This window comes from Myotis yumanensis, unplaced genomic scaffold (assembly GCF_028538775.1).
Source record: "Myotis yumanensis isolate MYYU_CA2020_CCGP unplaced genomic scaffold, mMyoYum1.0.hap1 SCAF_11, whole genome shotgun sequence".
Lineage (NCBI taxonomy): Eukaryota > Metazoa > Chordata > Mammalia > Chiroptera > Vespertilionidae > Myotis > Myotis yumanensis.
Window position 1 is genome coordinate 2,781,311 of NW_027223762.1, and position 140,180 is coordinate 2,921,490.

Here is a 140,180-nt window from a genome sequence, read left to right on the forward strand (position 1 = left end):
GAAAAGTCAATCCTAGGATGCTTTTCCGTATGTCCGTCTTAGGCTTTTATAAGCACTCTCATGGATAACAGGTCAAGAAGACGTTATTTTACAAGATGATGCCAAAGAATGAATGCCAACCCTTTCTCCCCTCGGAAATAAAAAGCCCATGAGTATAACAGATTTAGGTCAACGTTTATGAAACCATCCCCTTGTACATGTCATTCCTATTTTGGAATAAAAGCATACCTTCTTTAGTTACATTTGTCTTTTGTACATAGGCAACTTGGTGCTGTTCTCCCCATTTTATTAATTTAAACGAAAAAAAACCCCACCTCAAACGAATATCCTTGTTGGTTCCAGTCTTACAAATAAAACCTATGCATTTGTTTCTTTGGGGGGTATTGACACCCTTTTGAGAAGCTGAGTGGCCAGTGCTTTCCAGGGGCTGCCTGCTTAACCGAACAGCATGGCAGAAAAGGCATTTTGGGAAAGGAAATAAGACCAAACCCACACTGGTAGGGGCATAGCAACACGAGGAAGAGTCACTGAGAGAGAAAAGGCAAACAGGTGGACATGGAGGGAGCCGTGGCTGAAAATGTACGAAGGAGCATGCCACGCAGGACGGTGGCTTTCGGGGTGCTGTGAGCTCCCCTGTGGCTAACGCTGTAAGGGGACCCGGGACTTCTGTTAGGAGGTTCATGGGAAATAAATTGTCAATTCCTCCCAGCTCTTCTGCCACACTCCCTGCACTCCCCCAGCTGAGGCAGAGAGTGGCCAGAGGTGTGTCCAGACTAGAGAATAGAACTCGGGGTGGGGAGGAGACAGCTGTTTTCCATGACAAGCTTTGTATTTAATATTTTTTGACTTTATGAAATCTGTATCTTTACAGGCTCCCCAGGTAATTCCTTTTTTTTTTTTTAATCCTCACCCGAGGATATTTTTCCATTGATTTTTAGGGAGAGTGGAATAGAGAGGGAAAGAGAAACATCATAAGAGAGAAACACATCGATTGGTTGCCTCCTGCATGCACCCTAACCATGGCCCAGACCAGGGAGGAGCCTGCAACCGAGGTACGTGCCCTTCACCAGAATCGAACCCGGGACCCTTCAGGCTGATGCTCTAGCCACTGAGACAAACCGGCTAGGGCTCCCCAGGGCATTCTTACACCCAGTAACGTTCAGCTACCACGCCCACAAGAGTGGGAAGAGCACAGACTTTGAGTTCATTTTAAATTCTGGACTTCTGATGACACTTCACTAGCCTGGAAAACAGAGGCCCAATTTTCTGGGTGGCCTGAGGATTAGAGGTGAAAACATAGGCCGTCTGCCCCCTCCTCCCCCTAATCTGGATGAAAACCTGGACCATGGAGGGAGTCACTAGCATGGGGTGCAAGCGGGAGGCAGGCTCTGGCACCCCATCCACAGCCTTCAGCTCTTGCTTCTGCCCCACAATGACAGCCATGGGTGGGGCCAGGTCAGGCCAGGCCAAGTGAGGTGCCTGGAGGACAGTGGGGTGCAGGTCCTGTCTGACGTCAGCAGGTGGCTGGCACGCAGGGGCTGGCACAGGGCCAGGCAGGGCTTAGTGCTTGGGCCAGCCACACTGTGCACCGTGGTGTAGGTGCTCACCATGTGCATGAAGTAGTAGGTGAAGCTGCCCAGGTCTCCAGAGACCCAGGGGTAGTGTAACCACATGAAGTTGTAGTTCCATGGGCACGCTGACCATCATCACCATCATCATCCTCATCGCCATCACCGTCATCTCCACCATCAACATCATCGCCATCACTATCATCATCGCCATCATCATCGTCATCACCATCATCACCATCATCATTGCCATCACCATTAGCAGCAGCAGCAGCAGCAGCAGCAGCAGCAGCAGCAGCAGCGTAGAGAGAGCAGGGCTGAGCATGAGGTAGCTCAGCTGCCTTGGGGCCGTGTCCACGGCTTCAGCACCACGGTTGTGGACAGCGCATTGCTCCCAGCCTAACGCCAAGATGAGCAAATGGAGCTCGGTGCCCAGAGGGCGTGCCCACATCAGCTGGAAATCCAGGTTCATCGCTGGGCTGGGCTGGGCTGGGCTGGGGTTGGACCTCCCTCGGGCTGCTGGTCTCTGTCCCCCTGCCTCAGCCTACGCTCCCTTTTCAGTGCCTGGAGACTGGGGGCTCCCCGAGAGTGCCCCGGGCAAACTCAAGATCACACAGATGTTTGCAGCAGATTTGTTTACAATCGCTAAAACCTGAAGGCAGCCAAGATGTCCTTCGGCAGGTGGATGGGTAAGTGCGCTGTGGTCCTTCCACACAACGGAAGATTGTTCGGCGCCGGAATTGAGCCGTGAAAAGACATGGAGCTGGGACAGGTGGCGAGGTGAACACAGAGGGTTTTTAGGGCGGTGAAGGTCCTCTGTAAGGTACTCTGGTGATGGATCTATGTCACTAAGCAGTTATCAAAACCATAGACTGGCCTGGCCATGTGGCTCAGTGGTTGAGCATCTCCCTATGAACCAGGAGGTCATGGTTCGATTCCTGGTCAGGGCACATGCCCGGGTTGCAGGCTCCATCTCCCATAGGGGGCGTGCAGGAGGCAGCCGATCCATGATTCTCCCTCATCATTGATGTTTCTCTCTCTCTCTCCCTCTCCCTTCCTCTCTGAAATCTATAAAGATCTATTTTTTAGAAGGCCATAGAAGGGACAGCACGAGGAGTGAGCCCTAGTGTGGACTCTGGGCTTGGGCCACTCTGGTGTGGGATGTTGATGGTGGGGAAGGTTGTCTAGATGTGGGAACAGGGACATATGGGAACTCTCAGCTCAATTTTCCTGAGAACCTAAACTCCAAAAAAGCCACTAGTAAAACAAAACATTTAGTTTATTAATTGAAAAAGAACCTGATGTGACTTTTTCCCATGCTGGGTCCTCCTCATGGCGTGAGGCACTGTTGGAACTGAGGGTGAGTCTGGCCTGGATCCTGTTCTGAGAGCCCCTGAGGCGGCGGGAGTGCTGAGTCATGAACTCAGGGAGCTTCCTTCAGGGATGCTGAGTCATGAACTCAGGGAGCTTCCTTCAGGGATGCTGAGTCATGAACTCAGGGAGCTCCCCAGCTGGGATGCTGAGTCATGAACTCAGGGAGCTTCCTTCAGGAATGCTGAGTCATGAACTCAGGGAACCCGTCACTCTGTGTCCATTAAGGGGCGTGGGAGGGGAGGCCTCTGAGCTCCACCCTCCGGCCAGGGGAGCCGCTCTGAGCCTGTTTCCGCTTCTGGGAACGATGACCCCAACCTTGAAGATGGCGCGTGGAAGGAATCAGAAACGTCTGGCAACCGCGTCCTCCCTGAAAGGCCAGCGGAGGGAGCAGCGTCCCGGGTGGAGAGGGCAGGGCAGGCTCGGGGAGGAGTCTCCCTGGGCCCAGGAGGCAGGCTCGTGGGAAAAGGAAGCGAGGAGGGGAGAGGCATCCTGGGAACAGGTCGTCGCATGAGCGAAGGTTTAGAAAGGGCAGACCCCAAAGTGCTCTTGGGGGCTCCCAGGGGACGCCCAGGCTCTGTGCTGGGAGCCTGAGCGGAGGGACACGGGTGGACGTGTTTAAGGGGAAGGTCAGCCTGGTCCCGGGGCTCCCGGGGGTGGGGACGGACTCCTGGGGAGCCCTGTTGTAGGCAGAGGTGGGGAGTCTGCAGCTGATGGAAACCAAAGGGAAACGGAGGCTCGGTTTTGCTGTCTGTGAAATGGAGCTACTACAGCCTGCCTCAAAGTGATTGTGAGGATGCCTCGCTGCTACCGCTTTGGGAAGGTCCGGTACGCGCCAGGCATGGTGCCCGGGTGCAAGGCCTCAAGTACCCCCACCACAGCCCTCTGAGAGGGAGACTATTTTTATCCGCGTGTTTCCCAGATAAGGAAGCCGGGGCTGAGTGTCTTGCCCTCAGTCAGGACGGCTTCTAAATGTCAGAGTCAGACCGAGAGCCCAGGTCTGTGTGGCTCAGACTCAGAGATTCACTTACTAGGCAGCTTCTGGGAGCCTGTCATCGCTCACATCCCGTCCTGATGTGTCCCAGGCACCTAGTGCCGGCTCTCCGCAGCCCTGCGTAGTGGCAGGAGGCGGTTCAGCCGACCGCCCGCCCACCCCATCTCCAGCACGCATTGCCCTCAGGGCTGTGAAACCACTGCCAGCCCAGGACGCCGAGCCCTGCGTCCTCTTTCCGGAGGCTGCACAGAGATTCGGGGTCTGCCGTGATCAGAGCACCTGCCCCTGTGCCCACCCTGTGCCTCCACCTGGATTCTGGCTGAACGCTCAGCACGGCAGGTATAATCACTCACGTCCTGTCCCTGGCTGGTCATGAGGTTCTTAAAATATCTTGACAGGACGAATTAAGAACAGCCAGAGTGGCGGTGACACAGCTCAGGAGAAGTGTCTGGATGTGCTGTGTTCTCCCTGGCACCTCAGGCCGAGCGGGCCATGCTGACTGTGGGAGCTAGTTCGGGGGGTGGGGGGGGGCGCCCAGCTGCGAGGCTGTGCACGTTGGTTCCTCCTGGCACTCCCTGCGCTTCTCCGGGTGAGGAAGGCAGGGTGTCTGTGTGGCCAGGACCATGGTGTCGTGACGGAGGCCGGGGATCAAGCACCTCTGTGCCCCTCACTGGATGCAGGCCCCGGAAGCCACTGGCCCCTGCACCTGCAGAGCCACTGAGTGAGCGACACACTGACATCAGTCATGTTTCCCAGCACTTCTCACAGCCCGGGCGGGGGCAGGGTGTCTGTGGGGTCTGTGGTCAGGGCCCCTCTGGAGGGAGGAGGCACCACAGTGAAACCTGGGGAGGCCCGGCTGGGGAGGGGTTTGGAGACCCAGGGACGGGGCTGCTCTAAGCCTGCGGGTGGCAGGTGGCAGGTGGCATTGGAGGACCTCAGAAGGCAGTCCCCGTGCTGGGGCGGGTCTCAGTGGTGAGAGCTGTCAGGGAGCCGACCTGGCACTCCTCCTGCCCTCTCGCTGGCCCTGGCTTTACCTGCCCCCCTGCTCAGATTCCCGGTTCCAGAGCCCCTTCTGTTCCCTGCCATGTGTTCCGGGCACCACTCTTTCTCTCGCTGGGCGAGATTGCAGTGTCCCCCACTGTCCCTGTCCAACGAGATCAGAGTGGTGCACCCCCTCTGGCAGCGCCCTCTGCCCTGCTATGTGCCTCCCTCCCACCGGCTGCCGGTCCCTGGACACCCCGGCTCATCACCCTGAGTCCCGACTCCTGGCGACTCCTGGCGGGGTGGGAGCCGCTCGCCTGCACAGCCGCAGAAGCCAGCCTGGCCCCGCGTCGCCCCTTCCCGCGTTGGGACCCAGGGCAGGCTCTTCAAGCTCCTATTTTTGACCCGTAACCTTATAGCGCTGCTGTGGGTGGTATATGCCAGCTCCCAGCTTAACTGCTGAGCTCCCGGGGTCGGGGTGTGGGAAGCGCTAGGAACCCTGAGCTGCCACGATGAGGAAGGCAGCTGAGCGCCATGAGGTGACGAAGGTGGCCCACTGACCGCGCTCTCCTGACTTCCCGAGAGGGGTGGAGGCGCCCAGAGGAACAGAGAGGCTCCCCCAAAGCCTCAGTGTGCTCTCCGCACAGCCTTTTGCGAGGTGTCCTGCCCCCAGCACATGAGGTGGTCTCCTCCCTTCCCCCGTCAAATCCCCTCTGGTCTGAATCCCAGCTCTGTCCTTTGGGCTGCGTGACCTTGGGGAGTCGGTCCGTCTCTGAGTCTTTCTCAGAGTACCTCCTCCAGCCCGTGAGGACGGACAGAACGAATCCCGGCCAGCAGGGGTCATGCCCCGCCTGCCTCCTCTCCCCACCTCCACGGACACTGGCCCCTCGGCCCCTGCACGCTCTGGGGACCGGGGTGTCTCCGTGTTGTGTGCTAGCCCGTCCCCAGGTGGGAGAGGCCCTGCAATCCAACACTCTGCTCCCTTCCTGCGCCTTGTGACTTGGCCGGGCTCCTGGGTTTAAGGAAAGCAAGCGCCTGCCCCGTGCAGTGTCTCGGCCGGGCTGGCCTCCTGCTCCCCAGAGGGTGCCACCAGCCACGGGAGCAGCGTTTTCCTCCCAGAGCTCCTGAGTGGTGGGGAGGGGGTGGCCGAGTCCCGAGGGCCGGCCATGGAGGAGCAGGACGATGCCAGCAGCTCCAGCTGGGAGTCCCCGCCCGACAAGAGCCCCCCGGACTCGGACTCGCCGTGGTCGTGGGTAAGGGCTGCGCGGCCCCTGAGAGCTGCCGTCCCCACAGAGGGTGCCCGTGGGGCCCGCGGGACCGTCTGTGCTGAGAGGTGTCGTTTAGGATGCGCGCATTCATAGTTCCTCCTTAAGTGGGGGGACAGCTGCTCCCCTGGCTCCTGTCCGGAGGCTGTGTTTATAGAGGTGTTAGAACCTATTCAAGCATCAAAGATGTTTTTCTTGGCTTTGGATAGAAAACAAATAGTGCTGCTTTGATCCCCGAGACAGGGATATGGGGTGTTTGGGGGACCTCCTGCTCCCAGGCCTGTGCTGGGACCTCGCATTGTCTGCGTGGGCGGAAGAGGGACTCCGAGCGAGTGTCTCCGAGTGCTGTGCGCTGTGTGTGTTGTGTGTGCTGGGTGCTGTGTGCGCTGTGTGTGCTGGGTGCTGTGTGTGCTGGGTGCTGTGTGTTGTGTGTGCTGGGTGCTGTGTTTGCCATGGGCTCCTCTGGACTCTGAGCTGTCCTGCCTGTGCAGCCCCCATCCTAGATGCTGGGGCCCTTGGATGGGGTGGGGCAAGAAAGTTGTTCAAAAGGAGTTGTTTTCACGTGAGCCCCAACGCAGGAGCAGGGGGTGTTCAGGTAACACGCGTGGACATGGGTGCTGAGTGGGGGCCTGGGCTGGAACTCGGGTCTCGCTGTTTCTTCCCACTGCCAGGGGTTTGGCTGTGTGAGTGTAAGTGTGGAACCCACCCCGGTGGCGCCCGGGCCCTGTGACTCCGCCTCTGGGCCTCCTCGGCAAAAGGCTGGGCTGGCACCCAGGTGCCGAGGGTCGCGTGCCAGGGAGCAGAGAGCGCCAGGGGCTTTCTGCATCCCAGGAAGTAGCGGGAGGCGTGTGCCATGCCCGGGGCAGACGGAGCCTCCTGGCTGCCGTCCCCATCCCTTCACTCAGGGCCTCTTGCTGCTGATGCTCGGGCCGAGATGCTGTGGGGCGCCAGGAAGCAGGGGGCCACCCAAAGTCCCAGGTTAAGACGTTCACTGGCCCTTGTGCGGCCCCACGGTGGCCCGGATGCCCCACTGTGTGCCATGTGACTTTCTTCCCGGGGTGGCAGGCCTCCGTGGCAGGAGGGTGCTGGGGAGGCAGAGGCTGGGGCCGTAGGGTTGTCCCTGAGGGTGTGTGCCCCGGGCACGGGGTCCCACAGGGCTGGGAATTTGGGGTTGGCTCGGCTGGTGCTCACGTCTGGAAGAATCAGACCAGTCGTGCTGAAGGCGGCTGGACAGCGGGGAGACTGGGAGCCTGACCGGCCGCTCCAGGGGGAGAGCCGGCCTCTGGACCAGCCCTGGAGGACAGAGGAGGGCCTAGCCCAGCGGGGTCTCCAGCAAAGCAGCATGGGACACGGCACAGGAAACAGAGGCAGAGCCCAGAGGGACTGACTGTGTGCGGGGGAGCTGGGAGGAGGCTGCGGCTGCCGTGGCAGGAGCTGGGCCATCGTGGGCGCCTCGTCCTGGCGCGGGGCAAGGGCAGCTGGCAGCACTGTGCGCCCTCGGAGGCACCTGTTATGTTGGCACCGTCACCTGTGACATTGGCCACCGCCGTTCCAAGAGCCTGTGGGCTTGACCTCCAAGCCCTAAGTATGTCAGAGCCCGTGGGGTGTGCCGAGATGGGGAGACCTGGCCCCCACCTGTGGGAGGTCAAGGCACAATGTTAGTGGGGGGACCTGCACCCAGCCAGCTGCCAAGCTCACGGGCGCGCGGTCAGGAGGAATTCCGACCGCCGGGCCAGGGAGGGAGGGCGTCTCTGAGAAGCTGGAGTTGAAGGCCGGCCTTGGAGAAGGGTAGTGTTTCAACAGTCCCCGGGGTGGAGCCTTCAAGGCGGGGGTTCAGCCTGAGCAGAGTGGCTCTGAGGGGACAGGCTGTTCCCGCGAGCGAAGTCTGCAGGGTTCGCTCCTCGCCACTTGGGATGTTATTTCTCCTGAGCCGGAGCCTGCAGGGTGACAGTCACCTTGGTCAGGCATCCAGCCGGGGCCAAATGTGTAGGCCCCAGAGTGAAGGTCGGGCCTGGGCTCAAGCCCCAGGTGTGCCACGTGCAAGCGTTGATTTCCTGGAGGCTTAGCGTTCTCACCTGTGAAATGGGCTTACAATACCTAACGATGTAACACTTGCAGGAACTCCGTAAATGGTAACTAGTGTTCGTAAAAGCACTGAACCTGAAAAATAAAAAGCCAGCCCCCTGGTGCAGGTTGGACTGTAATATAATGAGAAGGAGGAATCAGATCCTCCCACGTGACCACTGGGCTAGGCACTGTGCCTCGGCTCCGGGGGGGCCAGTCCAGCCTGCACCCGCTCACCCTGCCGGCTGGGCACTGGACGGAGGCCCGCTGGGGGACCCGAGGGGGGATCCTTCTGGCACCTGTCCATCAGATGCCCAGAGAGGCCCGGTGTGCCAGCTGTGCCCAGGAGGTGCCCTGACCAGGACTTTCGGCACCTGCCCTCCCCAATACGGAACCTTGCTACCAGGGAGAATATGCAGACACCTCCCTTTTGGTGATGTAACAATGGGCCGGCTTGTGAAGATGCCACGATGGTGAGCGTGCTGCCGCCCCTTTGCGAGCCTCCTTGTCCCACATCGACCACCTCCTTGCTAACCCCACCATCCCTCTCCCCTTCACCGGGGCCCGGGCAGCGGAGCTGGAAACCCCTAGGGGAGGGACCCTCCTTCAGGCCGTTCAACTCTGGAATCACTGGCTGGACTTCTTTTTGGAGCAACATGGAGCGACAGTCTCCAGGCCTCCTGACGGGTGGGCGCAGCCGTTCTGTTTGCCACAGTGGGTGGGGTGGCGAGAACCCTGTTTCCACACCTTACAGCGGTTCTCAACCTGTGGGTCGCAACCCCTTTGGCGGTCGAACGACCCTTTCACAGGGGTCGCCTAAGACCATCCTGCATATCAGATATTTACATGATGACTCATAACAGTAGCAACATTACAGTTATGAAGTAGCAACGAAAACAATTTTATGGCTGGGGGTCACAACATGAGGAACTGTATTTCAAGGGCCAGAAGGTTGAGAACCACTGCCTTATCACACCCTGCAGGCCCGGCCATGTCCTCCTTTACCCCATAAGAGGGTGGGAAGCCCTGAACTGCTGTCCTTTGGCCCCTGTGTCCTGGCTCAGGAATACCCCCTAGAGGGCGCTGTCCCACTGGGACCCAGGGCCAGGCACCCGTGGGCGGGATCACTCCCCTCCGCTCCAGGGAAATGAGGACAAATGAAAAGTGAATTAATTCGTAGAGCACTTCAGCCAACAGTCATGTTGACACCCTCCAGGGAATCCTCTCATTCTAAGGACGAGGTGATTGGAACTCCAAGGTGTTCAAAGGAGAAGGGAAGGGAAAGGGGGCGTGGCCGGATGGTGTCTTCCCTGCCTTGACCGGGGCAGAAAGCGAGTTTATTAATAGCCATCTGACCGACACTCGGTGCAGCGAGATGGGATCAGTTTCTGGGTTCTGTCCAATCAGAAGCACCCGGTGGGGGAGAGGTCACCCCGGGGAAGGGAAAGAGCAGTCTTGCACGTTGAACCTCGCACAGCCGTCTTGTGTAACTTGTGTCATGGTGTTTTGCAAGCATATGAGTGACTCCCAGTTTATGGACAATTCAACGTGCTTTCAAAAACGCTAAGCGTCCAGGTTCGCGATGACTTGAGAGCTTTCTAGGTGCCCAGGACGCACTGGCCCCTGAGTCTCCTCTGTCCTCCTCAGAGCCGGGGGAGTGGGTTATTAGCCTCAGGTGCACACAGAGGCGCTTAGAGAGCTCACCTCACTGGCTGGAGGGCTCATGAGTAGCAATGAAGCCACGGTCCCAGCACGGTCCTCCTGCTTCCAAAAACCTTGCTCTCTGCACCGGAAACGCTGCCTGGAGCATTTGTAGGGGTGCACGCTAACCTCTCTGGGAGCCGCGTCTCGCAGCCTGCGTGCGTCCGCTTAGCCCTGTTGCTTAGGGGTAGACTTGAGTCCCCAGCAGGGTCCATCCCACTTGGATGATGTCATTTCCAGCTGATCTCCGTACTCAGTGCCTCTTCTAAGGGTGATGGTGGGGGGGCGGGGGGGAGCGTGGCGCGTAGCAGGAGAGACACTGTTCTCCATGTGTCCTGCCCTAGCAAACTTTTTGAATGAAAGAGGACCTGATGGTACATGGGATCCTTACTGCTGGATTGGAAGGGGCCTTGGGCTGGCCATGGAACGGGGCCTTGCACTCAGAGCTGGTCCCGTGGGAGCCCAGATCGCCGCTCTCGGCCCCGGGCATCAGAATCCGTCACGGAGTTTCCAAGTGCTGCAGGCTCTGTGGGCAGCAGTCACGGCCCTGCCAGGAGGCAAAGGGTTCACTTTCGAGCCCTAGTGTCCCTGTCTTAGATGTCCCTCCCCCGGAAGACCTGGCCAAGCCCTCTGCTCCTGTAATTCTGGGATCCAATGTATTGATTGTGTTGCTTCTGGAAATCTGACCATAACTCATGAACGTCTTTCTATTTCAACCCTACATTGATAAAATAGTGGAGGAGGAAAGAGCTAGAATAGAGCCAGCGCATTTCCACACCCTGCAGGAATGTTTGTTTAACGAGCTGTACTTATTACAATATTACCCAACCAGTCCTCTAGGGCACGGTGGAAGATCTTATCAAATGCCTTGGCGAAACCATCACGGACGCATGCCTGTGCGCGCCCTGGTGCCTGGGCACGTGTGTGTGTGTGTGTGTATGTGTGTGTGTACTGAAATTCCTCTGACCTGAGAACCTGATTCTTCTATGACAAATGAATGGTTTACTTGGCCAGAGTGGCTCCTTCTGCCTTCTGGTGCCTGCTGCTTTCTGACAGGTTGCCCATGTCCCCGGCCTTCCAACGCTAGGAACCGCCCACTGGGGGCGTGCAGGGGCGAGTTCACGGGGCGACCCTGCCCTCCAGGGAACCTCGCCTTACGGTGCGTCCCCAGGGAACGCTGGCACCGTCAGAGCAAAGCGTCGTCACTCCCCCGGGATCCTGCATCATTTGACTTCTGGTGAAAATGCCGGGAGACAGTCAGGCCCGTTGTCTTCTCGCTTTGGCTCTGGCCTGTGTGAGTTCCCGTGAGCGACCTCATCTGTAACAGGGGCTGCCTGCCGTGAGGGTTCAGCGAGGTGACACAGTGCATCCCAGATGCCAGGCCGCCTGGCGGCAGGAGCCGGTCCTGGGTCCGGCCGCTGGAGGTGCTGCCTCCGCAGGTTAGAGGGGGCCTGAGCGTGGGCCACGCTGGCGAGCTCTCCTGTTGGTCCCGAGAAGCCAGCAGCCGTGCGTCCTGAGCAGTAACGTCTGCAGCCTGCTTAGCAAACAGCACCGGAGGCCTAGCAAGTGCTCTGTGGAGGGAGCCTCCACCTCGCTCCCCCCCCCTCACCCCCCCTGCCCTCCCCCAGATGTGTGCTGCCCTCGTGCTGCTCGGTGTGTGTCCATGAGGAGGAGCCCGCAGGATGCCACTCATTTCAGTTGCTCTTCCCAGGAGGTTTTTCTGTGAAAAAAAAGAAAAGAAAGGGCAATGCTTAGCTCAGTTTCCACTTAAATTTTACCATATTGGTTACAGAGGCTATAGACACGCTCCCCTTTCTTGAGCCCCGAGATGGAGAGATGGAAAGATTTCGCGCCCGCCCCTGAGGTCTCGGGCTTACACTGCCACCGGAGAGATGGACGGGATCGAGACCAGCTGGAGTGGAAGCGCGATTTCATTTTGGGTCGGGGGCCAGCCTTCCTCTTGTCCTTCAAAGCACCCTCCAGGGCTTTCTGGGTACTTCTGCCCAGCTGTGGGCAGGTCGCTGTGACAGATACACACGGCAGGTGGAGCTAGAGAGTCAGAGGCAGAAAAGGAAGAGAGCTGGGTCGGGGGGTGGTTGGGAAGGTCAGGGGGGCAGTTGTCTTTGGAAAGGGCTCTGCATCAGGGTCCCTGAGCACCTTTTTCTTTTTTTAAAAAAATTCTATGGATTCCCAGATCCTGTCCCTATGGAATCAAATTTCTGGCCCTGAGCCATGGGCATGGTTAGCCAGTGGAACTCTGTGGTGCAGCTGTGGGACACGCTGATGTGGGGCTTCTAGGACGATCTGAAGGTGACCCTGGCGCTCCACGGAGCCATGGGCCTGCAGCCTGAGCAGGTCTGAGCCTGGAGTCCTGTGCTAGTCTGCGTGTGGTCCTTGCTGAGCAGCAGCGCCAGCACTGCCTGGGAGCCAATCAGGAATGCAGGTGCTCAGGCCCCACCAGAAGCTGTGTTGCTAACCGGCACCCCCCCTCCCCGGCCCTGTGTGCTCCCCAGGCCCGCCTCCCGGCTGCCTCTGGGAAGAACTGCACCTTCCGGAAGCCTAGCCCAGCTCCTGCGTTTGCAGCAGCCCTGAGTCCATGGGCTGGAGCTGTGCTCCTGGGGGCCCGGGGCCCGGGGCAGGGACAGGAAGGCGCCCCCTCGGCCACGCTGGGCTAACACAGGGTGGGCGCTGGCCCCTGCCTCCCCGGCTTTGGCCTGAAAGCCTGCTGTCGTGTATCACAACTCGGGAATTGGGTTGCCCCCCCAGCTCAAGGATGCTCAGAGCTTGCTGATTCCCTGGCTCCCTCCTCGCCTGCCATTGGCAGTGGCTCTGCCTGGCCAGGACGGGGAGAGGCACCACTCATGGAGGGTGGGTGGGGGAGAGCTGGGTCGGCGGCCTTTGAGGCTGAACACCTGCCTTACATCTAATCCGTCAGCCTTGCTGGCACGGGAGCACCAAGCCCCTGTGTCCCTCCCCACCTCCCCTCTCACTCCTCCCCCTCCCATCAGGCTGGGAGCAAGCCCCCCTCCTCCCCCCAGGTCCCTGCAGCAATGGTGGTGGTGGCGGTGGCGGTGAGGGTACGGACAGAGAGGACAGGCCCGACCTGTCACGCCTTCCTCAGCGCTGGCTGTTGGCTGGTTTCCCAGCCGGATCCCAGCGTTGTTTGTGGCCCCGCCTGGGGCTGAGCGGGCCAGGCAGTGTCCCTGGTTCAGGGCTGACTGTGTTGTTCTTTTCTCTCAAGCAAAGGACAACCTTTCCCTCCAGCGCCTCCCCCCGCCCCACGCCAGGTGCCGATTCCCCAGGGGAGCGGGGCCTGTTGTCTCCACTGGCCACGGGATGAGCCTGCAGAGTCCAGGTTCCTGGGCCACCTCCCCTCCGGCCTGCCCGGGCTCTGTCACCTGGCCCGGGCCCAGCTTCCCGGCTGCTGTCTCAGGAGACCAGCTTTCGTAGAAGGAACTGCATGTACCGAGGCCAAAGGGCTCTCGCTGGGTTCTTTATATAAAAGTCCTCCCTGGCCAGGGCTGCTGCGACTGGCTCCCGGGCCACCGCCTCTTCTGAGAAACGCAAGCACAAGCCACATGGCTCTGACGTCCTCAGAGGCAGCGGTTTCTCCGTGCTCCGGGCTGGTGAGGCCCGCCTCCTTGTGAGTTCCTGAGTCAGGGCCTGGCTTTCACATGGCCCAAAGCTGGGCCTGCCGTCTGGGGAGCTGCGGGGGAGGCTGAGCAGGGGCTGGCCAGCTGGACAGAGGGGGCCGTGCCCTTCAGAGAGGAAGGCGCGTGCATGCCCGCTGTGTGGCCTTGGGAAATGATTCAGGCTTTCTGAGACTCAGCTTCTCCAGTAAAAAGCAGATGGCAATACCCACAACGTTAGAGAAGAAGGACAGGAGCTGATTATGTACCTGGCGCATAGTAGGTGTGTTACTACTCCACACTGAGGAAGATGCGCCATGGCCTTCGGTCTGCCTCGGCCTCCAGGGTGAAATCCCTCTAAGTGCAGCTCCTAACGGCCACCACGCATCAGGGGTGACTGGGGGGCCTGGCGCGTGGTGCCCAAGGTTCATTGTCACCTGCAGTCAAGGATTTAATGTCCCCGGGAGTCTGCCCAAGTGCAGAAGCACAGCCCTGCCTCCAGACCCGGACCAGCGTGGGTCACGTGCCCAATGCCCGGGGCATTGTGGGTAGGCTGAGTCTCAAGGCCGCCCGGAATCCTGGCGTGCATGGCCCTCACGGCCTCTGCCATCCTGCCCTCTGTCCCATTGTGCGCGCTCTCTGTCCTGGCCCGCTGCCACCCCTTCAGGCCCCGCTCATGGGCCGTGGCAGGAACCTCCGTGCCTCCTCCCTGCCCCTCTGCAGGCAAATCAGACAGAGGAGAGCGAAGGCCTGGGGGTTGGACAGACCTGGTCGGGTCTCGACTTGGCCACTCCCACAGCCGTGGGTTCTGTGGAAGTGGCCAACCAACGATTCTCTGTCTCGTCAATGTTTCTTTCTCTCTATCCCTCTCCCTTCCTCTCTCTCTAAAATCAATAAAAGGATATATATCCTATATAATAAAGACATAACATGCAAATTGACCATCAACCCTTGCACAAGATGGCTGCCCCCATGTGGTCACAAGATGGCCGCTATAAGATGGCCAGCAGGGGGGAGGGCAGTTGGGGGCAACCAGGCCAGCAGGGGAGGGAGGGCAGTTGGGGAAGACCAGGGATGCAGAAATCGGGCCGGCAGGGGAGCAGTTAAGGTTCGATCAGGCCGGCAGGGGAGTGGTTAGGGGTTGATCAGGCTGGCAGGCAGGCAAGCGTTTGGGAGCCAGCAGTCCCAGATTGTGAAAGGGATGTCTGACTGAGGGATCAGGCCTGAACCAGCAGTCAGACATCCCCCGAGGGGTCCTAGATTGGAGAGGGTGCAGGCTGGGCTGAGGGACACCCCCCCCCCCCCCTGCACAAAGTTTGTGCACCAGGCCTCTAGTGTGTGTGTGTGTGTGTGTGTGTGTGTGTATTTAAAAGTGGTGTTTCTCGTATTTACAAGGCTGTGTGCGACCATTACTGCAATCGAATTCCAGAACGCTCCCATTCATTCGTTGCTCATGTTTCTGCTTTTCAGATTCCCATGATGCGAGACCCCGGCTGGATTCGGAGTGTGTGGTCTTCAAACATTAATGTAAGTGAAGCTGCTGCGAATGTCCTAATGATATCGTTACGTTTTAAGAGGAGAGAAAAGACTCTTAGACACACTGTGGGTTATGGTCACGGGCAGATGCAGGCCAAGCCGGGACCTGGCCATGCAGCTCCGGCTGCCGAGTTGGTCTGTAGCGCTTTTCTCAGGGTGTGGTCAGCCCCAGAGGAGCCAGGGACGTTTCGGTCCGTTTCTGATCTCTCCCTGCGATCCGTCCTCCCCCAGGCCTGGTGCGATGTTGCTGCCTCTCCGACTAAGAGAGAGCATTCGGTGGCTCCCTCAGGCCAACAGGAGGGGCTCATATCAGTGCCCACGACATTGTTGCCTTGCCCTGTACCATGAGGCCTCCCTCCCCCTCAGCCTCCTTTCCCCCTCAAGCTCCTCCCTGGCCCCAAAGTCTCTCTCTCTCTCTCTCTCTCTCTCTCTCTCTCTCTCTCTCTCCTGGCACTGAACCTGGGACCCTTCAGTCCGCAGGCTGACGCTCTATCTACTGAGCCAAACCAATCTGCACTCCTCTCCTCTCTCTCTCTCTCTCTCTCTCTCTTTTTTTAGGGCGTAAGGCACAGGGTTTTGAGGCCATACCAAAAGGAGGGATAAAGAACTCTACTTCTCTACTTGCACACAGAACAGTCCAAGTAAGCCCCCAGAGGCTTCAAATAGTGTACAAGTTGGGGAATGATGATGTGTTCCAACCATAAAGTGAAAGAGAGGATGGAAGGAGATGAGGTTGGAGAAAGGGGTCCCAGGCTGTCCTCACGTGGAAGTTGTTACAAAGCCTCTCTTTCCCACACTCCCTCTTCACTCTCTTTCTCCCTTTCACCAGGTTCACCTATTTGCTTTAAAATAATCCCTCAATTGAAAATTGAAAACAATTCAGGCCTTACTCAGGATTTTCACCTTTATCCTGCGAACAATAGGAAACCATTTTGCAGACTTAATTAAATGAGTGGTCAGAGCAGGTTTTCTTTTTAAGTTTATTCTCGTTGCTGCATTGACAATGGTCTGAGAAGGAATGGACAAGAAAGATTTGGACAGAGCAGTCAGGTGGTGATAGGTAAGAGAGATCATGGTGAACTGAAGTGGTGGTAGCAGTAAGATAGGAGTATTGGACAGGTGTGGAAAGTACTTCTAAGGTAGAATTGATAGGTCTTGCTGATGGGTTGGATGATCTTTTACCCTCTCTGCATCCATCCCCTTGGGCATTTAACTTTGAAGTGTCCTCTGCCTCTGTCTCTGGACTTGACCATGTGCCTGGCTTTGGGTCATAGAATGAAGCAGAAGTGCAAGTATGGTGCTTCTAAGTCTACCACTCGAGAGGCCTTGCTCTTTCTTGTGTTTCTCTCATCTCCATGAGGACATTCCTGCGGTAGCTACTGGCATGGAACAGATACGTGGCAGAGACTTGACGTGCCCAGTCAGCCCAGTTGAGACTCGTCTAGATCAGTGGTCGGCAAAGTCATTAGTCAACAGAGCCAAATATCAACAGTGCAACAATTGAAATTTCTTTTGAGAGCCAAGTTTTTTAAACTTAAACTATATAGGTAGGTACATTGTTATTAACTTAATTAGGGTACTCCTAAGGCTTAGGAAGAGCCATACTGAAGGGGCCAAAGAGCCGCATGTGGCTCGAGAGCCGCAGTTTGCCGACCATGGCCCTAGACTCCAAGGTCAGCAGCCCAGGGGCCACGCCCACCCCTCATGCCTGTCCCAGCTTCTAGACTCTCCTCACGGGTCTACCTGTCTGAGCCTCCGCTGTGTGCGTGGGGTGTTGGCTGGAGCCGCCCCCCCCCCCCCAGTGTCCCCGCCCACAAAGCCAGCTCCTCTCTCCCAAGACATGCACCTGGCCCTGGAGCCAGACTTTTAGCTGCAGCGACATCATGCAACTTGCTATACCCCAGGCCCCTTGAGCCTGAGCTATGCGCCTGTGGAGGATGGGTGTGAGGTCCTAGGTTTGGGGTGGAGAGTTTCAAGGAAGGACTTGGGGGATGGTCCAAGGACGACGTGACAAAGCCTAGTCACTTACTTGTCCCTCTGCAGCCCGTCCTACGCCGTGGGGGTGTAGAACAGAAGCAACAACACTTACTCTTTGTTCTCGAAGAGGTCACAGTCTGAGGGGGACCCTGGAACGGGGTGGGGAGCAAGGTTTCTTTGGGGGGACTCAGGAGACCTCGTGCAGTGCTGGTTAGAGTGGGGTTCTGTCCTTCGATGAAACCAGGGGCCCCCGGTGAATGAATGAAACAGGCTGCTGAGGAAGGCCTGGCCCAGGGACTCTGTGAGGAGCAGAAATTCCATATCCAGGGGGATTGGCAGGGATGGGGCCCAATCAGAGGTCAGGAATGCTGGCCAGCGGGCAGTTAGTGGCTGTTGAGCCTGGAGTGGGGGAGCCATCTCCACGGAGGAGACAAGGGCCACCAAGTCCCGGTCAGCAGTAAGCGGTAGGCAGTGAGCGCACCGTCTCCTGCAGGTAGGAGAGCAGGGCAGCTGGGAGAGGGTCTGAGGCTGCTTCCCGTGGCCAAGCCCCCCTTCTCCAGACAGAGGCGGTTTTGGGGTGGGGGGATGCTGGAGCCTAGGGCCACCAGGTGCCCAGCCCCAGCCGTGGCCCGTGGCTATTGTATACAGCGAGGAGGCAGGGGCAGCCACTCGATGAAGCCTCTGTGCGGGCCCTGCACCAGGCCCCTCATGGAGCTCATCTGGTGACAAGGCAGGAGGCCCCGGAGCGGACAGGGGAGGTGGGAGGTTTCTGCTTAGAGGGCGAAATGACAGAAATCGTCGCCATCGATGCAGGAGAACGGGGTAGGAGTCCAGGCTCTGGTCACAGCTCTGCCACGTAGGGTGGGTGTGTCACTGGGCACGTCGGCTGGCTTCTCTGAGCTCCGTCTAGTGACTCCTGTGTACGTGAGCTCCGTCTAGTGCCCCCGTGTACATGAGCTCCGTCTAGTGCCTCCTGTACCTGGAGAGCCCATCCAGCCGGCAGCGTGAAGGGCTTGCCATCTGCTACCAGTTACTGTGGGTTTGTAACTCAGCTCGGTGGGGTGGAAGGGTTAGAAGCAACTTCAGAAACATGCCCCCAGGAGAAGGGGAGAGCCATGGGGTCTTGAAAAGGCCTAAGGCAGGCAGGCGTGGAGGGCGGGGCACGTGGGAGATGGACTTGGAGAAGGAGGAGGGTGTGGAGGAGGAAGAGGAGGAGGAGGCAGGTGCTGATGACCAGGGGCCTTGTCCTCCTTCCTAAGGACCTAAGCGGAGGAGGTAGCAGAGCGGCTGGGAGGGCGTTAAGCAGGCGATGCCCCGAGATCCACACCTGTGGGAGCACAGCTATGGGCGGTGGTCGGCGGGGGTGAGGGGGTGGAGATAGCAGCTCATCGTGGGCCCGGTTGAGCTGGAAGTGCCGTGGACCACCCACAGGGAGGCGTGCAGGAGGTCGCTGGGTGTGTGGTCTGGAACCGAGGGCCGAGGTTTGGCCCGGAGATGCTGAAATGGGTGCAGGTCTGGGGGGCGGGGGAGACAGAGCTGTGTCACTGAAGGGGGCGACGTCACAGCGGGGAGTGTATGGCCTCGGGTCAGAACCTCTCCTATCAGAGCATCTGGTCATTCTACTTATTTATGTATTTAAATATGTTTTTGTTGATTTTTAGAGAGAGAGGAAGGGAGAGAGATAGAAACATTGACGAGAGAGGAAGGTCATCCGTCGGCTGCCTCCTGCATGGCCCCCACTGTGGATCAAGCCAGCCACCTGGGCATGTGCCCTGACCTGGAATTGAACTGCTGACCACTTGGGTCCTGGGTGGAGGCTCAACTGCTGAGCTACACCGGCCTGGGCCGTATTATGCTCTCACCCGTACAAGGTAGGTTTCTAAATTCCCAAAATGCTCGGTGATGAGAAAACCAAACACGAGGGGGAGGTAAAGCGGGACACAAGCGAGACTCAGCTTCGCCCTCTGCGTTCGTCTCTCTGTCCGTCTCTCTCCTTGTTACGTGGCAAGTGCGCTGGGCACGGGGACTCGGGGAGTGCGCCATGGCTGGCCTTTCCTCTCAAGGGCTCACCAACCAGGGGAGGCGGCAGAGCGTGTACCGGACACAGTGACGGCTTTAGGGAAGGTGCCGGGGTGGGGGCACACGTGGGCTCGTTAGTACAGAGGAGCTGGGACTGATTCTTCGGGGACCGGAGGGATCCCTGGGGGAAGGCTGCTCTGAGGGCCTGGCTCTCGGATGGAAGAATCTGGCCGTGGAACGCAGAGATCCAAAGAAATACACGCTCACCAGCTCGCCTGCCCCCCACCCCACGCACCTGCCTGGATTCGTTCAAGGCGAAACGCCTGGCCTTCCGGAGGGATGGCTGAGCAGTAACATGTTCACCAAGACGCCCGAGCCCATCTTGCTGGCCAGGACGTTGGTGCCCGTCGTTGCACGGAGCCCAGGCCGTCCTTCCTGCTGTGTCCAGAGCAGCGTGTGCCTGGAGACGCCCCCTCTTGGCCACCGGGTGCTGGGGTCGCGGCCTTGCTAATAGGCGCCACGATTCCCAGGATTCCCGCTTATCCCGGCCCCTTACTGGGAACCACACCTGGCTATTTTCTTGTTGGTGTGAGGTTTGGCAGAGGCCTGGGTTTAGAACGCAGCCTTGCGGGAGGGAGCCTGCTTGTGGGGGAAGTGAACGTGGGTCCGGATGTCCTTCTGGACACTTGGATCGATGTGATGCCCGTGTCTGGTTCGTGGAAAATCAACGAGGACAGCGTGGCTCACAGGTGAAGCGGTTTCCCCGTCCTACCCCCGTCTGTGTGCGCATGTCCTTGCTCATTATCCTCCGCACAGAACCTCCCTCCGATAGAGGAGGGCCTTGCTGTTCTCCAGACCGTCCTGTGCCAACGCTGCCCCCTTCTTACCCTCGGCCGCGGGGGCATCACCTCACCCCGTGTTCGTCTGCTCTGTATCAGACTCTGCCTTTCTCGGGGTGTGTGTGGGGGGGTGGTTTCCTTGGGGGAGGTATGTTTTTCCAGAAGTTCTGTTGGCCTTTCTTTTTCCTGGTTAGGAGACACAGTTCCCCTTTCCTTGCCTCTGTCTCCCCCCCACCCCCCGATCTCTCTCTCTCTCTCTCTCACATACACACACACACACACACACACACACACACACACAAAGGGCTGCAGCCCTCTGCAGGCTGCAGGCTCTAGCTTGCTCGCTCTCATTTCCCCAGTCAGCCCTTCCCTTTGCACATGGCATTCACTCCCTTTTCCACGGAAGAAAGATGCCCCTTCCGTCGTGAGTCTTTACGCTCTGAAGCTTTCTTGTAACGGAATAACCCGAGACCTGGAAGTGAGGGGAAGATAAATGCACGTTTGTCTGTTCTGCTCCGCCCGCCCCTGCCCCCTGCCCCTGCCCCTGCCCCTGCCCCCTGCCCCTGCCCCCTGCCCCCTGCCCCCTGCCCCCTGCCCCCTGCCCTCTGCCCTCTGCCCCTGCCCACTGCCCCCTGACTCCTGTCCCTGCACCCTGCCCCTGCCCCCTGCCCCCTGCCCCTGCCCCCTGCCCCTGCCCCCTGCCCCTGCCCCTGCCCCTGCCCCCTGCCCCCTGCCCCCTGCCCCTGCCCCCTGCCCCCTGCCCTCTGCCCTCTGCCCCTGCCCACTGCCCCCTGCCCCTGCCCCTGCCCCTGCCCACTGCCCCTGCCCCCTGTCCCCTGCCCCTGCCCCCTGCCCCCTGCCCCCTGCCCCCTGCCCCCTGCCCCTGCCCCTGCCCACTGCCCCTGCCCCCTGCCCCTGCCCCTGCCCACTGCCCCTGCCCCTGCCCACTGCCCCTGCCCCTGCCCCCTGCCCCTGCCCCCTGCCCTGGGGTGTTCCTTTGTGTCCGGAACGGGTAATGGAGCTGCTGCGCGTGTCCGAGGACATTCGCTGTGTTCCTGGCAAGCCGTGTGCTCCTCGCCAGGCGCTTCTCCCTGGAACACGGGTCCCCACGGCCCCGCTCTGCACTGCGTGGGCCGGCAGGGGGTGGGCGCAGCCACGCACAACAGTGGCGCAGTGAATGAGGGCGGGAGGGCGCCGGCCAGCTCCTGTCCGGGGACACCAGGTCTTGGAGAGACACCCCAAGGTCCTTTCTCCTCCGAACAGAAACACGGCAGGGACCCACCTCCGCGGCATGAAGCTGAGCAGCCTGTGCGTGCTCACCGGGGCCCTCCTCCTCCTCCTCGGCCCCCACTCGGCTCGGCCCGGCCCCACGCGGGCTGCGGACAAGCCCGGCTACTGCCCAGAGTTCTCCCTGCACTGCCCTTTCACGATGCTGCCCACGTGCTGGCGCGACAGAGGCTGCAGGAAGGCCAAGAAGTGCTGCTTCTACAACTGCCGGCGCCAGTGCATGGAGCCCTGGTGGAGTCTGGATTGAGGCCGCAGCAGCCCCTCCCAGCCGGGCCTGGGGGTGGACGCCGGATTGGATGCCGGATCTCCACTTCTTCCCTGTTCTCCTCCCCCCTGAGACTCCCTCTGGTCAGCCTTCAGGGCTTAATTGGAAAACAACACAGAAATAAAGCGTTCTCTATTTAAGATGAAAAAGCGGAGCGTTGCAGGACTGTCTCATCCCCCCACTCACCAGTCCCTTCTCCCACGGCGTGGGCACCTTGTTGTGAATGGCCTGTCCTTGTGTTCTCTCGCTGGGGACACTGTGACCTTGACCTCTTTGGGGACAGAGGCGTCTCTCACTCAGACACCTCCCACTGTGCCTTGCACTCAGACAAGGCTTGTTGCATAAATGAGTTCATTCTTTGGGGCATCCGTCTTCTCCAGTCATGAGAAGGGCATCGGTATATATATTTTTAAAAATTTTTATTGATTTTGTTTTGAGAGAGGAAGGTCAGAGCTGATGCTCCTCTCTTCTCCACTCCCCCACTTTCCACTGTGGAGCCCGAGGTCTCAGGGTGACAGGTCTCATGAGTGACAGCACAGCCCGAACCCAGTCTCCAGCTCCCCAGACCACACCCCGTGTCTAGGACACCCCAGCTCCCAGGGCCTGCGTCCTCGCTGTTCTGGGAGGGAAGCCCCGGAGTTGGGCTCAGGCCCAGGTCACGTTCAGTGTGGCGATCGGGACGGCTGCTCCCCCTCCCCTGGGGACCTGAGTTACTTGACTGGTAGGACCCGGGTCTGGTGCGGGGGCCGAGCAGAAACTCAGAAATATCTTTTGGAACCTGCGTCTTCCCAGAGTTCCCCTGTCCCTCGGTCCTCCCTGGGCAGAAGCCCCGGGTGCCATCTGCGTCCAACCGTGGAGCTTGCCTAGGCCCAGGTCATCATGGGCGGTGGGGGGCAGCAGCTGAGCCCATCCAGGGCCAGGGGAAGCAGGCGGCAGCCTTCTGAGCCCAACCTGACCCCCTGTGGGTGGTTCAGACAGAGGCGGGGGCGGGTGGTGCAGTGGTTTTGCAATAGATTCAGCACTTCACTCTGGAAGACAAGAAGGCGAGGACTGACTCAGTGAGGAACATTAGGCCAGTGAAGTTCTTGGCTGCCCCGTGTTCAGAGCCCTGCACAGCCTTTTCCAACCAGGGGTCAGACTGGGAGCTCCCAGCGCAGACACGGCCCCGAGGGTCCCCACCCCGGCCTTCCCTGTCTCCTTAGGCCCTTTGCAGAGTGAGCACAGACCCACCTCCCTTCCTGCTCAGCTCCTCGGGAGCCTGCAGGCGTAGAATCCCGCCCTCGGGGGCCAGCCCTTGCTCCTAGGCCGCCAGTCCTCACCTCCCGCTCCCCACGCTGGGCTTCCTTTGGCAGGTTGAACAGCTTGGCGATTAGACTCAGAGCCAGCCTCTCCTGCTGGGCCATCCCCTTTCAAACACGCGTGCCGCTGCGAGGGTGGCCGCCGGGCACTGGCTGCGGTTTGTGAGTGTGGTCTGATGGGCAGAGACCGGGGAGAGGCCTCCCTCTCTCTCAGGCCGCAGAGCGGCAGCTGTGCAGCCCAGCACCACAGGGCCAAGGTCTGGCGTCCTAGTCCACGGAGGCTGCCAGGGGGTGACCTGGGCTGGAGGCTGGCGGTCCATCGAGCACGCTGGCTCCGTCACACCCTCCTGGTCGCAGGAGAGTACTGCGCTTTTGAAGATGAGGATCAGGACTTAAGAAGCAAGTGAAAAATTTAGGTTCCCCTGGCCCCACCAGTTTTGGTAAGGAGGGGTTGCCATGGCCTGGAGAGACCCTGATGGTGACCCTGGCGCTGAGTGGAATGACCTGTTGATGCTGCAGGTACGGTGGCTTCCTCTGCATCTGCTCAGACAGGCCGCGGGACGTGCTAGATTTGCACCTGATTGCCTGGAAGGTGCTGTGTTGCATGATGACAAGTCAACTAGGCAATGTCCCAACGCCAGGCGGTCACTAGAACCCCCGGCCCAGCCTTTCACCCTTCGGCTCGGGAGTCACCGCCAATCTACCCAAAGCACCGTGAGCTGGAGAAGAAAGAAAAGTTGTCTTCCTCGTAAGAGCTTCTTTCTTATGAGACGCTTTTCATCAAGAGTGAAGAGCACCCTCCGAAGCGAACTCGGGGCGGGGGACGCAGGTTTTGTCCATAGGGGAGACCAGGGGAGCTGGCTCCCCGCCACGTCTTTTCCCAGAGAGCGAGCGCCCACGGTTCGTCAGCGGTGCCACCAGCTCTTACCTTCCACTCTGCTGAGCGGCACGTGGAACCGGTGTTCTGGTCTCCCCAAGGAAATGGCTCTTGAGAAGAGCGCCCACTCTCACCTCAGCATCCGTGTAAGGACGGCTCAGCCGGGCCCAGGATGCTCCCCGATATCCAGTCCAAAGTTTGGGCTCCCAGGGTCCCTCCTGAGCAAGGACTTCTGACAGTTGCCCAGCAGTATTATCCTATTTTAAAAAAATAAGTTTTTATTGATTTCAAAGAGAGGAAGGAAGGAGAGAAAGATGGAAACATTGATGTGAGACAGAAACATTGATGGGCTGCCTCCTGCACGCACCCCCCACCGGGGATGGAGCCCACAACCCGGGCATGTGCCCTGATCCAGAACCAAACCGTGACCTCCTGGTGCATGGGACAAGGCTCCACCACCGGAGCCACCCTGGCCGGCCAGTATTGTCCTGTTTTATAAGATTCCATTCTGACGTTATAACTTTTCGCTTTTATCACCGTTTAAAACTAATTTTAGTTGATCAAACAATAATTCAGCAATTGTATCCTTTATTAGTCATTTCCCCCTGCGATTTGGGCATTTGAAAGGGCTCCTGGATAGCTTCTCTTTCTTGGAATTGCGGTATCACAGAAACCTCTTCATAGTCGGCCTCGTAGATGCCACCAACTCCCATGCTTTGTGAGAAATGGACATGGCGGCTTCCTCCTGCAGCATGTCTTCACTTTGTGGGCGTGCAGCTTTCTGAATTAGACCTTCCTTCCAGTTCGCTTGTTGTGCACCGAGGAACCAGGAAGGCAAAACCTGCGGTCGTGAAGGCCTGGAGCCAGGCCGTGCTCCGAGCTTCACGTGGCCCCGTGCTGACCAGGCCCTTCTGAATCCGGGGCTGGTCCCCAACCAGCTGCACAGCAGCCCGGCGCAGTCCTCACTCGCTCCTCCTCTCTCTGTCCTCCCCTGCACACCGCCCGATGCTGACATCACAATCTCTGGAATCCTCAGAAGCCTGCCACCCAACAATGAGCGTTTCCGGGCCCCTAGCAGAGGGCGTGGAGGAGAGGAAGCGCGAGGGGAGAAAATGGGAGGGGAGGAGGGGGGTTGAGGGGCAAGATCCGGAGGCAAGACGGGGGTGATGGGAGCCAACCATGCCCATCCTGGCAACAGCCGATAAGCGGGGGACGAGGCTGCTGAGAACTTGAAGACCAGGAGGAAGGGGAACGTCGACCGGGAGGCCAACGGCCCCATGAGCCGGGGCCTCCGTATGAAGTCAACGGAAGTTCAGGGGGTCCTGCCAATATGCCCTCCGCATGGGGGAGACCAAGACTTCTTCCAGCAGCTGAGGTAGAGGATGCGGAGGGAAGAGCTTAGCTCGGTTCCCGTGGCTTCTCCACGGGCAGGCTTCTCGGGCACAGAGCTCACCGAAGAATGGCACCAGTGCCTGGGACTTGGGGACACGACAGCCCCATGACAGAACTCCTGGGGTTTCCGTTCCACCTTCTGCTAAATGGTCTACTCTTACTATTAAGAGTAACCCATGGTCTTCTTGTGGAGTCCTTTAAAGTACAATGCACCATGGTCTGTATTTGTAAAATTCTAATTTATACACATCTCCCCCCAATATTCCATCTTATTAACATGCAAAATGCAAAGGCAGCGTCGCGTGGGCGTGGGCACCAGCGTGTGACACCGCGTGTATTTGCAGGGAGCGCTCCAAGCTGGCGCCGTGCCGGGCATCTCCAGAGTCTGATTCCCGTTAGGAGGACGACAGGCAGGAGGGACAGGAGCTTTGATTCCCAAACCAGGACCCCAGGAGCCCCCAGCACCTTGTGAAGTAGGTGAGGCTCGCCTTCGGGCCCCCTGACCCCCCTCTTTCCCTTTGTTTGTTCCGTACAGCGGAGGCTTTTGTAGCGCGTCCTCATGTAATAGTAATCAGCACACGAGCATTTCTGGGAAGTGCAGTTTCCTGGAGATTTAAGATAGCGCGGTTTTCTTCTTGGTTTTGTTTCTCAATTGGGAACAGGCAGTTGTCAGACTTCTCAGAAGAGCCAGCTCGTGTACACAGACAGACAGACACTCCCACGGGGCCCCTGGCTGGGACAAGGCCCCCGGGTGCTCCCTGCGTCTCCCCTGTGCCCTGTGGGGAGGGGCAGTGTTATGGCCGGTGCTGCCCATGTTCATGGACTCAAAACCGGGTTCCTTTGTAAATGGGCCGCCCCTTCCCCCGCTCTCCACGGCAGTTGACTCCTGATCATCGCTTGACCCTGTAACTGGATGTCAGACCATCGCAGGATCCTGGCCGCCATCCTGCATGGCCTGCCCCCCGGGCAGGTTGCAGACACAGAAAGATGCCCCCTCCTGCTTCCCACCCCCAGGCAGCAGGGCTGATACATCCCACTCCACCCTCACTTTCTTTCTTTCTTTTTTTAAAATATATTTTTATTGATGTCAGAGAGGAAGGGAGAGGGAGAGAGAGACGGAAACGTCAGTGATGAGAGAGAATCATTGATCGGCTGCCTCCTGCACGCCCCCTACTGGGGCTCGAGCCCGCAACCCTGGCATGTGCCCTTGACCGGAATTGAACCTGGGACCCTTCAATCCACAGGCCGATGCTCTATCCACTGAGCCACACCAGCGAGGTCTGGGTTCAGGACATTGAACTCTCCTCAGTAGAAAGGACCATGTGCTTTCCTCCAGGAAATGGACGTTAGCTCCCTCAGTGGTAATTCCTTCCTGTGCTAACGTAACTGAGCCGTCAGTCATTCAGTTGACGTCCGAGACCTCCCCGCGGCCCAGCCCATGTGCGGGCGGCGCCGTGGGCGAAAGAAGCAGAGTATGGATTTATTTTTGCGTTCCCCCGGGAGTCAGCCCCACACGGGAGCCCCACAGCACGGATGGCTCAGCACGCCCCACCTGCCTTCATTGTGCCTCCCCGCGCGCTGGGCCGTCAGCGTGGAACACCTCCTCCCATGCCCACTTCATCTGTCCGCTCTTCCCCATCCTGAAAGCCCGGGCCTGACCCTGTGTGTGCTAGCAGGCTCCTAAGTGTTCATCGTAAATGAAAACAACCATCACCATCGTTGTTGTTATGGGACTGCCCGGAGTGGACCGTGTGTATTGTGCTGTAGTCACTAAGTGGTTCAGTTTAAACAATTTATTCCTTCAGACAGCCCAGGGGAACAGATATTTTCAGCTCAGCTCAGAAGAAAAGGAGACTGCGGGTCCGAGAGGTCCCACGTCCCTTCCCTTCAGTCCCACAACTAGCAAGAAGTGAAGCCGATCGCAGGGGTCCCCCCTTGGAGCGGCTGCCCTGGCGCCTCCCAGCAGGTGGCTGCCTTCTGCTCTCAGGGCACCTGCTGCTCTCCCTCTTCACAGCAAGTCTGCCGGGGTGGGCAGATGTAGGAGGCCTTGAAGGGAGCTGCCGGGTCTGGCCCATGGCTCCACCTCCCGCCGTTGAGCACTGTGGCCGGGGTTCACCAGGTGGAGCAACGGGGCTGTGAGCAGAGCCGGGCGGCACTGGACCAGGGATGGAAAGTGACCCGACGGGAGCATTCCTAGGGTGTGTCAGCGAGCTGGGCCTCCTACAGGGTAGGCTGAGAAGGTGGCCTGGGCCAGTCGATCTGACTGCTCTTGGAATTTTGGAGTTCAGGGACTGAAGTGGAAGGTCATGTGAAGGTCATGTGAAGGGGAGAGGTGTATGATGAGCCATGTGTGGCCAGACTGATGGTGGAGGAGTAGGCTGGAAGTGGCTGGGAGTGAAGGGGCAGAGCTAACCAAGTGGAGAGTGAGTGAGTGAGAGAGAGCCTCCATAGTCCCAGGCTCCTTTCAACATATGCTCCATTTACACACACACACACACACACACACACATGCACGCACATGCACACACACTCACATACACACAAACACACAGACATGCACACACTGTATTTGTGCTGGCTCGTATGGGTTCCATTATATGGACATTTAGAAGTAGAAATGAGCTGTTGGCCCTGGGCATGGGGCCGGGAGAGGAGAGGGCGGGCTTTGAGGGAGAGAATGGCAGCCGCCCCGGGCCAGCATGACGGGAAGTGAAGTGACGCTTAGCACACGGGCCCTTCAGCCTGCCTGCACCCAGGGTCCCCCCCTGCCCCCCACACGGCAGGTGATTGGTGCAGGCATAGTCTGGGCCTTGAGAGTTTTCCAGACGAGTTTCCCAGATAATTCTATGTGACAAGCTTTCGTGGGAAACAGCTTTAGAAAGCGAGGAGTGGCGAGAACATCCAATTCTAGAGAGAGTTCATTTACTCCGAGAACGGAAGATGACGAGGTCTTGACTCAAAGTCTCAGAGTGTAGGGTTACCTTCCTCCACCAACCCCAGGTTCTAGGTCAGTGACGAAAGCGGCTGTATTTAGGCTCCAGACAGCACGCAGATGTCAGTGTGGATGGCCACTAGCGTTTATTTTTCTTTAAAATATCTTTTTATTGATTTCAGAGAGGGAGGGAGGGGAGAGAGAGAGAGAGAGAGAGAGAGAGAGAGAGAGAGAGAGAGAGAGAAACGTCAATGATGAGAGAGAATCCCTGATCGGCTGCCTCCTGCACACTAGGGATCGATCTGCAACCCAGGCATGTGCCCTGACCGGGAACTGAACCGTGACCTCCTGGTACCGTGACCTCCTGGTTCATAGGTCGACACTCAACCCCTGAGCCACGCCTGTCGGTCTGGGCAGCAACATGTAAATTGTGTGGTGAACCGTGGCTCCCCCTCCGGAAGCACGCCCACCCCTCCCCTCCGCCTCCTCTTCCCTGCGGGCGCCTCACCTTTACTTCCTCTCACCCTAAGCCTTGCCAGCGACGAGACTATTAGAAAGCTTCCTTCCGGCCCCCTCCTCTCTCCTCTGCCCTTTCTCTCACCCCTGTAACTTGTTTCCTGAGCACATTTCTTCAGCCGCTCACTTCTACCTCTGTGACTTTCTGCAGAAACTTTGTCTCATCGTTTGGGGAAAAAATTCTATAGCTGAGATAGGATGTGTTGGCAATTCCAGTCCTTTTCTGCTCTCCTGTTTGTTTTGCGCTGACAAAGGATTATATAAGTAGCATCTTAGATTTTATCTGAACTGGGGATAAAGGTCTGTGAGCTGAAAAGTCTGGTAGCTGAACAGTTCCCCGGGGGCTGCCCGAGCTCACAGGCTGTGATGGACAGGGGGCGTGCTGATGTCTCCGTGGGGACCTGGTCTTCCTCTGCCGCCAGCTCTGGCACCGAGTCAGAGACCGCCGCTCTGCTTAGCTCTGCGGTCCACGTTTCCGGTGGGGCTCCCTCCACCCGCAAGTGCTCATCTGATTCGAATCACCTCCCCATCTCCACATGCCATCCCACCGGGACTCAGGGCTTCAACCTGGCGTGGCGGTGGGGTGTGTGGACATTCAACCCATCGCAGATGAATTCCTCAGTTAAATACATGTACGTTTTCTTCGTGGGTACATTCATCTAGTACAGTGATGGCCAACCTATGACATGCGTGTCAGAGGTGACACGTGAACTCATTTTTTTGGTTGATTTTTCTTTGTTAAATGGCATTTTTTTTAAATATATAAAATAAATATCAAAAATATAAGCCTTTGTTTTACTATGGTTGCAAATATCAAAAAATTTCTATGTGACACGGCACCAGAGTTAAGTTAGGGTTTTTCAAAATGCTGACGCTCTGAGCTCAAAAGGTTCGCCATCACTGATCTCGTATGAGCTCATCTGGCCTTGCCAATGATGAAAATATTAGGAAGTTTCATTCCCGCCCCATTCATCTCTCCTCTTCCCTTCCCCCTCCCACCTGCGCTGTGGTGCCTGGCATCTGTTCCGATTGGTCCATGCTCTTGCCATACCCGAGAGCGTGCCTGTCGACCCTGGGACTGGCACAGACGAGACAAGTGTTCGCTCTCAGGCAGGGCCTCGGGGAAACGCTGGGGAGGACGAGGGCCGTAGAGCTGCACTCGGACACACTGATCTCCACTGCACACCAAGGGCCGGAACTCCGGTTTTTGTGGGATTGGCCGTGATTACCCCTCGATTACTGCCCTGCCTGACCGTACTCTCCCCGAGGTGTGGTCTGCTCCCCAGAGGAGCCCTGAGGGCTCCACACAGGCCTGGCACAGGGCGGACACCCAGCAAACAGGATGCATGCAGGCGGGCGAGCGACTGAGCGCGGGATGGCTGGGGCTGCTCTCTGAGCGAGCGAGACTGTGTGACTCTTCCACTCTGCTCAGCGCCTGGCCACGGCTGGTCCGCGATGCTATCTAATTGATGTCTGTTGGGGTGATGGGGTGGGGTGGCCTCCCAGATCCAGTGCGGCCAACTGTCAGCCTCTCCCCTTTATCTCCCTTCGACTCCTTTCCCTCTTGGATGCCTGAGCCCTAATCTAGGATCCTCACCCTCATTTGGGGGTGGGCCCTCTGGGCTTGGGCTCCAGACATTCGCTCTCCCTGGTTTACCCTCCCCCTTCTTCTCCCCGTGGAACCAGGGGTCAGTCTTCCCCCAGGAGGCTTGCTTTGGTCAGCCGGCCCCCAGGCCTCCAGGGTTTCCAGGCTGCTCTGTCCCCTGGTTTCCATCGGGTTCTTGGGGCCCCAGCAAAGGAGTGTCCCTGCTGAAGTCACCTCCTCAGGGGCTCCAGCCAAGCCAAGGACTGGCCTTGGATCCGAGGAGGCCCCCTCCCTTCCTGGGAGCCCAGGCCACCCTGGGCCTCTGGGGGAGTGATTTACTCTTTTTTTTCCTCTTTATTGATTAAGGTATTACATACGTGTCCTTATCGCCCCATTGCCCCCCTCCCCACTCATGCCCTCACCCCCCTGCTCTTTACTCTTCTTTCTGGGGCACCCTTTCCACTCGGGCATTTACAGGGCTGACCACTGGTGCTGCCCCCAGAGCTGCCAGGAGACCCGTTCACTGCACAGCTACCTACACTGTTTCATGGCATGTCCCTCCCCCCCCACCCCCACCCCCCAGGTGCAGAGCCCTGTCTACTGTGTAGGCAGTTAATCTGGAAAACTTCAGAGCTCCCAGGTGGTAAATTATTGTCATTGGCTAAAAGGGGGCGGTTCCCAGCTAGAATAGGGCGGCTGCCATCACTCCGGTGGCCTTTCTGTGCAGCGGGGCTGTCATTGCCTAGCCCTCCGCACCCTCAGCAATGCGGTGCTCTCTGGGTGGCCCTCCCAGGAGGGCGGCTGGAGAGGGCTGAGCGGGCCTAACACTCAACCAATCTTTCTGGGGATCCCAATGTGTGAGGTTCTAGAATTTGAAAAATCGTTCAGGAGGTCAGCAATCGGCCACGTAACCTACCGAATGGCCTTTTCAGTCCTCAAGGTGGATGTGTGGGGTGAGTGTCTGCCCCCACTTTCCAGATGGTAAAACTGAGTCTGTAGAACCCAGGATGCTTGCCCGGGCCCTCCTCCTCCTTAACCAGCAGGAGCAAGTTTCTCTCCTCCCTGGTTCCTCCTCCTCTGCAGGTGGGGCTGAAAGCCCTGGATGCCTCTGCCTCCGCCTGGCTGCTCCCCTGGCTGAGTCACAGCTCAGACCACCTCTGACCACCTGGGGGCTGACAACACAGCAGGGCCCTCCCAGGGGGGCTCCAAACAAAGCGGGATCAGGAGAGAGAAGCAGTGATCTGCTGTTCCCCTTATCTATGCATTCATTGATTATTTGTGCCCTGACCAGGGATTGAACCTGCAACCTTGGTGTATGGGGACAAGGTTCTAACCAGCGGTTCTCAACCTGTGGGTCGCGACCCCCTTGTCGGTCGAACGACCCTTTCACAGGGGTCGCCTAAGACCATCCTGCATATCAGATATTTACATGACGATGCATCACAGTAGCAACATGACAGTGATGAAGTAGCAACGAAAATAATTTTATGGTTGGGTCACAACATGAGGAACTGTATTTAAAGGGCCAGAAGGTTGAGAACCACTGCATCAATTGAGCTACCCGGACCAGGGCAATATCTAGGCCTCTTACAATGGCCCACGGGCCCCTAAAGGTTGGGTCCCCGTTACCCCTCCAGCTACCCGCCAGGAAAGCTAAGGTAGGCGGTTGAAGGAGGGCTGGCGGACCGGCCTCCCTCCGAGGGGGGCTCTACCGCCTCGGGCGGGCGGGCTCTGAAAGCGACAGCCCGGCCCGTGCGTCGCGAGGCCCCCGGCGCTCACCCGCCCGCAGGCCCCGCCCCTCGCCCCGCCCCCTCCGCCCCGGGAGCCGCGCTGTCAGCGAGCGCGCCGGGCGGTGTTTGCATACAAAGGCGGCCACGCGCGGCCCCCCGCGGTGAGTAGCAGCCCTCGCGCCGCCGTGGGGCCCGGGCCGAGCCCCGCAGAGCCCCGCAGAGCCCCGCAGGCGGCGGTCGGGGGAGGGGCCGCAGCGGGGGCGGCGGGGACCGGGGTGCGCGGCCGGGCCAACCTGACGGACGCCCGCCGACCGCGCTCAGTCCCCGCGGCCTTTCGCGGGAGGTGGTTCCGGGAGGGAGGAGGCGGGGGGAGGCGGGGACAGCGGCCGCGGTTAGATGGACAGGTTCATCCTCGGGCCTGCAGGGCTGACCTTGAGCGGCTGGGCGGGCCGGCGGGGTGGGATGGGTGGGGGCGGGGCGCTCCGGGACCCGGGGATCCTGGCTCGGGGGGACCCTCGATGGCGGCAGGAGCGGTGGTTCCTTCTGTGCAGCGAGCGGCCCCTGCCCTCTGCCCGGGACTGTCATGCGAATGTGCCCCGGAGGGTTAAGATTCCTGCTGTGCAGTTGGGGAAACTGAGGCCGACACGCCCAAGGTCATGCAGCTGCCGGGCGGCGGCGAACCGGGCTGGAATCTGGGTCCTCGGGTGGCAGCGGTCCCCCGATTGCCAGGCCTCTGTGCACCCTCCCCGCAGCCTCGTGGGCGCTGGGCCTAGGGAGTCCCGGCAGGTGCCCCTGCAAATAGTCTTATTTGGGGGGAAGCCAGGCAGTGTGGGATGAAAAGTAGTGTTTTGCAAATCACTCTAGGGCCACAGCGCTGGCGTGTAGGTGGCTGGCAAAAGCAGATGTCAGCCCTGTTTTTGACCACGACACAGGGCACGTGAACGCCTACGGTGGGCAGCATTAAATCGGAGAGTTTTTAGCACCCAGGACAGTAAGGGTGTTTTGGGAAAGATGAGCTTGAAAAGGGTTTCTTTTATGTTATCGGGGTGTGTATGGCCGTGAAATTCACTGTTAACCTGTGCCCCATAATTCCGGTCCCAGGGATTAAAGTAAGCCCCGAGGAAAGTGCATAGTAATCCAGAAATAAACACACTTCTCCCCCCCAGAAATGTTGGAAGATATAGGGGTTTATGTTTTGGTTCCTTATTTTGTTAGCGCTTCACGTTTGCCAACATTTGTTTGATTAGCAAGCGTTTTTGTGTGTGGGTGTTTGTCTTGGAGCTTTTATTCCTGTTTACATGGGACCACGTGGCGCAGGCCTGGACAGAGCCCCGGATGGGACCTGAGGCCTGGGCTCCAGTCTAAGTTTGGCCTTAGCTGGCCGTGGGATCCTGGTCTCAGTTACAAAAAAACCCCCTCATCTATTCTAGAAAAGACCGGACTGCAGGGGCAAACCTGCTGGATGTCAGCGCACGGGGAGAACTCTGGGGGTTCAGGGGAGGGGCCGGAGGATCTCTTGGTTCTTCAGGCAGAAAGATGTCCCCTGTCCCGCCGGGAAGTTGGGTGGAGACGAATGGATGGGGCTCAGGCTGGCGAGGAGCAGGCTGCTTTCCCACCGCTGGTGGTCACCGCCACATCTGTCAGCCCGCTGACCGAGTTTTGTGATCCCTGCAACAACGTAGAATGTTTTTGCTGGTGCCGAACGCCGGGGCTTTCCAGAAACACAAGCTACAGGCTGTTGGCCCGGACTCAGGGCTCCCTGAGCCGTCTGCTCCTGCACGTGAGCTGACCACAGGCCCTGTGACCCAGACACACCTGTTTGCCAGCTGCTCCTGGGACAGGACAGTCCATGCACGCCGTGTGCCTGGTTTCCAGGAAGTCCCTGTCCTTTTGATGAAACCTTCCTCTGTATGCACGGGCCTCCCGAGGCACGCAGCATGGGTATACAAAAGGGACAAACCACACAGGTCATGGGGTCATGGGGCCCCCTCCCCCACAAGGTGCACTCCTGGGCAAGAGCATTTCCTGCCGCTAAGCTCGGCAAGCGGCGGAGCGCTGCCCAAGGCGGGGCTGCCTTCGGGCTTCGATTTTTTTGGACAAACAGTAATATATCCGCACCGTGTGGGAATAAAAGCGTACCCTCCTAATATTTCCGTATTCATTGGAGCCAGTAGTATTCTTTGCCCTGTCTTTTTGGGGAAGATGCACTTAAAATAGTTGGAGGGGCTTGATGGGGGAAAAAGGGGCACATATGTAATACTTTCAACAATAAAGATACAAAAAAAAAGTTGGTATGTGCAAAGTTCCGCCAGGCAGGAACTCAGTTCGAAGCCTAGCCTTTGCCTGGAGCCAGTTGTGACCACAGGATGAGCACCTGGCTGGCATTTGTGCAAGCCCCTGGGAGAGTACTTTATTTTCTTATACAGTCCTGGGAGGCTGGGCCATGGGAATGCCATCCCATTCTATAGATTCGAAGCTGAGAGGCTAGTATCTTGCTTGTGGTCACAGGTTAGTCTGCGGGGAGCTGGGACCTGAACACCAGCTGTCTGCATTCTTACCCCCGAGCTGTGTAGGCAGGACCCTGGACCGGCCAGCTGGTACTCAGCCCTCCAAGAATTCCTGGGTTGGAGTGGGTGAGCGGGTGCCATACCAAAGTCACAGAAGCAGGGCATTCTTTTTGACCGAGACACCAACTTGGGCAGAGGGCTCTGGCCAGTGTGTGAAGAGAGGAAGCAAGCCCGGAGCTCAGTTAGAGTCAAATAATGAACAGCAGAGGATTGGGACCGAGGTCTGGCCGCCCAGTAGTTGAGGTGCCTCCGTCACCCACCGACCAGGCCTTTTGTGCTCCTTGGCAGGGCCCTGCGGACACTCGTCACGTGGGGCTGTCAGATCGGAACATTGCAAAACGCTGGAGGAGCCGAGCGGGGGCCCATCTGACCTTTCTGACCCCCTTTACCCTCTGGCGTCTCAGTGGGTTCAGTGACGGGGAGACCTTCACACGGAGCGGGTCAGAGGGTTCTGTTCTCTGAGGTCCTTACGACTTAGTAATCCATGCACATGTAGAAAGCGACACTCAGAAACCAGAACCAGCATGGTGGAAAGGCACGCGATGAGAAGTGAGGCTCCCCTCCCCCAGGCCTGGTCCCAGGTGGGCCTGTGAACGACGCTTGCTTGGCATGGGAACCAGTCCAGGAGTTTCGTGTGCACATCAGGATATGAGTACATGTAATTCTTCACAAGGGGGTTCATGTTGTAAGTACTTGTGTCTCCCCCCCGCCCCCCAAACGTGTACCTTTTCATGTTAGTTCCTGGAGCTACCTCTCCATTTTTTAAAAACAGTCTCATAATATCCCATCCTACGGTGTGGCTGGTCCATAATTCACGTAACTGGAGTCCTGGAGATGTTGACGTTGTTCCTGCGTTTCCCTGTCACGGTCAGTGCCGTGACGTTGTCTGTATATGGCTCTTGCAGAACTGCTGGGGTGCACTAGGAGGTGCCGAGTGACAGCTGTTGCCCTGCCGCAACCCTCCCTCCCCCCTCACCTCAGTGCTCACCCTGTTTCTTACCCCACCAGCAGTGAGTGGTGGGTGTGCTTGCCCCATTTTCACCAACCCTGGGGGTTTCCGAAATGCATTGAATTTGGGCCACCTGCAAGGCCTTTGATTTGCATGCGTTAAATTATGAATAGGGTTGAATATCTTCCCATGTAGCATTGACCAGATGGGTTCCTTCCCTCTTTCCTTCCTTCCTCTCTGAACTCGTTTTTCATTTTGCCCATTTTTCTGTTGGGTGGGGCTGAGGCCATCCTAAACTGACCCTGCTGTTCTAGAGGGGCCGGTGTGGGTTATGAAAGCTGTGGCCGGAGCTTTGAGTTTGGGCATTCGTTCAAGAAGCCAGTGTTCCTTGGCAATTTGTGAACCCTGGAGGAGGATCCTGCCAATTTGGGGACAAAATGCTGATATTTTTCTGGTGTAACAACTAGGTGAGAAGTGGTGAGACCTCCATTGCCCAATCCTGACCGTGTAGGCGGCCCCGCCCTCCTGGGCCCTCGGGGATTGGGGTGGCTACCGCTTTGGTGCATCCGAGAGGTGCCGGCAGTTGTACTGATTGGCTTCAGCGTGGGGCGATCCCGCCCGCCGTGTGGGGACCCCGGCCGCTCTGTCTGCTCCCTGCAAGTCTGATTGTCTGGCGCCCACTCCTGCAGGGTGACAGGGCCCTCCGTCCTGACTCACTCACTCCGCACGCCTGCCACTACCTCCTTCCTGCAGGATCGCTGGGAGCGGCCGTCCCCTCCTGATCCCGAGCTGAGCTGGGATGAGCGGGAGTGCTGGCTTTGTCTGACCCGCTTCGTTCATTCAGGACTTTGGCGGGGCGACTCCAGGTCCCGCCGGCTTTGCTGTTGCGTCACTTCCGTCAGGAGGTCTTAGTCTGACCTGCAGGCTTTTTCAAAGCACCTCAAGCTTTTGTGGTGAATTTTCTGATTTTGGACGAGTGTCGCCAGAAGAACCCTGGCGAGCCAAGAAAGGGCCCGCATCCCGAAAGGTATGGCCGGCTTCGCGCTCTTGTTTAAGACGCCCCCGTGTGCGGCCGTGAACTCAGCGGGCGGAGCGGCTGATGGACCCACACAGTCCCAGTCCGCAGTCCCAGTCCGCGGCTGGCGGGAGGGAGTGGCCTGCCCCAGCTGTGCTGCCAGATGTGCTGCCAGGTGTGGGTTGAGAGCAGGTACCTTGACTTTCAGCCTGGTGTTCGTTCCCGTGCATCGCGCTGCATCTAAGTCATTCTTCCTGTTGTTGGGATGTAAACGTAATTTATCATCCTCACCGGCTGATAAACATCCAATAGGCAGCATAGACTTCCTTGTTGCCGTTCACATAAGCCACAAGAGGAAGAGAGGCTGTCTGTAAGCCAGTTTCATTTTCATGCAAGTCTTATTAGTCAGATCATGTTTGGCGTTTCGTAGAACACGCTTTTTAATGCTTTGGATGAAAACCAGCGTTGACGTCATAGCCGCGCAGGTGAGCGTGGTCCGGGCCAGTGCGGTGGTAGGGAGGTGTGTGTGCTTTTACTCCGGGTTCGTCAGACTCATTTGAACCCCAGACCTAGAGACCGACTGGAAGATGCTCAGAGAGCAGCCAGGGGTGGTGGCGTAGCCCGCACACATCCTCCTGGGGCTGGGCCGGGGGCTGGCCTCGCCCCCTTAGAGTGCTAGGGCCTGGGACAGCCACACTGCTCTCCTCCGAGGCCCCAGGACAACCCGGAGGGCGGAGGGTGAGCTATTTCTGGGCTGACTGGGGAGAACCCAGGGGAGCAGACTCATGCCCTTGAGGAGGAACCGTCCACTAAAAGCCAAAGGGCTTGAGTACCCCTGGGGACCGGCTGCTCACTCTCCCAAAACAAAGTCCTCAGCTTCCTAGGAAGGTTACAGGTGGACCTCGATACTCAGTTGTTCAGTTACTGAGCCAGTTTAGGGGTAAGACTTTCTGCTTCCAGGGACAGGAGTCAGTCTTACCTGGTGCCGAGCCCAGAGCCAGGCCCTGGCGAGCGCTCGCCTAACCTCTGCTGCGTGAGGGGAGGGGTGGGGATGGGCCAGCTGCCCGCCGGTCTCCAGAGGCCATTTCAGACACACGAGGTGGATGGGGATGAAAGGAGGAGGGCGGAGGTTTCAGCCCTGAGTGTTTAGACTTTCCCAGCAACACCTTTCTGCCCTTCCCTTCGTTAACACAAAAGTAACGAGCCCCCCCCCGCCCCCCCCCCCCCCCCGGCGCTGCAAGGTGCATGGGCTTCCCCTGGCTCGAGAGCTGGTGGCAGGACTCGGCCTTGTCAGCGTGCCCGACCCAAATGCCTGCCTCCCCTGCCTGTGCCACCTGGAGAGGGCAGGGGCAGGCTGTCCGCTGCTGCCAGCTCAGGCACCTCCGAGCACGCCGACACCTCAGGGAAAGGAAACGCAGCCGTGGAAATGTGTGCAGTGGGTCATTTTGTCCTGGTCACTGGGAGTCAGTGTATTTCCATGTACGGAACATGTGCTCTGCTCTCCTGCATGGTCTGACTGAGTGTGTGTGTGTGGGCAGCCACGTGTGTAGTGCGGACTGGGAAGTCACCCGGGAGGTTTGCAGGCTGGCCGCGGTCCGGGGCGCAGGCTCACCTGCATTGGAAAGCTGCTTGCACCTCTCACCTGCTTTGGGCCCTGAGCGAGTTACATAACCTAAAGCTCGGGTTCCCGCTCTGCCAACGGGAACACTATACCCCTCGCGTCACCGTGATAGACAGTGAACGGTATGACCTCGCTATTCTCATCGCCTGGGCAGTGTGCGATCCTCACGGCTGTGACAGTGGACAGTGGGTTTAAAGGTTTAAAGGTATCTCGCTGGTTCCTGGCTGACATGATCTCGGCCTGGTGCTGCTGCTAAACTCAGGGGCTGTTGGCACGTTTCCCCGATGAGCTCATTTAACCACAGGCTGGGCCGGGACAGTCAGGCCACCGGTGGCTCTGCACCCAGGTGTGCAGTCCTGCCGCGGATAACAGGAAACAGCAGGCCTCGCGGGGGCAGAGGTGGAGTTGGTTTCCAGTCCAGGAGCTCCCGGCTGCCTTAAACCCAGGCCCCACATGTCCCGTAAGCACCTGCTGTGAGGGAGGTGGCACGGAGTGCGTGTCTCTGAGCACCGGCCGTGGATTTGCGGCAGAGCTCTCCAGGAAGCGATGCTTGTTCTGAGGACACGTGCAGACTCTTTGACCGCAGACTGAGCAGAGGAGGGTGTTCCCACCCCGGTCCTCGTGGGGAGCGTTTTGAATGTACCTTTAAGGGCCCTGAGGAGGGACGGCTGATGGAACACTCGTGAGAATAGCCCGTCAGAGCCACGGCTGAGCCAGACTTCCTAGTCACGTGGCGAGGCAGTGACAGTCCCGTGGCCCCAGCTTTCCTGGGCAGAGACCCATCCAGTCCCCCCTCTGCAGGGAGGTCGGGTGAGTGCCGGCCCCCCGTGGCGGGGAGACCACCCCCAGGCCTCCGCCGGCCCCACAGTGGGTGCAGTCCCTGCTCTTCCGGCTCTTATCCGTTACCTGCCACGGCCTGTTGTTGGCAAGGGGCCTGTGAGCCTCTAATTTAAACTGCGTTTGGGGGCGTTGTCTTGACGAGTTTCAATGGAGAGACTATACTTTCTTAATTTATTCTAATTTTTAAATTCTAGCACTTTCCCCCCCCATATCCAGACTTGCCTAACTACTTCGGAGGTGGAGGGTGTGCCTCAGTATCTGTACATCCTGTACTCCATTCTCCCATCCCCGCCCCCCATACCATCCCTTCCCTCCCTTACCCCCCACTCCCTGGGCTCTTGCTTGGGTTGAAGGCTTGATTTCTTTTTTTTTTTTTTTATAATATATTTTTATTGATTTCAGAGAGGGAGAAGAAGAGAGAGACAGAAATACCAATGATGAGAGAGAATCATTGATCAGGTGCCTTCTGCACACCCCACACTGGGGACTGAGCCCGCAACCAGTCCTGTGCCCTGACCTTGAATCGAACTATGAGCTCCTGGTTCATAGATTGATGCTCAAGCACTGAGCCCTGCCGGCTGGTGTCTTGACGTCGTTATGACCAGGCCCTAGAACAGTGATGGTGAACCTATGACACGCGTGTCAGAGGTGACACGCGAACTCATTTTTTTGGTTGATTTTTCTTTGTTAAATGGCATTTAAATATATAAAATAAATATCAAAAATATAAGTCTTTGTTTTACTATGGTTGCAAATATCAAAAAATTTCTATATGTGACACGGCACCAGAGTTAAGTTAGGGTTTTTCAAAATGCTGACAAGCCGAGCTTAAAAGGTTCGCCATCACTGCCCTAGAGCCATAAGCTTGGAGCCCAGCACATACTTGAACCCCCTCTCTAACCACGACGTTAGGTGGTGGCTTAGACTCCGACCACAGCTGGTCTCCTGTTGTGCCGTCCACGCCGGCTCCGGACGGCCTCTCGGTGGTTCTGGCTTTCTCACCACCTGTGACCATCGTGCAGCACTGGGTGCCCCGTGGACAGTCTGAGTGTTCGTTGTCATTTAGACCCGGATGCCCACCCTCTCTTTGCCTCAAGCCACACAGGGGGCCTTTCTTACCCGAGCCTCGCCCATTGGTACCAGTGTTAGCCAGTGAGATGGGGCAGCCGTGCCAAGGGGAGCAGCGTGGACTAGGGCTCCAGCCTGGCTCCAGTCCCCGCTCTGCCCGTTCCTGGCTGGGCTACTTCCTCCGAATGAACGTCACACAAAGTTGGCACCCAGGTTCCTGTGACACACGAGGTGGCGCTGCTGGTCCTGACCGTCGCGCAGGGTTGCCCCGGTTCGTGTCCCCTCCCAGGAGCTCCCGGAGCGAAGGGCTTGCACACTGGGAAGTGCTCTGCAGACGGAGTGGGGGGTCCACGCATCTTCTTCCCGGGACCCGGTTGGCGATAGTCAAGGGTGTGGAGCACCGTGGGATGGGTGCTGGGGCGGTGCCTTCGCATACGGTTTCCTCTCCTAGTTGGTAGGCCTGCTGGTTTTCCTGGCCCACTGCCGTCTTTCCCGGAATCGCCTGCAGTGATCACCCCGGGAGTGGCCGGCTGGGTGTCAGGGAGAGGCAGGCAAACATTTAACACGTTAAGCGCCTGTTTTGTCTTCCGGACGGAGGGTATCGTGTCAGTCACCAGTGAGTGACCGGGCGCTTAACGTGTTAAATCTTCAGGCAGCGGATTTGTTTTCTCCTGGAGCCGGCAAGCCTCGCGGTTCAGGGTGTCCTTTCAAAGCCGAAGCAAAGGTTAGCCGCTGTGGAAACTCGGTGCATTGGGTAATCTGCTTTCAGGAGTCTCCGCTTGCTCCCAGTGGCCTCCTCATCGCGCTCTGTCGCCACCGCAGGCCTCATTAGCGCCGGAGAGGCCGTGGGTCCTGCAGAAGCGGGGGCCTCCCCAGCACAGAGCCACACCCCCCCGCTGCACGCTCCCTCCTGCTCCGCCTCAGCGTCACCTCAGCACGGACCCTTCCCCGAGCCTGGCCTCCATGCTGGGCATGATGCTGGGCATGCATTTGTTGTCACTGTGCTAGAGGAGGAGGGAGGCAGCTCTGACCCTGCATCCTCCGTTTCTATGGTAACAATCAAAACCAGCCATTTTCAACCCGTGTGCTGCGAGGATTTTTTAAAACTCGCCATACCTGACTATTTAGTCAGGGGCACTGACCTCTTTCCCCTTAGGTTGTGAAATAAAAAAAATGACACCAGCCAGCACAACAATAGCTGTCCGGCGTAAGTGCCCTGCCTCGAACCATAAGGTACAGGTCATATAGCAGAGTTACATTTTATCAGTCATGTTGCAGCATCAGGTTGCATCTGGTTGGTTAATTATTGGTACCAGAGATCCTTACATACAAGTATAGGCACTTGATTTTTTAAAAAGTCACTTTGGAGCAAAAAGATAGATAATTACAATTATTTTTATTTTTTTGTAAATCAGTCAAAATTATACCTTTTTTTGGCCAGCATTTTAGTCGTTGGTTTATGTGCCAGGACATAGAGAGGTTGGAAATTGTTGTTCTGAACCAATAAAGCACGTCCCCGTTGGGAAGACAGTCACCATAGAGATTAATTCAGTCCTGCCAGAGGCACCTAGTTTAACAGACAAAAGAAGTAAGATTAGACTCCCGTCTTTCGAATGTTGAAGGATCTAGATCAGTGGTTCTCAACCTGTGGGTCGTGACCCCTTTGGGGGTCGAACGACCCTTTTGCAGGGGTCGCCTAAGACCATCGGAAAACACATATATAATTACATATTGTTTTTGTGATGAATCACTATGCTTTAATTATGTTCAATTTGTAACAATGAAATTGGGGGTCACCACAACATGAGGAACTGCATTAAAGGGTCGTGGCATTAGGAAGGTTGAGAACCACTGATCTAGACAAAGGACGCATGGAAATAGTTAGAGAAAACGTGGCAGCTGTGACCCCAGACATCTCCCGGGCCCCTGGGGTGGGCGGCCGGAGAGGAGCCAGCCTCCCGCCCTCCGAGAGAGACCAGCGAGGTGGACGAGGTCCGTCCAACCACTTGATAAACTGACAGCTCCCGTCTATCCAGCTGCTGCCCTGGCTGGGCGGTGAGGTCATGCACTGACCCGGGGGGCAGGGGGAGGTTGGCCGCAGGTGAGGAGGGACATGGAGGAGGCAGCGGGAGTCCGGATGAAGGAGAGAGCCCCTTGGGTCGTAGAGAGAAGAGAGGAGAACAGAACGCAGAGGCGGGAAGGGTGGTTCTGAGAGCTGTGTTCAGTGGGCGATGTTTGCGTTCATGTTGACCCTGGCTGAGGTGGGGTCTCACCGCCGGGTCCCGGGCTGCAGCCTGCCCAGAGAAGAGGAAGGTGGTGGCACATCCTGGGTGGCACCACGTCACCATATAAAATGGAGAAACGGTTATTTCCCAGGCAGCGTGCCCCCAATAACGTTACAGTCGGGAGAACGAGAAAGGAGTAGAATTCACTTTTACCCACTTGTATAGTAAGTGAGCAGAACTACTGGTTCCTGGATTGACGATTAAGGGGCTTGGCCTCAAAGAATCCAGATTCCCATATGTACTTTTAATAGTTGACTCCTTTTGGTAAGATTTCTTTTTTAAAAAAATATAATGGGCTCTTTTTGAGTTGAACACACTCTTTCTTATTAAAGTGGTAGGCGGACTCGCATGTGGAAATACGCTTTGGGTTTTTATTCCTGCCGTGACATCGATTTGGGTCTGATGTAAGTGCGGTCGTCGTTTTTAACTGACGGAAGACTATCTGGAAAAGTGGGGTTCGGAGGGAGGCAGTAGCCCCAGACACGTAGTATTTTCCAGGTCAAGCTCGGAAATGCCATGTAAGGAAAGGTCTCGTGTGTCCGTGCTCCTGCCTCTGAGAGTCCCTCTGACACCCACACCACGCCTCGGGGAACCCCCGCTCGTCTGGAGGGTTTGCGAGGTTCGGCTCAGCTCTCCCAAGAAACCCTGTGAACCCGGGTATGGAGTCCGGGTTTGGGGGTAAACGCCCTGCCAGGCACAGCAGCTCTTGCCAGAATTTGAGATGAAAATCCACGGATGGGAAGTGATTTGGAGTGGGGGAGGGGAGGGGCACGCCTCGGAGCTGTTCACCAGGAAACTTAAGCATTTCATTTTGTTCGCTACAGGTTTCCCATTGTTACGCTTTTTTCTTTAAAAGCATGTTTTTATTGATTTTTAGAGAGAGAGGGAAGGAGAGGGGGAGAGAGAGAGAGAAACGTTGATGAGAGAGATCATCAACACCCATCAGCTGCCCCCTGCACGCCCCCTGCTGGGGGCCAAGCCCACAACCCCTGCCGGGGAATCGAACCCGAGACCTCCTGGTGCGCAGGTCCAGGCTCAACCACTAGGTCACACAGGCCGGGCACAGTATGTTGCTCTTGAAGCTTTTAAGGTACTTTCTTCTTCAACACAAATATTGCCCTCAAGCCTGGTCACGCGTCCCCGTGAACCTGGCAGTGATGCGGTGAGCGCAGAGTCCCTGTCTGGTTCCGTATCTCCAGGTAAATCAAGTCAGCGACTTTCTGAGCCTGTTCCTTCAAAGGGAACCGAGGCGGCGGAACTCGGGAACTGGCGTCCCGCGGGTCTGCTCCTGGCTCTTTCAGTGTCTCCTTTGTTTAGAAGACATCCTGGAAGGGTGGATGAAGGAGAGCTGGTCGCCCCCCAGCTGGCCCCCCGCTGGCCTGCACCCCTCAGCCAAGCCCCAGCTCCAGGGAACCTGGGCCCACCTGATCTTCCAAATACATTTTTTAACCAAATCATAGTCACCTTCCCAAAATGAGTTCTTGGCGAATACAGTTTTCTTCCTCATCCCCTTACATTTTGTTTAAATGGTAGTGACATATACATAACATTACATTTATTATCTTAACCATTTAAACCTGCCCAGTTCAGTTCACTGAATACCAGTACATTCACGCCGCGGCAGCCCTCACGCCATCCAGGCCCAGCTGTTTCTCATTGTTTCTCGTCTCGTGGGAAGAAGCTGTGTCCCCACGAAACTCCAACTCTCCTCCCCGCTCCCCTCGGCCCGGTAACCACTGCTCTTCTTTCCGTTCCTCTGAGCCTGTCTGCTCCCGCTGCCTCCCACACGAGCTCATGCAGTGTCTCCCTTTTGTCCTCAGCATCGTGTCCTCAAGGGCCACCCCTTGGTTAGCATGTGCCAGGATCCCCCATCTTTTGAAGGCGGAGTGAGAATCCATTGTGTGTTTAGACCACATTTGTCCATTCTCTCATCATCGGACATGTGGCGCGTCCCCGCCGTGTGGCTACTGGGAGTCCTGTGGCTGTGAGCATGGGGGTGCAGATCTCTCTCTGAGACCTTGCTGTCAGCTCCTGTGGACATACACCCAGAGGTGGAATGGCCAGACGGTATGGCAGCTCTTGGTTTAATTTCTGGAGAATCAGCACCCTGTGCTGTATTGTGGCTGCACCGTTTCGCCTTCCCATCGACAGTGTGTGTGTGGACTCCAGTTTCTCCACATCCTCACCAATGCTTGCTTTTCCCTGCTTTTTAGATAGTGGCCATCCCAGTAGGTGGGGGATAGTAGTATCTCCCTTTAAAAAATTCTCAGTGCCCAGCTAAGGCCGCCCCGGGGGTAGAGGCTGAGGATGGGGGTATTGCCGGGTGGGGCCATGACCCTGCCGTTTGTTAAGAATTATGGGACAGGTTCTCTGCTTCTCCATGGGGGGTATTTCCAGAGGCCTCCTGGGGTCTCCGGGGAGGAGGATGGCAGGTGACAGGGTAGGCGTGGAGCCCATTCCAGGGAATAGGAAACAAAATGATGCTGGCAGGGCGCCAGGTTGGACGCGAAGTCCATGGTTTGACAGGCTGTAGGTACTGGCCTCCCCTGAATGAACGTTGTGTTTGTGTGTCTCTGTTTTCCAGGCTCAGACCATGAATTACGTGGGGCAGTTGGCGGGCCAGGTGTTTGTCACCGTGAAGGAGCTATACAAGGGCCTGAACCCCGCCACCCTGTCCGGATGCATCGACATCATCGTTGTCCGCCAGCCCAACGGGAGCCTGCAGTGCTCCCCGTTCCACGTCCGCTTCGGCAAGATGGGGGTGCTGCGCTCCCGAGAGAAAGTGGTGAGAGCAGGGGCCCCGGGACCCCGTTCTGTGGCTTCCCATCTCCGGAGCTTGTCATACGCCCAGATTTTTAGCTCTCCGTTGGGTAGGGCTGTTCACTGAGTAGACGGTGAACTCAGGTGGTTCTGGTTACGATGGCTGTGTGGACGACTCCAGAACTCAGTGGCAGAAACCAGCTGTTTATTCAGCTCCTGGGTTCTGTGGTCAGGGATTCGGACAGCAGGGCTGACTGTCTGCCGCCGCCATCCAGGGCTCAGCTGGAGGCTCCAGGCCGGGGCTGGAGCCCTCTGGAGACGCGTCACTCACATGACGGTGGCTCTTGGCTGTTGGCCCCTCCATGTGGTCTGGGCGTCCTCAGCACATGGTGGCTGGCGAGCAGGGGCGGGGGGGGGGGGGGGAGAAAGAGAGAGAGAGAGAGAGAGCCAGCCCAGTGGACGCCCTCTTTTCCTCTGACCCAGCCTCTGAAGTCACATACGCAAGCCCGCCTGGGCTCCGGTGGTGGCGGTGTGGGGCGGGTGCAGACTGCATTTCCGGGTGGGGAAGAGCAGGCAGGACCAGGCTCACCGACTGCGACCTGGAACTGTGAGCTCTCTGTGGCGTGTGTGCGATTCAAGTGCACGCGTGTGGAGGCGTGGTCGGGGAAGTATGTTTCCTGATGTGGAGACGTGCGTTTTTCTTCCAGGTTGACATAGAAATCAACGGGGAATCTGTGGATTTACACATGAAGCTGGGAGATAACGGAGAAGCCTTTTTTGTTCAAGAGACCGATAACGATCAGGTAAGGAAGGCTGGGGGTCAGGACCACTTCCAACTCCGTGCAGGAGACAGCGGAGTGTGGGTGGAGCACGCTGCCGGCTCCCGACGGAGCGGACGGTGGCAGCAGAGGAAGCAGGCGCTGTCTGTCCTGGCATCTGAGCCAGACGGGCTGCTGTGTGCTGAGTCCACAAGACTCGGGCTCACCGTTTCCAGGGGGACAGAGGAACCCAGTCTCCTGGCCTGAACCCTGGTCCATAGCATACAGATTGTACTGCTGTCAAACGCAGATGGCCGAGTGGTCGATTTTTGTCTAGTGAGTGACCAGATTGCTTGTATTTTTATGATTTTATTTTATTATTATTTTTTAAAATTCTCACCTGAGGATATTTTTCCATTGATTTTTAGAGAGAGTGGAAGAGAGAGGGAAAGAGACAGAAATATCGATGTGAGAGGAACACATTGATTGGTTGCCTCCTGCCCGCGCCCTGACCAGGGCCCAGTCTGTAGAAGAGCCTGCAACTAAGGTACGTGCCCTGGACCGGAATTGAACCCGGGACACTTCGGTCCGAAGGCTGACACTCTATCCACTGAGCTGAACCGGCTAGGGCTATTTTTATTATTTTAAAATGTCTAACAGCGTTGTTGAGATAATTCTCATACCATACAGTTTAGCCATTTCAAGTGCTCAATTCCGTGTTTTTTAGTGTTTTCACCGATGTGTGCCCGTGATACCGGGCAGCCACACTCTTAGGTCACCGGGACGTTGTCACATGGGCGCCCCTCTGGCTCGATCCTGTCCCTGAGGCCCGAGTGCACGAGCCTCGTCGTAAACAAGACTTTCTGTCCTCAGGAAGTGATCCCCACGCACCTGGCCACCTCCCCCATCCTGTCGGACGGGGCCTCGCGCATGGAGTGCCAGCTGAAGAGGAACTCCGTGGACCGGGCGCGGAGCCTGGACCCCGGCGCGGTGGCCCCAGGCCTGCCTCCCGGCGAGACCCCCTCCAGCGGCTCCCTGGTGAAGAAGAGACGGAAGAGGAGGAGGAAGTCCCAGCTGGACAGCCTGAAGAGGGACGACAGCTCCAACACGTCGGAAGACGAAGACATGTTCCCCATCGAGATGAGCTCCGACGAGGAGCGGGATGCGATGGACAGCAGCAGGTAAGCGTCGGTCCGAGGGGGCAGGGCCCCTGGAGACCCGGGTGACGTGATTTTCAAACATGATTCTTACAATCCCCCCACCCCGCCCTGTGGATGCATTGAAAAACGGACTCTTGCCTTTGTTGTGATTCTGTCGCTTTTAATGTTTGACTTAAATCTCCCTCTTTTTTTTTTTTTTCTTTAAGCAGAACTCTTTCTAACGACATACCTCCATTCCAAGAAGATGTTCCCAAGGAAAACGTGCCCCCAGTCATGCCTTATTCTCAGTCATCATCGTACCCTAGTTCCGATAGAGAGTGGTCACCCAACGCCAGGTAAGCTGCCGTGTGCGTGTGCGCGCGTGTACGTGTGTGTGTGTGTGTGTGGGTGTGGGTGTGGGTGCGCTCACCTGTCCTGGCCCAGAGGATTTGAAGTCAGCTGGGAGGCATGTTCCATAGAATAGAAACATAAACAAAAGTGAAATGCGTTAGGACAGAAGAAGATGCAGGTAGAGTAGGAAGTACAGAGGGGGATTAGCAACATGTGCCGGCCCCGCCTCAGAGCTGAAATGCAAATACAGCGCTTAGCTCCCTGGGGTGGCGTGGAAAGGAGAAGCACTGGTTAAGGGTCACAACGCCAGTGGTCACGGAGGACACAGGCGACAGCCTTCCTTGATCCTTGTCTCCGAAGTAAGATTCAAGCAGCGAGGCTGCTTCAGGGGCCACTGAGGCCACTCGGACGATCGCTTCTCCCTTCCCCCCGAGCTCTGTCACTCTGCTGAGTTCAAGGGTGTTTATTTCCTGGAAATGAGCCCTCACGTCGGCTAAACTTCTGGTGTGGGCAGTTTTCAGAGAACAGGGGAGGGGCTCATGCAGCTGCAGCAGGGGCCACGGCACACACACAGCTACCCAGGACCCCGGCATTAAAATCTCACTGCCCAGGGAGCACTGTTAGGGGAAAACAGCCAGATGCTCCAGGGGCGGTGATAGTGAGAAAGAGGCGGAGAAATGGCCATCTCAGTGATAGGGCAGGACAACGGGGTTATTCTTATTCTTTCCTTTTTTTAGAGAGAGAAAGGGAGAGGGAGTGAGGGAGGGAAACATCGATGTGAGAGCGAGACATCGATCAGCTGCCTCCTGCACCCCCTGACCGGAATCGAACTGGCTGCCTTTTAGGTTCACAGGATGACACCCACCCACCCCGCCCCCCGGGCCGGGCTATTCTCACGCTTCATGTGAGACTTACCTCTGGTTGACAGCGGTTGTGGGGGCCCCTGGAGCTGCAGAGCTTCCTGCCTAAGCCTGTTTCCTGCTCACCAGGCCTGGTTTCACTTTCACCCGTGTGATGCGTGCGTGACGCAGCACAGTGAGCCAGGTGGGTGGGTGGGGGGCGGGGTGCTGAGCTGCAGGTCGGGGAAAACAGGCCGCATCCTGGTGTCCAGGCGGGACTGGGACGATGAGTGTCAGTCAGCCGGCAGCCAGGGTGGGGCTGGGGGCTGGGCAGTCCCCTCACTGAGGTCTGTCTGTCTGTCCTGCCCAACAGCAACATCGTGCTAGCTACAGACGTAAATTAAAATGTTGTGGCAGCCATCCTGGAAAAGTGAAAAGACACTGAGGAAGTGAACTTGGATGATGTATTTCATCTGACCCCGTGTATCCAAAATATCATTCAGGTAGTCAGTTTTTAAAAACATTATTAGTGGGCCGGCCGACATGGCTCAGTGGTTGAGCTTTGACCTGGGAACCAGGAGGCCACAGTTCGATTCCCGGTCAGGGCACACACCCGGGTTATGGGCTCGATCCCCAGTGTGGGGGTGCAGGAGGCAGCTCTCATCATTGATGTTTCTCTCGCTCCCTCTCCCTCTCCCTTCCTCTCTGAAATCAATAAAATACATTTAAAACCAGTGTTCATGAGCTATTTCACATTCCATGTGTGTGGTAGGTCTTTGAAGTCGGTGTGTCTCTCACATGGACGCACTTGCCCGTTTGGACTGGTCACCTTTCCCGTGCCCAGCCGTCACCGGCAGCCAGTGGCTCTCCTGTCGGACAATGAGGCGGGTCCCATCCCGGAACCTCGGACATTCTCTCCTGGGGTCCCTGGAGATAACCCCCCGGAGGGGAACACAGGACTGAGGAGGGAAATGGGGGGTGTTTGGACGCCAGTGGGTGGAAAACATGTTCACTCTTTATTAAGCTAAGAATTTAGGTGTTTCAGACACAACCCTGCAGAGGTTTTCTCTTTCCTGTTTTCCTCTTCGAGTCCGGGGTGACGACTGTGTCAGCTTATGAGGGTCCGACCACTGTCCGATGCAGTGACCAGCTAGGATGAGCGGGCACACTTCCATTCATGGCATCATGTGTGTTCCTTAAGGGGACAGCTGGCTGCACACACAGTCAGACCACACTCCCCAGAGCTGGGAGGAAGCCCTGCGCTCTGAGCCGCGGAGGGCAGTCCTTCATGGGCACGTGGATGCGACAGAAAGGGAGCTGGGCCTCGGGCAGCTTCCTGTTTTTGCGGTTAAGAGAGTTCATGTTGACGGCGATGTCAACAGAACTGCTCGGCTGCGGTCAGGGGCCTGGGAGGATCGTCCCTTACAGTGTCACCCCGGTCGGCGGTCCTGGGACGGGTAGGAAATCTGGTTTCACTTCATTGACCTGTGACCTTTTTTCTCTTCACGTGCATCCGGCATCCAGCAGCCTGATAGATTGCAAAAGGACGCCCCCTCACGTGGCCGTGGCGGCCGAGGGCCTGCTCTCTAGCTCTTGCCCTCCACAGTCGTCCGTCCTGCACGCTCTGGAAAGGTAGCGGGCCCTGCCCCATGGGGTGACTTCCTAACCAGCTCTTCACTGACTCCTCCACGTCTCCTAACCGCTAACCACAGTCACTTATGCAGAGAAACGTGTAGATTCTCTGAAGCGAACGTTTATATCTAACTCTTACTGATCTCTTCTACCGACTAACCAAATGACTGATGGTGAAAACACTCAGCTTCTTATTCTCCTTCCACTGTCAGCTGATTCGACTCTTTCTAACTTAGTACGAACTTGGAAACTCTCTGGGAATTGTGGTTTGATCATAGAATTTTTCCTAATTCTGTGACGTGCCTTCAGAATAGAATAATGAAGGACAATTTGGGAAGGTGACCTTTTGTTTTGTGTCTAGGGTTGCTCAGCCGGTAGGCTAACACGGTTTTTTTTAAAGGGCATTATTTTAGAGTAACGGAGCTTATTCTACATTGTTAGACTCACTGAGTTGCACCATCGGCCGTTTGCACGGCATTCCTAGACTATTTGGAGACGAGGACAGGACGGAGCCTATGGTCTGGTCATAGGTTTGTCTTCTTGTTGGACGCAGTGGTCCCAGGCTTCTGCCCTTTTCCCTGGAGGTTGCCCACGGCCCGACCGGCCGGCAGTCCTGCTTTCTGGAACGAAGGGGTTCACTTTAAACTTCCGCGAAGGAGGCTAGGATTACTTTTTAGATGGGAAACTGCTTTTCCTTTTGATGAAAGACCCAAATCTCAGGATGTGCACGTGCAGAAGAAAGGCCGTTTTTCAATGAGGCGGACTGAGCTGTGAGCAGCGATAGCTGATACGCTTATTGGAACCGACAGACATGCCGAACACGGTTGTCTGGCTAGTAAATGCGTTACTAAGAAGATCAGTCAGCGACCTCATCAGCTTACCTTTTGGAGCTGCCCTTGATCTCAAAGGCTAATATTTGACAACAGAAACCTTCCCCGCTTCCTCTTCAGCGGGTCGGAGTCCCCTGGCGCAGCGGAGTGTGTGCGCTGAGCACAGGGCCTTGGAGGAGGGCTGGCGAGGGGCCCGCACTGACTGCTGTTACCGACCGAGCGGTGGGACGTGCAGCCTCTTTCCGCCGCTCACAGGGCGAGGCTCTCTGGGGGTCTGCGTGGGCACACCGGGCGCCTCGGGGAGCCTGTGGCCTTTCTGCAGGGACCAGGTGTCCGGGTGCTGGGGTGGGGGGCTCTGGAACCGTGGGTGTTTGCATGCTTCTGGAGCAGAGGGCGGCAGACGGCATCCCGCTGGCCTCATGGGGGGCGTGGGGGGGTGGGGCGTCTCAGGCTGCCTTCGCGCTCGGATGGCAGGACTGAGTAGCCGCGGCAGACGACAGACGGCGTCGCCCACAAGCCTGGAGCAGCCGCGCTCTGGCCTTTCACAGAAAGTGTGGGAGCCCCGCCCTAGAGCAGCTCGGCCGGAAGGGGTGCACTGAACTCAGTGGCTGAGACAGTTTAGTCCTCAGACTTGTAACAAGTTATAAACACAACACAACACAAGCTGCATTTAGTGTGACAGATAGAACGGCAGGGGCCTCAGAACAAGTGCCTGCAGGTGTGGGGGAGCTCTGGGAGGGGGGTGTCCTCCTGGGACGGCGTCGCCAGGCGTGGACACAGGCTGCAGTGCAGGTGCAGAGGCCCCGCCGGAGGCCACGGCCTGCTCGCTGAGGCTGACATCACTGTGGACATGCCGGTTGGCGGGCGCTGGCCCTTGAGGAAGCGTGAAGTCAGGGCTGGAAGAAGCAGAGAGGTGGGCAGGTGATGGCCCTTGACCTCTCCGACGTGTGGCTCCTCCCTGACGCCTGTGCTGTGTCCCATTTCATGGGCCCCCACCAGGTGCCATCTTGGGACCCTCACCCCACAGCGACATGTGTGCAAAGGACTGTGGGTAGGGGCCCCGGAGGAGGAAGCCAGCTCTGTACGCAGAGGGGCGGGGGCGGGAGGCTTCCCCTGTCTGAAGGGCTTGCATGAAGCGAGGCAGGATCAGTGCGGCCGGTGAGGGTCGTGATTGGACACAGTTATGTGTCATCCGTGCGCTCTCCGTGTTCAGACGGGTGGACTGTCCCTCAGCCAGGGCACCGAGCCCAGCATGAGGCGCCGAGAGACCAGGGTGGGCAAGAGGATGGGAAAGGAGCCGCGGCAGCTTCCTCTCCCGCTTCACCTGAAAACTCTGTCTCACCCCAGAGCGAGGCTGCAGGAGGAGAGACAGGAACTGCTCCCGGGGGCGTCTTCCCAGCTGGGTGTGTGCAGTGCTGCGGGGATTCTGTGGGTCGGTCGGTCACTCCGGGCCGGTGCCTCGGGCTGGGCAGCGGTAAGACCTTGTTCAGGTCTCAAGAGGGAACATAGAGAAAACAGAGAGGAGAGCAGCCACGGACACTGAGAAGCCGGCCCGGGGCCGAGGCCTTGCGACGCCGTCGCGGAGGGGCCGGCGGGTAGGAGCCGGGTGGTGTCCTGGGCGGCGGACTGTTTCCTGAAACCTCGCGTGGAGGCTGCTGCCGCGTGAGCGGTCCGGTTGGCACCGGCGTGAGCGGTCTGGCTGGGACACAGTGCGGTTTCCTCTTTTCAAAGCCAGAGCGGACTCTGCCCTGTTCTGAGTGTAGCCTAGAGGGGGCGCCTTGGAGGGCCAGCGCTGGGCGCTGTTGAGCCTGGATGGGCGATGGGGACGCGGGAGAGGGCGCCAGCGCGTGACAGGGCGGCTGGTGGTGGAGGAAAGACAGGCTCTCTCTTTCCTGGCTCTTTTCGTCTCTCTCTTTCAATCTTCCCTTTTTAACGCCACTTCTCACCTTCTCTACCTGGCAGCGGGCACACCTTCCGCCTGGACAGCTGCCTGTGGGCCCCTGGTGGCCGCAGACGGGACACGACCGGAAGCCATGCTCATAGGGCAGCGATTTCCACCTGGTGCTGAGGGCCTTGGCTCTGTGGTCAGGGGCCCTGACCCCTTTTGCCTGAAATTGTCAAATAAAGAATGACAACAGCCAGTGCAGCAGTAGCCCTCTGGTATAAATGAATCAAAGTTACTATTTTTGGAGTCAGATTGGCAAAAAGGAGAATATATTTTTGGCCGTGCTGCAGAATTTTAGCAGTGTATGTACCATGAGATGAACAAGGTTGAAAATCGCTGTCCTAAGGGAATGCCGGCTTGGGTGCCTTTTCTGGGCTGTTGGCACCATAGATTTTAAGAAAGGTTCTTCCTGCTTTAATCCTGGATTTGTGTTTTGTTCAGTCCTTCAGGTTCCCGCCCTTCGACACCTAAAAGTGACTCCGAGTTGGTCAGCAAGTCGGCGGACAGGACGGCACAGAAGAGCAACCTGGAGATGCTGTGGCTCTGGGGGGAGCTGCCCCAGGCCGCCAAGGTGAGTGTCCCCCGTTCCGCCCCACCGCGAGCCGCCCCTAAAAACTAGAGACCGACGCTGTTTCCCTCCAAGAGACTTTACTTCACAGGCCAGTGTACTTTAAGAGTCTGGGATTATCATGTTTGCAGCTGCGTGTGTTTTGCAAAAAGGATTTTAAGGCCCTGGGACGATGCCACGGCCTCTCGTATCCCCAGTAAATGTTTGTGACCCGAACGAATGAGCGGGGAGTGAGCGAGGGCTGGGCCTTGCTGTTGAGACTCAGGATGGGCAGCTGTGTGGAGAGCAGGCCGCTGGGCTGGCGCTGGTCCATGCCCTCGGTGGGTTATATTTAGCTGTCGTCACGGGAAGTGCTGATTCCGCTGCCTGCAAACTGCTGACCCAGGCAGCGCCCCCCCTCCCCCTCCCCCGCCAAACCCACGTCACTGGTTGCTGGGGAGACGGCGTGGAAGTGCAGACCCATCGCTTCTGGAAAGCGGGTCCAAGCACAGGCCCCGGCAGCACGTTCCTCTGTGCTGGGAGCCGAGCTCAGACGCAGGGCTGAACGCGGCCCCCCCCCCCCCCCCCCCCGCCGCCCCCCCAGTGCACAAATCGCCTTTGGGTTTTGTTTGGAGGAATCTTTTCCGTGACTGGAAACTCCTTGCAACCAGCCACCAAATTGTCACTCGTTCACTCACATTTGGGGGTGAAATATACACACACACAGAAATGCCCGGATGGTAAGTGCTCAGGGCCATGCATTTCCCACAGGGAGCGCGGCCATGCAACCTGCACCCAGACCAGGGAGCGGGACCCCCTGGAAGCCCTCACCTTTGCAGTGGCTGCTCACGCTGACCCCCCCGCAGGGACAGACCAGATCTTTTTTTTTTTTTAAATATATTTTATTGATTTTTTACAGAGAGGAAGGGAGAAGGATAAGGAGTTAGAAACATCGATGAGAGAGAAACATTGATCAGCTGCCTCTTGCACATCCCCTACTGGGGATGTGCCCGCAACCAAGGTACATGCCCTTGACCGGAATCTAATCTGGGACCCTTGAGTCCGCAGGCCGACGCTCTATCCACTGAGCCAAACCGGTTAGGGCCAGACCAGATCTTGACTCCAGCAGCAGAGGTTGGCCTCGCACGCTCATCGCTCATCGGGTCGTCTGTAACCGAGGCTCAGTTACTCTGGTCCCGGGATCAGGTAGCATCCCCAGTGGCCACACTGCCCGTTCTCCTGGGCGTCTGGGCTGCTGCCCCCTGCTGGCCATTACTAGCCTCACTCTCTTCTGCTCGGCAGTTGGCGTTTTAAGTCACAGTTCCTCTGTGTTGGCATGACTCTTCTTGGTTTCTGGGCCCTCTGGCAGGTGCGGAAATGGCCAGGTGACCCCGAGCTGGAGCCCGCTGGGCGTGGACAGTGGGCAGATCCTCACCTGGCCAACTGGGGTTCTTGGTTAATTTGCTTTTTCTGCTTGTGCTCTGACCCCTCCTCCCTCTCCGCCTGCCCTTCCATCCAGTCGCCTACACACAAGATGAAAGACTCCAGCCCGCTGAGCAGCAGGAAGTTCTCGGAGAAGATGCACTTCCAGGCCATCCACAGCGAGCCTCCCGAAGCGTTTAGCGACCCATCGCCGCCGCTGGCCGAGGCGCCGCCTCCGCAGCCGCTTTCGGAGCAGAGCAAGGAGCAGAGCAAGTCTCAGACCGAGATGCAGTTTGTGAATGAGGAGGACGTCGAGGCCTTGGGAGCCGCAGCCCCGCCCCTGCCTGCCACCGAGGAGCCCAAAGCCCTCTCCGCCCTGGCAGCGAGCAAGACGGACTCGCCGTCTAGGAAGAAAGGTGCGGACGAGGCCGCTTCCCGCCCCTTCTGTGCCCGTGGGCGCTGCAAGCTCCGGTCCTGCCTCCAAAGCTCAGAACACGGACCCGTGACGTCTGTCCTGTCCGGTCCCTGCCCTTTTGCCGAATATGTTAGTGAAGAGAATTTAGTCGTAGGCAGTGAGACGTGAAGGAGGTCTTGGGGGGTCGTGTGGTGAACCCTCACTTCACAGTCCAGGCCCTTCTGAGCTCCTCTGAACACCGGGCTTCAGTGGGTTCCCCAGAGGCGCTTGGAGGTCAGAGGTTGGAGGTCAGAGGTCGGGGGTCCCTGGGCGCGGCTCTGACCTGCTCCTTTGCTCCTTTGTTTGCAGACAAACGAAGCCGGCACCTCGGGGCGGACGGCGTCTACCTGGACGACCTCACAGACATGGATCCCGAAGTGGCCGCCCTGTACTTTCCCAAAAAGTAAACCTTCTTTTTATTCCTCGGGCCGTGTCCCGTGATCTGAATGGGAGTCTGTGCGAGTTCACTTTTCCTCCGGTTTGATTCGAGAGCGAGAAGAGGTGTCCTGACAAAAGCAGCCAGTACAGAGCGGGCTTTCTCTGTAGACGTGGTCGTGGTGGTGGGGGATCTCCACGAGGCTGGCTTCCCGCCGTCGGAGCGGGAAGGAGGCAGGAGGCCGTCTCCCCTGATGATGCGGAGGTTGTGTGTGGTGGCCTGTGACCCACTGATGATGCGGAGGTTGTGTGTGGTGGTCAGTGACCCACTGATGATGCGGAGGTTGTGTGTGGTGGTCAGTGACCCACTGATGATACGGAGGTTGTGTGTGGTGGTCAGTGACCCACTGATGATACGGAGGTTGTGTGTGGTGGCCTGTGACCCACTGATGATGCGGAGGTTGTGTGTGGTGGTCAGTGACCCACTGATGATACGGAGGTTGTGTGTGGTGGCCTGTGACCCACTGATGATGCGGAGGTTGTGTGTGGTGGCCTGTGACCCACTGATGATGCGGAGGTTGTGTGTGGTGGTCAGTGACCCACTGATGATGCGGAGGTTGTGTGTGGTGGCCTGTGACCCACTGATGATGCGGAGGTTGTGTGTGGTGGCCTGTGACCCACCGATGACCCCGAGGTCGCGTTGTGGTGGCCTGTGACCCACTGATGATGCAGAGGTTGTGTGTGGTGGTCAGTGACCCACAGCCCGATTCCGTGGCAAAGGCGGCAGCTGCGTGGCCCTCTCTCCGCGGGAGGGTCCGTGGCCCATCCTTAGTTCTCCTGGGGCTTGCAGGGAGGGCGACGCCCAGAGCTGTGGCCTCTGAGGAGTGTGCTCGATCCCCTGTCTCTCCACGTAGGTTTGCAGGGGATGCAGGGGATGTGGGAGCAGAAGCTGACTGTGCTCTCTGCTCGGAAAGCCTTCAGCTGGTCTCTGTTTGGTGCTTTAATGAGAAGTCCGTCCCGGGATGGAGCCATTTGCTCCGTGGGGGTCTCGGATTGGAGTCCTTTCACGTGTGTGTGAGACCCCAGACCAGGAGAATCCTCAGAACACCTTCCCCTCTTCCTCCTTCCAGCGGGGACCCTTCTGCGCTCCCCAAACATGTCGACAACGGAGCCCGGTCAGCCAACCAGTCCCCGCAGTCTGTGGGCAGCTCTGGGGCTGACAGTGGTGTGGAGAGCACCTCCGACGGCCTGAGGGACCTGCCGTCCATCGCCATCTCCCTCTGCGGCGGCCTCAGCGACAACAGGGAGATCACCAAAGGTACTGGCACCTCGGAGCTGGTCCTCAGGCCAAGAGCACCCTCTGGTGGCGGCTGCTCAGAACGCCCGGAGGCCTGGCTTCATCCTTAGTTTCAGTCCGGCTGCTGCCTCTGCATTTGGTGAACAACAGCACACGTGACTCACTGTTGCTCACGACTCACGTGCTGCTGGCTTGCCCCTGGCGACCTTGGCTTGCCCTCGGCGACCTTGGGTTCTGGTGTTCACACGCGGCTTCAGGCAGCAGCCAGGCCACCGGGGTCGCTGGTTGTCAGGCACGCCTGCTGAGCCCGCCGTGTGTCCTTGCCCTGTGCCAGTCCTGCGAGGGGTAGGGCCTGCAGCCCCGTGGGGGAGGCAGTGTTCGGGGACACCGTGCACTGGAGGGGTGGGGGCAGCAGCGCTGTGGGTGGAGAAGGGGCCAGCTGGAGCTGAAAGGTGCTCCCAGGTTGGCGTAGGGGGTGAATGGATTCATGGCGTCCATCAGGTTCATAAAGCGATGTCCCAGTCCCCGCAGTTACACGGTGAGGGGGCCCAGGATCCCAGCCAGTGCAGCCCATTTCCCCTGGCATTCCCCGAGGAGACCTGGGAACTCACTTCCACCCCACCGCCCCCCTCCCGGTCCGAATTGCTCGCAGGGAACGGGGTGGGTCCTGCACTTCTCCCGCTGCCACTCATGAGCCACCTTCCTGCCCCGAGATGCCATCCTAGACCCTGTCTCCTCCTGAGCTCCCTTCACGCTTTGTGGATTGCTTCCCACCAGAGACTGGGGCCCCTTATTCTGCCCTTATTCCTGCACCTGACCTCGCTGATCCATCACCCCAGTGATGAACTGAGGTCGCCTCCTGACCTGGGCTCCCTGCCAGCTCTGAGCGTGTGAGGCTGGGTCAGCGCTGGGCCTCACGTGGTCCCCTGCCCTTCCTGGGGGTGACGGTGGTCAGCACCCCGCCCGCTGGCATTGAGCGAGCCCTTCTGTGAGGCAGGACACTGCCTTCCGCGCTCGCCCCCACCCATCCTCACAGTCCCCGTGGCAGGCGAGGGAGCTGAGGCACCTGTCCCGGGTCACAGCAACGCTTGTCACTTAGAACTGCTTCCCCAGGTGTGTGTGCAGACTGTATTCCCACCCCCGCCCCGCAAGCATAGGAACCCCCCTGAGGGGACGTTTCCCACATCCTGCCTCCGCCTGGCCTCCCTTCGCTCTGCGCAGATGCTGCCCCCAGGCAAGGTGAAGGTCCCGCCCTTACAGGTGCACGTGAGGACTTCCCGCACAGGGGCACGCACAGGGGAACCTGTAAACTCCCAGGAAGCTCACGGAGCGCGAGCCAGTGAAATAGACCTGTTCTTTGAACCAGATTGTCCTTATCTCTCCCTCTGCCCTGCCATTGCTTCCCAGACGCATTTTTGGAACAAGCCGTGTCGTATCAACAGTTTGTGGACAACCCCGCCCTCATCGACGACCCCAACCTGGTGGTAAAGATCGGGAACAAGTACGTTTCTCCTGCGTCGTCTCGGCGGTGGCAGGTGCCCGTTCGGTGTCAGCTTTCCAGACGGAGACCTGGACGGGAGCCGCGGGCACTGTTCTCGACGTGCATTGTTCGCTATGAGTCTGTGTTCAGCTGTGTGACTGTCAGCGCGCTGTGACAGTGACTGGCGCTCTGTGGCGGGCGGGCTCATGGGATCCTGGGTCTTGTGGGTCCTAGTGCTCACCTGCACCGGATTTTATATGGAACGTGTGCAGTCCCGGGCCTGGGGGACTTGGCCCGAGTGGCCCGCGGGGGTGACGGAACGGGCAGCGTGTCCCCCCTTGAGAGCCGGTCTGAGTCAGGCGGGCAGGTGTTTCGTAGCTGCTGGTGGACTCCCGGAGGAAGGCGTGGGTGTCTGCGTGTTAAGCTCGGGGCCCTGGTTGCCTTTTCCTCGAAGCCCGGCCGGCGATGCCACAGGCTCTGCTGCCTGGACAGCCGCTCGCCTGCAGTGCGGCCACTGCAGGGGGGACATGAGGGGAGGCCGGGGTGCAGGCAACAGCTTGGGCTCTTCATGGACCCAGCTGGAGTTCCAGAACTTTCCACAGCCACGCCTCATGGCATTGGCTTTTCAGTCTGGCCTTGGGTCTTTTAAAAGTTTTTTTTTTTTAAAATTATATATTTTTATTGATTTCAGAGAAGAAGGGAGAGTGAAAGAGAGAAAAACATGAACGATGAGAGAGAATAATGAATCGGCTGCCTCCTGCACGCCCCACACTGGGGATGGAGCCTGCAGTCGGGCAGGTGCCCTGACCGGGAATCTGTCTGTGAGCTCCTGCTTCATAGGTGGGTGCTCAACCACTGAGCCACGCCGGCCGGGCAGGCCTTGGTCCTTTGACGCTTCTTTCATTGTTTCCTGTAGGTATTATAACTGGACCACGGCAGCCCCTCTGCTGCTGGCAATGCAGGCCTTCCAGAAACCTCTGCCAAAGGTGAGCTTGAACCCGAGAAAGACAGGGACACCAGAAACATGGGCGGTTGGAATTTAGATTTTATTTTAAAAACCACAAAGTTAATTATGTTGGGCTCTTTCAAAGTTCCCAAGCATCAAGGTCAGGGGTTCGAATCTGCTTCTCTTGCCCCTCAGAGGCCACGGCTTCCCTTGCACCCTCTGTGTCCTTAGCAGGTGCTCGTCTGCTTCGGTGTCAGAGAATCCTGCTGCCTGGGCTCCCTAAGGCCTCATCTGACCTTGGAGAGTGTGCGCTCGCTCCTTCCTTGTGTGCGAGAGTGCGTGTGAGTGTGTGAGTGTGTGTGTGTGTGTGTGTGTGTGTGTGAGGGCGTGTGCGTGTGTATGTCTGATAAGTCTATGCTCGCTCCTTGCGTGTGTGTGTGTGTGTGTGTGCAAGTGTGTGTGTGAGTGTGTGTGAGGGCGTGTGCGTGTGTATGTCTAATAAGTCTATGCTCACTCCTTCCTTTCGTGTGTGTGTGTGTGTGTGTGTGTGTGATTGTGTTTTGGGATTTGGGGATTGTGACCTATCTTTGGGGGACTTTATCTGTGAGCGTTCTTCGTGCCCTGGGCGGAGGGCTTGCTTTCCTGGGTGGTTTCGCTTTGTCTTACCAGGTTCCTCACAGTGTCCGTGGCCCTGGACGCATGTTTTTGTTACACACTTCAGCTCTTACAGTTCAGTAAGCGAAAAGATGAGCGCCATGGAAATGCTGCTAAAGGATTTAGTTTACAGACCAGGAAATGCACGCGACTTCTAAACGGAAAGAAATGCGTCTTTGTGATGCGCATCCTCAGTCTGTTTACAAGCGTGTCAGTAGCTCTGACATCTTTGTGGCGTTTATCTAATGTAGGATTGTTCTTATGTGCAGAGCCTGTCAGTCTTCTGCAGCTCTCGGGTTTTGTGTCCTGTTCGGAATGGCCCTGCTTGCCCGTTTCCAAAGCCTGTGGAAATGTGCCCGTCTCTTCTTCTAGTACTTTCTTCAGTCTTTGATCCATCGAGTTTTTATTTGGAGAGTGATGGGTGAGGCAGCAGGAACCCAGCCACTGTCTCCAGCTGGTTATTGCGTTGGGATGCGTTGGTTGCAGGGACCAGGGACGACGAGTGGCTTAACGGGTTTCCATCGCACATAGTAAGACTCTCAGAGGCTGGTGGTCCCGGGCTTGACGAATCTGGGTTAGCTTCTCTGGGGTTTTCTTGACTTTCCCTTCAGGATCATGAGGTGACGGTTCTCCACGTCACCTTATGCAGCCACATCCAATGTAGGAGGGATGGAGGCAGACCGCTCCCATTTCATTGGCTGCAGCTTGGTCACATGCTCACCTTCCAGTCGGCTGCTGGCAAGACAGCGATGACTGTGAATGGTGCAGACCAGTTGAGGTTCGTTTTCTGGATTGGAGGCTGCCTTCCCGACGGATCGCAGCCTTATCCTCGAACAGAGTTTAGGGCGTGTCGGCAGGAAAGTCAGAAAGGGGGTGATGCCCCCACGGAGGCAGCTGGCAGGGTTGGCACAGCTGCCCGGTGACCCCAGAACCTTTCATTCGATGCCTCTTGCCCCCCTGACAGGCAGTTACAACTTTACCATCTAGTGCACTTCTCTGTGACTTTACGTTTATTTCTGAACGTTGTCTTTTGCCCTTTAACAGGTTTATTCATGTACCATCTGCATTTGGAAAAGTCACTGTGGTTTTAAATACATTTCACTATTGAGTAAGGCTGTGTCTTCTTACTACCCTCCCGAGAATGGTCTTGGCTATTTCTGTGTGTTTTCCCCGCGAACTTGGGAATCCGCTTGTCCAGGTCTGACAGGAGTCCTGTTCGGCGTTTTTCATTGGGGTCTGACCTTGACGGGCGCATTAGGAGGGGAAGATCCTCCACCTCTTTATGGGGGGCGGGGAGGGGGGCTGTTCGTGAAGCGGGTCCGTGCGGTTTGCAGGTTGTGGGTTTTTGTGTGTTCAGGTTTTGCTGTGTGTCGGGTGGGAGTGTTTTAAATGATAAAAAAAAGCACACTTCCGGCCAAATATGTGAATTGCTTACCTTTCCACTTCCCTGCAACCTGTTGGGTTGAAAGACCAAATCCTTCTTTCATTCCTCGCTGATGGCAGCTACCTGAAACAGTCCTATAAACCGAGGAAGGGAAATGACCTTGACCTTGGGGCTGGGATTAGCCTCAGGGAGATAGTTTGTTCTTTGGAAAGACTTAGAAAACTGTTAGTTATTATGGAATCTCCCCCCATCAAACTTCCATGTCTTTAGGGTCAGCGTGTGATTTTTTTTTAACACTTGAGATTTTAAATGCTAATGTTCAGTTTGTCAAAATGTACATTCGCTAACACCATCCTGTGGCTTTTACCCCATGTTATTAACATGCCCATAGAATCACTTCATTTCTTTATTTTATAACGATCACATCGAGAGTAACAGCACCTTAACCAACGAGCCACTGTAATTTGAAAACTTGCGGTCTGACTAATCACTAATGATTCTCAACGCTTTCTCTTTTTTTTTTGTTGTGTTGCATCTTTTTGTTGTTCGTTTATTCCTTTGGCATCTTCTTAAGTCTTCATGCCTAAGTTACCTTCATGCGATTTTGGACGCCATTAGGTTTTGCTTCTCGAAAATTTTTAATTCACACGTCGTATGTTGCGTTTCCTCTTATTTGTTTGTTTTTGAACCTTACTTCAGTTTGCATGTGTCTTTTGGTTTGACTGTGCTGAGTTGATCTTCTTTTGGTTCTGTTATTTATGTTGCCATCCATTTAAAACAGGCCACGGTGGAAGCGATCATGAGGGATAAGATGCCCAGGAAGGGAGGAAGATGGTGGTTTTCGTGGAGGGGAAGAAGTACCACGATCAAGGAGGTAAGCGTGGAGCGCCAGGGAGCGTCTGGGCGTAGCTCAGTATGTTTCGGAGTTTCTCAGGGTCTTCCTCCCCCGGCATACGCAGAAGCTGGAACACTGAGCTTTCAGGAGCCCGCCCCGCGGTGGGAGGGCATCATGGAGCGTGCAGAAGCTGGAGGAGAAGGGCCCGAGGGGGAGGGGGGCCGAGAGAGAGCTGGCCTCACCTCCTCGCTCTGCTACCTCTTAGCTGGGAGACCCTGGTCCAGTCACACTTTGTAGAAAAGTATTTTATTGATTTCAGAGAGGGAGGGAGAAGAAGAGGGAGATAGAAACATCAGTGATGAGAGAGAATCATTGGTGGGCTGCCTCCTGCACACCGCCCCCTGGGGATCAAGCCCACACCTGGGGCATGTGCCCTGACCGGGATTTGAACCGTGACCTCCTGGTTTGTAGGTTGACGCTCAATCACTGAGCCATACCAGCGGGGCTGGTCCAGTCACTCTTCATCTGTAAAATGAAAGGATTCAACCTGATAGTGAACCTTTTCTCAGGTTAAATATTTTCCTCTGCGTGTGAGGATCGTTTCAGTGAGGTATTCACGGCTGTAGGCTAACCACCATCAGCCCGTACTTTAGTGGTGTGTCAGGGTACACGGGCCTTTGCTTTCCATCGCTGTAAGTGCCTGTCCCTGTTTTCAGACCTTTGTCTGCCTCCCAGCCTGTCTGCTCCCATGCCACGTGTCCCCTGGCTTTCCCCTCGGGGGTTCTCGAGGGTTGTTCTTGGGGTCCCCTCTCCCGCTTTGATTGCCTGCTTCTCCCTGGGCAGCCTCACCCACGCCCCCATGAGGACCCCGTTTCATTTCCAGACCAGACATTCTTTTATATTCGATGCCCATTTGGCAAGTGGCCAACTAGGTCGGCATCTCCATGCCATTGCTCCAGGACACCTCAGGCCTGTCGTTTTTAATACTGAGCTCACAGTTTTCCTGCCAGTTTCTTCGCTGGACCATGTTCAGAAAGCAGGGTCGCTGCCCACCCACAGGCTCGACACTTCCCTTTCCTCACTCTCACTTCCGCCCCCCGCCAGGTCCACCACTCACCATCCTAAGTATTTCTCAGACTTTCCAGTTCTCTCCACCTTCACTCCCACACATCGAGGCTGCCGTGATCTCTCCCAGGATCGCTTCCAAATGACCTGCTTGGGTCTGTTGTTGCCCTCTCTCCATCCTTCATACTGTAATCACAGTGTTCCCTGTAGGAGACTGGTCCAGTTTATGCTGCTCCCGCCTTTGAGCCTTGTGGTGGGTTCCCAGGGTTCTTCTAATTAAGACCCCCGTCCTTAACATGGTCACAGGACTTGGGTACCCTAGTCCCTGCTCCCTCTTTTTTTTTTTTTTTTATTGATTTTTTACAGAGAGAAAGGGAGAGAGATAGAGAGTTAGAAACATCGATGAGAGAGAAACATCGATCAGCTGCCTCCTGCACACCTCCTACTGGGGATGTGCCCGCAACCCAGGCACATGCCCCTGACCGGAATCGAACCCGGGACCCTTCAGTCTGCAGGCCGACGCTCTATCCACTGAGCCAAACCGGTTCCGGCCCTGCTCCCTCTTTAGCCTCATCTATTGCATTCTCTCCCCCGTCCTCTGGGCTTAAGCGTCACTGGCTGAAAGCACATTCTACCCCAGGACCTTTGCACGTGGTGTTTCCTCTGCCTAGTGCTCTTAGGACCCTTCTCGTTCCTCTTCACTGAATTAGCTGGCAGATTAGTCTGCTCTGCTCTTCGCTGCTCTCAGAGCCAGGCCTGTGAACTTTTCCTTCATTCATGACTTTGTCAGGGTTTGTAATTATACACATATTAGTGTGGGTATGGGGTGAACACCTTTTCCCCTCTAGGCCCCTCCCCCCAGGGAGGCCAAGACCATGTGCCTTTGATTCTTGGGTGTCCCCGGTGTCCACATGGGACCCAGAGCGGGGGTCGGGCAGATACTCGTTGGGGGAATGCCGATCGCTTTTGGAAGAAACCCCAAGGACAACGGCCCGGCTGGTGGTTAGAAGAGTAAAAGCAACCTCAGTGAGCTCAAATTCTGTGTTAGTTCAGAGGGAGGAGGTGTGGGAGGACCTTACGGAGATAAAGTTGTTCTCCGCCGTCTCCTGCTCGCAGACCTGAGCTCACTGACTGTTCCACTATTCCCAAGGCACCTCACCAGGTTAGAACAAACACGTGCTTTACCTCAGGAGACAGAGAGCCTGGGGGCCTCTCTAGGTCCCTACAGGAGGGCAGCCTGTTTAGGATTTAGGCAGACGGCTACTTCAGAGACCTGTTTATTGTAGAGTATCCGGTTTCTCACCAGTTTGGGTTGAGGGAAGTGCCAGCATAAAATAAGGAATAGTTAGGACATTAAATATTTTTAAAATAAATGTACTTATTTCAGATCGATAGCTATTTAGGAACCAGACTAACAAAGGATCGTTAATCCTGAGTTACCTGCCTCAACAAATAGATGAAGAATTACCGGGCATGTTATCACACCGATTATTTGTGTGCCTAGAAAAAGCTAAAGAATGTTTCAAAGTACTTAGAACTCATCCTATGTTGAGATGCTCACCTGCTGTTGTATTTTTTATATCAGATATTTTTTAAATATTAAAAATTAACCTACCCCCTGAGCAGATGACCACAAATGAGACCGAATTGAACATCCTCTGTCCTCTGACACTCCTGTCCGGCCTCTGACCTCCCGTGGCCCGTGGGGCGTGGCGTCTCCTTCCCTCGCGGCTGTGGGCTGGCGCTGTGTTCACCCGCAGCATCGCGGCCCTCGTGGCAGCGTTAGGGGTGGAGGTCCCCTCCCGGTTCACAGGTGGGAGGCCAGGCTCTGGGGCTCCGTGACTTGCCCCCGGATCCTACGCGAGAGAAGGGGACCGGCCCAGATCCCTCAGAATCCCGGGGCGGCCCGCTCCATCGGAGCATTTTCTATTAAAAGTAGGCAGCATTGAGAAAGAGTGACTGTGTCCACATTTTCCCAAGAAAATATTGTGTGAGAATATTTCAGGCGCCTCTATCAGCAGTTATGAGGACACATTCTGAGAGCCCTCGCATCTCCAAGCAGCCCTCGATGCCGCCTTTGCACAAAGCTACAGCGATGATGAAGTGTGGCTCGGTCCACACACACTTGTGGAAAACACTCACTTCTGTTCTCAGCTTCAGTGTGTACCTACGTGCAGAGGGCTCGCAGGGCCCTGCCTGCCCGGGCAGTGCTGTGGGGAAGGCTCTGGGCCCTGGCCTGGGCTCAGGGGGTGCCCACCGGGGCCCCCAGCCCCGTTCTGGTGCTTCTCTGTGGTGCACCCTCATCTCCTTTCTTCTCCAGGAAAGTAAGCCGGAGCAGGGCCTGGCTGGCGAGAGCCACAGCACCGGGGAGCAGCCGCCGCCGCTCAGCATGGCCACCAGGTACTGTGCCAGGCGGCTTGGGGTGGCAGCGCCTTTCCGGTTCCAGGGCCAGGGCACAGGCCTGGTGGGTGCTGCTGTCACAGTGCTCGCCGAGCACCACGGCCTTGGACCCGGTGGACCCGGTGGCGGGCCTGGGTTCCGCCGGCTCTCGTTTGTTGAAGGACCTGGAGCAATGTGTTAGGCTTCCCACCAATCAGATGGAGACGGTCGCTCCCTCAGCTACTGATTTCCAGAATCAGCGTGAGGCTGGCGTGGTGGAATGTAACCAGCGCACTCGTGGTCCTGGCCTCGCGAGAGCAGCGGTGACAGTGGCGGCGGTGGCGATGGCCGACAGGGGCAGTCCCTTTCCTCCTGGGGAAGCGGCCTTCCTCTGTGGTCCCCACGCCAGGACTTAGGCTGCTGCCTTTCTGCGTGGCGATGTGGGTCCCTGTGAGCCTGGCATCGGAGGCGTGAGATGTCGGTAACGCTGGCCAGCGTTAGCCGAGTTTCGTCTGCGAGTTGATCTGTCTGCGGGATCAGGGGTAGCGCTGCTCCGCGGGCAGTGCCATGGCCGCTCACGCTGCGGCTGCTGCGTATGGACACTGAGAGCGGGTCCCACCCCTCCTGCCATCGCCTGGCCTGGCCGTGCTCCCGGCGTAGGCAGCGGGACGGCGCTTCTTACTACTCAGCGGGCAGGGAACGCTCACAGTTAACTGAAGGCGAGATGCGTATCCTAGTCCTGATCCTCTTTGTGCCTGGGAGGCCCAGCCCGTGCCGACACGTGGCAGGCTCTTCATCGAGGTGGTTGGCGGTCACTGAGCTGATGCGATGCCCCCAGTATGTTGTTGCTTCGTAGGAGAGGTGGGCTCAGAGTTCAAGTCCTCAGACTCCCTCCCGGCCAACGCCGTCTCCCAAACTGTCGCATTTCTAAGTTCACTGTTGAGAATAGAAACGCGGGCAGGTGGCAAGCAGGAAGCGGCCTGATTTCGCCTTTGGGCCGATGACACTGTGGGGCCCCGATGACACTGTTTGAAGGTGACGCGCTTTCTGTGAGCCATTTAAAGAAGAGGCACCTGCTCCCCCCGCACCTCCCAGCCCCAGACGGGGCGTCCAGAGGAGCAGGAGCCTCGCGTGGGTTCTGTGCAGGCCCCCAGCCAGGTGCCTTGCTCCCGGGATGGCCTGCTCGGGGACTCCGGGAGGGGCGAGTCCTCCGTCTTCACTGGCACCACTGGGGGGTCCCAGAGTCCCGAGTTACTTGACATTGTGGGTGTGGAGAGGAGACCCAGGGAGCTCATCAGTTGACGGGTAGAAATTCAGACTCCAGGCGCCTGTCCCGCGGCCTAGGTGGGATTGGGGTGGGGGGCGGGAGCAGGGAATGTGCGTGTTCTTCCAGGTGAGGGGGTCCGACCCTGCTTCTCGGGGAGAGGGCCTCTTGGCGCCTGGTAGAGCGATGGTAGCTGGTGACAGGTCGTGGCTGGGAGAGCAGCCCCTTGAGTGCGAGAGCGTGCGGAGGGGTTTAGTGGCTCGTTGGTACCCGCAGTGGCCTCTGGTGAGTGGCCACGCGCGGCAGTGCTCAGGGGAGGCCCCGAGCCTGCCACGGGTTCTGGCTGAAAGCGGTTTTCATGGCCACCCAGATGCATGTCCTCATTGGTGACGACATCACTGTGTTCTAGAATGAAGCAGGAGTCGTCCTCCAGCGATGAGGAGCACTCAGCCGCCAGGCCGTCCAGCGCCCCCCTGATGCCCCTGATGTCCAACGTCGGCTACAAGAAGACCCTGCGGCTCACGTCGGAGCAGCTGGTGAGCGGCTCGGTCCTCCCTGGCCTGTGTGTGACCCTGGCCTGTGCGTGGCCCTGGCCTGGTGGCGAGCCCAGCCGAGGCACAGCCACTTAGACTCGCGCGCGATGGTCTGGGCGTCCCTCCGCTCAGGGTCCCACTGCTTCCTGCCGCGCTGGCATCTCAGAGCACCCGCTGCCCTTTTGGGATCCCATGTCTCTGCCCCATGCGCACGGTCCCGGCCGGCTCCTCAGTGTCGCCTCCCCTCGCCTGCTCTGACGCAGCCCCGGATGCTCCTGTTTCACGTGCGGGGGGAGGTGCAGCGAATTCACCCTGAGGTGTGGGTGACGGACAGGCCAGACCAGGTGTTTCCACTGTGAGAGACGCGTGTTCATCTCCAGGGCCTGGGAGGAGCCTCCTGCCTTAACAGGACGGAGCGAGCCCTGCCCAGGGCCCCGGGCACAGAGTCAGAGGCCCTTTGTGTACATGTGCCACCGCCTTCTTACCACTTGTCTGCTGGTTGGTACCTTCACACCACGGAATCCCACGCAGCAGTGAACAAGACGGATCCCTTACCCTGTGAGACCACAGGGACGGGCCTGGAGAGCATCATGCTGAGCGAAATAAGCCAGTCAGAGAAAGACAAGTGTCACATGATCTCACTCATATGTGGAATCTAATGAACAGAATAAATTGAGGAACAAAGTAGATCCAGAGACATGGACACCTGGGACAGACTGACCAATCTCAGAGGAAGGGGGCGGGGGAGATTAACCAAAGATCTTATTTGCACATGTGCACAACCCATGGAAGACAATAGTGCGGGGAGGCCTCGGGAGGGGGCAGGAGTGGGGAGGAGGGGTAAACGGGGAAAGAAAAGGGGGCGTCTGTAACACTTTCAGCAACAAAGATAATAAAAAAAGTCACCCCTTTTCCAATTAAACCCCCAAAGTCCTAACCCCGCTTCTCGTGAAACGAGCCAGCAGCCCCGTCCGGACCTCCCCTCAGGAGGACGCGTTGTGTCTTCCAGAAAAGCCTGAAGCTGAAGAACGGCCCCAACGACGTGGTGTTCAGCGTCACCACCCAGTACCAAGGCACCTGCCGCTGCGAGGGCACCATCTACCTGTGGAACTGGGACGATAAGGTGATCATCTCCGACATCGACGGCACCATCACCAGGTGGGTCCGGCCGACGTCACCGTGACCCCTGGGCCTGCGCCAGCCCCTCCGTCCTCTGCCTGTGGCATCGGGGACCCCTCCCGCCCAGTGTCTGTGCAGGGGCTGCTCGGGGGTCCCCGCCGCCTGGGCCCGGCAGCTCCTGTAGGGCTCGCTGGCCATGCCCGCCCGGGGGGGTGGCGCCTCACCTGTTCCCGTGGATGGGGCTGAAGAGCCTGCTCAGTGGCCTCTTCACGCCGATTACGGTCCAGGCCCCGATCCTCGCTCAGGCGGGCGGGGCCCTTCGAGTATTAGCACGGCCCCTTCCCGTGAGCGTCTCCTGGGGTTTGTGCTGGTCTGTGCCTCCTGGGCCCCCGGCCAGACCGCGTGGGTCCTGTTGGCAGTTTCCTGAGGCGTTCCCGGTGCCATGAGTTGGAACGGAAGTGTTCTCCCTGTTGCGACGCCCTCTCTCTGTTACTTTTCTCATTTCTCTCCTTACGCAGGTCAGACACTCTGGGCCACATTTTGCCCACCTTGGGGAAGGACTGGACCCACCAGGGCATCGCGAAGCTGTATCACAAAGTGAGCCAGTAAGTACAGAGCGGGCCCCCCGCCCCGACTCCCGCGCGCGGAGCACGGGATGCTGACGGCGGGTGACTGGCCGAGGGGCGTGCCTCCGCCTGGGCGTCAGCGGGGGTGGCGGAGGGAACCCCGAGGTCAGTACCCAGAGACAAGCAAGGAGGCGATTAGTGAGCCTAGACAGCCCTCATTCCTTCATTGCCCAGCGGTCACTGCGTGCCCGTGGCGTGCGGGCCCTGGGATGGGCTGGGGGACGATGAGGTAGGCGTGGTCTCTGCCTCCCGGACCCCGTGCGACTCGCTCGTGGGTGAATAGTCCAGGCCATTTCTTTGGAAGTCACATTCGTGGTCGCCCAGAGATGCTTAGAGGGAGGGTTCGCAGGCGGAGAGCCAGGAGGAGCTGCCGCTGGAGTTAGGATTGGACTGTTCCTCTTCCCTGGCTCTGCTGACCTTGAACGGGGTCCCTCTTAAATGTGAGGCGCTGCAGGCAGGCTGAGGGAACCCGGTCTGGCAGGTCGCTGCCGGCCCAGAGACGCAGGACACCCGGCAGTTCTCCTTGTTTATTTTTTGCTGAACGTAATGACTTGTCTGATGTGGTCAGCCCGTGAGGAATGAGCTGTAGGCTGATTACACCTGGCTCACAGAGGGTATTGATGGCAAAAGCTTGCTTGGTTATTGATTAAAAAGAACTGTAGCAGGTACAAAGGGAAGGCACGTGAAACTCTCACACTCAAATACGTTCAATAGAAGGATGTTCCTGAAATATCTAGGCCACGGAGCGAGCAGTTGCTTCGGGGGCCACATTTGAACGAGAATTGTCTGAGTTCCTGCCTTACTCGGTGTAAATTTTTAATTCCTGTAACCGGAAGTCAGCGTCTGAGAGTTAGCAGGAGTGAGTGTCACCGTGTCCTCAGATGGACGAGCCCGTCGGGGCCTCAGGTGGGAGCCCTCTGCAGCCGGGACACTGAGAAGGGGAACTGACTGTTCCCAGGCTGTCGCCCCTCTCCCCTCGGGCCTCGTGGATTCCTGCGGTCACCACTCCACCAGTGAGGCAGGGGCCTGTGACCGGGAGGAGTTGGGGCCCTGGGTTCCGGGGTGACAGCGCAGCTCGCTGCGGACACTCGGACCTCATCTCCACTCCCTGCTTGCAATCTCATCTCTGAAACGAGGACACAGGCTGGGCGACCCTGAGGTCACTGCGAGCCCAGACTGACCTGCTGCGGGCTGTGTGGCTGCGGGCAGTGCATGTGTGGACAGCTGGGCGTGGCTTTCCCAGCCACTCGTGGGTCAGAACCCCGAGCATTTACTAGTAGCTAAGGTCGCCAGCCGGCACCAGCCGCTGTGCCCGGAGCTGTCCTCGGTGCGGGCGCCTCGCCCCTCAGGGAGCCATGACCTCGTCAGAACGGGCAGCAGGGCCCGGCACAGGTCGAGGGAGGTGTGGTGAGCCATGCAGAGCTCACAGACATCCAGGCGCAGATGGTAACTCTGTCCGAGGGATGAGGGATGGAAGGAGCTTCCAGTGAGTGCCCTGAGCTGAGCCTGAGGGGAGAGTAGGTTTGAGAGGACCGCTCATCGCAGGTGGCAGTAGCAGTGAGAGGAAGGCGGAGACGGGAGCAGGTGCGAGGGGGTCAGGGAGGGCAGGCTCCAGTGGGGGCGGGGGTGTCAGTGAACTGGGAGAGTCGCCGGGCACCAGGTCGCAGAGCCTGACGCAGCTTTCAGGGGGAGCGTGTCCCTGCGGCCCACAGGCGTGTCCGGAGCCGGTCCTTTGAGTTAGCAATGGCTCTGGAAGCAGAACACTGTGTGGCGAGATCAAACCGTGAAATGCATTTGAAAAGCACGTTTCGAATAAAATCAGCATCTCAGACCCCTGCAGGTGGCAGCTTTTAGGACTTCGATGTGAAGAGCTAAATACAGAAAGTGATTGTTTTTTTAAAAAGGGTCTGCATTCATTAGGCAGCTAACATGCAAAGATGTTTCATTGGAAAGATTGCTTGATGTGCCAGACAAGCCGATGCTCCTAGATCCCGGTTGTCTCACAGCGTCCTGCGTCTTGTTTTAAAGGACATTTTGTTAAACCATCTGAGACCAGCCCTCCAGCCTGGGGGCCAGGAGGGGTGGGAAGTGGTGGTTTGTCTTTGCTCATCCACAGGTTTTTTTTTTTTTAAAAAAACACATATTTTTATTGATTTCAGAGAGGAAGGGAGAGGGAGAGTGAGAGAGAGAAACATCAACGATGAGAGAATCATCGATCGGCTGCCTCGTGCTCGCCCCCGACTGGGGATCGAGTCAAACCTGGGGTCTTTCTGTCCACAGGCCATCGCTCTGTCCACTGAGCCAAACCAGCTAGGGCTCCTCCACAAATATTTACTGAGCGTCTACGACATGCCAGGCAGTGTTCTGGGCCCGGGGTGGCAGCCAGGAACGCGCCACAGTCCCACCCTCAGGGAGCATCAGTGCCAGTGACATGGGGGCCAGCAGAGCGAGGCTTAGTGCCCGGTGAGGGAGGGTGTGGTGTGTGTTTTATTAGATAGAGGGACAGGGCAGGGCCTCTGAGCAGAGACCTGGGGGTGGGGTGGGGGGAGGGGGCGGGGGAGGGAGCAAGCAAGCCCGGCAGATGCGGGGAACAGTGTCTCAGCAGCAGGGTCCGCACGCGCTGGGTCCAGCGCAGGAGCGAGTGCGGTGGGCGGGGGGAGCTGTGCGCACGCCTGTTGGTGAGCCAGGAGCCGGTGGGATTGCAGAGAAGGCCAGGCCGGGGCTCGGCCTCGTAGGTCATGGCAAAAACTCGGGGTTATGTTTGGGAGAGATGGCACGGTTTTGGAGGGCTTGGAACATGATCGGGTTAAATGTTAAGTTTTAAGTGTTCTGTGGGGAGACTTGACGAAGGGCAGGAGATGGGTGGGGCGGTGGCAGGAGGGCAGGTCAGGGCCCCCACAAGGCTGCCCCCACTTCAGACGCTGTTCTGTCAGAGGCGACCTTGCGGGGCCCGTGGCAGGGGGACGGGAGAGCCGCGTGGGCCGGGTGGGCTCAGGCGCACAGCTCTGAGAGAACAGAGGTGGGCGTCCGCTGGGAGGTGACCGGAGAAGGGGCTCTGGTGGTGGTTCCGCTTGGCTGGCTTTAGGCAGAGAGGAAAGAGGTCAGAGTGCAGGTAGGTGCCGACAGGGCTTACCCCGTGGAGAGGGCTGGGCTCAGAGCTGGCGTCGGGTCTGTGGAGTGGCAGGTGACAGCGGGGCCGTCATCGAGGAGCCGGGGCCGGGGCAGGACCCACGCAGGTGCAGGCAGGCTGGGCAGTTCGGTGCCGCGGACCTCAGGGTCCGTGGGGTGAAGCAGGGGAAACACCCACCGGCTGATGTCCCCTGAGGCTCCCAGGAAGTGGGGTGGTGGACGCGCTCAGCATATGACGGTGGAGTGGCCCGTGGTCAGACGGTGGACCGTGGCCGCCCACACCCGAGGAGCTGGCCTGCTCCATGGCGCATGGGCGTGCGGACGTGGCGGAGTGTGGGCAGACAGGGCGGGGTGCGGGCGGACGGGGTGGGTGCAGGCGCGTCCCCGTGCGATGGCTCAGCGCACGCCTGTCTCTTTCAGGAACGGGTACAAGTTCCTGTACTGCTCCGCGCGGGCCATCGGCATGGCGGACATGACGAGGGGCTACCTGCACTGGGTCAACGAGAGGGGCACCGTGCTGCCCCAGGGGCCCCTGCTGCTGTCCCCCAGCAGCCTCTTCTCCGCCCTGCACAGGTAGGCGCCCTCCACGCCGCCAGGCCGGCCCGGCGGCCCTCTCCCCTCCCTGGAGGGTCGGCAGGAACAGCCTCCTAACGCTCTTCCCAGCCACCTGCCCGCTCCATCGTGGGCACCGGAAAAGTCATCCCCAAATGCAGGCGGGCCTGCCCGCTCCCTTCGCGGTCACCAGGGCTCAGCGGACAGTAGACGGGCCGATTCCTGGGCTCGGCGTCGTGTGACGGTCCGTGACCTGCTGCCTCCTCTCCCGTGTCCCCACTTGGCAGAAGGATGCTCTCCCCTTTTGTGGGGGGGCTGCCCCTCCCGCTCCCTCACCCTTTTCCCTCCCCACATGGTCCCACTAAGTCTTAGAGAATCAGCTTGGGGTCCATCTCCTCGGGGACCTAGGCTGGGTTCCATGGCCCTTGTCCCAGATGCCACCGCTCACCTGGCCCCGTCTCCCGTTTTCACCCTCTGGGGCAGTTCCGGTCACTTCATTCTAGCGGACCTGTCGCTGACCACTAGCCAGTCTTTGAGTGCCTCCACCCTTCCCCACCTCGGCTGTATTCGAGGCAGCCAAGCCGGGCTCTGGTCTCCCGGGAGGCAAAACCTGCTGAGAATTTGATTGAAGTTACAGCGAATCTGCAGGTGGATGAGTGTAGGGAGACTCCTGCCTCCTTGGGACCCATCTTCCGGGTCAGTCACGCGGTGCACTTCCTCGTTTACTCAGGGCCTCCCTTAGGCAGGTCAGAGCGTAAGGTCCTTCGGACTCGGGCACTGGCGTTCACCGAGATGGGCTCCTGCTTTGCTGACGCCTTTCCTCTTGGATGGGCTTAGAGGGTGTGCAGGCCTCCCCAGGTGTTCCCCTCCCTCCTGCTCTGGAGGCAGCTCTTTGCTCCCTGGATGACTGGTCGAGGTCCAGGGTGAAGGCACGTGTCCCTAGCCTTTTCTCTGGGGAGACTTGCAAGTCGGGGTTCCCTCCCTGCCTGGTGCTTTCCTGGGAGAGCGGGGCTCCCCGCACACGTTTAACCTCCCAAGACCAGTGTCCTCGGGTCCCGGCATCTTGGAGGGTTAAGGAGAGCCTGACGCGATGGAGCGAGTCCTCACGCTGACCCGCCGTATGTGTTTGTTTTGACAGAGAGGTGATTGAAAAGAAGCCAGAAAAGTTTAAAGTCCAGTGCTTGACAGACATCAGAAACCTGTTTTTCCCAAATACAGAACCGTTCTACGCTGCTTTTGGAAACCGGCCGGCTGTGAGTAGGACGGGGGTGTGGGCTCTGTGGTCCTGCCGGCTGACGGCAGCCACGGGGGCGGCTGCCCGGAGTGGACGGTGGGAGGCCAGCCCCCACCCGCCAGGAGGCGCCGGGAAAGCCACCTGCCTCCGCCCGAGGCGGGAGGCTCCCCTTTCTCACGGCCTCTGGCTTTCCAGCAGGCGGGCTGGTGCGTTTCCGTTTGAGGCATGAGATGTGGGATTACTAGACACATTAAGTTCGGAACCGCTTGCTGAATTGGTAAAACAGGAACACGGAGTAAGATTAGCCGCTTCCTCCCACACGGGGACCACGAAGCCAGCCCTCAGCCCCGTGGGGAGTCGGTTTCCAGAGCAGAGCAGCCCCCGCTTACCTGTGGCTTCGCTCTCCGTGGCTTCAGTAATTGTGATCAGCTGCAGTCGGAAAACGCTCCGTGGAAATGTCCAGAAGTAGCTCACAAGTTTTAACTCGCTCACCTTTCTGAGCCAAGAGATGAAATCTCCCGAGTCCCACCCCGCCCCGCCCGGGGGGCATCAGCGCTTTGCCCGCCGCCCGCCCCCCCGCCTCCCCCCCCCCTCCTCGGTGTATTCACACTGTGGATGCGCCTCTTGCATTAGGCCAGTCACTCAGCTGTCGGGTGGTCAGACCGACGTGCGGTGTTGCAGTGCTGGGGGCTGGGTCACCCGTTTTACTGAGAATGCCCGTTCACACCACTTTCCCTGTTGCCATGCACCGCTGCACTTGCTCCGCTATCCTGGGTTGTTACTGTTCCTGTGCCTCACTTACCAAGTACACATAACCAGAGGTACGCGTGCACAGGGACAGTGTGGCCTCTGTAGGCTGGGTACCCTCCGAGGTTTCAGGCACCCACTGGGGCCTGGGAGCGTGTCCTCGGTGGACCAGGGCCCGCCGTGCTGTTCGACACGGTGAGAGAAACCCGTGGGATTGGGTGTCGCTGCCCCCATTTGCTGGAAAGCTCAGCGTTAGAGAATCGAGTCGGGGAGTAACTTCACAGTAAGGAAGTTCTCCTACGTGTGAAGAAGACGGGCCAGAGAGCGACCTTCAGGAGTGTCAGGGTGAGGGGGTCCGCCAGGTGGTCCACCCTCTGACTCCCTTGCTGCATAGACCTGCACGGTGCCCAGAGGGGAAAGCTGGTGTCATGTTCACGCCCAAACACTCTTCCCACACGGGCGGGGAGCGTAGGGCTGGTTCATGAGACGGCGCAGCATTGCGTCCAGTCGGGGAGGTCCTGTGTCTGTATTCACAACGCACTCCTCCTTCCCAACCTTTTCCCCAACGTAGGACGTGTATTCGTACAAGCAAGTAGGAGTGTCTTTGAACCGAATATTCACCGTCAACCCCAAGGGCGAGCTGGTGCAGGAGCACGCCAAGACCAACATCTCCTCGTGAGTCCCCGCGCCGGCCAGGGTGATGTGGGAGTGGCCTCTTACTGTTCACGGTATTCCTTTGGGTCCTTCGGTTGCCTATATTTTAATCTTTAATCCCTGCAAGGAAAATATGTGTTCACTCCACGTATTTTTGCCCAAAACGTCATGTTTGGACAATCTGGGTTAAATCAGGTCCCCTCTGGGTGGAACATTGAGACCGGCGGTTACATGCTGCTCCGGAGTGGAATTGCATGAATTTGAAAACGAGTGGTTTTGATTTGCCAAGTTGGGCCGAAAAGCCTAGAAGGCGAATTAAAAGGGTAACCAAGTGGACTCTCACATGACACTGTATTTCAGGATGAGGCGCATTCTGGCCCAAGCACCATCTCACAGTCACTGCTGTGTGAGCGTCTGGGTTCCTCCCGGGGTTGTGGTCACGCCGTTCCCGGAGGCAGAGGGCTGGGCGGGGGGCCTGGAACGAGGCAGCCTGGGGGGCTGCAGACTCTCTCTTGACCTTGACAGCGCATTCCGAGGCGGGCCCACCCTGCTGGCGAGTGGTGACCTGCTCCCCGGGGTACGGCCGCCTCCCCTGGCCACAGAACTCACACGCGTAGGTCTCAGGGCCAGGAGGAGGTCTGAACATTGGCTTCAGTCCCCAGGAAAGACAGCCTCTCGCTGTGAAGGGAGATGCTTTGTGTCCTGCGAGCTCGACGCTCTCAGAAGCCCTGGGAGGGCCTTGATTGGACACAGGCGCTCCTTCTTGTCTAATAAGTCATTTCATGCCTCGGGCAGGCCGCTTCCTCGAGGGGGGTGTTGGGAAAGCCCCTTTGGGTTCTCAGCAAACTGGTGCTGGAGAGGGACCCGGTGGCCGCGAGGGGCTCGGTGTGCAGAGGCCCGGGCGGGTCACGGTGTCGTGTGGGAGGCACCGGAGCCTGAAAATGCGTCAGTGCAGCAGCTTTCTTTGGCCTCTTGGGGATCACAGAAGCGAGTGAGGGGCCTGCAGGGAGCACTGAGAAGCAGGGCCTAGTTCAAGTCCATGCTCGGAACTGAGCCCAGGGAGGGAGGGCCGGCCCCAGGCTCCAAGCAGGAAGGCCAGGAGGAGATGGAGGTGGGATCTGTTTCCCCAGACCACGGAGCTGGTACATGGCAGTGGAAGGTCCAATCCGAGTCCTTAGCCCAGGGCCCAGCGCCTTCCCACCGCACAGAGGCCTGGGCTCGCCATGCTCCAGAGGCCGATTCCCTCCGGTGACACGCACACGTGAGCTCCGCAGGGCGCTGGCCTCCGCTGCTGACTCCTCTTGTCCTGCAGCTCCGCCTCCGGGGTCCTTTGTGCCTCGGCAGGCCGGTGCCTTGCCCGGGGCCTTCTCTCATCCTGCTGGCGCTCCCTGCAGCCGCCTGCTGATGAGTGAGGCCTATTCCAGAGCGGCCTCCGCAGCGTTAGCCCCGGGGTCCGGCCTCAGGCCCGTGGGTCTCTCCTGGTTTCCGAGCTCGGCGTGGGGAGCGTGGCAGGTGCTGCCCTGGGCTGGCGTCCCTGACGGGCGGTGACCTTGCCGTGTCCTTCCAGGTACGTGAGGCTCTGTGAAGTGGTTGACCACGTCTTCCCGCTGCTAAAGAGGAGCCATTCCTCGGACTTCCCCTGCTCAGACACGTTCAGTGACTTCACCTTCTGGCGGGAGCCGCTGCCCCCGTTCGAGAACCAGGACGTCCACTCTGCCTCGGCGTGACGCCCCGCGGCCGCCCGCGTCAGCCAAGACCGGCCGCCCATTAAAGGATCGGTTGTGGGAGCCCAGGAGGGAGCTCGGGAGCCGCGTGCGGTCATTGCCTGAGCACGGGGAGCTGGAGTGCACCCCCCTGCCTGATCCCCGGGGCTGGCGTTTCTAAGTCAAGTACCAGGGTGCACATCCTGGGCGAGGAGTCGGGTGCACTCCCGGGGTGTGTGTGGGGGGGCCTTTCCTCGCTGTGGCTGAAAGCCAGAGACCACGCTGCTCTACCCGCCTGCCGGCGGCCTTGTCACTGGGCAGCGTGTCCCTGTGAAGCCCAGCAGAGCTGGCGCCTGGTCCCTGCTGGGGACAGTGTCCCCCAAGGTCGCCAGGTGTGCGCCACGTGGAGAGGGGCACACGTCCCCGTGGTGGCTCCCGCCCATCTTCTCCCCGTGGGGGTCGGGGTGGGGGGCACATGCTGGGTCATGTGACCCGGATCTGGGGTCTCTGAAGGGCCTGGCCCTGTGGGTGTCCCTTGCAGTATTTGCTGACGGTCTAGTTTTAGGTGACAAGCTCCTCTTTATACTTCGGTTACAGAGAACCGACGTCACTGGCACCCCCCCCACCCCCTTTTTGTGGCTCACGCTGGACTATCTATGCCTTAATGCACCTGGCAGACGTGTTCTCTGGAATGTGCTTTGTCCAGCTCCCGGTAACTGCGAAGCCTTAAGCTCAGGCCCGAGGGAGTGTGAGGGGCAGTGTTTCCCGTCAGGCCGGCCCTCGGCCGCGGCCTCGCCTCCGGCAGGCGGAGCTGGGCATGCGGCTGGCACGGAGCCGATGCCACACGGCTGCGATGCCGGTTTCCACGGGAAGCTCTCAAAGGAAGCTGCTTGGTTTTAAGAAAATCGTTTCAAGAAGTTAAATTATATTCTTTGTAGATAGTATTTATTACTTTACTCTGATTGGTTATTGTTTTAAGCAGTTAGCCATAGTCTTTCTATGATAACGGTCGCTGATACATTAAGAAGATGTACGTTGGAGCACCCAGAGCCTTGTTCTCGAGTCTCACCACACCGACCTTTTTGTTTTCCTCAGCTTTTCCCACTCAGGTCAGGGCACGGCACGTGGATGAGGCACGGCTGGAGGGCCGCTCTTTAAGCCATGGGGAGATGGACTCTCTTGTTTATATAAACAAATTATCGAGAGAACAGTTTGAAAAGTTAAAGAGTTATTTTGGTAAAAGATTTTGCTTTATTTTTTGAAGTATTATTTTTCTAAAGAGCGTTTTCCTCCAGTGGTTGAAGTGCTTTCCTCTTCAGATGCGGCTGTTAGAGTCCTGGGAGGCCGCACTGTGGGGCAGGCCATGGACTTGACTCCTTCTGTGAAAGAGACACGAGGTTGCCCGGCAGGCGGCAGGCGGCAGGCGGCAGCTCCGGGACGAGGCCCCTTGGGAACGGCTGTGGCCCCATAGAAAGGCACCCCCTTTGCATGGAATCACGCACGCACGCACCCACAGAGCCCCGCGGGAGGCACGAGACGTGATGAAACACGGTCCTGCCCGAGCTCTGGGCGTGGGCACTGGCCACCTTTGGAAGCTACACTCATTCTTTCTTCCAGAGGGTGTTCGGGGTGAATTGTAGCTGCTGTGACCTGAGTCTCGTTCCTCCTCCACCGGAGAGCGAGGCTGGGGAAGAGGGGGCACCCCCTCAGGCCATCGCCCCGCCAGGATGAGCAGCGCCGGCTGCGCCTCGTGCGCCTCGTGCAGGTGTGAGTGCGTCACCCGGGGTGTCCGCCCCGCGGCACGTGACCCGGGCACGCCTCCCAGAGAGTCGCCCTGGATCTGGGTCCAGTTCAGAGAGTGACCCCCGCCCAGGTTACATCTGTCACGGTCACACCGGCCGTGGCCTGGGAACACGAGACTGGCACGTGGGGGATGTGCACGCGCGTGCGTGTGGGCTTGTCTGTGTTCACAGCCACCGCCCCGCACCCCGCGGGCGGGCCCTGCCGAGTGCGCCTGTGCCCGAGCATCAGGGCGCCTGCGGGGAGGAGTCCCTCAGGGGTGTCGCCCGGGGTTCCTGCTGCGACGGAGAACGCAGGCCTGGTGCACGGAGACATGAGGACGTGCAGAGACTCCCCTCTGCCGGTTTGGGTGAGGCTCCCCGCTTTCACCGGTGCTGCTTACGGCACCTCATGTGCGCGTATGTGCTGGGAAACGATACGCATCATTGTGATACTCCTTGTGTTGTGCTGGATGCAGAGCTAGAGACTTGGAATAAAAGAGACCCATGAAAGGCTTCTGAAAGTCAGTGTGAACTTTATTTATATTTTGTTATTGATCGCAGAGTGGAGGGGAGGGAGAGAAAGAGAGAAACATCCATGATGAGAGAATCACGGATCGGCTGCCTCCTGCACGCCCCCTCCTGGGGATGGAGCCTGCAGCCCAGGCCTGTGCCCTGACCGGGAATGAAACTGTGACCTGGGTCATAGGTCGATGGTCTACCACTGAGTCACGCGGGCCGGGCTTGCTTTTCATTTTGGACCAATCCAAGCCCTTGCCTCGTTCACCCACGTCACTTGAAAGCCGTCGCCATTCCTCTGGGTTTGTGCCTGGTCCCGGTGCCGGAGACATCTTGACCTACCTGTGCCAGCCGGGTGCTTTTGGAACAAATGTAAGAGCCGTGGTCCCTGCATGTGTAAAAGCTGGCCGCCAGGGCACCGGGCTGGGCTGCTCGTGTGGCCAGACCCAGCGTCCCCCTCCAGCGTCTAGAACAGCCGTGGGCAAACTACGGCCCGCAGGCCGGATCCAGCCCGTTTGAAATGAATAAAACTAAAAAAAAAAAAAAGACCGTACCCTTTTATGTAATGATGTTTACTTTGAATTTATATTAGTTCACACAAACACTCCATCCATGCTTTTGTTCCGGCCCTCCGGTCCAGTTTAAGAACCCATTGTGGCCCTCGAGTCAAAAAGTTTGCCCACCCCTGAGCTAGAATGAATGCTCGTGTGCATGGAAGACACGGCAAACTCTCTCCTCCGGCTGCACATCGCAGACTCACTCCCACACGGTTTCCGATGGTCGGCTTTCCTACCTGTAAAATAAAGGGGAGCCTGACTGTCCGTCGTCGTGGGCCCTGAGATGCCCACGCCCTCCCCGGGGCACCGCTGGGCGACTCATTCTCCTTTGCACGTGCAGGCGGCTCTCGCACTCAGGGAAACCCTTCCACGGGTGGAATTTCTCCAGGTCTCAGCTGCCAACACCCGAATACCTAAAAGACTCCTTATCCTGGCTTTCAAAGCCGACATCCACCCCCCCACTCCCCAACCTCGCCATCCCTTTCTGCGGAAGCCAAGGAACACTGACAAGTGGCCATGGGCTTGGGTCCCTGCAGAAGGTCATGTGTGAGCTGGGGCACCATCTGGGGGCGGGAGGAGAGGTGTGCAGGGCAGCGAGGCAGGCGACTTTGAACAATGAAGAGAACCTGACTTCTGGAACCTGCGTGTGCGCTTCTAACAGGAGCGCTGCCCCAGCTGCTCTCCAGGACAGCCACCAGTCCCTGCCACCCAGTCCTCGGCCGCCCTCTGCACGCCTGTTTTGTGTCCAGACCAGAGGGGCGACGTGAGAGCAGGGCTGCCGTTCCTGTGGGCCCGGGCCAGCGGGAGGACATCCCTCCCAGCCCTGAATGAAGGGAGAGTGGTTAGGATGCCACCAGGGCCTCCTTCCCGCCTCTGGCCCCTTCTCCTGCTCCTGCTGCAGTTGAAGGAGGCACGTGTCACCTCCCTTGCACGAGGGCTTGGTGTCTGGAAGGAAGCCAGACAGAAGTTGGCCCTGGCCCCGGCCAGTTTGGCTCAGTGAATAGAGCGTCAGCATGCGGACCAAAGGGGATCCCGGGTTCGATTCCAGTCAAGGGAGTGTACCTCGGTTGCAGGCTCCTCCCCGGCCTAGGCCCTGGTCAGGGGTCGTGCAGGAGGCAACCAATCGATGTGTTTCTCTCTGCCTTTCCCTCTCCCACTCTCCCTAAAAATCAATGGAAAATTATCCCCAGGTGAGAATTAACAACAAAAAGTTGGCCCTGAAAGCCAGTGGCTCCCCATGGCCACCTGGGGGCACACTCCATTTGGTTTGGAGGCAAAGCCTTCGAAAACATGATCCAGGCTTGATAGAGGCCCCTCCCGGAGCGCGGGCCCTGGGCACCAGCCAGGTGAGTGGTGGGCTCCTGGCGGGGGAGGGGAGGAGCGCCTTCCCCCGACGGCCTGGGCACCACAGGGCCTCCAACTGGCACCGCTCAAGGTCAGCATCACGAACTGGCGTGGAGGAGGGAGGTGCTGGCGGCTGTTTGACATTCAGGCCTAAGATGGGTGGTTCTCAAAGCGTAGTCTTGGGGCCTGCAGTGCCTGCATCCGGCGGCTTGTTAGCAATGCAAGACCCTGGCCCCACCCGGGACCTTTCCAATCCACCGGGGTGTGGGGCCCACCTGTGTGGATACATCCTCCCAGATGCCGGTGCTGGCTCAGCTTCCAGAGGCACACGGAGGCCCGGGCCCTGGTCCCCAGGAGCTGCGCGTCCAGGGGCAGCTGCCATCTGACTCGGGCCAGGCCAGGGCGACAGAAAGGACCTGCTGAAAGAGAGAGGCCCCCTGGAAACCCACGCAGGGGCTCCCCCTGAGTCCCCAGGTGTCCTGAGCCTCAGGTGCCCAGCAGCCGGCCCGAGCCACCTTCCTGGGCATCTCGGCGGCAGCAGAGCCTGCCTGGGAGGTGAGCTGCCTGCAACAGGCCAGGCCGGGCAGCCCAGCGCATGGGAGCGGGAGGACCCGGGCTGGGCCCAGCTTTCGATGGCTCCCCCCCCCCCCCCCCCCCACCCGCCCACGGTCGGGGCCTGGAGGGGCTGTGCTGTCCCGGGATCCTTGCACGGGGCAGGAAGTCCATTCAGCCCGGCATGGCTTTTAATGAGTTCTGCAAGCAAGTGGCCTCTTCCGGTGACTCATTCTGCCTTTTGTGCACCGGAGGCTGTGGTTTTAAGTTTCACTTTGGAGAGTAACCACACCGCCGTTGCTGCTTTCTCCGCTGCTGGAATCCGAGCAAGTTACAGTCATTGCGCAACAAAGAAGCGTGCACGCGGGCGGCCCGTCCTGCTTCTGCTCTGATTGTAAAAACATCCTTTTCCGAGACGGACGACGGGCCAAGCGAGGGAGGCCTGCTCTGCAGTTTCAAGGAACACATTCCTTTGGGGACCTGTTGTGTTTTCCTCGCAGAAGTGGCCGGGCAGTTTCGCTTTTGTTCTTTGTCTTCCTGATTCATATTTCAGGACGATCCTAAAAATAAACCGCACACAGTGTTGGGCGAGCGAGGCGGCTCCCCTCCGAATCCTTGAGAGAGACTTAGTTCCGGGCGAAAGTGTGTGTGCTTGCTCTCAGGTAGCACAATGCCAAGGTAATGACGGTGGAGACAGGTTCTATGCAGCAAAATCGTCTTCATGTGGATTTTCCTCGGAATCAGAGTGTGGTCCCCGAGAAGGTGAACGGCTTAGGGTCAGGCAGACGTGTTCAGTGGACAAACACCATGGGATGTTTTCCTCCAATTTGAATGATAGAGTCATCTCCAAAAATCTTCCTGTGGAACTTGATTCTGCTTACACAGTTTCACTTAAATACATTCAAACATAAGACCAGGGCCCTTAAACAGTTATAAAACCAAAACATCCCTGGCTGGTTTGGCTCAGTGGATAGAGCATCAGCCTGCAGACTGAAGGGTCCCAGGTTCGATTCAGGTCAAGGACACATGCCTGGGTTTTGGACTCGATCCCCAGTAGGGGGCGTGCAGGAGGCAGCCGATCAATGATCCTCTCTCATCATTGATGTTTCTATCGCCCTCTCCTTCTTCATTCCTCTCTGAAATCAATAAAAATATATTTTTAAAAAAGTGGTACGTTAAAGGTGGGCAGGTGCAGGGACAGGAATGCCAGTGAACTTGGAGAGCACCAGGGAGGAGGGGCGGGTGCCTCTGGGGGACCGAGCGGTGGGTGTTATCAGGGTAGAGGCAGCGGGGGCGGGGGGTGGGGGGGTGAGGGGGACTGCTGGACTCAGTCTGGAGCCATGGCTGGGCCTTGTCCAGCCGAGAACAGGGAGAGGCCCAGGGTGTGAGGATGGTGGCCTGATCCCAGGTGGCGGGCATGGATGGGGAGACTGTAGGGCAGCTCTGATGGGGGAGGCTGAGGCCCAAATCTAGGCTATACTATGGGGGCGGGGAGAGCCCAGGATAACTCCCACGTGCTGGCATGGACACCGGTGCCCAGAGGCGCCCCGTCAGAATGACTGCTGTGGCTGATGCTACGAGAAGTATTGGGAACAGAGAACTGCTGTAGCCAGTGTGGCTCAGTGGATAGAGCGTCGGCCTGTGGACCATAGGGTCCCGGGTTCGATTCCGGTCAAGGGCACGTACCTCAATTGCAGGCTCCTCCCCAGAGCACAGGCCCTGGTGGGGGCTCGTGCAGGAGGCAACCAATCGATGTGTTTCTCTCACATCGATGTTTCTGTCTTTCCCTCTCCCACTCTCTCTAAAAACCAATGGGAAGGTATCCTCGGGTGAGGATTAACAACAAGAGGAATGGAGAACCTGCCAGGCCTCAGTGACGGTAGCCCTGACGGGAGGGAGGGAGGGATGTTTAGAAATCACGGGTGTCCTGCTCGCTTCGGCGGCACATATGCTGAAACCAGAACGATGCAGAGAAGATTGGCCCGTGCGCAAGGAGGACACGCACATTCGTGACGCGTTCCATATTTTTTAAAAAATCACGGATGTCGAAGTCCCACCTCAGACCGACGGGCCCGCGTCTCCGAGTCTCCAGCTGCCCCTGGGCTGCGCGTGGCTTGGAAGCGCCGATGTCATAACCTCTGGTTCTCCCAGGTGTGAAGGACCCAGACTGAGATAAAGACCCTTTGCAGGCGGGGTGGGGTGGAGGGCGGAGCTGTTGGATGAGGGGTGTTCCATCTTCCTGAGTAACGCAGAGGAAAGACCAACATGGAGGTATCAGGAAACAGAAAGAATAACTGTGGTGACAGGAGGGGAGGGGACAGATGGGCCGTGGCTGCGCCTCGGGTGCCGGGACCTCTGGGGAACGGAACTGAGGAGGCGTGAGAGGCAGAAGGAGCCTCTGATGGGATGCAGCGGCTTCCGCGCTGTCGGGTCTGCAGGGAGACAGCTACACGTGAATGTCGCCGTCCAGGGGGCGGCTGCCCCCGTCACCTGAACCTCCGGGTGGAGTCCTCCTGCTGAGTGTGTGTTCACAGAGCAGCCCGCCCAGCCACTGGCCAGACTCGCTGGTTTTCGGGGGAGGCTGACACCAAGGACACTTAACCTTTTCACATATTTTCCATTTATTCTCCCCCAGGAGCACCGAGGTCTCAGCCTCGGGCCTGGCTGAGCTCGGAGCTGCTGCGCGATCGGGCCCTGTCACCGTGCGTCCTCAGGGCCTGGCATTTGCTTGGGTTTTCTAACTTTCCCGGGGGTTGGGTGGTATTTCGATGATCTTGTGTTCTTGTTTTTTTATAACAATGAATAGGATTTTTAGATCTTGTATAATGGAATGTGTCAACATTTAGGAGATCAGTACAGCTCAGTGAATTAATGTTTTCTTTTTTAAATAACATTTTTTATTGATTTTTTTTAGAGAGGAAGGGAAAGGGAGAGAGAGAAACATTGATGTGAGAGGGAAACATGGATCGGCTGCCTCCTGCACGCCCCCTACAGGGGATTGAGCTCACAACCCGGGCATGTGCCCTGACCGGGAATTGAACCAGTGACCTCTTGGTGCCCAGGGCGATGCCCCATCAATTGAGCCACACTGGCCAGGGCAATCTTTGGAAAAATGGGACATGCAAGAGACTTGGCGCTGGAGTTCCGCCCCTTTGCGGGTGCTAGCAGGGTTGCATCCTCCCCCTGGAAGAAACCCCATCCTAAAGCCGAGTCCGCCAGAACCCCTCTCACTAGCACTGAGCAAAATGAGAAATTGGAAAGAAGAATCTGTCAGATGTCAATTTCTTTGGCCTTCAATTCCTATATGGAAATTTAAAGACGGGACAGAATGTACGGTGTCCATGTGGGGACATTCTTCAATGTGTACCTGGGGTCCCTGTAGAGTCCCTCCAGGACTCCTCGAGACAGCATGGCTGGGCTGGTCTGCGGTGTGAACTAGAACGGGGGGAAATTCCAGTCGGGGAACATGTGACCATGGAGACCATTTAGTCAACATTCTATTATTTCCACTTCAGAGCCTTCAGTGACACATACGGACTAGCAGTGGGAGTCGAGGCTGTGGGGTCACTGCGCAGGGAGGGGCGTCCCCCTTAGGAGGACAGCTGCACCCCGAGACTCACATGCACGATTGAATCAAGCCCGTGGCTACATCCCAGGTCCTGGTGACTGCAGCCGCCTCCTGGTTTTGGGGTACATTTGATCAGATGGGATAACTTGGGTACCTGTGGGTGCCCCGACACATCCCAGTGCTTTCCCACACCCGCCTCCCTCGCTGACCTTTCTGGGGCTGGCAGAGTCGTCCTCCCAAGCTCTCCTACTTCATACATCATCTTGGGTTGTGTAACGTTTCAGGTGGGCGATGGATTTGACACCCCTCACCCCGTGGCAAGATCTACTCTATGGTAGGATTGTTTTCTACTTAGTCACCTCTCGGGAGTGAGGGAGGCGCCCCCCAGAGCAGAGAGCAGAAGATACACTGAACGGCATCACAGTTACCTTTATGGTATGTACCTGCGGACCCTCGTCAGGCAGGTAGGCTCTCGCTGGGTCTACAGACGTAAATTTCTTGTTGTTTCACAACATCCTGGAAAGCCTCATTCTGCACAGTCCACCTCAGACTGTCCTTTAATGCCCTTCTATCTGGGAGGGAGTGAGAGAGAGAGAGAGAGAGAGAGGGAGAGAGAGGAGGGAGGAAGGAATGACCTGCCACATGCTCAAGGCAAACATTACTAATTTTGTCCTTAACAGACAACATTGAAAAATACAGTGTGTACAAGACCTACTTAAATGGATGTTGTTTTTATGTAGCAACCAAGTTCAGTTTGTGACAGAGACATTGATGATCAGGGGTAATGTGTGTGTGATTAATTGGACAGAACCAACAAGCTTGGCTTTGAATCCTGATGGCTGCCACCGTTGAAGTCATGGCTTGTCATGTTGGAGGGTGATACGAGGGGGAAATGCCCTGGGCCTTTCCTGAGCGCCACCTGCACACAGGCCGCCCGGCCTCAGATGGGCCATGGCAGACAGGTGACAGAAAGGGGAGGTGCTCCGGCCTCGTCCGGTCATCCGCTCAGCCAGTGTCTGTGCTCCAGGGACTCGTCCGGCCCCCGGAGTTCAGAAAGGGACGATTCCACTAGGACCACAAAGACACCTTGCCTCGGGGAATTGAATCGCCTCCCTTCCCACCGTGACCCTGTTAATTTGTAGAGAGAGTGGACAGGAGAGAGACACACACACACAGAGAAACATCGATGTGAGAGAGACACATAGATGGGTTGCCTTCCCACACGCCAGGGAATGAGCCTGCCACTGAGGTACGTGCCCTTGACTGGGATCAAACCCAGGACCCTTCAGCCCACAGGCCGAAGCTCTTCCCACTGAGCCAAACCGGCGAGGGCAGAGGCGGGAATGTTTTGGTTCCTCTCTCTGCAGACATACCTTCTGTCAGAAACACTGTTCACTTTGGTTGGGAGGTGGGTGTGGTTCCTCGCGCCACCAGCAGATGGAGCCCAAGAGCCCCGTGTCAGGACCGAGCACCCCGTTCCCCCCACCCCCCACCCCGGCTTCCTCTCTGCCTCACTCCAGCCCCTCCCGCCCCTCCCTCTTCGCAGTCATCCCAGGTCCCGGGCAGAGAGGTGCACAGAACACTGCCTGTCAGCAGGTTCCTGGAAGGTCACGCGGGTGATGCCTGCTCCTGGGGAGGACTGGAGGGCTCTGTGTTTTTGTCTCCGTGAATTGCATCACCGGGCAGCCTCTTGGCGCTGTTCCTCAGACGCCTGTGGTTTCCAGCCCTTTCCCAGCTCCTCTGCCTCTGCGTCCTTGCCAGGCCCCTTCTGGCCAAGGCAGGATGTCCAGGGGTGGCTGTGGCCAGGGTGCTGGTCCCGGCCCAGCCCTTTCCATGGTCCCTCCCTTTGCCCATCCTGTCCCCCCTCCCAGAGCTGGAACAGAGTGGTCCTGCGGACAGGAGACCTGACACTGCTGGGGCCCCAGGCGACTGCCTCTCAGTCCTGAGCCCCACATCAGGGAGCCTTGCCCAGCGGGGAAATGAGCCTCCTCTTTGAAGTCCAGATCTCACCAGGGCCCAGCACCTGGGAGCCCTCCTCTCTCTGGCCACACCTGTGCGGCCGGTGGTAGCTCAACCTGTGCCAACTCTTTTTAAAAATTTACTTTATTTTATTTGTTTATTTAACCTTTACAAACTCTTTAACTAAGGAACTCCCCCCAACTGGGTAGCCATTTGTTTTGCTGGTGTCCTGGGATGGTCCCAATTTATTTATTTATTTTTAAAATATATTTTATTGATTTTTTACAGAGAGTAAGAAAGAGGGATAGAGAGTTAGAAACACCGATGAGAGAGAAACATCGATCAGCTGCCTCCTGCACACCCCCTACTGGGGATGTGCCTGCAACCAAGGTACATGCCCTTGACCAGAATCGAACCTGGGACCTTTCAGTCCGCAGGCCGACGCTCTATCCACTGAGCCAAACCGGTTAGGGGCCAATTTATTTTATTATTTTATTTTATTGTTCCACCAGAGGATATTTTTCCATTGATTTTTAGGGAGAGTGGAAGAGGGAGGGAAAGACAGAGAAACATTGATGTGAGAGAGACACATCGATTGGTTGCCTCCTTGCACGTGCCCCGACCAGGGCCCGGGCCAGGGAGGAACCTGCAAGTAAGCTTTGTGCCCTTGACCGAAATCGAACCCGGGACCCTTTGGTCTGCAGGCCGATACTCTATCCACTGAGCCACACCGGCCAGGGCTAGTCCCAATTTAACATGCGGACCTGCTGTCCCTGTAGCAGGTCCTAGGACCACAGTCTCGATGTTCTGTTGGAGGAGCGTGAGTCAGACCACCCGGAGGCATAGAGCATGTGGTCCAACAAAGCCCCCTTCTCCTTGCTCAGCTCCCTTGCTGTGCCGAGCAATGTGAGCTGTTACGTGGACGGAGAGAAAGAAAAATAGACCTTGTCTTCAAGGAGCCATTGGGCAAGGAGACCCGAGAAGACAGACACAGGCCTGGTGGCTGGAGTGAGAGGCGCTGGGGAGTAGGTAGAACACGTGGGTCCAGACACCCAGAGAGGGAAGCAGAGTGGCTGCTCGCCATCGCCCCTAGTGGCCCAGGTGGGGAATTTGTGCTTCCTGCCATCTCTGCTGCTTCAGGCTCTGAGGGTCTGGAGGCCTTGGGTCCTATGACTTCGTCGTTAGAGCCCATGAGAAAATGGATGACGCTAGCCCGACTGGCGTGGCTCAGTGGTTGTGCATCGACCTATGGACCAGGAGTCACGGTTCGATCCCCGGGTTGTGGGATCGAGCCCCAGAGTGGAGTGTGCAGGAGGCAGCCAATCAATGATTCTCTTTCATCATTGATGTTTCTATCTGTCTCTCCCTCTTCCTTCTCTCTGAAATCAATAAAATATATTTAAAAAAAAGAAAATGGATGAGAAAATGGATGATGCTACAGTGTAGGGGAGGCTGCGGTGCCTGAAATAGTTTGGTATAATAGAGAGATCATGGAATTTTCAGTCGGACAGACCTGGAATCCTACCTTAGCTCTGTGTCTGCTAACCAGGTGGGAAAGACTGAATGTCTGTGTCCCCCCAAATTCCTATGTTGAAACCAAATCCCCAATGTAATGGCATCAGGAGACGGGGCCTTTGGAGGTAATTAGGTCACGAGGGTGCAGGCCTCACGAATGGGGTTAGCGTCCTTATAACAGAGGCTCCAGAGGGCACCGTCCTCTCGCTGGTGAGGACACAGAGAGAAAAGGAAGCAGTCTGTGTGCCGGCAGGCAGGCCATCACCAGGCAGCGACCTACTGTTATTTTGATCTTGAACTTCCAGCCTCCAGAACTATGAGAAGTAAGTTTCTGTTGTCTCTACGTTATAGCAGCAGCACAGACTCAGGTGCCAGGTGAGTTGGGGAAAAGTGTCGCCCACCCCGAGTGTGTTTTCTCCACCTGTGGTTGTGCTGTGCTTGATTCGCAAGCACATTGCTGGGAAGGAGTGAAAACGCAGCAAATGGTGATGGAAACGGGAATGACACAGGTGCATGGCGGGTTGAGGGTGCGGATGAGATGGGGGCCGGCTGGGAACCCTCCTGCCCGGCTCACGTGCCTGCGAGTGTCTGTAAATGCTGTCCGGACACGTACAGGTGAAGGTGGATTTTGCTGAGTGAATGCAGAGCACAGGCAGAATCTGCCCTTTCTTGGTTCTTCTGGCTGCTGGAATGATTAAAATGACCTAAGACAGGTTAACAGGGGACAATAATCATATCTAATCACGTATGTGCATATGGGGGTTCCAAAAGAATATGCGCCCCAAGATCAGTTGAGATTTATATTCCATCTTGAGCTAAGGAGAAGGGGGGGGGGGGGCGTGGATTGGAACTTTAGAGGGCAGAAGGCAATCCCCATGGCGATGGAGAAGCAAATGTTTGGTAAATGAATGTTTGCCGGGCTGGCTTTGCCAACGGGGCACGGAGAGGCCTTTGATCCAAGGGCCTTGCCAGGTCCCTCTGTCTGTGCTGCGCTAGCACAGCCAGGTTAGGTGAACCAGAGGGGGGCGGGGAAGGATTAAAGAAGACAGACAAGAGAAGAAAGCTGGCGCTAGATGGGACGCTGCTCTCTGATGGAGAGACAGTGCCGCCTGCAAGCCGATTCTTTATTTTATAGCCAGATTCCACGAGGCAAAGTGAGGGCGAGATCAAGATCTTTACAATGTTCTCGCGGGTTTCAAATCTACTCAATTACATGCATCTGAACTCTATCAAGCTTTGTTTACTTGCTGCACCTCCCGCAGCCTATATCACTCAGCCACGTGGGACCACAGGTTCGAACCATAAAGTCAAGCTCACAGCCATAGCCTTTGGCCATAATTGTGCTGGGACTTGCACGTGGCTTTGCCATGAGAGGATCGTGTCCTCTCATTAGTCCCAGGCTTGAACCTGTCCAAACGCTGTAGCCGCTCTCCACATCTATTCACTAGTCCATGTCACACTGTAGCTCTCCGTGACATTGCCCTTCTGGGAGCAGGTCCTCAGTTTACTTCTTTTAGGCCAGTGGTTCTCAACCTTGGCTGCACATTAGAATCACCTGGGAATCTTTTTAAAATCTTGAGGCCCAGAAATAAGGATTTTAAAAAGATTCCCAGGTGATTCTAATGTGCAGCCAAGGTTGAGAACCACTGTTTCAGGCAGTTAGGGGGAAGGTCAAAGCTTCTTCCTGAATCCCTTGTTTCTTAAAAAAGATAAGCAGCTTAAAATAATATCACAAAGAGGCATATTTTGGGGCAGCAAACTCTGCCCCTCTTCCCAGGTGAGGGTAAGGGAGATTGTGTCGGTGACAAGGTTTTCCTGGTGACGGGGTGAGATCCTGGCGCTGGGAATCGCATCGTGACGATTCTCCCAGGCACACAGGGCTCATCTGTTTTTCTCAGGAGGCACACCAGCCCATAAACGGCTCTTTGCTAATGCGCCATGAAATGGGCTGGTCACAAGATCAAGTCTTCCCCTCATGACTGGCTACGTCGGAACAAAGAAATCAGAACCGCTGCTCCTGAAAGATTCCCTAGCGGCTGCCATAGTTTGGCTTCCTAAACATACCGAGTGACTTGGCGGTTTTCCTAGAACAGGAATGGGACCCGCCGCCCGGGGCTCTGTCCTGCGTGTTTGGGAGACATGCCCATTGGCCACACTCATTCTGGGAGAGAGCAGTGGCGAGCCGGTCTCTCATCCCTCACCTGCGCGGCCAACCTGGGTGGGCCCTCCCTCCAGCTGGATAGATGCGTCCGCTCCCTGTCTGAATGACATTGTGAGCTGAGACCTGACAGCCAACTGCTCGTCTGCACCCCACACCATGAAATAGCAGCTTTATTGGATCCGTTCTTCAGGACATTGGGAAATAATGAAGAGCATATTGTGTAACCAAGATATGGTACATTTCAGTGCACACAGGTCCAATGGCCTTCTGGGTTTTCCAGCGAAGTGTCAATTACTTAGTAACAATGGAGTGAGCCGAACTGCTAGTCACTCCAAACAGCATGGCCATTATTCACTTAATGCAGAGCCCACGGGAGATGGCTCCAGCATGTAAAATGCATTATGGGAAGTTAGGCAATGGCTCAACTTCTCCAAAGCATTTGTTTGCAAATTCAGGAAGTGGGAGCACCAGCAAATCTCGATTTTAATGGGCCTCACAGAGATCCCAGGGTAATTCTTGGTAAATTAAGAGGTGGTGGTGGTGGTGATGGTCGGGCGGGGGTGGGGGGTGGGGGGGGGGAGGGAGCTGATTACTATTATTATTGGTAAACAAGAGGGAAAAAACTTAAAGGTTAGTAAAGTTTGCAAAGTACCTGTGAGTTACTCCCTTATTTGTAACTTGCCACCCCCCATTTTAGACAGATGGTGGGGAGCTCACGGATGAAAATGTAGTGAGCACATGTGAGGCGTCTTGAGCTCGTAAAGGACGGGATCTGATGTTGTTTTCATAGACGAGGAAGTAGAGACTTATGGGAAGTGATGTCCGAGTTTCTGGAACAAATTCGGATGCGGTCAGAGCCCCAACGAGGCCTCAGGCTCCCAGCCCGAGCTGCTTCTAGGACCCCGCACCCCTCTCCCCGCTCACCTGGGGGCAGAGGCGAGGCCCTTCTTCTCGGCTCTCACTGGGAGGCGCACCTGCTTTGGGCCTGACAGGGTCTCCTCCTGGCATCAGTGCTGCTGGTCTGAGGCAGGAGCGGAGAGGGGAACTGAACAGCGATTGTTTTAGGTTGAACGGCAGCCGAGGGCTCACTCGTCATCTCCCTCCGTTCTCACCCAGATGGTCCCCTCGGACTATTTAAAAAAAAAAAATCTGAGGACGCAATGTGATCATCGCTCTCCCATTACGTTTAAGCGGATGTTTCCGAGTCCTGCCTGTGACGGTGGCGTGTTGCTGAAGGCGGCTTTGGAACGTCGTCTGGAAGGGAAAAGACCGGAGGACTGGACAGTAGAAATGCAGTTGCTGGTAAGTGACTTCCTTGGCTTATTGCAGTGAGAAAAGTTAGCTGACAAGAGTAAATCTTCAAAGAATTAATTTACGAACCTACATTGCAGCCTCAGCGGAAAGAGCAGAGAAGCGGAGAAAGTGCTGAGCGCGGGGAAGTCACTGATGGCCTCCGCCTCGCAGGGCGGCCAGCCGCGTCAGCACCCGGAGCGGGGACTGTGGCCCTGGGGGACAGTCAGCACCCGGAGCGGGACTGTGGCCCTGGGGGACGGTCAGTACCCCTGGAGCGGGGACTGTGGCCCTGGGGGACGGTCAGCATCCGGAGCGGGGACTGTGGCCCTGGGGGACGGTCAGCATCGGAGCGGGGACTGTGGCCCTGGGGGACGGTCAGCATCGGAGCGGGGACTGTGGCCCTGGAGGGCGAGTCTTTCAAAGGAGCCGAACTCAGCGAGAGAGCAGTTTGCCTGCTCGGGGTCCCATGGGCAGGGCTCCAAGATGGCACGGCCAGTGCCCCGGAGCCACCTTCCAGAACCGCAGCTGGTGCTTGCACTACCAAGTTCTGGATGCCGCTCAGGAGTGTGGTAAGTGTTGACGTCAGCCCACTGCGACGGCTGCAGGCAGGAGAGCACATTTTTAAAAACACTTTTCTGAGCTGCAACATCCGCTCCTCTCCTCCCTAACGTGGTGCATGCTGTGCTCAGGTGCCACACCGACAGGGCAGCGTGCGGGGGGTTAGGGGTGACTCTGAAGATAGCACCAGCTTCGGAATCAGACACAGCTGGGTCTGAGCTTGAGCTCCACCGTTTGCTTGCTCGATGACCTTTTATAAGTAATTTGGTTCTCCGAGACTCGGTGTTCTCATCTGGGATGTGGTGGCCAAGATACTTACCTTGATAGCCATTATATTTAATACAGTGTTTCTAATTGCAGTTTATGCTAGTACCCAACATGTACTGGTAATAGATGCTGGTACTGCTAATGCTGCTGCTGGTGATGGTGGTGGTTGTCATGGTGATGGTCATCCTGGTGGTGGTGGTGGTTGTCATGGTGATGGTCATCCTGGTGGTGATGGTGGTGGTTGTCATGGTGATGGTCATCCTGGCGGTGATGGTGGTGGTTGTCATGGTGATGGTCATCATGGTGGTGATGATGGTGATTGTCATGGTGGTGAACTTTATTAGAAAGATTTAAAAAATATATTTTTCTTGATTTCAGAGAGGAAGCGAGAGAGAGAGAGAGAGAGAGAGAGAGAGAAACATCAATGATAAAAGAATCATTGATCAGCTGCCTCCTGCACACCCCCCACTGAGGATTGAGCCTGCAACCCAGGCATATGTCCTTGATTGGAATTGAATTTGGGACCCGTCAGTCCATAGGCCGATGCTCTATCCACAGAGCCAAACCATCTAGGACTATCAGAAAGATTTAATGAAATATGACAAGCATCTTGACATGTCCCTGGTGGAACTATTGAATTCCATGGATAACAAAAGAACCTTAGAAAACTTCAGACGGAAAAAATCCAAAACAGCCCAACAAGCACCGTGGAAAGAATTCAAGGAGACTTCAGACTTCCTGTGCAGCATCGGATAAAGGCAGTCCATGGAACAACATTTATAAAATCTGGGAGAAAGACTTGTGATTCAAACATTCTATACCCAGCCAAACTGTCACCTCTAATTTTAATAACATACGTTTTCCTATTAGAAAAATATATTCATTGTAGAAAACAAAAACATACTATTAAAAATTCAAACATCTTAAAAACTCAAAACCCTATGGAATTCCAGATTTTTAAAATTTCAATTTCTCCACCTTTTCCTTTGTTCTGCAGATACACAGCGAGGCATCAGGTCTGTGTAAACGTGACTTATTTATGCTCATTCTGCTCCCCCGGCCCTCACAACGAGGACTGGAGTTCGGCTCTATATTTGTACTGCCCACCAGGCAGAGGCATTTGGGTTTGGTTCTGGTTAGAGTGGAATTGAGAAAGCAGTTCAGAATGAGCACAGAGCCTGGAAACAAGCAGACTGTGTGCCTGCAGATTTGAGGTTCAGGTGTACCCCTGAGCTTCGAATGAAAAACAGGCAAAGCCAAATGATTTGCAAATGGAGTAAGTCCTCAGTCCTTCCGAGTTTTGGTAAACCAGAGTTGCCAAGGGGTCCGTCTGAAAGAAGGCCTCTTCCATGGGCAGAGCTGGGCAGACTCAGGTTTTGCATGTTTGGTTCTTCACCGGATTTGTGGGACCCTGGCTCCTCGGATCGCGGGGCCTCTTGTTGTTTGGCCACATAAAGTGGCGACAGCGATGCCCACCTCACACCGTTGCTCTGAAGGTAAGTGAAACGGTGTGTGCAAATCACCCAGCACAGCCACGCACCGCGTGCCGACACATTAAAAAATGGTGGCCGCTAGTTAAGGTGATCATTTAGTGAACACACAGTCGCGTTATCTTCATGTCAACGCTGCATTAAAAAAAGTGAACGCGTCAAACCAAGAGCTCCAGAAATTAAGCATTCCTTCAACATCTGGGCCAAGTAATTAATTCTCATATTCGTAGGCTTTGGTGACACATTATCAAGTAATGTAGGCCTCTTGTGAATTATAACTTTTTAATTAACTCATCTCATGGGTGCTGATGAGTGCTAAGTTATAGCTTCATTTGCATATATTCGAAGGGGAAAATGGTGTGCCTCCGGAGGCCCGCACAGAGGTCCTCCCAGATTTCGCCCTCAAGCAGCTCTGTCCCTCCTCCCAGGCTGTCTTGTGCCACAGACCTAAGATTTCCCTGCGGTTTTTACTGATCCTGGCCAGGCAGACAAGTCCTGTGGTCATCTCTCCCTTTGCAGGACTTCAGAGAGATCTTTCCCTCTCCCTCCTCTCCTCTGCCAGCCCCACTTTGCCCCTGGCCGTTCTCACGGGACCAGAGCCGAATGCTATCCACATGGCTCAGGAAAAAGGTCTTTTGGGCTCGGCACCGGCCGGCGTTGGGTTAAGTCTTGGCACTGAGAGCTGTTTGCCCGTTATGTCCTGGGGGGGGGGGGGGTATTCTCCACCCTCTCTGACCCTCTGTTTCCTCTCGGAGAAAGATGGGTGACAGAAGAGCCACTCTACCAGGTCGTGGTAAGAGCTGGAAAGATGACATACGTTCATCTGAATTGCTCTGTTCCTTCAGAGGGATGGGCGGTGCATTGCCAGGAACAATGAGACCGTTTCTTTGAATGGGACTCTCTTTCCTGACTTCTTCCCATAAAGGGGGAAACGCAGCACGGAGAGAAGTAGAAAGGGTGCTGGGCGGGCGTGCGGTGGCTGCCTCGGCTCTGGCATCCCCTCCTGCTCACGAGGGCCACTGGCGAGACTGGCAGAAGTGGTGAGTGGGGGAGGGGACACGCCCCGAGGGGGGTGTCAGGGCATTGCCTGAGCCCGGGCATCGCTGCTGTGTGCTGTGTGAGCCTGGGGAACGCACATCACCTCTCTGAGCCTCGTTTCCTTGGTTGTAGAACTGAGGGCGGTGAGTAACGGCACTGTCTCACAAAATAGCTGCAGGGACCCGCTAAGAAAGCGGGTGAAGGGTTTTGTCCAGTGCGAGGTGCCGCATGGATGGTGCTTGTTGCTGTCGATGACCCCGCCGCCGTCCAGCTCCGTCCCGAAGGGAAGACGTGCGCTGCTCAGTGCAGCCGTGGTCGCAGGCAGCTTTCCCTCAAGCAGCGACCATGTCATTTCCCCGAGCTTCCAGCCTGAGGCACAATCCAGGCCCAGCCTCCTCCTGGGGCCGTGCCCGCCACGGGATATTGGGGTGACTCAGGAGACCGCGCTAAGCTGAGTGCCCCCTTGAACCAGGGCCTTTAGGGTTGCAAAGTGCAATCAGACCATCTGAGGTTAAAATCCAGTTTTTTTGACTCAAATTCAAGTTTTTCAAACACCCCCTCCCCCCCTTTTTAAACCCAAAAGCTCCCAGAAAACCTCGCTGGCTTCTTGGGCATGAGCTGGCCCTCCTGGGGAGGGGGCATTGGGAGGGACCGCGGGCGAGTGAGGCTGGGACATGCGGGTTGGATTTGCCCCGTGATGCGCACGCGTGAGGACGGAGAGAGGACAGCTTAGACAGGAGGCCCTGGGGTTCCCTCCCAAATGCCAAGCAGCCTGGGGAGAGCGAGGTGCCTGGGAGGAGGCCTCCTTGCCCGGGCGGGCGGGCGGGCGGGCGGAGTGCCTGGCGTGGAGGAGCAGAGCCGGGCGGCCCCTGCCAGGCCTCCCACGGCTCCTCCCCATGCCCTCCTGTCCCCGCGCCTGTCACTCAGCCTGAGCCACACGGCCCGGCGGGCGCGCATCCTCATCTCAGACAGGACGACGGGGAAGCCAAGGCAACGGCGGGAGCTCTTCCAATCCTGCGTGACGCCCGCGGGCCTCTTGTTACGAAAACAACATTTCACAGGTAAAGGTCAGAGCTGTGAGCTTTCCTTCGTTCCTCCCTTTGGGAACTCGAACTTAATTTTCCAGTATCGGGTGCTTTGTCCTTTAATTGTCAACATGAGATTGGCCCAATCTCTCTCTCTCTCTCTCTCTCTCTCTCTCTCTCTCTCTCTCTCTCTCCCCCCTCCTTTGTTGTTAACTGTTTGAATTCTGGCCATGACAAATAGTATTGCTAGCTATATGAAATAAAAGTTTAAAAGTATTTAGGAGAATGTGAGGAGAAAGAGGGGGCGATTTTTATGTTTTTAAAGCGGGGAGGTTATTTTAAAAGTCCAGAGCGGCCAGACCAGCAGCGGACTCTCATCATGCCCTTGACTCTCTGGGGCGGAGACTCCTCCCTGCGAGATGCGCACTGCTGTGTAGACCAGTGATTCCCAAAGTGGGCGCTACCGCCCCCTGGTGGGCGCTGCAGCGATCCAGGGGGGCAGGGATGGCCACAGGCGCATTTGTTTTAACTTTTTTTGTATTACCTTTCTATTCTGAGTTCAATAAATAGTTTCATAATTTCAAACTTCAATGTTTCTAATTTACACCTTTCTTTACTATATTTTACGAAAAAGGTAGAAACATTATATATACATATATACATATATCTTTCTGTTTAATTGCTATTAACATTTTAAAAAAATTAATTTCCAGGGGGCGCTGAGTAATATTTTTTCTGGAAAAGGGGCAGTAGGTCAAATAAGTTTGGGAACCACTGGTGTAGACGCACGTTCAGACACACGTAGAGCCGGAGGGCCCCTCATCCCTCCCTCTCAGAGACACAGCCTCCTCCTTCGTGACACTTGGGACTGCTCCAGACGCCCTGGAGGAGGCCACCTCTCCCGGCAGGGGGATCCCCCGGATCCGGGGGGCCGAGCCCTGGTCCTGGCATCTCTCGGAGTGAACAGTGCACTTCCGGGGCGTCTGAACTTGCATTCACAGCAGCATGCTTAGGAAGGCAGCGTGACCTGGTTTTTTCCTTTGTAAGCACGTTGCGATGAATCCACAAAACACTCATGTCTTTCCGTAGCGTCTGGTGGACCGCTTGCCTGGTGGTGTTATTCCCAACAGGGCAGGAGTTTAGGGGGCGGGGGTTGGGGTGTCCAGGCAGGGAACAGACAGAATGAGAGAAAGCTCTATGAGGCAAAAGCCAGGGAGGCTTGGACGTGGCTGATGCGGGGCGGGGGGAGGGAGGGTGAGCCCAGTACCTCTCAGCCCGTTAACTTGCAGAGTAAAGAGGAAAAGAAGAAATCCGAAAGGCAGGGAGAATCACGGTGAACACTGCCCCGGGGGTCCCGAGACGGGGGCTTGTCGATGGGGTGATGCACTGGCCGAGGAGAGGTCACTGAGTCTGACCTTCATTTCAGGAGGACACGGGGACTTGGCAGAGGTTGATGGCAAGTGTTAGAGAGATGAGTGATATTGACAGTGAGGGAGGGAGGGCTGGGGGTTGGCACCGGACCCCTGGGAGGCAGAAGGAGATGGAGTTGGGAATGCAAGGTACACTCGGTACCAGGATGCAGCATCCAATTAGGGAAGCCGATGGGCACATTTGGAGGTCAAGATCCAAGCCACAGTCACTTCACCTCTGAGCCTCAGTTTTCAAATATGTAAAAGGGGCACAATCACGGCCCCTCCCAGTGCACCCCATGGAGGGTTGGTCCAGAGCCAGGGCAGGGCAGAGCAGGAGGGACATGCACACTGATTCCGTCCCCCCTCCCCCCCCACCTGGACCAGACAAAGGAAGAGAGGAAGGGGCAGTTCACAGAGGAGAGGGGTGGAGAGGGAGGGAATCAAGGGAGCCTGTGTCAGTGGCTCCCAAAGTCAAGCCCGTTTTGATCTTTCACCCCAGTATTTGCATTTCTGAATCAGCACAGCCTTGAGAGTGGAGAGAAACGGCAAGGCCACCTGCTCTCCTCCAGGTGCGGTAGCTGAGCCGCCTTGCACGGTGCAGCCGAGGCCGGGAGGCTGGGCGGGGGCCTGGGTCACAACCTGTGGGAGGAGGAGCGGGTGGGAGACTACAGTGAATTCAGAGCTCTTCCTGCTGGTGTCAGAGAGGGGGGCTTCCTGGCCTGCCCACCCCACTCTGCAGCCCCCCACCAACCTGGCCCCGGCTCCTGGCCTCTGGAGCAGGGAGCCCCGTGCACCCACAGTGGGTTTGCAGCCACCCTCAGTCTGATGTCCTCTGGCTTCACCTCTCCGAGCCCCCAAACCTTTCCAAGGGCCCAGGGGAGTGTCTCCCACCCCAGCCGCTCCCTCTCCAGCCGAGAGGAGGAGGGGGCAGGGCCCACGAAGATGCTGGCTGTGCCCAGCTCAGGACCTTGTTTGCACCGTGAGCAGCAAAGAGCAGCGTGGGGTGTCTGCAGGACTGGGCTCAAATCTCCCCACTCCCAGGTCTGGGTCCCCGGGCTAGTCTCTCCGGTGAGATGAGGTTCAGCTTCCTCATTTGTAAAACGGGAATGTTAGTTTCAACGCCACTTGAGGGCAGGCGTTGGGAGAAAGGGAGACGCAGAACAGCCCAGTGCTGGCCCGGAGCAGGCTAGGGTGTCCTCCTGCCCCTCTCCCTCCACCCTCTGTCTATTGCTCTGCTGTTGGCCAGCTGGTCTCTCTGGAGGTGGGTGGGGTCGGACAGGGGGACACTGGGGGCCTGTTTTGCAGATGAAGGACCTGTGTCCAGGCAGGTGACTACCCCAGCCAGCACGGAGACCCGGCTTCCTCCAAGTCCTCCTCTGACTTCTCAGCCCGGCTGGGCCATGGCCATATCTGGTACGTATTCGATGGCCAGGGGTGGGGCAGGGGACCAGATCTCACATTATATCCTGTTGTCTTTGCCTAATTGAGGTCTCAGATCTGAGGCCGCCAGCCTTGCTCAAGTCTCCTGGGGCACCTGCCTTTCCTCCCACCCATTACGGTTTCTTTCAGCCTCATGCATGCGCCTAACTCTCACCAGAATCTTCTAGACACAAATGTGCTAATTTTCTAATTTGTTATCATACACGAGCCCCTCTCTGGTTCTGTTTTATTTTTTGTGCCTGAAAACTTGCTCACAGGCTCCTTGGGGGCAGGGACCACATGGCCTGCTTTCCTTGCGTTTCTTTTCTTAGCACCTAGCACGTTGCTGAGCTCCCACTCGTCCTGGAAAGACGTTGTGTTTGCTGTTCCGTCTACAAGAGCGATAGTAACGCACATGTGGAAATCAGGTAGACGTTTTACCAAACAAGCTCTATTACCAAATGAAATAACCAAATGCAGTTCAGAGACCCCCCGGACCCGCCCCGGGTGGCACAGCTAGCGACTGGGAGGCAGGGTCGGGCGGACCGCAGGGCCCCACTGAGCGAGGCGGGAGGTGCACCGCACAGCCGGGCACATGCCCGGGTTCTGAGGATCTCCCCTCGCTGCTCGGAGAGCCCGTGGCTCAGCCGGTTCCGGTCCAGGGACGCAGCCAGGGTGGTAGTCTGATCCGCATCCTGCAGTAGCTGGGCCACCTCTCGTCTCAGACCGAAAGGCCCTTTAGAAAATCGCTTCCTTATGTTAACTTTTTTTTAATGAAGCTTTTGGGCTAAATACATATTTTCCATTTTTGTTGTTGCCTGAGCACAGTATTTATCTCACCGAGGATTATGGTAAATGCCTCGAATGTTGCATATTTTTTCACAGTTCATATGGAACACGTTAAAAATAGCCTCCCGTGCTACGGATTGCCCCGGAGAAGGGCTCAAAGACCCGTTCTCCTCCAGGTTCTGCTGACTTCACATCCGCCTCGAATCTCCCACCTGAGGGCGCCCGGCGCGGAGGATCCCCGTGAACACCTGGCCCTAAGCAGGTGCACATCCGAGCCTTTGACGAGCGAGCCCGTGTCCTGGGGGGAGAGGTGTCGTTGAGGATGGTTTCTTGTTTGCAGGCGTTCGTGGCGGGGAGGTTGGTGACTCCATGGCGTTGCGCAGGCCTGAGATGCACTCTGCCCACCGCGTCTGGAAGTATCTAAAGAAGAAAAAACGCAGGTCGCCACCCAGGAGCCTTTGATGAGTGTCTGCGAGCGCGTCCAGGTCCTGAGCTGCTGGTTTCCAGGGCTGGAGTTGGCATTGTCCCACCGACTCTGCTAGGCCTCGCCCCGGGAAGTGGAGGAATGCGGGTTCACATCCCGGTCTGTTGGACTGGGAAGGGCTGTTTTGTTTCCATTCTACCATGTTGTTCAGAAAACCGGCTCCGCCTGGTCGTTCTGCCGTCTTAGAGGGCTGGCCTTGAGAAAATCATTTATCTTCTCAGTGAAGTGGGGCGACAACACCGATCTCAGTGAGCTGCGAAGAATAAAGGCGCACCAAGCACCCCGCCATTCAGTAAGTCTCGGTGAGAAGCCACGGTCTTGGGCCAGTGAGCCGGCTGATGTGGCTCAGGGGTGGGGTCAGGGCTGGCTGGGTCCAGGCTTCCTCCCCTCCCTCCACACCTCAGCACCGAACAGACGGACGGACGTGGGTCTGGGTTCTCCGGGACGGTGGCTGCACGCGCTCTGCTAACAGGAGGGGCCGAGGCGCCCCAGCCCCGGGTCTGTAGAGAGGAGACTGAATTGGGGCATCAGCTGGCTCTCCCGATGTGAGCGGGACCTGGGTCTTCTCTCCCAGACCTTTCGTGGCCACAGTGGGTCCCAGAGAGTAAAGGTGGTGACGAGGCAAAGGCTGGAAGTGCCAGGTAGGTCCATCTGTCTGTCCATCTATCCATCAACCCGCCCATGCAAGCCCTAGGTGAGGCATATACTAGTGTATTTATACGTGTCTTCACTTCATTCCCACAGAAACCCAGGAGGGAGGTCTTAGCTCCATTGTGTTGAGGAGGAAACTGAGGGTGGGGTGGGGGGTTAATACTCAAGGCCGCTCCGCTGAGAGGCCTGGGATGCAAGCCAGAGGCCAAGCTCGTCCCCCGGGCCGCGGCCTCTCATTGGTCCCAGCTGCTTCTCATTCTCTGCCTGGGAAGGCTGTGCGCCCAGACCGCAGGCTGCTTGCTCGCGGGCGGTCCTCCCGGATCGGATCGGCTCCCTGCGTGAGAAGCCTCCTGCGGGGACGCGGTGTGACCTCTGTCCCTCCCTGGGGGAAAGAGCCTTGTGCGGCGACGCTCCCGGCCACCTCCGCCACTCGCTCATCGCGGGACTGTCCGCTTCCCACGCTTCATAACGAGGTCGAGTCTCGCCTCTCTGCCTCCCGCCCAGGGCCGCCCCGGGACTCGGAACACAGGGTGAGTGGGTCTTGCGGGGCTCCAAGCCGCTGTCCTGACCTCTGACTGCACCTGGGCCCTTGGCCCACCTGCAGACCAGTTCCCGCTCCGGGGGTCCGGCCCCGGGTCCGCACCCCTCCTCCTGCTCGGAGGCTGGCTCTCTCCGCAGCATCCTCCGGGCTCTCCTGGCAATGCCACGCACATGATCTTGACCTGCAACTGCGTGCCCGGGTGCTTCTACTGTTTTCTGGTCTGTTTTTGGCCTGGTTACAGGAGAACAAAATGGCGTTTCAACTTCACTTAGGGTAGGCCGCCTTTGGTCCTGTGCCCTCCAGCCAACCAAGCCAACCGCCAGAGCCCTCTCTCACCGCCTAAGCTACGTCGAACCCAGAGTCTTTGCTGAGTGGTTCCTTCGCCATAACTCGGCCTGATCCAACTTCATGTTCTTCCCTCCATCACCCCACTCCGTTCATACCCACTCCCACATGCAACCTCTGACTGCGCACACTGGGGAAGTTATCATTATTCCTGTCGTAGATTGAGAGTGGTTGGTCCAGGGTTTCCAAGTGGCTTCTCTATGTTTCTGTTTTGGTCACAGGAAAGCGAATGAAGTAAACGTAGCAGGAGCCGCAGTGAGGTTCCTGGCGGAGCTGCTGTTGATTGTGTTTGGAAACTGAAAAATCAGACAGAGGCCGAAAAACCAGGACTACAGGCTTTATTAGAGGAGAAGGACCTGCCGGGCTGTCTCGCAAAGGGGAGGACAGCAGCCCCTGCAGGGGTGGGCAGCCTTTTGAGGGGCGGAATGGGAAGGGGTGGGGGGCTTAGTGTACTCGGCGCACGCTGATTGGTGGCTTACTGCATTGTCCATATAGGACAAGGGCTTAGGGTATTTGGCAGGTGTGGATTGGTGGTCCAATGTATCGTCCATAGAAGGTACCTGGTTAGTCACTCAGGTATTTCTGGGCTGCAGGTTACTCATACCCCGCCCACCAGTTGGAAGGGAGGATCTATCAGAAACAAGTCCTGAGTTAGAGCGGGGGTTAGGGATGGAAGATGAGACTGGAACTCACTTCAAAGATAACATCTCCAGGTACACGAACTTTAAAAAATTATAATTTCACAAACTATGCCCAACACCCAGCTTGTGCGGCAAAGGAATAAACCATGGAGGGAAATGTCCAGGCACGAGCAAGAACACGCTCAAATTCAAGCATTAACAGTGTCAAGTCCACTTTTCTCCTTTGAGAAGGGTGTGGGTTTTATGGATTCATTTGTTGGGGCCGCCTTCACAGAATGCCACAGGCCGGGTGGCTTAAATAAGAGAAGTTTATTTTCTCAGGACGGGAGGTGGGAAGTCCAAGGTCACTGTGCTAGAGGGGAGGTTCCCTCGGAGGCCTCTCCTTGGCCTGTGGACAGCGCCCCCCGGCTGTCTGTCGGAACGGGTGTCCTCTGCACGCACCCCCTGGTGGTCTCTGTGTGAGTCTGAATCTCTCCCCATAAGGACGGCAGTCAGACTGGGGGGGCCCACCTCACCCCAAAAGCCGAGTTTTAACTTACTCGCCTCTTTAAAGGCCCTGCCTTCCAACACAGCAGGTCACGTTCTGACCTGCGGGCGGCTGGGCTTCCACCTATGGATTGTAAGGGAATATAATTTCCATAACGACCTCCCACATAGGACTATTACAAGGATTCGCGGTAGGAAAAGGACCACATAGAAGAAACTGCTTAAAGAGAAAAGTGACGGGCATTTTTATGCTCCTTAATAAAACAATCCCACAAGACCCTATTAAGTTTATGTCAGACGTGAACGCAGCTTTAAGAAGTTCCGTCTAGAGTCTTTAGACGCTTGAGACTGTGCGGGTGGGACATTCCCGGCATGCTCTTTCCCGTAGTCGCGCTCTCCAAGGTTTTCCAGGGATGGAGGGACTCCCTCCGCTGCTCCAGCGCGAACTGATGGGGTGAACGTGGCGACTGGGTACCCCGACAAAGCTGTCCCTCCGAGACCTGTCAGGAAAGGGCTGTCCCACCAGGCGAAGGGGATAGACAGGCTAGAAAGAGAGTCAAGTCCTTGAGGAAGACTTGGTCTTCCTACAGGAAACCAGAAATGCAAATGTGGCCTCAAAATCCTCTAAGGAAGCCCATGGGCTAAGTCCCGTTGCCCATCCCAAGTAACATCCCAGGTTCTGGGGACGAGGACATGGCCATCTTGGGGGCACCTTCTCCCTTACCCCACACAATCACATTGTCTGTGAACAGGTGCAGTGTTTGTTTTGTTCTTTCTCCATTTTCAATTCTTACACCTCGTGTTTCCTTTTCTTGCCCACGGGGCCACGTGGGACGTGGAATGCCACGTGGAGCAGAGCAGTGATGGTGGCGTCGGCACCTGCTTCGGGGGCAGTGCCTCCGACATTTCACCACTACGTTCCTGTTGGCTGCGAGCGTCTGCCAGGCCCTCACCAGGCTGGGAGGATTTTTTATTATTGGCTCGTGATGAGTTTTAAATCGCACAAACCTGTTGGATTTTACAGTGTTTTCTTTTCCCTGAATTGTTGCAGGTTTTTTGAGTTAGAAATAAGTTATCTATTGCTGCATACAAATCCATTAAAATTCAATATCCATCATTGATTGGCTCTCTGCTGCCATTTGGCCTGGGCTAGTTCGTTTGGTAGGGGGCCACTGGTGGCATCTGGCTGCTCTGTGGGCAGGACATGGCACAGGGCGGCCTCTCCCAGCCCGGCCGTGGCTGGGGCTGTCAGCCAGGCGGTCTTGGCGGTTCTCCATGCGGCTCTGCAGGGGGCAGGCAGGCTCCCATGTGGCCACTGTGTTCCAGGACAGCGGGCCCCGAGGGGCCGGTGGGAGCGCCTGTGCTGATGTGCTATGGGCCAGAGCAAGTCGCATGGCTGCATCCCGGGAGGCGGGGCTCACAGTGGCAGTAAGACAACAACCCCCCACGGGCAGCATTGGGTTTGGATGATCACCGAGGCCCAGGTGTCTGCGTGTTTGGGTGCAGTGGCTGCTTCATCACACGCGTTTCCCCATTAGCTCCGTCATGACCGGCTCCCATACACCGTGGCTCTGGAGACAGAAACTGGGCTGTGAGAGGAGGAATGTAGCATAACCTAACTCCCCGAGTCCGGGCGTAGCTGTGGGCGGAACCCTAGGACCCCCATTTCCTGCCCGCACAGCCCCCTCTTCCAACGCAGTGCTGTTTGGCGTTGTTGGGCCTGTGGTGACCCCTGCCGCCGAGGGCAGACGTCCCAGGACCCTCCGACCTGGCTCCACGTCCCCTCCTGTACCTCCCCCTCAACTCCCTTCTCTAAGCGACAGACACGCCCTCTCCTGATCTTTTGGGGAGCTCACCGCACACCACCTTCCCTAACCAGCCAGCTCTCCTCTCCTTCTGACTCAGCTCCGCCCTCTGCACTTGCCAGAGCCCGGATGGCGGGTAAAGGTGACGCAGTGGGTGCTGGGCTGGGTGCCCCTCACGAAGCCCGGGCCCTTCGGGGAACAGAACGGAGGACACTGAGGAGTTGAAGTGACTGATGGAGAACTAGGGCCGCCTTCGCCGCGGGCCAGGTCGTGGAGGAGAAGGGAAGGAGGGATTGAGAGGATTGGGCGATGCTGCGCAGACAGGGAGCAAGCAGTCAGCAGGGACGAGGGCAGGAAAGGGAAGGGGAAGGGTTGGAGGTGGCTCATGAACATGAGAATGGAGGAAGGGTGTGGCCCTGAGCTCGGGCGAGAAGGGAGCCCTCACTGTGACCTTGAGGGGTTACAGCACCGGGAGAAATCTGCAACCCTTGGGCTCAGACCCCAGGTGGAAGGAGAATGGGGACCTCTGTCCCACTCCTCACACCCACTACTGACATATTCTGCATCACAATTCCGCTAACGGAGACGCAAAAGCGAAGGTCAGCTCCATACGGATTCCATCTCACATTAGCCTTTGACTAATGGCCCCATTTGGAATTTGTTTTTCCTTCCCCGTAGTCTCAAGCTAAGCCCACCCGCCCCAGGGGCAACGGAAGGCTGCCTTCCGCCCTGGCCCCTGTGGATTTCTCACCACCGTCCCCCCCGCACCCCTCTGAGCCCTTGGCCTGGTAGCTGTGTGTTCCGAGGGCTTGGGGAGCGTAGCACGCGTGTTCTCTGACAGCGGGGCGGCGTTTCTGCGAATGCAACCGGGGTCCATCTTCCTGAGTGTGAGCCCACAGAACGGCACTCAGCCATTGGCCACCTTTTCTAATGAAACTCTCATCTCCCGCGGGAAGGCGGTGGCTGGAAGCAGCTCTCAGGACTGCAGCAGGACGCCAGTGTTTCTCCTTCTTGGAAATTGTGCTCGGTTGTCTGAGTGGCAGGTCTGGATGCAACAGAAACCTGCCTCTCCCAAAGCCTCCCCCCTCGGTGTGGGAGAGCTCTGGGTCTCGGGCAAAGCTGCCTGAGGCTTGTGTAAGACACAGTGCGTGCCGGTGGGGCGGGCAGGAACCCTGTGCTGCTGCTGTTCTGGGCTATGGAGACCCCGAGCTTCTCCATCGTCCGTCCTTAGTCTCCAGTTGACATATCTTTGCACCTTTCCTTTTCTTCCGGAGGCAGCGGAGCAAGCAGACAGGCAAACGAGAACTCAGATCTGTGATTAGTGCTCTCCCGCACTTCACGTTTTCCATCAGACTCCATCCTCCTGACTGTGACCGGTTACCGATGTGCACCAATGCCCCCAGTTTACTGATGAGAAAACCAAGTATTGGAGAGAATGAGTAACCTGCCTAAGGAGTCACCTATATGACCTCCTGCTCCTGAAAGGCTAATGCTGCAGCCGGGCCGGTGTGGCTCAGTGGTTGAGCGTTGACCTATGAACCAGGAGGTCATGGTTTGATTCCTGGTCGGGGCACATGCCCTGTTGTGGGTTCAATCCACAGTGTGGGGGGTGCAGGAGGCAGCTGGTCCATGATTCTCTCTCATCAGTGATGTTTCTCTCTCTCTCTCTCTCCCTTTCTTTCTGAAACCAATATAAATATACATTTTTAAAAATGCTGCATGCTACTTTCATTAAGAAAAAAAATCACACAATTCAAGGGAAAGATTCTGTCTCCGTTGAGTACATTGGCCTGTTGGTCAGGGTCCTGATCCCGTGCCTAATTCCCTATTTCCTTGTGCCCCGCCCAGATATGGGGTTCTCCTCGCCTGCAGCCCTCCAGGGTTGCTGGGTGGGACGTATCAGGACAAAGAAAGGCCCGTCCTCTCTGGCTCACTCAGCTCCTGGCAGTCACTCACAACACGTGGAAGCGAATAACGAGAATGCGTTCAGTCGGGTGTGAAAGAGAAAGCCCGACAGTGTGGCGCGGGCAGGACCCTCGGCGAATGGCCACGCTTGCTCAGAAGCTGTCCCCCCCCCGGAGACATGTGCCCTGCAAACACGATGTCCTTTCCCGTCGCCGCATTCCCGAGCAGTGGGAAAGGAGAGAGAAACAGTAGCGTGGCCGTCATGACATCATCCAAGCTGCTGTCAGCATTTGGAGGATAATGCCGGCCGTGGCTGGACCGGCTTGGGAAAGCCAACTGCGTCCATTCCTTGCCCATCCCATGTCCAGAGACATAGAGAATCACGTTGGCAGCTGGACGGCAGTCACCGTGGGAGTATCTACACCACAGGAATCAGCACGTGCTCCTACCCCAGTGATGGCGAACCTATGTCACCTCTGACATGCGAACTCATTTTTTTGGTTGATTTTTCTTTGTTAAATGGCATTTAAATATATAAGATAAATATCAAAAATATAAGTCTTTGTTTTACTATGGTTGCAAATATCAAAAAAATTTTATATGTGACACGGCACCAGAGTTAAGTTAGGGTTTTTCAAAATGCTGACACGCCAGGCTCAAAAGGTTCGCCATCACTGTCCTACCCAGTGGGAAGCACTGAGGATGGGCATGGCATATTAGGATAGGCCAGTGGTCGGCAAACTGTGGCTCTTTGGCCCCTTGAGTGTGGCTCTTCCACAAAATACCACATGCGGCGCGCATGTACAGTGTGATTGAAACTTCGTGGCCCATGCGCAGAAGTCGGTATTTTGTGGAAGAGCCACACTCAAGGGGGCAAAGAGCCGCATGTGGCTCGCGAGCCGCAGTTTGCCGACCACTGGTAGGCTAATCGCCTTCAGTGTCTGGCTTTGCCCTGATGGTAAACTGGATGAGGAGCCGTAGGAGTGATGGAAAGAGACAACATGGGTTACCAGGGGTGGGCAAACTTTTTGACTCGAGGGCCACAATGGCTTCTTAAACTGGACCGGAGGGCCGGAACAAAAGCATGGATGGAGTGTTTGTGTGAACTAACATAAATTCAAAGTAAACATCATTACATAAAAGGGTACGGTCTTTTTTTTTTTTAGTTTAATTCATTACAAATGGGCCGGATCCGGCCCGCGGGCCCTAGTTTGCCCATGGCTGGGTTAGACTCACGCTTAGCCACCCCCAGCTGGGACGGGTGGAGGGTGATGTAACCTCCCGAGCCTCCGTTTCCTTACCTTCCTGCCAATCTTACACGTACGCGGTGTGAGCTGTTAATAAACGTTGAGTCTCCACCTTCGCCCCTTTGCTGGTGTTCAGAGTGCGCTGCTCTGTGAGCGATGATGGCTGAGCCGACCAATTCATGGCTAACAGGCCGCTCAAAAGGGTCGGTTTCAAATCCAAGAATGAGAAGAACAAAGGATGAAATGGGAGGCTGACCTTAGGGGCCCGCTTTCCGTGGCTACTTCTCTAATTCCTTTTGTTGGCGGCGATGCTGGGTCTCCATTCAGCAAGCTTGTTTTTTGAGTTCAGCAAAGAAAGGATTCAGAGCCAGGAACCCTAGTGCAAGAGCAAGGTTCTTGAGCAAGCAAGGCAGAAGGACGTGGGAAGAGAAGAATCCAGGGGCTCCGCGGAGAGCTACCTTGGCTGTTTAGAAAGTCACCGGCAGAAGAGGCGAGCCAGCGGGCTGCGTGGACTCAGGAAACAGCTCTGTGGCAAAGGAAGGGCCCCTGGAGAAAGAAAGCAAAGATACCTGGGTTAGGAAAGAAGGGGGAAAGGCGTGAGCATGTTCTAGGTCAGTGATTCTCAACCTTCCTAATGCCACGACCCTTCAATACAGCTCCTCATGTTGTGGTGACCCCCCACCATAACATTATTTTCATTGCTACTTCATCACTGTAATGTTGCTACTTTATGAATCATCATGTAAATATCTGATACGCAGGATGTATTTTCATTGTTACGAATTGAACATAATTAAAGCATAGTGATTAATCACAAAAACAATATGTAATTATATATATGTTTTCTGATGGTCTTATGCGACCCCTGTGAAAGGGTCGTCCGACCCCCAGGTTGAGAACCGCTGTTCTAGAGAGAGAGAGGGAGAGCAAGAGAGAGCCTACTGGGTCCTTTGCCTTACGGGTTTTTATCTGTTTTCTACAGACAGGAATTTTAGGGGAGGTCTTGGAGGAGGATCTCATTAGAATATTCATCAGCTTTCCAGGGTGTCCTTTCAGGGTCGTGGTCTCTGCTGATTGGCCGGTGCTAGGGTAGGGGGTCCTTCGCCATTGCTTCTGATCCTGAGGTCAGCCATGGCGTCCTCTCCTCTGTGTTTCTGAGCAGAACCTCATTGTCCTGAGGGCTTGATGCTTAAGGACAGGGTCATGCCAGGGAGATGGAGGGAGGCAGGGGAGTCGGGGTGCTGGCGGGGGCCGGTTAGAATCAGCCACCGGACTCATTTTCCCCATCCCACTTTCCAAGGAGTTTTCCCAGCTTCTTACTCGCCTGCCTCACTTTGGGTACCTCTGTGATTCCTCAGCCACCACAAAGCGGTTTCTAAGATGCCTACAGGGAAGAGGTCCGAGGGGGGAAGCTCTCTGCCTCTCCCTATTTTTATTTCATTTGGTTCTATAACCACCCTAATAGCTAACTTCTCTCTACGTGCCAGGCGGTGTAACATGTGCTCACGGACCCTCCCTCCACCACCGAGTGGAAGAATGAAGTGTCAGAATGAAGATTCACAGCCGGGCAGCCTGGCTCCAGCCCTGCGCTCTCCAGGGCTCTGTCGCCTCTTTGTGTGCAAATTTGCTTTGTCTTCCACGGTTCCAGGGAGCTCCAGGGTACGTGCCCCAAACCCCACTCAGCATCCTGCCTCCCGCCCTGCTCCCACTGCCTTCAGGATTTCAGGCTAGTCCTCCCACCTACCCAGAAGCCCAAGAGCAGGCCTTGGCCTCTGCGTGTCACACCAGGTCAGGCCTCACAATGAAATGATCACCAGATATTAGCAATCTGAGTCTGTCTCAAACCTCAACCTGTCCCCATTATAAGGCCTTTCAAGCATTAATTAGCGGCCTTGCAGGGGTCTCCCTGTTAAAGACAAATAACTTAATTTTTAAAAAGGCAGATGTTTTTTCCCCCATTGACTCCCTCGCCCCCCACTTCCGTCCTCTCCCCAGGCCCTCACCACACTATTGTCTGTGTCCATGGGTTATGCATATATGTGTGCATGTAAGTTCTTTGGTTAATCTCTCGCTCACCTTTCTTCTGAGATTCGTCAGTCTGTTCCGGGCTTCTATGTCTGTGTTTCTATTTTGTTCATCCGTTTATCTGACCTTGATCTGCAGTGGGAAATATATTTTATGTCATGACCATGACCCAAGACATACTTACACATACACCTACCCTACACAGACACACACACACACAGAGACACACACACACACACACAAATTTGCTCTCACATGTTTACATAACCACATATAAAAATATAAAACTAAAAAGTCTTGCAAAACAATAATTGCTTCTCCTATATGTTTTCTATTAAGTTTATGTTTCATTGCAACATGAAATTGTGACTGAGCGAATTGTGACCTGCCAAATTTGTAGACGCCGACCTTCACTTTGAAAACCAGTGAATTAGAAGATTTTTAGTTGCTTTCAAGTTATTGGATCCGTATGTTTCTGCATTTCTTGTAAATGCTATTGGGTTTATCCCATCAATTATTTATCTCAGAAAATACTTCTCATCATGTGAGATATAAACACTTAACACCCCCTGGTCATAATATCATAGGGTATTGTGTTGTAGAATTTGTTAAAAGTGTATTTTATAGTGTGTGTGTGTGTGTGTTTTGTAACAGGAGGCTTTGCTTTTATTTCTCTTATTTACCAGAAATTGTATTAGGGTGATGGTTTCCATATGTATTTTTAAAGTTGCTTGGCAGCGTTAAAATTTATTCTTTAAGTTACAATGGCATTGTATTCAAATAATGGAACACTCATAAATGTGTTAATTAGGAGAGCAATAGACTTTGGTTCCCATGCAAATGCACATAATTGAATAGAATTGCATTTTGCAAACGGAATGTGAAACTTTGGTGGAAAAACTTGGAAGGTAAGCATCCTCTAAACTAAAGCAAATGCAATCTGTATATGTAAATGAGGTCAATTCATTTTAACAGGCAAATGAGAAAAATCAGTGATTTTTTCAAAATCTAGTAATTTGGTAGCCATTCGATTCATTAGCCTTTCTGCTTTAAACTTAATTATTCACATGTTGCAGCAGATTAAAGTATAATTTATGGAGAACTCATCCTTAAGTTAATTACAGGCCAGCCTTTCCTCCTACAAATGGAAGGACTGAGGACGAAACTGTAAATGATGAGAGTTCGTGCGGTGTGGAATCCTTTGGTCACGGCTCCTGCAGGTTCAGAGTGCGGAGTCTGTGCCGGCTTTGAGTGGCACAGACTATGGGGTCCTCCGTAGAGAAAAACACACGGCTCTCTGTTTATTGAGCGCCTACTCTATGCCAGGCCGTTGCCAGGCTGCTCCTAGGTAGGACTTCACTTCATCCTTACTCCCTAATTATTGGCAGTAGGTGCTCCTATTATTCTTGACAGATAGATTACGTAACTCTCCAAGTAACATAGCGTCTAAGGGGCCAAGGGCAAGTGAGGTTTGAACTCGGGACATATGGTCTGAAGCCATGCACTTCATGACTCTGCTACCGCCCCCTCCCCTCTGCTCAGCACTGCCTTCAGCACCATTTCTGGTAGACGGTAAGGAGTCTTTTGCTAAAACGGAACGTGTTAGTCTCGTTTTAACACCAGGATAGAAACAGATGCAATTTCTAAAGGGCGAGACTTCTTTTTGATTAGTATGTCAATCATGGGAGGAGTGTTTTACACAAACAACATGAAAAGGGAAAGTGAAACTCCACACCATCACCGTCAGAACCAAAGCATCCTTTCGCTGGGGTTGCCCTCGGCCACTGTGGTATGTGCAGCTGAAATCCTACCACTGGCGGAACTTTCTAATGGCACTTGAAGTAATGACCCAGCAGCAGCTCATGAGTTAGCCCTGAGGTCAACTTCACGTGACCTTGAGTTTGTTACTGAACTCTTCTGAGAATCAGTTTCCCCATCCGTAACATGTTCATTCAGGCCAATAGTTATTAAGCATCTACCCTGTGTCAGCCCCCAGGCACAGCAGTGACCGAGGCAGACAAGGCCCCCAGCTTCAAGGGAAGATGGACCCACAGACAACGTGCAGGTCCGATGATGAGGGGAGTGGAAGGAGTCGGGGTCCTGAGGACGCAGGGCAGGAGGCGGAGACCATCTGGATCAAGGGGCCTTCTGAACGGAGTGATGCTTAAGGTGATGCTGAGGGAGGGACAGGCGGGCGATGACACATAACCCGCGCGCAGAGGGGCTGCTGTGAGGAGTGAGGTAGCATACATGCACACGCCTCGTGTTGCCTGTAGCTGTACGTGAACCAGAAAGGCCCCTGAGACATCCTCCAGTCCTTTCTAGGTCTCCCATCTGGTGGCCGGCACAGGGCCGGGTGCCTCGGCAGCTGGAGAGCTGGTTAGAAATACGCATGCCTGGGTTTCCTCCCCTGAGGACCCCCATTCAGTAGAGGAGCTGGATCCACAGTTTAAAAGAATCCCCCAGTAATTCGAATCTGGTCTTGCTGCTTTCCCTAACCCCGCATGAGCGAGGGGGAGCTCGGGATCCAGGGCCGGCGAGGGGGTAGGCCGAGGCCAGGTGGCTGGCAGGTGGCACCAGGGATTAGGAGAATCAGGCTGGTGGCAGGACAGGCCGAAGGGGTGCTGGAGTTCAGGGCTCAGGGTGTCTGGGATCAGCTCTCCGTTCTTCCCAGCGTCTGTGTTTCCTCTAAGCACCTGAGCTCTGGCCGCGAGGAGCTGGTGGGGCGCTGCCCTGGGCTGGGAGGCGGCGTGGGGTCACAGGACGCCAGAGTGACCACGGGGCTGACAGAAATGGGAAAGCCAGGCTGGGAAATGACCGTGCAATTTCTTCCTCTAATTCAATTCTGCAGCGATATCCGGGATGTCAAATCACTGTGACGACGAGATGACAGCGTGGCCACTGTGTCTCTGTCACAGCCTGTTACTGTCAGATGCGTGGGGAGACCCATAATTGTGGTGACACCCATTAGGACTCTGTCCCCGGCAGCCCCATGCGCCGCTGGAACAGGGTGTTTCAATGAGGTTTCCTCCTTCTGCCCCTGCCTGCTGTCCCCATGGTGGGAGGCACCAGCGCTGTTCAGACCTCGATGGCAACGGTCACAGTTAGGCCGCAGCCAATCAGCTGGACATGCGACCCCTCTCCGCCTCGGCTCGCAGTGGCCCCGGCAGTTAGTGTGGGGGGAGAAAGGGCTGGTCCATTGAAAGTGACAGAACCTTTTGGACAAGTGAGTGAGTGGCGAGAAGGCCACAGCAGGCTCCCGGATTTGTGACATAGTTTGTGCCACCAACACTCAGTTCCACACCGACTGGGAGTTTCAGCAGCCAGTCTGTCTCACCTGCAGAATTCACCGAACGGAACAGGGCAAGTTGGGGGGAGTTTCAACGGCCCCTTGTCCCGCAGGTGGGACACGAAGAGCTCAGGATGGAAACGCCCCCTGACTCCGGCTGCCTCTCATGTGCCACTGTGATGGCTTCGCTCCGAGTCCAGCTCCTTCCCACACGGACCCAGCCTCCCCCACTCCTCTCCAGCGGACCGTCCACACGCGGTGCTGGCACAAGCAGATTTGGAATTTCCACGATTACCTGACACGGGGAGGAGAGGCGAGCGCGTAGATTTTCTTTTAAAACTGGAATCTGAAAATTTTATCTTTTATGTTGCAAACAGCCAGAGTTCTGTTGGTGTTTCATGAACTGTAGTTGATTCCTACGGTTGCCACACATACTAGTAGTGTCAACTGGCTAAGGTTGGATGGTTATTTAGGCGATGCTTTCGCGGCAGGAGGGAAACCGACAATGATCATATGAGGCCCCATGATGATAAATGATATTTGCTGTTCTCCCTCCATGAATGTGTGAAGTGTGGAGCTCACCTTGCATAGTTTTATGCTTTGAAAAGACACCTTGAAGGCAGGCTGTTCAGCCAGTTCACAAAGGAGAAGGATGGAGCTCAGGAAGGTCAATGACATTCCCAAGGTCAGAGACCTGGGAAGGGCCAGAATTGGGCAGGACTCAGACCTGTCTGTCTTCACACGCATGCTCTTTAAGAAGAAAGGATAACCAAGCCATTGTGTGGACATTTCCGTTTCCAGAATATCCTCTATTTCCCAATAGTAGAAGCCAAGCTTTTCCTGTGATTGGGAAGTAAATCAGCAATTTTATAATGACATTATTTTTCCGGGAAAAATAAACTTTTCTGCTCCATTGTCTGTAAATTGTAAACATAAGGCAGCCCAACTTCAAAAGTATTAAACTATAGTTGTTAATATTATGCTGGCCATTTTATTCCTTACAGCGCATCTTCAGATGAAAGAGGTGTGGGAGGTGGTGCCTGTGTCAACGCCATGGTCTGTGGGCCTGGGATTTCCGTCTACAGAGTTCCCTAGGGTGACAGGAAGGGGTACGGTTTCTGGTGTGAGAGGCCTGGCTCCGATCTGTGGTTTAGAGGGTTATCTTGATGGTCCAGGGGAGGACCAGAGTTGGTAGATGGAGACTGGAGACAGGGAGGCCCATTAGGTGGAGTGCACAGCCCAGGTGAGGTGAGCCCTGACCCGGGCCACAGTATTGGGTTGGAGAGACGGGGTTGGGTTGGCCGTGGTGAAGCGGTAGAGTGGGCTGCGTGGGGTGGTGAGCGGAAATGCTGGTGCAGGGAGGGAGGTGTGTTGGGATGACTTCTCTGGCTCCGGCTGGAAGACTTGGGTGGGGTGCCCAGGAGAGGACTGACGTGGGCAGGAGAAAGAAGAGAGCAAGGCCAGGCCGAGCACTTTCCAAGGGGAGGCTAGACTCCCAGCCACCATGCTTTCCTCAACCCCCAGAGGAGCAGCGAGGCTTCTAGCCCAACCGCGTGAGCTTGGTCAGCATGGTTCCATCCTGAGGGAGGGGTTGACTTTTGGTGGGCTATAACATCCTGTCGTCATTGTCACAAAACTGATGGCCGGATGTTTGATTACAGTAAATGTCCAAGGTGAAGATGACCTTCCATGCTCTCTCTTGGACACCTTTGTTCTTGAAGGCTTTGGCTAGGACTCACCCTTTCCCTTTACCTGAGGTATCATTAACCCCATTTTTCAGATGGGGAAACAGAGGCTTAGGGAAATGGATTCCTTAAAAATAACATTGCTGAGCGGAAGCAGGTTTAGACTTCCAACCTCACGCTGTTTCTCCTTCACCAGATACTTTCATCTCCTTGCTTGGGCCCAGTATTTCTCATCCACAGCTCGGTCTTGCACGGCATGGTAAGGAGGGACAGTGGCTTCTCCAGAAGAATTTTTAGCAGACCAAATGCCCAGTCTTTACAAATAAGTACTTCTGTAGAGGAAAGACAACCGCCATCTTTGTGACCACACACAAGACCGTGCCACCAAACATAAGAAGGTCAGGTGCAGGCTCTCGTAGCTAGAGGCATTTCCGGATAAGGATCTAAAGTGCGCTGCTTGGGGCAGAGCAGATCCCCTTGTCACTGGCAGTTCGAGTCCCCACTGGGACAGGGACATGTGTGGGAAGAGAAGAGAACGTAAGTGAAGAGCTCCTACGGGGCCAGTTGCTGCGTCCAAGATGCTTGGCCAGGTCTCCCTCACCGTCCATCTCTGAGAGGCTGGCCCTTCGTGGGGAAAGCAGCCATCTGTGGGAACTGTCTGTGCGTGACGACAGGACTCACAGGGAGGCAGGCTGGGGTCTGCTGCTACTGATCTGCGAACCCAGCTTTCCAAACTGCTGTGCACGGGAAGACCTCGTGGGCCAGTTTCAGGAGAAACGGAGGAGGGCCTTTGGACGGGCAGGGGATGTGTCCGCTGGAGCCAGAGAGAGGCCTCTGCAGCTCTCATCGCATGGGCCACCTCTGCAGGAGGCCCGGCTTGACAGGTGCCTCGCCCCGAACTACAGTGATCTATTTCAGTGATCAGCCATCGGAATCCCACTGCTCTATGGACGGCCCTCTCCAACGAGGAGGATGCTTCATGGGGCAGAGACTTCATTGTCTCTGCTCACCATTCTCCCAATGCCCAGAAGAGAGTCCGGGACGTGGAAGTGCCTCAGAAGTACATATTTGCTGATCAATTGATTCAATGAATAAATGAATAAATAACTGAATTAATAAATAACTGCAGAGAAGATGGTGAGAAATAGAGAGAAACAATGGTGAGTGGAAGGAACCCAGTGTTTGTAATTATGCGGACATGTTGATCCTTACCTAACTCAGTTTTGGATCCTGGTCTGGGAAACTCTGTTTCATAGAATTATTATAAGGTTAAGTGATAGGACAATCCAGGTCCCTTACCATCTGCAAAGTGGCTGGCAGAATAGCTGACCGGTGGGAGCGCTCATAAATATCAGCGTCACTGTCTTCCTTCTAACTACGGGAGCACAGCCACCTGCCCACCTCGTGATCAGTGAGGTCCACGTCAGCATCCATCTCTTGTACCAGATGCCAAGCGCTGGGATCTGGAGGTACATGAGGTTCCTATTCTGCCCTCAAAAAGCACACAGTGCCATTCACTTAGCAACAAACATCAAGCTTGTTCCGAGACAGGCTTATGGGGTAGCATTGGCCTCATTTCTCCCTAATACAGCACCTACTTATATTGTTGGCTTTTGCTGGTTTGGTTTCAAATCATGAGGCAAGAAGAAAGCTGTCAAACTCCTGCCCATCCGCTCTGCCCGCTCGCCTGTGCCCACCAGGGGGACCTTCTCGAGTGGGACGCCCGATGCCTCCAAGGCCACCTCGGGTAAGCGCCAGGTTCTGTCAGATCCTGGTCCAACCCTGCAAACCACAGGAGCCCGGGGCGGTGGGGCTGCTGATCCGGGAGGTGAAATCCAGCAGTTTGACAGCAAAGGAAAACCTCTCCGATGTTTTCTTAGAGAGAAACTAACACAGGGACCGGATTGAGTTCTCCGGCTTCCTGGTTTGTTTCTGCTTGGTGGGCGCTTGCAGGATGTGGGTCTGCCTGCCCAGCCACAAGCGGAGAGTCGAGGAGGTCAGTGCGTGGACACGGACCAGGCAGATGCAGGAGGCTTGGACCCGCTGAATGCCGAGAGAGGGAGCCTCCTGCAGCAGGGCCTGGGAGGCGGCTCTGCAGAGACTTCTCCTGCTAACCCCACAGCGGTGCCCCATTGTTCCAGAGTTTTGGCCGCATGTACAGGTCGGGAATGGAGTTCACGGAAGGAAGACAAACAACATTTTATTGATCCCAGAAAGTGGAAGCGGTGATTCCAAGTGCTTAGGCATCATGCTCTCAGGGTCCGATACGTCCTACACTTCTCCCTGCCGGGGCAGCCCCTCCTCTGCCGGGGCTCCCACATGGGGCAGAGGTGTGGTGTCCAGAGGAGGGCAGCTCACTGTGGAGGTGCTGCTGCTGGTGCCCAGCACGGTGCCCACCTGGCAGACTCCTCGGTCCCGGCCTGGCTTGGGCTGATGCAGTGTGAGCAGCAGGGATGTGTGTGCGAGTGTGTGTGTGTGTTTGTGTGTGTGTGTGTGTGTGTTTGCGTGTGTAGTTCTGGCTTCCTGGGAGGCAGGCTCTGAGACGGAGCCCGCAGGCCGGAAGTTCAGCTGGGAGTGCCCTTGAGACCCAGACAACTGGAAGGCAGGGACGAAGCAGGCCTGGAGGAAGGAGAAGCGAGGCTGCCATGTGTGGGTGCCACGGGCTCGGCTGACCTAAACTGAGGCTGGCACGGCTCCTGAGAGTTGTCCGAGGTCGGGGCGAGGGCACTGGGCTCTACACCCTGTGCTGTCCTGGGGAGGGGTAAGACCTTGAGTGCCAACTGTCTTCCGCCAGGGAAACCCCAGGGGCTGCCAGCTGACCATGATCTGCCAGCGTTTTCCCAGCAGCAGGGGGACTGTGTTTCTAACTCTTGGTGGAGGATCTGGGTGCTATGTTACAGCATCCATGTTGTGTGCCACGTGCAGTTCTGGTCACAGATCCTTGCACATACAATCCTCGTCTCGTTTACCTTCTGAGTGAAGAGAATGCCCAGGACCTAGGATGAGCCACAAGAGAAAGAGGCCTGGGTCCCTGAGTGACCGCCTGGAGCAAAGCTCCTCAGACTGAGTTGGGCAACAAATAAACCCATGCTGTGTTGAGATTTGGGATTTCGGACTTAGAGCGGTTAGTTGACCTTCACACAGGCATGAGGATGAGGCTGTTGAGGGAGCTCTGGAAAGAATCGGGGCCTGCAGAGCTGCCATTGCAGAGATGGGAGGATGTGTAAGCACAGCCCTAAAGAGAAGAACGGGGCTTGCTCCCCCTGATCCTCCCTGGTGCTCAGATGTCCCTGGTAAGGACCCCACGGGCTCTGCATCATGGGCAGTGGAGGCACCAGCTCTGCACTTGGGGGGCCTGGCTTGGACACCCAGACCCAAGTCTCACCAACCGTGTAATCTTGGGCCAGTGATGAAGTCTCCTGTGGCTCTGGCTGAGGTGAGAGGGCTCCAGGCAGGATCCAAGCCGTGGAACCTCAGTGATTGGTGGAGGAGATGGAGAAACATTTCTGGGTGCTCCTTGCTGAACTAAGTTGGTTTAACCCTTCTCATTTTTTCTGAGCCCCAGATTCCAAAGAGAAACAGGAGGAAGGAATCCAAAAAGGTCACTTTCATCCTTGTCACCCCACGCGCCTGCAGCCCTGGGCACTCAGTGCGGGCTGGTGGGGGCTGGGGCCGGGGCATGCAGACTGAGGATGTTTCTAAAGGCCTTGTCCACGTGCAGGTGCGTGTGTGTCTGAGGCCATCACGCCAAGGGCATGGAGGGTGGGGCAAGAGGCTGTGAAGACAGCAAGAAGCTAGCAGTGAGGGGATGCTGGTTTCCTTGGGCTGCTGCAAATGACCACCGACTGGGTGGGTTCAAACTGTGTCCTCTCATGGTTCCGGAGGCTGCAGGTCTGGCGTCAGTCTCACTGAGCCGCAGCTGACATCAAGTGTACACAGGCTCTGCTCCATGGAGGTTCTAGGGTGGAATCCATTCCTCACGTCTTCCAGCTTCTGGTGGCTCCAGCACTCCTTGGCTTATGGCCCCATCACTCTGATCTCCATCGCCATCATCACATGGTCTCCTCCTCTTCTGTCCCAAGCTCCCCCTGCTTCTCTGTGATAAGGAGACATGTGATTGTATTTAGGACCCACCACGATAATCCAGGGTAAGCACCTCCTCTCAAGATCTTCACTTTAATCACATCTTTAGCCACATCAAGGAACATTTCCTTTTTTCCATGTATGGTATCATGCACTGGCCCAGGGATTAGGATGTGGGCATACCATTCTGGGAGTTGCCATTCAGCCCATGACCTGGAGTGAGGAGGGACCGAGCGTCATGCCGGGGTTAGGAAGGTTCCTTCACGGAGTCGGCTGGAGGCCCTGCCCACGCTTTCGCTTTCGTCCTCTTCCCCTCACTTTAGTGCCCCGAAGGCAATGCAGAGTAACTCGCACGCTCTGCGGAGGGAGGTGTGCACTCCCGGCACAGAGCCCTGGGCTGGGGGTCCCAGCTCTGGCTTTGCTTCTTCAGGGGACTCTGGGCTGGTCAAGCCCCCTCGCCGGCACTGCCTCACCTGCTCTGAACCCAGAGACCAGCTGGTGAAGTCCAGCCTCATCGTATAGTGGGGAAACTGAGGTCTCTGTAATTGAGCTCCAGGCCTCACCACTTCCTCAGGGCATAGAAGCCAACCTTGGCTGTGGTCCAGGGGCAGCTCTAGATCTAAGCCTGCAGGCTGTTCTGAGCAGCCCCCTAGCCACCCCGTGGGAGCAGATGGAGGGCATGACCCTATGACCTTTACAGCGCTCCTCACCTGTGCACACCTGAGGCACTGACTGCTCCTGGGAATGTGTGCCAGGGACGTTGTAAAGGGCCGGTTAATATCTACCAAATACAGACACTACAGGACACCCTGTGGCTTTGCTCGGTGGGGCTGGAATTCATCACACAGGAAACATATGAATTCTTCTCTTCTTCCTCTGCCACCACCTTCCTGTGAGATTTTCTCACACCAGGTGTTCAGTCCCGGAGAGGAAACTTCCTTCCCAGCGTGACATTTTCAGACGCGCGGCTCCGTCCCCGCGGAGCGGTTCTGCAGAAGGTGGTGCCACTCGCAGCTCCAACCCGAACCCAGCAGCTCCCAGGTTTCTGTTTATGCCGCAGCAAACGTATTCAAGTCGAGAGTGTGGCGGAGACTTTGTGGGCGCACCTGCAGCTCAGAGTGAAGTCTGGGTTCTGGGCCGATTCTGAATCTCCCCCCCGCCCCCCCAAGTAATGTTGGCAGCTTGGGATCAATATCTCCTTCCCATATGTTTCATTTCCTCTGTGAAGGGTAACTAGACACCCTTGTCAATGGTACTCCTGGGCGGGAATGCATTCAGCAGCTCCGAAAGGTGATGTGAGAGGGAAGGAAGCGAACGTTTGGCTGCGTCGCTGTGTCCCCGGGCTGTGCCAGGCACCGGTGCCTGTGTGAGCTCCTGTGATCTGCGCACCAGCTCCGTGAGAAGATGTCAGGCGCACTTTTGCAGACTAGGAGACAGGCTCGGAGAGGTGAAGTTACTTGCCCAAGATCATCCGGGCACTAAATGGTGCAGCCGGGATCTGAAGCCGGTGGTGTCGGACTCCACAGCTTGCTCTCTCAGTCTGGTCTTGTGTTCTGGACACTTCCGTCCCTAATCTCTCCCTCCCGCCTGCAGGCCTCTGGTCACTGACAACATGGACTAAGTCCGTGGAGAACCTGACACTCTGAGACCAGACATTTAAAAACATCTCCTCACCCGAGGACATGCTTAGAAAGAGGAAGGGGGCGGGGGGGGGGGGGGGGGGGGGGAGACAGAGAGAGAGATGAAAGAAAAACATCAATCAGTTACCTTTTGTATGTGCCTTTTGTATGTTTGATGGGAGATCAAACCCACAACCCAGGTATGTGCCCCGACTGGGAATCCAACCTGCAACCTTTTGGTGCACAGGACGACGCTCAACCAACTGCGCCATTCTGGCTGGGCTGAGACCAGATCTTTTTTTAAAAATATATTTCATTGATTTTTCACAGAGAGGAAGGGAGAGGGACAGAGAGTTAGAAACATTGATGAAAGAGAAACATCGATCAGCTGCCTCCTGCACACTCCCCACCGGGGACTTGCCCGCAACCAAAGTACATGCCCTTGACCGGAACCGAACCTGGGACCCTTGAGTCCGCAGGCTGACGCTCTATCCACTGAGCCAAACCGGTTAGGGCCAGATCTTTTTTTTTTTTTATTAATTTTTTTTCTTTATTGATTAAGGTATTATATGTGTCCTTATCCCCCCATTGCCCTCCCACCTCCCCACTCATGCCCTCACCCCCCTGGTGTCTGTGTCCATTGGTTAGGCTTATATGCATGCATCCAAGTCCTTTGGTTGATCTCTCCCCCTTATCCCCACCCTCCCCTACCTTCCCTCTGAGGTTTGACGGTCTGATGGATGCTTCTCTGTCTCTGGATCTGTTTTTGTTCATCAGTTTATGTTGTTCATTGTATTCCACAAATGAGTGAGATCATGTGATATTTATCTTTCTCTGACTGGCTTATTTCACTTAGCATAATGTTCTCCAGTTCCATCCAAGTTGTTGCAAATAGTAAGAATTCCTTCTTTTTTACCGCAGCGTAGTATTCCTTTGTGTAGATGTACCACAGTTTTTTAATCCATTCATCTGCTGATGGGCACTTGGGCTGTTTTCAAATCTTAGCTATAGTAAATTGTGCTGCTATGAACATAGGGGTGCATATATCCTTTCTGATTGGCGTTTCTAGTTTCTTGGGATATATTCCTAGAGGTGGTATCACTGGGTCAAATGGGAGTTTCATTTTTAGGTTTTTTGAGGAAACTTCATACTGTCTTCCATAGTGGCTGCACCAGTCTGCATTCCCACCAGCAGTGCACGAGTGTTCCCTTTTCTCCGCATCCTCTCCAGCACTTGTCGTTTGTTGATTTGTTGATGACAGCCATTCTGACAGGTGTGAGGTGGTACCTCATTGCCGTTTTGATTTGCATTTCTTGGATAATCAGTGACTTTGAGCATGTTTTCATATGTGAGACCAGATCTTGAAAGAACTTCCTTGGCCCAAACTTGCACTTGGACCCCATCCATTTCTCTTTAGTTAGCCTGCGTCAGTCCCCTCCCCCCCATGTGTAAATGGAAGCAGACTTGGACAGAGGTGTCTGTGACCTTGGACTGGCGGAGATTTAGATTCTATTCTAGGAAACTCATCTCTCTCTCCAGGAGGTGAGAGGGAAGCAGGCTGTGCCAGGGGAGATGGGTTCTTTCTCGGCTGTGTTGACGCCACCTCGGCACCCCTCCAGCCACACTCCCCAGCTGCTTGGGGCTCACTGCAGGGTTCCTGTCGGGGTGAGATTTGGCTCCGTCTCTCCCTCTGCCCATTAATCTTCATTTCAGCTTGTTGCTCTAAAGATACATCTTGAAACATTCAAGAAGCGAAGGAGTTCATCCATGTCACAGACAGCATGCTTCAAGGATTGCTATTTCGTCAACCTGGCCAACTTGGATGTCAAAGAATCTACTCAGGGAGGAAATGGCCTTGGAAATTTTCCTTGCCTTTCCCTGTGTCTCCCTCTCCATTTCCAAACTTGTCCAGGGCAGCAATGACCCATCTTATTATTGTGTCCGTGACCAAGAGGACAGGCATGCCTGTGTTATGCTGCTTGCATAGCCCTGGCAAACTAATATGGTCACCAGCATCAATTAGATAATTTAGTGCAGAGCGGTGGTGGGGAGTCAGCCACCCCATTTTATTGGCATTACGAAGATAAATCTTGGTTATTTGACCGATTTTTATTATTTCAAAGTCAATATTGTATAGACCCAACTCTAATCATATGTTCCTTCATCTCTGAATTTTTCATATACAATTACTTTCTTTCAAGTCTATTGCCTTAATAGATTGGAGGATATTTGCTTCTGAAGATCATATATCAAGTCTGTTTCATTTTACTCAGAATCTCTCTCTTTCCCTGTAAACAAAATTACACTGTGATTTTAAGTGCAGAAACTCTTGGAAGGGGAGTCTGCTGTGGATTCCAGCAGTTTCCTCTCATTACATTTCATCGCTGCTACAGACTTCAGGACTCCTGCTTGAAGGCTGGGCTTCAGACACTACCTGGAATGCAACTCCGGCATGAATTGCAGGACCAAGGCACTGCCCTTTGGAGAAATTCCTGACCTCTCCCCTTCTCTCCAGGAACATTCTAAAGAGTCCAGCCTGACAGAGGGAACTTTTCTCCAATTCTGGGTTTTTCATGCCCAGATTCCAACTGTTAAGCCCAAACACGTATGAAAAAAGAATGAAGATCCCTGGCTCACATGGCATTTCCTGGCTCAGTGATTAGCTCTGAGAAGAGAAATAACAGTGAAAGGCGGAAAGAGGATATGCTGATACTTGTTAAGAGACCGAAAGATCATCTTTGTGCAGTGATGGTACTGTGGTTCATGAACAAAATTTCTCATTCATCTGCTTTTCTGGTAAACCAGGAAACCTTTCAAGTTTTACCTTTTTTTATTATAAATCTAAAAAAAATATGGCGGCCAACTCCACAAAAGAATGAAGCGCTGTATTGAACACAGTTGACTTTTGTTTTGGCTTTTGGTGATTGAGTACCTGGACTTTAGGTCCTATTAGAATAAAAAAAATTTCCAGAAAAGTGTAGGAAATCAGAATAGCTATACACTACATACAGGAGTTCCCATGATTGCCTCGTTATTTTTTTTTCTATTTTAAAAGTAGAGCATTGCCCTGCCCTAGCTGGTTTGGCTCAGTGGATAGAGCATTGGCCTGAGGACTGAAGGGTCCTGGGTCCGATTCCGGTCAAAGGTACATGTCCAGGTTGCCGGCTCCATCCCCAGTGCGGGGCGTGCAGGAGGCAGCCAATTGATGATTCTCTCTCATCATTGATATTTTTCTCTCTCTCCCTCTCCCTTCCTCTCTGAAATCAATAAAAATATATTTTAAAAAAATAGAGTGTTCCCCCAAACTCCTCCTTCCCTCCACCTCCAACTCAAATAAACCAAATGGGACCATGGTAGATCCTGGTTAACCAGGTTCCAGGAGAGGTGAACACGCAGGTTTTTGTGGTTGATGGTGTATTTGATGGGCAGAGTGCAGGGGGACAGAGGAGTCCTGATTCTGTCACTTACTCATTGTGCGTCCTTAGCCACCTCATCCGAATGCTGAGCCGTGATGGGGGGATAGTAATATCTGCCTCACAAATTTTCATGTGCATCAAATGAGATAATGGATGGGAATTTACTCCTTAAACCATAACTGGGCGATGCAGATGTTAGTCATTATTTTCAAACAGCATCTGTGACCTCCTTCTGATTGTGGTTTACTGCTGGAGAGAAGAGAATCATACATGCCTCCCAGCTTATTTGGAGTAAACTTACTCCAGTGACTTTAACCACCAGTGATCCCGTTAAAGGCAAACGCCCTCCTGCAACACAGACTCACTCCAAGGACGATGCCGAGCTTCTAAATTCTGATTTGCTCATTGATTACCAGTAGCATTTCCATCAGCTCGCTCAATTGTGAAAATCCATTTTAATGAAAACCCTCAGCTCCCATAGAGCGCGGGCTCCGAGATCTCCCACTTTCCCCACTTTGTTCGGCTTAGAGAATAGAAACATTTTTTTGGAACTTTCCGTGGTCAAATATTTCCACCCTTCGCAAGGACCTCGCCTTTGTCATGCAGACATTGTTTCTCGAACAGCTTTTGTGATGGTTCTCCGGCTCTGTGCATTTTTTCATTAGGTGGCTTTATGTAAGGAACAGTTTTTATTGCGCAGTTGCCCATCTGGAAGAGATTAATCACTCTAAAAAAACCAAGACATTAACCTCTGGTTTACAATATAGCGAATCAGATGGAGTTCTCCAGGATTACGTTTGTTTTTCCTCCCGAAATGGTCCATTCAGCCATACTTTCAGGCGATCGCTGTGCTGGTTTCTTGGTTCAGGCAGGGAGAATTTTGATGGCACTCAGAGAAAGGGACCCTCCACTCTCGCCTCCCTCATGGGCCTTGGCCTTTTGTGTGTGGTTTAATTCACACGCCTTTCGTGTGTTGCTACATCAACGTCTCACTCTCCACCTCTTGTGTTTGACATCGGAGCATTCAGGGATCTTTCCTCTCACACCCTCTCAGTGTGTTATTCTAACATTCACAGTGCCTTGGCTTTCTCTTGGCCATGTGGTCTAGGGACCCTTTATTAAGCAGTGCTCCCTGCTGTGCTGTGTGGTTCTCAGTTTTCGGGGCAGCTCATCTGTGCAGGAAAAAAGGTGTGAGGTTGGGGTCAGAGACCTGGGTCCCAGTAGGTTCTGCCTCTAATTTACACCAGCGCATTGCCAATGCTTCTAACACTCTCTCAGCTTCCATTTTTTCTTCTTTTTTAAGAAATTATATTTTCATTGATTTCAGAGAGGAAGGGGAAAGGGAGAGATAGAAACACCAATGATGAGAGAGAATCATTGATCGGCTGCCTCCTACATGCTCCACACTGGGGATTGAGCCCCCAACCCTGGCATGTGCCCTGACGGGGAATGGAACTGTGACCTCCTGGTTCACAGGTCAACACTCAACCACTGAGCCATGCTGGCTGGGCAAATAAACATGTGGAGTAGCTATAGTCTTCAAGATTTTTTCCAAATTTAGATTTTCCATAGTTATCAAGTATGTACTCTATGGAAAGAACATGGGCTTCAAACCCCAGCAGACCTGGGCTCTGAATGATTTTGGGAGAAGTTACTAAAATTCTTTAAGCCTCAGTATTCTTTGTTTGTAGAACATGATGATTGTATTCACCTCAAAATTATAAAGGCTAAGTGGACTCGTGTATATAAAATACTGTGATATAGAAGAGAGATCCTGACAACTACTTCCCACCCTCTCCCCCCACGATCTCCTAAAACCCCCAAACCCACACAGACATGGGATACGAAGCTTTAGGTATATTTACGTTGCAGAGGGAAACCTATCAGACAATGAGCCCACTTTCTCTTGGGAACCCTCCGAGAAGATAGGGCTGGAATGCAGGTTGTGGAGACTTCTAGTTCCCTTCCAGCTCTAAGTCCCAGTGACCCCTAACAGACCTTCCACAGGGCACCCTTCAAATCTCCTCTGATGAACTCTTTCAGAAAAAACTGGGGATGCATTCTCTGACAAAGAACACCGGGAACATTTATGATGCAAAGACAGCCGGGGAGGTGCAGTACATATAGACAATAAGGCACTGTGACTTCCGGGGCATTTTGGTGCTTTGTCCAATGGTGCGGATGGAATATTAGAAATGGAGATTGCTCCTGGGTTGAGGAGACGCCACCGTCACCCCAAGGTGGCCTCTTCCCTATAGCAGAAGTCATATTCATGGTAGCTAGGTCCCAATGTCACATGGGAAAGTCGGAAATGACGGCTGCTTTTGGAATGATGGTCTCAACGAAATGCCAAGGTTGACTTCCCCCCAAAAGTCCTGACCCCACAGGGTGGAGTCACAGGACCCTGCGTTCTTCAGGGAGGAGAGCCCCACCCCCAGGGGTCACTGGAGGTGCCCCCTGGTCAGGCAGGGATAGAATGAAATGTAGGAGCGGCAAAGGCAAAGCTCTATATTTAAGTGAAATGAAAAATTAGTGCATCGCACCAGGGCAGCTTGGCAGGCCTGGGGCTCCGCAGAGGGAGCTCTTGCGATAAATGTCTGTGTGGTTTGGGGTGGCCATGGGCTCTCTATAAACCAACCATGCGACACGGCTGCCAGAAAAGTAAACCCCAAAGCAAACCGCATTATTAGAGGAATGTTGGCTTTCTAAGAGAAATGCTGTTTCTCATGTGATTTGTATGATCAAGGCCCTCACTAGAGTGCTGTGTTCAATTACGGGGCTACGGATGAAAAGGCAGTGGGTCATGTGCGCCCAGACAGGCCACTGGGGGCTTGCCCAGGCCAGTCAGTTTGGAATGCGCGTCCCCATCTGTTGCTTGGGGCCCTACGGCTCCTCCCTGGAGACCCTCCAGGGCATCTACACACCTTGTTTGTTGTGCAACAGCATATTCTGTGCATTAAAACAGAGGTCCGGCTGGTGTGGCTCAGTGGTTGAGTGTTGAACTATGAACCAGGAGGTCATGGTTCCATTCTCGCTCAGGGCACATGCCTGGGTTGTGGGCTTGATCCCCAGTGTGGGGCGTGTAGGAGGCAGCTAATCAATGATTCTCATCATCGATGTTTCTATCTCTCCCTCTCCCTTCCTCTTTGAAATCAATACAAATACATTTTAAAAACAAGACACCCAGAGGCACCGAGTCCTCCTTACTCAACTTTGATCCCTGTGACCTGCACAAAAACATCATCAGTGCTCTCTGCCTATTGGTGGATAAGCAGATTCATGACAAGGTTTTCAAAAGCATTTAATTTTTCCTGGATTCATTTACAAATACTGATTGAGCTCTACTATGTTCAGGGTACCCTTCGTATGTGACTGCCCCGGAATGGCCGCTGGGCGGATCCTGCCTCAAGGTGTCCTGAGTCTAGCCACCGCCTCTCCTAGGAAGAGTGGCTGAAGGAACGGGGAATACTTAGGGTGCAAAGGTCATAGGAAGAGCTGGGCAATGTTTCCAGTATTTTAAGAGCTGGACTAGGGAGCATGTTCAGCCTGTGGAACCCCCAGAGGGTGGAGATTGGAGGGCTTTTGAGGGAGGAAGATTTTTCATCATAAGAACAGCCTGGGATGGAGTAGTTGGCCTTAGAAATGGCTGACTGTGCCGAGTGGCTGACACCCTTGACCGTCGTCTGACCAGAGGGATGTCTGCTGAGGAAGAGGAGGAGAGCAGGGCTCTGAGTTCTCTGGTCCCAGAGTTGTTGTCCCTGAGAAAGCGGCTTTGCAGGAGGGACATTTTAGCTGTTTATGCTAAAAATAAAGCCTGAAGAAGAAATGGGATATACGGTCTGTATATGGAGATGTGCTCCTACGGGCTGCCCCCTAAGACCAAGGAAGAGCCTAGTGCCCAGTATGGGGTACAGTCCCGGGGCCACCTCATTTGCTTTTGCTCCTCCGACAGATGTAACTCTAATGAGCATGAAGCTTTATGTATGGACAGAGCAGCTGCATGAGACATGCCTCAGCCACCCGGACCACCTGCTGCGGGTGCCACACCATTGGCTCGTCGCCTCTGGGGCTCTGATGGGATGATCCCCAGGGTCCTCTCACATACCAGGCCTTTAGTTTTCTGCCCAAACGTATTCTCTCCGCACAGGAAGCCACTGGTGGAGTGAAGCGAGGCATGGTTTGTAGATTCACTGGGGTCAGAGCAATTCCTTGCTCACACGTGCACGCTGTGCTCCCGGAATTCCAAACGAGACAGTTCTGATGGCTGTCACCTGGCACCCGGAGAGGCGCGGCGAATTTGACCTTGGCTGGACGCTGGCAAGGTTGTTTATTCTGTCTCGCTGGCCCGATCTAGGAACTTTTTTCACTCCCTGGATTGGTTTCCTGGCGTTTCCCGACACTTGGAAACACATAAAATATGTTCTTGGAGAAATTTAGCAGGCATGCTTCAAGAGTTGGGTGGAAACAATGTGGAAGAGATATCTTTGTTTATTTGGAAAAAGAAGTGGAACTTGGAAAAGCACAAGTTACTTTGAATTTTTGGGTTTGAATGACATATTTGTGCTACAAACCAATGAGTTCTTTTCTATGTTGTAAGTTTTTTGCTTTGTTTTTTTGGCAAAAGTTGTACGTTGAGTCTGTGTACTTTGAATGCAAAAGTAGCCTCTTATTTTTGCTCCAGTTCAAATGGTCGGCTCTGATAGGCCCAGAAAAGATGACATTGATAAAAATAGCAAATTGCTTTTGTTCTGACGTTTCAGAAAAACACCACCTATGACTTCTGACAGCTGCTTCCTAGAAGGAGTTGAACGCCCTGGGGCAGCCTTGAAAATAGTTACTCAGACGCCATCAGGATAGCCAGGGACCCTTCCAGACTTCAGATACCTGCGGCTCCAATTTCCGTGGCTCTTCGAAAAAACTGGCCTTGACTTAATAGCAATAAGAATGGGCACAACCACCAGCTACTGTTTGTTATGCAGATGGCGCCTATTCATTGCATCAGATTTGGCAAACATTTAACATGATGGCCAGGACAAGGCTGAGCAGCAGAGACATTGAGAGAAACGTCCATGTCGACTGCTTTGTGACCGTCCTCTGAGGCTCTGAGAGCTGCCTGTACCCTGGTGGACTGGCAAGAAGCGAACGTTCCAGTTTCCAATTATCCCCAAATGATATAGTTTGGGGCAGGGGACGAGGGCTCAGGAGATGCACTTCACTCCTGTTTTCTTAAATGAATTCTTCCAGAACAGACTGGGGTCAGAGGTCAATATGGCCCAGACTCTGAGGCACAAAGAAACGTCATGTGGTTTAGTAGCAGGTGACCTACATTGTCCTATAGCAGCGGTTCTCAACCTGTGGGTCCTCACCCCTTTGGCGGTCAAACGACCCTTTCTCAGGGGTCGCCTAAGACCGCCCTGCAAATCAGATATTTACATGACGATTCATAACAGTAGCAACATGACAGTTATGAAGTAGCAACGAAAATAATTTTATGGTTGGGTCACAACATGAGGAACTGTATTTAAAGGACCAGAAGGTTGAGAACCACTGTATAGGGTCAGACTGGCAGCCGGGGATCTGGCCTGGGAAGGGCTGGTAGGAGTGCTACCATTTCCCCTCCCTTGACCCAGAATGCTCTGTGTCCTCTTGCCTGGGCTTGGAGGTAGGGGGAGGAGGCAGAAGAAGTTCCAGGTGGAAGAGGCCGGCGACACCCAGGAAAGCGGGGCTGTGACAGGTGCGACCAGGGCGCATGGTGTCAGTAATCTACATAAATGTGTAAAACGGAGTTTAAAAAACTTGCCCCTATTGGCACGGATCCCATTGTAAGGAGCTAGTTATTAATAATAGAAAGGAGCAAAAGGGAGGCCAGACATTATAGGCACGTCACCTGGGCAGCTTCACCAGGAAGCTGCAACATCACACTCCTCGGGGACGGAGGGGGTCCAACAAACGGGAGCTGAATGCATGCGCAGTAACGTCGGGGTGACACAGGGAAGGTGCCTGTCAGTCAAACCTGGAAGCAGAGATCATTGGCTAGAGGGGGCAGGGCCACTGCAAGTCTGCAAAAATTGGGGGGTTCATCATCCCCTCGGCAAAGGCGTCCTCTTTCTCGGCTCTTGGCGCTCGTGTGCTCTCTTGCATTCGCCCGTGTTCCCTTCACAGCCACGTGGCCTGCAGACCCCACAGGAAGTGGACCGATGGGCTGCAGCGGGGAGCACAGGCCCGGCTGGCTTACTGCTGGGCTGGAGGCTGCTCCAACACGGAAGGGAAACCCTGGGCAATGGCTTGGGTCCTGGCTCTGCTGAAGCCACCGCCACGCTTCCTCTGTGGCGGGACGAAGGGAAACGGGACCTTGGAGACATAGGGGTGTGATCCCACAGAAATAAAGCTTCTGCAGCACCTCACCTCCTGTGGGGCCTCCAGAAATTTTTATTCCAGCGGCACCCCAAGGACCCCACTCTCCCCACAGCAGGTAGGGACAGGGAGCGCTCCCACCAGGAACATCACCACTGAAAGGTGACTACCTTGAACATTTTGCTGCAGACACATGTGTGTGCAGACATGTATATAACATGTGCCTTTTCTTGATTTTGTTATGAAAATTTTCAAACATACAGAAGAGTTGAGAGAATCGCGTGGTGAACACCCATAGAGTTACCATCCAGATCACTTTCCTGGATTTGCTTTAGCACATATCTATCCATCCCTCCACCGAATTTCTCATGCATTTCCCAGCAAGATGCAGACACCAGCACACGTAATCTCTAAACACTTCAGAGCTTCACACACACACACGCGCACACACACACACACACACGCACACTCACACACACGCACACTCACACGCACACAGGCACGATACTTTTTCATGCAGCATTATGTTGTGAGCCTTTTCCCCCCCACTGAAATTTCTTATGGACGCATTTTTTACTGGCTATGAAATATTTCACTGCTGAGCTCTATCACACATTACTTCAGCCACCAGAAGAAAACTTGCCAAGCTCTCCCCGTCACCCTCCTCTCCCCTAGGATACCTGTGCCTACGTTCTCTTGTTAGGAACTACTTGGAATAATGTTTGTACGGAGTAGCTGAACAATAAATATGTGTTGAATTAAACAATTTAACCAGGCCCACCTTGGGAACATTCACTGTTTCCAATTTTGCCCATCATCCATGTAAATACTACAAGAAACCTATTCATTTGCAGTTTAAAATTGTTTCATAAGAATGGACTTTCAGAAGTGCAGTTATTAAATCAAAGGGTTATGAGCATTTTAAAGGCCTCTGCTCTGCTTTGCCAAATGGCTTTCTAGAATGCCCTGGAGAGGGCAGCTTCCCCTAGTTTAACGGGGTTGGGTTTCACAAGTTTTGTAGTGCTTGTTAGTTAGTTAGCTGTGATATACAAGATGATCTAGAAGGGCTTAACTGAAAACAAAAGGGGAGTACACTGCATCAAGCCGAAAGTCAATGTACTATTAGATGTTTGCTGTACTTTGAAAATTAATTCGAGTGATTTCTCTCATCTCCATTGCAAACAAGTTTCTTTCTTTTAAAAACATAAATTTATTGGGGCGACTTTGGTTAATAAAATTGTATAGGTTTCAAGTGTGCATTTCTATGGCACATGATCTTCATATTGCATGGTGTGTTCACCACCCAAGTCAAATCATCTTCCGTCACGTGTATTTGACACCTTTATTCTTAAGTACCTCCCCATCCTCCACCTTCCCTCTGGTAACCACCATTTTAGTGTCTATGAGTTTTTGTTTGCTTGGTTTTCTTGTTTGTTCATTTGTTGTTTTCCGTTTTACATCCTGCACATGAGTGAAATGGTTCCTGACCTTTTCTGTCTGACTTATTTCTCTGAGCATGATATTCTCAAGGACACTCAGGTTGCTTCCACATCTTGGCCACTGTGACTAATGCTACAGTGAACACAAAGGTACATATATCTTTAAGAATAAATGTTTTCAACATTTTCAGGTAGATACTCAGAAGAAGGCGTTGGTCATATGGTAACTTCATTTATTTTTTGAGGAACGGCCATACCATACTTTTTCCACAGTGGCTGTACCAGTTTACATTCCCACCAGCAGTGAAGGAGGGTTCCTTTTTCTTCAAACCTCTCCAGCACTTGTTATCACGTGTCTTATCGAACACTGCCATTGTAAGAGGCGTGAGGTGGCATCTCATGGCGTCTTTGACTTCCATTTCCCTAAGAGCTAGTGAAGCTGAGCACCGTTTCATAGATCCGTTGGCCATTTGTATATCTTCTTGGGAGAAGTGTCTGTTCAGGTGCTTCACCCATTTTTAATTGGGTCGTGTGCTTATTTGTTGTTGAGTTTTATGCGTTCTTTATAGAGTTTGGATATTAACCCCTAATGGGAGGTGTTGCTTGCAAGTATCTTTTCCCATTCTGCTAGTTGCCTTTTTGTTTTGTTGGTGGGCAAACCAGTTTCAAAAATAGACAACACCTCTTCTACCAGTGGGTTCTTGCTCCGGGCTAATGTGGACTTGCCTGAGTGGGAGCGTGGGGAGTCCGGCCTGGAGGTCCCAGTGAGCGATCGGATCTCTTCCTCTGCAGCCCCTTCTAGGTACAGACGCCGCTGTTCTCCCTCAGCGTGAGCAAACATACTGCACACGGAGCTCTCTGCCCATGGAAGCCATCACAGGCCTAGCGCAGTGCAGCTCGCTGGTTGTGGTCAAGGGCAGTAGGCATTCTGATGCGATTTTGAGAAACATTCTCCGTGCCTCACATACCAATGAACTTCAATCTCCCTGAAGACCAGAAACCTTCTTAAATCTCACGATCCATTCTCACTGACCTCTTCGTGGGAGGCCAAGATAATAGACAACTGAACTCCAAGTGCAGTTTAAAGCACTCATGTCACCGCTTAGATGTGACACGGCTTCCTTTGCCAAACTTCTATTTCCTTTTCCATCTTTCGCCCAAAGCTCTTCAACCACACCATTCAGCTGCGAAGCGAGGCTCCCCCTGCCTTCCCCCTGCTGTACTGTGGTCGAGGTGCTAATTAGCAGGGAGCGTGCCAGCTGGCAGGCAGCCAGGAGGAACCGCCGAGCAGAGCAGTCGGAAGACCTGCGCAGGCCGCACGGGGGACAACCTGCGCCGCGGCAAACAGCCTGCCTCTAGGACTCGTGCGTGAAATGGGATCGTGTGCTTATTTGTTCTTGAGCTCTATCAGTTCTTTATATGTTTTGATATTAACTCCTTATGGGAGGTGTTGTGTGCAAATACCTACCCAAGTCCTGGCCGTACAGCGCTGCTGCTTGGCTCTGTGGCCGTGGGCGCATCGCTGACCTTCAGGACTTGGAGTCCTGATCTATAAAATGAAGATGCTGTTAAACCTCCTCCCTTAAGAGCAATGCCAGGTTGGCATGGGCCCCAGTCTCCTCCCCTCTGAATGGGGAGGTGAGGACGCCACACTCCCTGGCTCTCCGGGAGGAGTAGGTACCAGCTAAGGACAGCGGCTGGGAGGCCATCCTTAGCGGAGCACCCACTCTGTCAGACTCTTGGCCATGATTTTCACTGAACTCTCACGTGGACTCCCTCCGTCATGACTACCTCTGTTCCATGGATGGGCTGGCGTTCGGTGGACACTCAGTTATGTCTGTTATTGTTGGAGAGGACATAAACAACCACTCCCAATGATCCCCTTGTTATGAATGTAAACAACAGGTATTTAAAGCTCCTGGGAGCCTTTGTCTTCTGGTTTTCAATGTCTGACGTAACTGCCTCATTTCAACCCAGTCACACGGACGTCTGTTATGTAATGCACACGCGCGGTCAGTGCACAGGGCTTAGGTTACATAAATCCGAGGGCTGCTGCGTGCTGGCGATCTTTACAAAGTAATGAGCGCAAAGACTCGCTGCAGCCCGGGGGCGGATGGCTTTGGCTTCACCATTTGCTGAGCTCAGCTTTTAGGAGGCTCCGTTTGCTGTGTCCCTTCAATAATCCAACCGAAGCCTAGATTCCAAGCAACCGCGGGGGAGAGTCCAGCCTCTAAGAATAATAGAAACTTCAATAAAACGGGGCTTAAGCAGAAAGTCCTGGCAAACCCTGAATCCACATTCCAGGCGGATGACGTCATAGGAAGTGGGGCTGGGTGGCCTCTCCCCTGGGCCCTCCGGCCTGCAGCTCGGGGGGAGAGGGAAATGAACAGAGCCTCTCGGGGATTCATGGAGCCACAAACTGCAGTGGGCTTTCTGCGGCCGCAGGCGCGTAGCCAGGGGTGGGCTTCTCAACGACAAAGATGACCTCGGTAGAAAAATGCGAAATAAAAACATTTCTTGGCTAGTTGAGGTCAAGCTGTGTTACAAGAAGAGTGAATTAGGGGCGAGCTTTCTTCTTGTCAAAGACGGAAGTCTCTCTGTGGGTAAAAACATCCTGACGTGTAGTCTAGAGTATTTCATCGATTGGCTGAAATCAGAGCAGTCAGATGCGAGGGGGAGAAAGGTTCTGGGGGGCCCTTGGTTGATTCCCCTCCTTTGGAGTCAAAGCACATGCCAGTCATGGGCACACTGTCCCCAAGCTGGGTACGGAGATTAGCTTGGCCACACGCTCTTTACTCCGATAATAAAATGCAGCCCGGGGCTTCGGTGGAGTTTCTCCACCCCTGTGAGCCTCACCTGTGTTCACCTGGAGGATGGGATAAAAGCAGTGCCCGCCTCCAAGGGCCGTGTACAGGTTAAAGGAGTGGATTGTGGTTCTTGCTGTTGGTACAGTAAGACCAGATAGCTCTCTCGTGAAGGAAGATTCTGAAGGGTGGGAGCTGTTTGTTGTGACTTCCCCCCTTGTCACAGGGTCAAGTGCAAATCACCTGTGTGTTTGTGACTCCCAGGCCAGCATGGGGTAGTTGGACCCCAACATTGAAAGACCCCGGAGAAGATGAACCTAGGGGTTCAGATGCAAGGTTATGTGAGGCCCAGTGTGCCTTTGCCGATGCCATTCAGGTCTGTGTATCTCTCCTCAAACACATTCATTAGTTCTTTACTGTGTGTGTGTGTACGTGTATGCATACACGTGCAAGCCTTTGTGTGTGTGTGCAAGTGTATGTGTATGCGTGTGTGCGTGTGTGCGTGTGTTCCTGGTGTTGGGAGAGGGAGCTAGAAAGAGAGACAGAAAAGGGGAGAGTGACTCAGGACCACTGGTCACAAAGGTAGAACCATCACTTTGAATGACAAATGGTCTTGGCAAAGACCCCTTTTCTCCTGGGCCTCAGGTGCGCTGTCTCTGAAGAGGGGGCCGGTGTCAGTGCCTTGAAATTCCCGAGTGTCTGCAGCTCCTTTCAGCTTCTCTGCTCTTTGTAGACACTTTTCTAGGTGTCTGTCTCCTCCAGGGTTCTCTCCCCAGTGGGCCTCTGAGGCCTTGACCTGGGAGGGCAGAGGGAGGAGAGCAGAAGTCACTGCCAACCCACGTGGGCATCTCCCCCTCCTGCTCCGACGGTCCGACCACGTGCGTTGCTCTCGAGACCCAGGGCCCCATAGGTGTGGCCGTGGCCTCCTTCCCCCTCAGCATTCTGGGAGACAGCAGCCGGGGAAGATTTGTTTCTGGTCATGAACCAAATATGAAGGTCACATGATTGTGTGATTTTTTTCTTCTTCCCCCTTTCTGAAGAAATATGGGAGGCTGAAGCAGGCCAACCTTCCAATTAATCCTGAGAGCAGCTGCCTTTGGGGTGGGTGAGCCTGAATATTATTCACTTTCCTAGTCATTTCTCAGGGGAAGGAAACTGTCGGCCGGCCTCCCCGGGCTTTCATTCATTCATCAGAGGCCACAGGCCGCGTGGCTGGCAGATCCCGGGTCACAGGCGGGACCTGCATCATTGCCTGGACCCACATTTCCTCTCGAGGGGACAGGACGTTGACTGTTGGACTGTGCACTGACCCGCATGCGCTCACATAGTGCGGGGTCAGTGTCCTGCTGCTCACAGGGCCTTGGGGCGCGCTGACCCCCAGCCCCGCGTGGCCTCGCCCAGGCGCCCTTGTATGTTCTCCTGTTTCTCATTGGTTACATGCGCTCCCTTGTCCAATTCTCCGCCCCATGGAGCAGTGGGCTGTCCCGTTGTTCATGCAACTGGACGGGGTGCCCACCTTACAGAGAGGAGAGGAGGGGCCAGACTCACGGCGGGAGGAACCTGGGGAATCAAAAGAAAGTCAGCAATAAAGCCAGTTTTATTGAGCTGGGACCTGGGCCAGGTACTGTGCTGAGCACCTTACAGGTATTACTTCAGTCTGCACAGTAACACTGAGCCGCATTAGTCACCCCATTTTATCTGTGTGATCCTGGTGCTGTGAATGCTGTGGGCACTGCCGAGTGCAGTGATGGCGAACCTTTTGAGCTCGGCGTGTCAGCATTTTGAAAAATCCTAACTTAACTCCGGTGCCGTGTCACATACAGAAATTTGTTGATATTTGCAACCATAGTAAAACAAAGACTTATATTTTTGATATTTATTTTATATATTTAAATGCCATTTAACAAAGAAAAATCAACCAAAAAAAATGAGTTTGCCATAGGTTCGCCATCACTGGCCGAGTGGGCACTTGGTACAGAGTGGGTGCGCGATAGATGTGCGTCGAATAAATGGATGGATGGGTGAGAGGCTACAGGGGCTTCCTGGCTTATCTCTGCACTAACTTTAAAGTGTCTCTCTGATGTGAATGGTCCTCCCCTTCACTCTCCCCACATCTAAGGGGCAAGGAGGCCTTTTTTGGCCCAGGTTCCCCAACATTCCACTGGGCCTGCCTGGGACTTCCCAGGGTCGGAATGGACCCCGACAGAGAAGCCCTTTCTTTGCTGACATTTCATTGAGTCATTAGATTTTGGAGATTCATTTCTTGTGTATATTTTCCTCCCCATTTTAGTCTGGTTTTCTGCAGTGCACGCTGTTTTCTGCATCATTTTTAGGATTTGAGTTTCTGTTAAATGTTAATAATCCCTCTCTCTCTCTTTATGGCTGGTTGTCTGGCCTGGCTGTCACTTGAGAGTGAGTAGGACTCAGAGTTAAATTTAAGGCCTAGACGTGCAGTAGCCAACCACCACCCGACCCTGCTCCACCAGGGGCGGGGCTGGAATAAAAACGGGGGCGCTGCTCTCTGGGCCTGCAAGGGGCCAGTGTGGGACCCCCCCCGCCCCCCATTCTCCCTGGGAGAAACAACGTGTGGAAACGGCTACTCATCTGCAATTGTTCTCAGCATCACATTCAGAAAGACGGAGCAGAAGTTGCTGGAGGCTATTTTCAGAGAAGTAATAAGGACAGAACCAAAATACAGACATGGTTGTTAACTCCCTAGGGAATGCTGAGCCCATGCTGGATCCCAGCCAGCAGAACACGCACATCCTGGATAGCTTATCGCAGAGCAAATGTGTGTGGTGCAGAAAGTGCGAGATGCAACAATCCGAGAGAACACGAGGGCCCTCTGCCATGCGTTGGCCGGCGCCTGAGACTGACATTATCGAGGTGTGTCGGGTACTGTCTAAGTCTTTATGTTCCACCAGCAGGTCCGTTGTCCTGCCATGGGTTCTTATGCCCACAGCCTCCTCTCTTTAAACTCTGCTTATTCTGCCCGGCTGGTGTGGCTCAGTGGTTGAACGTCGACCTAGGAACCAGGAGGTCACAGTTCGATTCCCAGTCAGGCCACATGCCCAGGTTGCAGGCTCAAACCCCAGTTAGGAGTGTGTAGGAGGCAGCCAATCCATGATTCTCTCTCATCATTGATGTTTCTATCTCTCTCTCCCTCTCCCTTCCTCTCTGAAATCAATAAAAATATATTTCTAAACTCCACTTATTCTTCCTGGCCCCTGTCCCTCATTCCTGGTGCTCCAGTGACCATCTATCCCTGAAGTAACCCTCCAGTCTAGATTTCTAGCTTTGAATTTTTGTCTAATCTTCAGACACCCTTTTCAAGTGCCTCACAGACACCTAAGCTCTCTCTCCACCTGTTACCCAGCCTTCGAGCTCCAGTTCTCTCCCTCCAAGCTCAGCTCTCCCCTCCGTAAAACAATGCCTTTCTTCCCGTGGCGCTGCAGCTGACTGAGGTTGTCACCCACGTAGAGTGATGTTTGGAAAGATAGCAGAACGTCTGTCCGTGACATTGATTAGAATTGGCGTTCAGATGACTTGGGCTCAAACCTCAGTGTTGTGCTCTGAGGCCACGTGGCTTGCATCTTCATCTGTAAAGAAACGGAAAGAAATGGGCTATAGAGCGCCCTGGGCCCTGCTGGAGGAGAGAGATGCCAGTGCAAACTGGCATCACCCCGATTGGCCTGCAGGGGGCGGGTGGCCTGTGGGTGGTGCCATGGGAACAGTGGGGCCATGGCCTTGATCATTGGCTTAGTCCTCCCTGGTACTTACCAGCTAGCTAAAGGTAATGGGCTCCAAACACAAGGAATATTACAGAATAAAACTTAATGCTGAGGAATCTCTATTCACTGACTTGGTCTTCTCCCTGCACTTTGGGAAAAGACAAGCCTTCCTTGATGTTAGCCTGAGAACCCCGGGGTTCTCTGGAGTAGAGTCTGAGCACCACGGACTTACATGAACTACCTACTTCCAGGGACAGCAAAGCACACGGAGGGCAACACACTGTCCCCCGAGAACTTGCTTTGTGTGCAGCCGTGGCTGTGAGGAGGGGCAGCGGAGGCAATAATAACAATAATCCCCGACCTGGCGATGGTGGATGGACTGCACGCTTCAAAGCCCCGCACGTCATGGAGGCGGCGGCCCCTGCCGGCGAGAGGTTCTCCCGTAGCCTTTTTCTAATCTATAATTACTCACGTGCTTCATGCACCTGGTGGAAAGCAGATGGAACCACGCAGGCAAATGCTTCCTGACTGCCTACGTGGCTTACATTTTTCTAGTCACTTTTTGTAGTTTCCTTAATTTGGGTTTTAAGAGCTACTTTTTATACATTTTAATCATATTATCTTCTTGGGTATTCAAAGGCTCACTTACAGTTATCCCAGAGGTAGGACATAAAGGACAGATGTGTTTGTAAATACGACCAGATTCTTGAAAACTCAGTTATTCAAACAAAACAAGGCAAAACAAAGGATTTTACAGTCAGAGTAGTAGATGCCTAAGCTAGTATTGTGGAGTCATTGGTTAATAGGCATACACAAGTAATTGGTGCATTTAAAAATCTGGTAAACAGAAACCTTAGTGTTTTTTTTTTTCTTTTCTTCACAATTATAAGTACCCTTCCTGGTGCTCTGGCTCATGGGTCCAGGAGTGGCTCTTATATTCATGTTCTCACTCTTTCCATTTAATAACATCCAGGACGTCTGGTCTTTGTTATGCAGTGGCAAAGACTGCCCTGGGTTTTTGGAGGGGAAGGGAGTGGGCAATAGCAAAAGGGAGAAGGACTTTTCTCTCGCCCGTCAGGGCGAGTCCCCAGCACAGTGGAAGCTTTGGCCAATCTGACTGGTTTTCGCAGGCTGGGGAGGAAGACAGAGCAGCAGAACTCAGGGACTAACACGTCCAGAGAGGCGCTGACTGGGGTTCTCAGGCCACTGGGTTACATCAGAAATCCCGGAAAAGTCCATTTGAGAAATATCAGTTTATTATCCCTGTTACAGGATGAATTGTGTTCCCTTAAGACAGTGGTCAGCAAACTGCGGCTCGAGAGCCACATGCGGCTCTTTGCCCCCTTGAGTGTGGCTCTTCCACAAAATACCACGTGCGGGCGCGCATGTACAGTGCGATTGAAACTTCGTGGCCCATGCGCAGAAGTAGGTATTTTGTGGAAGAGCCACACTCTAGTGTCCAAAGAGCCGCATGTGGCTCGCGAGCCGCAGTTTGCCAACCACTTCCCTAAGACATATGTTAAAGCCCTAACCCCAGTACCTGTGAAGATGGCCTTATTGGG

The 140,180-nt window shown here is 55.6% G+C and overlaps 1 protein-coding gene, 1 long non-coding RNA gene and 1 pseudogene across 10 annotated transcripts; 2 read left to right on the plus strand and 1 right to left on the minus strand.

Annotated features, from left to right (window-relative positions):
• The first annotated feature begins 5,960 nt into the window (after window positions 1-5,960).
• LPIN1 (lipin 1) lies at window positions 5,961-79,119 on the plus strand. Of its 9 annotated transcripts, XR_011473134.1 has the most exons (23): window positions 5,961-6,167; window positions 15,044-15,100; window positions 44,756-44,956; window positions 45,639-45,734; window positions 46,563-46,870; window positions 47,056-47,184; window positions 49,543-49,650; window positions 52,867-52,996; window positions 54,492-54,810; window positions 55,158-55,251; window positions 56,354-56,541; window positions 57,928-58,021; window positions 58,917-58,986; window positions 61,766-61,858; window positions 65,205-65,284; window positions 66,937-67,063; window positions 68,070-68,218; window positions 68,698-68,784; window positions 72,355-72,507; window positions 73,625-73,739; window positions 75,039-75,142; window positions 76,689-78,060; window positions 78,144-79,119. XR_011473134.1 is itself a non-coding variant. In XM_070428688.1 (22 exons), exons 1-22 carry the CDS (start codon window positions 6,081-6,083, stop codon window positions 76,846-76,848), a joined length of 2,949 nt encoding a protein of 982 aa, XP_070284789.1. In that variant the 5' UTR covers window positions 5,961-6,080; the 3' UTR covers window positions 76,849-79,119. The 9 variants fall into 9 exon arrangements, 8 of the variants coding, with proteins under 8 accessions (XP_070284789.1, XP_070284793.1, XP_070284791.1 ...); XM_070428688.1 differs by having other exon boundaries at window positions 76,689-79,119; XM_070428690.1 differs by having other exon boundaries at window positions 5,962-6,167; window positions 47,059-47,184; window positions 76,689-79,119.
• On the minus strand, window positions 21,964-24,952 carry LOC139019354 (uncharacterized). The gene is made up of 3 exons (XR_011473093.1): window positions 23,723-24,952; window positions 22,816-23,513; window positions 21,964-22,524 (listed from the first exon to the last, which is right to left on the minus strand). It is a non-coding gene; the product is annotated as an uncharacterized lncRNA (long non-coding RNA).
• Window positions 79,120-83,503: 4,384 nt separating the features above from the next.
• Window positions 83,504-83,603, plus strand: LOC139020208 (U6 spliceosomal RNA; annotated as a pseudogene).
• The last annotated feature ends 56,577 nt before the right edge of the window (window positions 83,604-140,180 follow it).

What these genes read in the sequence shown, in the direction of transcription:
- LPIN1 (XM_070428688.1), top strand. Translation starts at nt 6,081, where the DNA reads ATGGAGGAGCAGGACGATGCCAGCAGCTCCAGCTGGGAGTCCCCGCCC. An exon ending in TGTGGTCTTCAAACATTAAT is followed by an intron (nt 15,101 to 44,755) that starts GTAAGTGAAGCT and finishes TCTGTTTTCCAG; the next exon opens with GCTCAGACCATGAATTACGT. An exon ending in GCCAAGACCAACATCTCCTC is followed by an intron (nt 75,143 to 76,688) that starts GTGAGTCCCCGC and finishes GTGTCCTTCCAG; the next exon opens with GTACGTGAGGCTCTGTGAAG.